Below are 144179 nucleotides of genomic sequence, written 5' to 3'. Positions count from 1 at the left end.
GGCCACACCTCGTTTATGTGAACTATCCGGAAAGAAATCTAATTGGTGTTGGGATGAGGAAGCTCAGTCAGAATTTGAACAGCTTCGTGATGCTTTAGTTGCTGCTCCACTTCTTTCACATCCGGATTTATCTAAAGATTTTTGTTTGGCGACGGACTCATCATACAAGGGCCTAGGGGCACACTTATTTCAAGAGATAGAAGAAAACGGCGTTTTAGTACAGAAGACTATTGCATTTGGAAGTCGCGTTCTCTCTAAATCAGAAAAGAATTATTCGATTACGGAACTTGAAGCTTTGGGCTTTTACAAAATTTCGGACATTTTTGTTTGGCAGACATACTAAGGTTTACACCGATCATCGAGCTCTGGAATTTCTTATGTCGACAAAATTAACTCATGGCAGATTGTCACGATGGGCGTTGTACCTACAGGAATTTGATTTTAGTATTGTTTACATACAGGGTTCTTCAAATATTGTTGCTGATGCTTTATCACGTGCACCTATGAGTTTGAAACAAAGTGCTGAAGAAGACTGGAAGGAAAACAATTATTGTTTGATGTATATACAAGGTGTTGCGTTTGAGAACTTTATTTCGTCTTCGCTCCAGGACATCGCTAAGGAGCAAAATAAGGATCCAATCTGGAAGGACATTAAGGAGAAGTGGAGGAGAAAGGAAAGCGTAGCGATTAGACAGCATTATTTAGTTCGCAATGACATTCTTTTTAAACGAAAATCGGTCGACAACTCTGTTTGGTTAGTTTGTATTCCTGATGAGTGGGTCAATAAATTGATTTGGTATACGCATTTCAGTTATGCACACTTTGGTCCCAGAAAATGCTTTCATAAATTACGAGAAAATTGTTATTTCAGTAATATGGAAAAACGTATTCGATCTGTTCTGGCCAAATGCAAATTATGTCAAAAGGCTAAGCCGCCAACAGTTTCTCACAGAGCACCGTTGTTTCCTATCATTCCAGCGAAATTAAAGGAGATGGCTGCAGTCGATTTGTTCGGTCCAGTGGTTCGTTCTACTAATGGTTTTGCGTACATTTTCGTAGCAGTGGAGTTGACATCAAAATATGTGTGTTTTACACCTTTACACAAAGCAACAGCTCGTTCAGTATCTAACGCTTTCATCAAACATTTTCTTAAAGAAGTTGGTCATGTTGATAAGGTTATATCAGATAATGGATCACAGTTTCGTTCCAAAATTTGGCTTCGTACTTTACAGCGTCGTAAAATTAAACCAATTTTCATTTCACTTTTTCACCCTCAATCTAACGCTTCAGAGAGATGGATGAAGGAAATCAATAAATTGTGTCGTCTTTATTGTCATCAGAATCACAGAACGTGGGATCAGTATCTTCATATTTTTCAAAACATTCTGAATGAACTTCCTAATGACACAACTTCTTTACCGCCTATATTGATATTAAAAAACAAAGCACCGACAAATCGCATATCTGAAATCGTTCCTTTTCCACCTACACGGAAACTGCGGCATTCTGAAGTTGTCAACCTGGCTCTACGAAATATTGCATCTGCGGCTGCTAGAAGAGAGAGATCAGCTAAACGTCCTGGTCGTTCAAGAATCTTGTCAGTTGGTCAAAAAGTGTTAATTAAGTCTCACCGTTTGTCTCACAAAGGAAAAGGCTTGTGTCGCAAATTTTTTCTGCTTTATAACGGTCCATATAGAATTCGTAAAATTATTCATGATAACACTGTCGAAGTTGAAACTCTTAAATCTCGACGCTCTAAGGGAGTACATCATATATCAAACGTTAAAATTTTTGTGGAATGACATACTTAACAGAAACTAACAGCTAGATGTAAACATGCGGAGAGTACAAGGATACCGCCCTGTGTTTTGGCGGCGGCACATACTCAAAGCAATAGTCAAGTCTGCGCGCCGCAAAGGCAGTCGTTGACCGCGAACAATTGCTTCCTACGTCACGCGCCTACAGCTGATCGAGCGCTCAGTGCGAATGCACTGACAGCCGTAAACAAATACACAGTTTAATTTCTCCGACTAAATTCAGTATAAAGCTATAGTGACTTGATGAATTATGTTATTAACATTCAGTATTTTTCAGGATACGGTTCTATAAAATATTTAAGAACTTCAGGTAAATTCTGTGTGTCTCCGACGTTAAGAGGACTTGCTATCGAGAAATTTTCAGAAAGAATGTAATTTCGAAGAAGAAACTAATAAACTAAAAAGGTAACTATTAATTGAGTTTATTTTTCAGGTAACATATTTCCACTTAGGTACGTACTTTAGACGTAATTTGCTGCTCGCAATTACGTGATTCATACTTTGTGCTACTTTCATGTTCTATGAATTTACTTGTGAAGCGACGTGCTTGCGTACGCTAACTGAATTTGACAATGATTATTAATGAAATGGGTTGTAACTTGTGTATATTATGCATCGCTTGGCTGCACTGCTTTTTCACTGATGTCATATTTTTTAATTATGTGCCTGCTGTGTTTATTTATTCAAATTATAATTGTAACCTGATTTATTGTGCTGATGTGTTTAGGTATGTAAGTTATACTTTGTGATTTATCTGCTTGCGCCTTCATGTTTACTTATTAGGATGACATATGAACATTTATTTGCTTATGCTGATGTGATGCTAATGACCTGTTTGCTGCTATGCGCATGGATTGCATATTTATACATTTCTGTTTGTTGTCACAACTACTCTTTAATTTGGTATATAGCAATGCTGATATACTGTGTACAAACATAGAGTTTAGGTCACACTACTGTATTAATTATAGCTTGTTCGCTTGGCAGAGCCTCGTTGTAAGGATTGTGCTGCATCCACTTTTTGGCATTCTGTTCACTACTGGTATATTTACTCGCTATTGCTTGTTTTGCTTACGCTCAGTGCCTTATATTTTTAAGATAAGAAAATAAACTGCTATAATTCGACGAACGACATTAGTACAAAAAAACTTCATAGAAGTCACATGAGCTGGAGGTTTTATGGAAACTGTATAAGTGTATGCTAATAGGAAGGAAGCTAACGACATGACATACCAACACTAGGTTTAGACCATTGACAGTCATTACACTGCATTTTTCGTGAGCAATTGAAATAGTAAGTGACACTCGACACAAAAAATACTCCACATGTTTGCTTCTGTTTGCCATAATTCTTGAAGTGGTGTACACACTGTGAAATGTTATGATCATTCACACTCCGTAATCGTACTTAATTACTGAGAGTTATTCGAACTAAGTCTGTTAGAGGTCATGTATGCATTTCTTTTGTTTATAATTCATAATGAGTAAAAGATTTGGGTCAGATGGATTACACAGAGGTTGTGTGTTGACAATGTGTCTTCGGATTGTATGGGATGATGAGGTTTGCACTAGGATTTTATGTGTACTTGTTCGAGGAGACTGACTAGAGGAAAGAGTTGTGTTGGAAGTGAGATGATATTGATAATAAGGTTTATATGTATCGACGTATTGAAGAGGTATTATTGAGGTATAGAGATTATATGAAGTTGATGATTATTGGAGTTTTTGTGGACAAGAGGTAAGGTAAATGATATTGACGATAAGATTTATATGTATCGACGTAAGAAGTATTATTGAAGTATTGAGATTATGTGATGCTGATGGTTATTGGAGTTTTGGTGTATAAGAGGTAAAGTAAGTGAGGAGCATATTTTTTTTTTTGGTCTTATGGAACAAGGAGGATGAAGATAGCAGACTAGAACACTAAAGTAGAAGGAAGATAGTCTATACACACACTTTGTTAAATCACTAAGCAGTATATACTTTTTTTTTTTGGAGAGAGGAAGTATTTGCATATCTTGGCTCACTGACAGTTGTTCAACAACAGTACATTTGATCTGGCTTGGCAAACATTGGTCTTGACATGATGACTATGACGTTGACCTAACTATTATTGACTGTTATACATTGCTGCCACTACTACTTGATACACATGATGGACAACAAATTTTGACAGAATTGCATTTACACAGTTAACACTATTCAGTTACACAGTAGTACTTAATGTGGATGAAAGATGAGTGAGTGTGTTTTGTGTGTTTTCCTTTCCTAATCCTACCCACCTATCTCCTGAATACTATTTTATTTGTTTGTAGTGGCTTGCACTGACACCCATAAATATTATAGGTTTACTGATATTTGAGTATTTGTAATAGTTAATATGACATTTATCTGATATCATTTTTGTGTTTATTAGAATTTATATGTTTAGTGTTTAAAAGCATTTGTATGTGTTTTCAAACTATTGTTCATGCCTGAACTGTCAGATTAGTGATGGTGAATATTATGGACTGTTACCTGCACTTTTCAATGTAATGTGTGACACTTAGGAATGATTAATTTCTGCTGATGAACTGTGTGATCAGTGATAATGAATATCATGGACTGCTCTCTGGACCTGCTCATCACTGCTAGGTGCAACTGATGGACTACTTGTATGGAAATGAAGTCACTTGTTGCTGTCTGCACCTACTCGACATTACTGGGTGCCACAGATGGAACTGCTTCTACTGAAATGATGTCACTTGTTGGTGTCTGCACCTGCTCAACATTGCTGGGTGCAACTGATGGACTGCTTCTACTGAAATGATGTCACTTGTTGGTGTCTGGACCTGCTCAACATTGCTGGGTGCAACTGATGGACTGCTTCTAGTGAAATGATGTCACTTGTTGGTGTCTGCACCTGCTCAACATTGCTGGGTGCAACTGATGGACTGCCTCTACTGAAATGAAGTCACTTGTTGCTGTCTGCACCTGCTCAACATTGCTGGGTGCAACTGATGGACTGCTTCTACTGAAATGATGTCACTTGTTGGTGTCTGCAACTGCTCTCAACATTGCTGGGTGCAACTGATGGACTACTTGTATGGAAATGAAGTCACTTGTTACTGTCTGCACGTACTCAACATTGCTGGGTGCCACTGATAAACTGCTTCTATTGAAATAATGTGACTTGTTGCTGTGTGTACCTGCTCAACACTACTAGGTGCAACAGATGGAACTGTTTCTACTGAGATAATGTCACTTGTTGCTGTCTGCACCTACTCAACATTGCTGGGTGCCACTAATGGAACTGCTTCTACTGAACTAATGTGACTTGTTGCTGTGTGTACCTCTTCAACTTTACTGGGTGCCACAGATGGAACTGCTTCTACTGAAATGATGTCACTTGTTGGTGTCTGCACCTGCTCAACATTGCTGGGTGCAACTGATGAACTGTTTCTACTGAAATGAAGTCACTTGTTGCTGTCTGCACCTACTCAACATTGCTGGGTGCCTCTGATGGATTGCTTCTACTGAACTAATGTGACTTGTTGCTGGGTGTACCTGCTAAACTTTACTGGGTGCCACTGATGGACTGCTTCTACTGAAAAGATGTCACCTGTTGTGTCTTTTTTTTGGATAAACTAATCATTGAAAGCATTTTATGTGAACATTTGTATAAACTGATTTTTTGTGTATTGTGTGAACTCTTATGTAAAGTCACATGTATGAAAAGAAGTTGTATTGCCTACTGTATTTTATATATTAGGTTATTGAAAGGTCAGTGCAAAGCCAAAATTTTAACTAATTATGTGATATTTAGGTATTAATATTATCTTTTATTTTTATCTGTATTTTTCTGGACGAATTTGGTGGTATTTTCACCACCAATGCTGGCAAAAATACCATCAAATTCTGGCCTGTGGAGGAGGGGCATATGAAAGGTGAGCCACTGCGCCAGAGATTGCGCCAAAGAGTATTATTAAGCCGCCTCCACAGTGCGTGGGCAGAGCTCGTGGTAGACAGTGCCTGTTAAGAACTCGCAGAAGTCAGTGCTTGTCGAGAGCTCGTGGAAGTCAGTGCTTGGGCAGAGCTCGTAGAAGACAGTTCGTGTTGAGATGTGCGAGTGGGCAAGACTTGTCGAGATGTTGTAGTTAGGAGTGCTTGTTCCATGTTTTATCCAGTTATTTGATGGGAGAGATAGCAGATGTTATTCTAATGAAGATATTGTAATGATCAGAGTGCATTTCGTCAATATATATGAAGGTAAAAACCACTATGTTCTTTTATTATTTGTGTGTCTCAAATAATGCATCATTACAGGTTCAGTCAACAAAGCATCTGGTGTGTGTTGTTGTATTAGAGTGTAATTCTACTTTCCTTGAGCAATTATAGTATTTCTAATTTTCTTTTATCACGTCAGTATAATTGGTATTTAAAAAAATTCTCGTCTTGTTGGAGAAGAACCGTGTCAGATGTGTACGTTGAGTCACACTCCCACATACAGAACAGTTATACTTGTGCTTTGGTTTTGTAGGTTTTATAGTTGCTGGGGACTTAATTAATTAATTGTGTTAACCAAAATTTTCATTTCATTATTTGTTGTTGTTCTTTGCAGTCAGATAGCGTAATAATACTAGTCAGGGCCAACCGTCTACGAGACACAGCGTAATCGGACATACAGCTACTAAAAACTAAAAGTATTTTCAAATTTATTTAATTAAGCCCCCATGCACATGGCGACCGCTGCTTCGGATCGTCCCTTGAAATTCTTCTGATTGTAAAAATAGTAGACTGTAGTATTGTTGTAGTAATTTGTAGTTAGTAATTGTAGTCTATTTTGCATGTGTAGATTTGGTAATTGTCATTCTTCTAATGGTATTTTTTTCTCAGAATTTGATTTGTTGTTTTGTATACGCGTTTGACAATCTAGTGCAATTGTTTCAATTGTTCGATTGATCGTGTTTGAGGGAGACATTACATGTAAGTGGTTTTGTTGGAGATAAGGAGGCATTTTCGAACAGTGACGAATTTTTTATGTTATGTAAGTGATTACGCGGTCAATGAAGAAGGCAAAAATGATGAATAGTGAGAATGACGAAATTGTTGACATGGCGAACTCGCCAACAGAGGGAAACAGTGTGATGAATAATGAAGTGGAAAACAATTTAATAAGTCGGGAAAATTGTCCGGAACCATTTCAAAATTTTTCACGATCAGAAAATTTTCAGAATACGGGACTAACGACAGAAGATTCTGGGATAGTATCGAACACAGATAGCTTTACAGCTATGACGAAAGAAGTTGATTTTGCGAGAAATGTTAGTGGCGAAAAGAATTTCGAACCAGTTACTATGGAGCAGTTGATGAGTGCAATATTAAATTTTCGATGTGAATTTAAAACAGAGATAGGAACAATTAAAACAGAATTAGGAACAATTAGAACTGAGATGAAAGCAATGACAACACTGTTAAGTTCACGAACGGGGACATGTTTCAAAAACATGAAAGATGAATTAAAGAGGGAAGTTAGAGAGGAGGCGCAACCGATTTTGAATGCTCACAATAATAGTTTAATTTCAACAGAAATTAGACAAGAGGAAGAGGACCGAGAACAGGAAGAAAAAGATCGCGTGATAGTACAGACATTTTCAGAGTTAAATCTACAATGTGCACACGATAAGGAAGAAATAATTGAAAGAATCGAGGAATCCGTACCAAATGATAGAATAAATAACTTAACGCAACAGTGTGAACAGTTAACTACTAAATGTGAGAACACCGAAACCCCAGTCGCGACATTTACGGAAGACGCAAATAAACAGAAAGAACAATTAAGTGACTCATCGGAAAGAGTTGAGGAGATCTCAGATAAATTGACAAGTGTTAGTTTAGCAGAGGGGTTTGAAGAAAATAATTTGTTTCATTTACGGGATGCAACAAGAGAGCGCCAGGCGCGCGAACTTGACAATAATCGACATTCGGACTGGGACGGTAGGTCTTTGTCGCCACGAGGCGAAAACTTTGACTATAAACACTTTTTAACTGTCCGGAAATTTAAGATCTTCTGCAATTCTAAGAATGACATACATCCATGTGCATGGTTAGATCAATTTACGTACACACTTCCGCCAGATGTGCCACAAGGTCACAAACTGGAAATTATGTGCGGCTATTAAAGTCCTCAGGGGATTCACTACTCTAAGTGAATATGTGCCGTAGCGAGCATAGGGCCCCGAGCTGTAGTGGTGCTATTTCTCTTTTAGTTTTCTGTACCGCTGCCTACTCTTTTACTATTCTTTGCATCTGTCAAACCAGCTCTTCGACTATCAATCTATCTAGAGAGTAAGTAGACAATAACCGGATATGACTAATTGTACCTAAAAGTGATTTCGTAAATTACCATTTGGACTTATTGTACCTTCAGCAGCATTCTTTCGTAGCCTGGATGAAATTTTACCTGTTTATCTTCGTGACAACATTACTTCATATGTGGACGATATTCCTATTGCTAAACATTCTTGGAGTGAGCACAACAAAATTTTGGATTCATTGTTACGTATTTTTGCAAATGTTGGCATTACAGTGAACTTAGAAAAATATGAATTTGGCCGTTCTCAGGTGAAATTTCTCGGTCACATTATTTCTACAGAAGGTATTCTTCCTGATCCAGAAAAATTAGACGCTATTCGTAATTATGCTGTTCCTACCACAAAACGTGATGTTCGTGGTTTTCTTGGTGTCTGTAATTTTCTTCGACGCTTTGTTAGATTGGACGATTTGGCCACACCTCGTTTATGTGAACTATCCGGAAAGAAATCTAATTGGTGTTGGGATGAGGAAGCTCAGTCAGAATTTGAACAGCTTCGTGATGCTTTAGTTGCTGCTCCACTTCTTTCACATCCGGATTTATCTAAAGATTTTTGTTTGGCGACGGACTCATCATACAAGGGCCTAGGGGCACACTTATTTCAAGAGATAGAAGAAAACGGCGTTTTAGTACAGAAGACTATTGCATTTGGAAGTCGCGTTCTCTCTAAATCAGAAAAGAATTATTCGATTACGGAACTTGAAGCTTTGGGCTTTTACAAAATTTCGGACATTTTTGTTTGGCAGACATACTAAGGTTTACACCGATCATCGAGCTCTGGAATTTCTTATGTCGACAAAATTAACTCATGGCAGATTGTCACGATGGGCGTTGTACCTACAGGAATTTGATTTTAGTATTGTTTACATACAGGGTTCTTCAAATATTGTTGCTGATGCTTTATCACGTGCACCTATGAGTTTGAAACAAAGTGCTGAAGAAGACTGGAAGGAAAACAATTATTGTTTGATGTATATACAAGGTGTTGCGTTTGAGAACTTTATTTCGTCTTCGCTCCAGGACATCGCTAAGGAGCAAAATAAGGATCCAATCTGGAAGGACATTAAGGAGAAGTGGAGGAGAAAGGAAAGCGTAGCGATTAGACAGCATTATTTAGTTCGCAATGACATTCTTTTTAAACGAAAATCGGTCGACAACTCTGTTTGGTTAGTTTGTATTCCTGATGAGTGGGTCAATAAATTGATTTGGTATACGCATTTCAGTTATGCACACTTTGGTCCCAGAAAATGCTTTCATAAATTACGAGAAAATTGTTATTTCAGTAATATGGAAAAACGTATTCGATCTGTTCTGGCCAAATGCAAATTATGTCAAAAGGCTAAGCCGCCAACAGTTTCTCACAGAGCACCGTTGTTTCCTATCATTCCAGCGAAATTAAAGGAGATGGCTGCAGTCGATTTGTTCGGTCCAGTGGTTCGTTCTACTAATGGTTTTGCGTACATTTTCGTAGCAGTGGAGTTGACATCAAAATATGTGTGTTTTACACCTTTACACAAAGCAACAGCTCGTTCAGTATCTAACGCTTTCATCAAACATTTTCTTAAAGAAGTTGGTCATGTTGATAAGGTTATATCAGATAATGGATCACAGTTTCGTTCCAAAATTTGGCTTCGTACTTTACAGCGTCGTAAAATTAAACCAATTTTCATTTCACTTTTTCACCCTCAATCTAACGCTTCAGAGAGATGGATGAAGGAAATCAATAAATTGTGTCGTCTTTATTGTCATCAGAATCACAGAACGTGGGATCAGTATCTTCATATTTTTCAAAACATTCTGAATGAACTTCCTAATGACACAACTTCTTTACCGCCTATATTGATATTAAAAAACAAAGCACCGACAAATCACATATCTGAAATCGTTCCTTTTCCACCTACACGGAAACTGCGGCATTCTGAAGTTGTCAACCTGGCTCTACGAAATATTGCATCTGCGGCTGCTAGAAGAGAGAGATCAGCTAAACGTCCTGGTCGTTCAAGAATCTTGTCAGTTGGTCAAAAAGTGTTAATTAAGTCTCACCGTTTGTCTCACAAAGGAAAAGGCTTGTGTCGCAAATTTTTTCTGCTTTATAACGGTCCATATAGAATTCGTAAAATTATTCATGATAACACTGTCGAAGTTGAAACTCTTAAATCTCGACGCTCTAAGGGAGTACATCATATATCAAACGTTAAAATTTTTGTGGAATGACATACTTAACAGAAACTAACAGCTAGATGTAAACATGCGGAGAGTACAAGGATACCGCCCTGTGTTTTGGCGGCGGCACATACTCAAAGCAATAGTCAAGTCTGCGCGCCGCAAAGGCAGTCGTTGACCGCGAACAATTGCTTCCTACGTCACGCGCCTACAGCTGATCGAGCGCTCAGTGCGAATGCACTGACAGCCGTAAACAAATACACAGTTTAATTTCTCCGACTAAATTCAGTATAAAGCTATAGTGACTTGATGAATTATGTTATTAACATTCAGTATTTTTCAGGATACGGTTCTATAAAATATTTAAGAACTTCAGGTAAATTCTGTGTGTCTCCGACGTTAAGAGGACTTGCTATCGAGAAATTTTCAGAAAGAATGTAATTTCGAAGAAGAAACTAATAAACTAAAAAGGTAACTATTAATTGAGTTTATTTTTCAGGTAACATATTTCCACTTAGGTACGTACTTTAGACGTAATTTGCTGCTCGCAATTACGTGATTCATACTTTGTGCTACTTTCATGTTCTATGAATTTACTTGTGAAGCGACGTGCTTGCGTACGCTAACTGAATTTGACAATGATTATTAATGAAATGGGTTGTAACTTGTGTATATTATGCATCGCTTGGCTGCACTGCTTTTTCACTGATGTCATATTTTTTAATTATGTGCCTGCTGTGTTTATTTATTCAAATTATAATTGTAACCTGATTTATTGTGCTGATGTGTTTAGGTATGTAAGTTATACTTTGTGATTTATCTGCTTGCGCCTTCATGTTTACTTATTAGGATGACATATGAACATTTATTTGCTTATGCTGATGTGATGCTAATGACCTGTTTGCTGCTATGCGCATGGATTGCATATTTATACATTTCTGTTTGTTGTCACAACTACTCTTTAATTTGGTATATAGCAATGCTGATATACTGTGTACAAACATAGAGTTTAGGTCACACTACTGTATTAATTATAGCTTGTTCGCTTGGCAGAGCCTCGTTGTAAGGATTGTGCTGCATCCACTTTTTGGCATTCTGTTCACTACTGGTATATTTACTCGCTATTGCTTGTTTTGCTTACGCTCAGTGCCTTATATTTTTAAGATAAGAAAATAAACTGCTATAATTCGACGAACGACATTAGTACAAAAAAACTTCATAGAAGTCACATGAGCTGGAGGTTTTATGGAAACTGTATAAGTGTATGCTAATAGGAAGGAAGCTAACGACATGACATACCAACACTAGGTTTAGACCATTGACAGTCATCACACTGCATTTTTCGTGAGCAATTGAAATAGTAAGTGACACTCGACACAAAAAATACTCCACATGTTTGCTTCTGTTTGCCATAATTCTTGAAGTGGTGTACACACTGTGAAATGTTATGATCATTCACACTCCGTAATCGTACTTAATTACTGAGAGTTATTCGAACTAAGTCTGTTAGAGGTCATGTATGCATTTCTTTTGTTTATAATTCATAATGAGTAAAAGATTTGGGTCAGATGGATTACACAGAGGTTGTGTGTTGACAATGTGTCTTCGGATTGTATGGGATGATGAGGTTTGCACTAGGATTTTATGTGTACTTGTTCGAGGAGACTGACTAGAGGAAAGAGTTGTGTTGGAAGTGAGATGATATTGATAATAAGGTTTATATGTATCGACGTATTGAAGAGGTATTATTGAGGTATAGAGATTATATGAAGTTGATGATTATTGGAGTTTTTGTGGACAAGAGGTAAGGTAAATGATATTGATGATAAGATTTATATGTATCGACGTAAGAAGTATTATTGAAGTATTGAGATTATGTGATGCTGATGGTTATTGGAGTTTTGGTGTATAAGAGGTAAAGTAAGTGAGGAGCATATTTTTTTTTTTGGTCTTATGGAACAAGGAGGATGAAGATAGCAGACTAGAACACTAAAGTAGAAGGAAGATAGTCTATACACACACTTTGTTAAATCACTAAGCAGTATATACTTTTTTTTTTTTTGGAGAGAGGAAGTATTTGCATATCTTGGCTCACTGACAGTTGTTCAACAACAGTACATTTGATCTGGCTTGGCAAACATTGGTCTTGACATGATGACTATGACGTTGACCTAACTATTATTGACTGTTATACATTGCTGCCACTACTACTTGATACACATGATGGACAACAAATTTTGACAGAATTGCATTTACACAGTTAACACTATTCAGTTACACAGTAGTACTTAATGTGGATGAAAGATGAGTGAGTGTGTTTTGTGTGTTTTCCTTTCCTAATCCTACCCACCTATCTCCTGAATACTATTTTATTTGTTTGTAGTGGCTTGCACTGACACCCATAAATATTATAGGTTTACTGATATTTGAGTATTTGTAATAGTTAATATGACATTTATCTGATATCATTTTTGTGTTTATTAGAATTTATATGTTTAGTGTTTAAAAGCATTTGTATGTGTTTTCAAACTATTGTTCATGCCTGAACTGTCAGATTAGTGATGGTGAATATTATGGACTGTTACCTGCACTTTTCAATGTAATGTGTGACACTTAGGAATGATTAATTTCTGCTGATGAACTGTGTGATCAGTGATAATGAATATCATGGACTGCTCTCTGGACCTGCTCATCACTGCTAGGTGCAACTGATGGACTACTTGTATGGAAATGAAGTCACTTGTTGCTGTCTGCACCTACTCGACATTACTGGGTGCCACAGATGGAACTGCTTCTACTGAAATGATGTCACTTGTTGGTGTCTGCACCTGCTCAACATTGCTGGGTGCAACTGATGGACTGCTTCTACTGAAATGATGTCACTTGTTGGTGTCTGGACCTGCTCAACATTGCTGGGTGCAACTGATGGACTGCTTCTAGTGAAATGATGTCACTTGTTGGTGTCTGCACCTGCTCAACATTGCTGGGTGCAACTGATGGACTGCCTCTACTGAAATGAAGTCACTTGTTGCTGTCTGCACCTGCTCAACATTGCTGGGTGCAACTGATGGACTGCTTCTACTGAAATGATGTCACTTGTTGGTGTCTGCAACTGCTCTCAACATTGCTGGGTGCAACTGATGGACTACTTGTATGGAAATGAAGTCACTTGTTACTGTCTGCACGTACTCAACATTGCTGGGTGCCACTGATAAACTGCTTCTATTGAAATAATGTGACTTGTTGCTGTGTGTACCTGCTCAACACTACTAGGTGCAACAGATGGAACTGTTTCTACTGAGATAATGTCACTTGTTGCTGTCTGCACCTACTCAACATTGCTGGGTGCCACTAATGGAACTGCTTCTACTGAACTAATGTGACTTGTTGCTGTGTGTACCTCTTCAACTTTACTGGGTGCCACAGATGGAACTGCTTCTACTGAAATGATGTCACTTGTTGGTGTCTGCACCTGCTCAACATTGCTGGGTGCAACTGATGAACTGTTTCTACTGAAATGAAGTCACTTGTTGCTGTCTGCACCTACTCAACATTGCTGGGTGCCTCTGATGGATTGCTTCTACTGAACTAATGTGACTTGTTGCTGGGTGTACCTGCTAAACTTTACTGGGTGCCACTGATGGACTGCTTCTACTGAAAAGATGTCACCTGTTGTGTCTTTTTTTTGGATAAACTAATCATTGAAAGCATTTTATGTGAACATTTGTATAAACTGATTTTTTGTGTATTGTGTGAACTCTTATGTAAAGTCACATGTATGAAAAGAAGTTGTATTGCCTACTGTATTTTATATATTAGGTTATTGAAAGGTCAGTGCAAAGCCAAAATTTTAACTAATTATGTGATATTTAGGTATTAATATTATCTTTTATTTTTATCTGTATTTTTCTGGACGAATTTGGTGGTATTTTCACCACCAATGCTGGCAAAAATACCATCAAATTCTGGCCTGTGGAGGAGGGGCATATGAAAGGTGAGCCACTGCGCCAGAGATTGCGCCAAAGAGTATTATTAAGCCGCCTCCACAGTGCGTGGGCAGAGCTCGTGGTAGACAGTGCCTGTTAAGAACTCGCAGAAGTCAGTGCTTGTCGAGAGCTCGTGGAAGTCAGTGCTTGGGCAGAGCTCGTAGAAGACAGTTCGTGTTGAGATGTGCGAGTGGGCAAGACTTGTCGAGATGTTGTAGTTAGGAGTGCTTGTTCCATGTTTTATCCAGTTATTTGATGGGAGAGATAGCAGATGTTATTCTAATGAAGATATTGTAATGATCAGAGTGCATTTCGTCAATATATATGAAGGTAAAAACCACTATGTTCTTTTATTATTTGTGTGTCTCAAATAATGCATCATTACAGGTTCAGTCAACAAAGCATCTGGCGTGTGTTGTTGTATTAGAGTGTAATTCTACTTTCCTTGAGCAATTATAGTATTTCTAATTTTCTTTTATCACGTCAGTATAATTGGTATTTAAAAAAATTCTCGTCTTGTTGGAGAAGAACCGTGTCAGATGTGTACGTTGAGTCACACTCCCACATACAGAACAGTTATACTTGTGCTTTGGTTTTGTAGGTTTTATAGTTGCTGGGGACTTAATTAATTAATTGTGTTAACCAAAATTTTCATTTCATTATTTGTTGTTGTTCTTTGCAGTCAGATAGCGTAATAATACTAGTCAGGGCCAACCGTTAACGAGACACAGCGTAATCGGACATACAGCTACTAAAAACTAAAAGTATTTTCAAATTTATTTAATTAAGCCCCCATGCACGTGGCGACCGCTGCTTCGGATCGTCCCTTGAAATTCTTCTGATTGTAAAAATAGTAGACTGTAGTATTGTTGTAGAAATTTGTAGTTAGTAATTGTAGTCTATTTTGCATGTATAGATTTGGTAATTGTCATTCTTCTAATGGTATTTTTTTCTCAGAATTTGATTTGTTGTTTTGTATACGCGTTTGACAATCTAGTGCAATTGTTTCAATTGTTCGATTGATCGTGTTTGAGGGAGACATTACATGTAAGTGGTTTTGTTGGAGATAAGGAGGCATTTTCGAACAGTGACGAATTTTTTATGTTATGTAAGTGATTACGCGGTCAATGAAGAAGGCAAAAATGATGAATAGTGAGAATGACGAAATTGTTGACATGGCGAACTCGCCAACAGAGGGAAACAGTGTGATGAATAATGAAGTGGAAAACAATTTAATAAGTCGGGAAAATTGTCCGGAACCATTTCAAAATTTTTCACGATCAGAAAATTTTCAGAATACGGGACTAACGACAGAAGATTCTGGGATAGTATCGAACACAGATAGCTTTACAGCTATGACGAAAGAAGTTGATTTTGCGAGAAATGTTAGTGGCGAAAAGAATTTCGAACCAGTTACTATGGAGCAGTTGATGAGTGCAATATTAAATTTTCGATGTGAATTTAAAACAGAGATAGGAACAATTAAAACAGAATTAGGAACAATTAGAACTGAGATGAAAGCAATGACAACACTGTTAAGTTCACGAACGGGGACATGTTTCAAAAACATGAAAGATGAATTAAAGAGGGAAGTTAGAGAGGAGGCGCAACCGATTTTGAATGCTCACAATAATAGTTTAATTTCAACAGAAATTAGACAAGAGGAAGAGGACCGAGAACAGGAAGAAAAAGATCGCGTGATAGTACAGACATTTTCAGAGTTAAATCTACAATGTGCACACGATAAGGAAGAAATAATTGAAAGAATCGAGGAATCCGTACCAAATGATAGAATAAATAACTTAACGCAACAGTGTGAACAGTTAACTACTAAATGTGAGAACACCGAAACCCCAGTCGCGACATTTACGGAAGACGCAAATAAACAGAAAGAACAATTAAGTGACTCATCGGAAAGAGTTGAGGAGATCTCAGATAAATTGACAAGTGTTAGTTTAGCAGAGGGGTTTGAAGAAAATAATTTGTTTCATTTACGGGATGCAACAAGAGAGCGCCAGGCGCGCGAACTTGACAATAATCGACATTCGGACTGGGACGGTAGGTCTTTGTCGCCACGAGGCGAAAACTTTGACTATAAACACTTTTTAACTGTCCGGAAATTTAAGATCTTCTGCAATTCTAAGAATGACATACATCCATGTGCATGGTTAGATCAATTTACGTACACACTTCCGCCAGATGTGCCACAAGGTCACAAACTGGAAATTATGTGCGGCTATTAAAGTCCTCAGGGGATTCACTACTCTAAGTGAATATGTGCCGTAGCGAGCATAGGGCCCCGAGCTGTAGTGGTGCTATTTCTCTTTTAGTTTTCTGTACCGCTGCCTACTCTTTTACTATTCTTTGCATCTGTCAAACCAGCTCTTCGACTATCAATCTATCTAGAGAGTAAGTAGACAATAACCGGATATGACTAATTGTACCTAAAAGTGATTTCGTAAATTACCATTTGGACTTATTGTACCTTCAGCAGCATTCTTTCGTAGCCTGGATGAAATTTTACCTGTTTATCTTCGTGACAACATTACTTCATATGTGGACGATATTCCTATTGCTAAACATTCTTGGAGTGAGCACAACAAAATTTTGGATTCATTGTTACGTATTTTTGCAAATGTTGGCATTACAGTGAACTTAGAAAAATATGAATTTGGCCGTTCTCAGGTGAAATTTCTCGGTCACATTATTTCTACAGAAGGTATTCTTCCTGATCCAGAAAAATTAGACGCTATTCGTAATTATGCTGTTCCTACCACAAAACGTGATGTTCGTGGTTTTCTTGGTGTCTGTAATTTTCTTCGACGCTTTGTTAGATTGGACGATTTGGCCACACCTCGTTTATGTGAACTATCCGGAAAGAAATCTAATTGGTGTTGGGATGAGGAAGCTCAGTCAGAATTTGAACAGCTTCGTGATGCTTTAGTTGCTGCTCCACTTCTTTCACATCCGGATTTATCTAAAGATTTTTGTTTGGCGACGGACTCATCATACAAGGGCCTAGGGGCACACTTATTTCAAGAGATAGAAGAAAACGGCGTTTTAGTACAGAAGACTATTGCATTTGGAAGTCGCGTTCTCTCTAAATCAGAAAAGAATTATTCGATTACGGAACTTGAAGCTTTGGGCTTTTACAAAATTTCGGACATTTTTGTTTGGCAGACATACTAAGGTTTACACCGATCATCGAGCTCTGGAATTTCTTATGTCGACAAAATTAACTCATGGCAGATTGTCACGATGGGCGTTGTACCTACAGGAATTTGATTTTAGTATTGTTTACATACAGGGTTCTTCAAATATTGTTGCTGATGCTTTATCACGTGCACCTATGAGTTTGAAACAAAGTGCTGAAGAAGACTGGAAGGAAAACAATTATTGTTTGATGTATATACAAGGTGTTGCGTTTGAGAACTTTATTTCGTCTTCGCTCCAGGACATCGCTAAGGAGCAAAATAAGGATCCAATCTGGAAGGACATTAAGGAGAAGTGGAGGAGAAAGGAAAGCGTAGCGATTAGACAGCATTATTTAGTTCGCAATGACATTCTTTTTAAACGAAAATCGGTCGACAACTCTGTTTGGTTAGTTTGTATTCCTGATGAGTGGGTCAATAAATTGATTTGGTATACGCATTTCAGTTATGCACACTTTGGTCCCAGAAAATGCTTTCATAAATTACGAGAAAATTGTTATTTCAGTAATATGGAAAAACGTATTCGATCTGTTCTGGCCAAATGCAAATTATGTCAAAAGGCTAAGCCGCCAACAGTTTCTCACAGAGCACCGTTGTTTCCTATCATTCCAGCGAAATTAAAGGAGATGGCTGCAGTCGATTTGTTCGGTCCAGTGGTTCGTTCTACTAATGGTTTTGCGTACATTTTCGTAGCAGTGGAGTTGACATCAAAATATGTGTGTTTTACACCTTTACACAAAGCAACAGCTCGTTCAGTATCTAACGCTTTCATCAAACATTTTCTTAAAGAAGTTGGTCATGTTGATAAGGTTATATCAGATAATGGATCACAGTTTCGTTCCAAAATTTGGCTTCGTACTTTACAGCGTCGTAAAATTAAACCAATTTTCATTTCACTTTTTCACCCTCAATCTAACGCTTCAGAGAGATGGATGAAGGAAATCAATAAATTGTGTCGTCTTTATTGTCATCAGAATCACAGAACGTGGGATCAGTATCTTCATATTTTTCAAAACATTCTGAATGAACTTCCTAATGACACAACTTCTTTACCGCCTATATTGATATTAAAAAACAAAGCACCGACAAATCGCATATCTGAAATCGTTCCTTTTCCACCTACACGGAAACTGCGGCATTCTGAAGTTGTCAACCTGGCTCTACGAAATATTGCATCTGCGGCTGCTAGAAGAGAGAGATCAGCTAAACGTCCTGGTCGTTCAAGAATCTTGTCAGTTGGTCAAAAAGTGTTAATTAAGTCTCACCGTTTGTCTCACAAAGGAAAAGGCTTGTGTCGCAAATTTTTTCTGCTTTATAACGGTCCATATAGAATTCGTAAAATTATTCATGATAACACTGTCGAAGTTGAAACTCTTAAATCTCGACGCTCTAAGGGAGTACATCATATATCAAACGTTAAAATTTTTGTGGAATGACATACTTAACAGAAACTAACAGCTAGATGTAAACATGCGGAGAGTACAAGGATACCGCCCTGTGTTTTGGCGGCGGCACATACTCAAAGCAATAGTCAAGTCTGCGCGCCGCAAAGGCAGTCGTTGACCGCGAACAATTGCTTCCTACGTCACGCGCCTACAGCTGATCGAGCGCTCAGTGCGAATGCACTGACAGCCGTAAACAAATACACAGTTTAATTTCTCCGACTAAATTCAGTATAAAGCTATAGTGACTTGATGAATTATGTTATTAACATTCAGTATTTTTCAGGATACGGTTCTATAAAATATTTAAGAACTTCAGGTAAATTCTGTGTGTCTCCGACGTTAAGAGGACTTGCTATCGAGAAATTTTCAGAAAGAATGTAATTTCGAAGAAGAAACTAATAAACTAAAAAGGTAACTATTAATTGAGTTTATTTTTCAGGTAACATATTTCCACTTAGGTACGTACTTTAGACGTAATTTGCTGCTCGCAATTACGTGATTCATACTTTGTGCTACTTTCATGTTCTATGAATTTACTTGTGAAGCGACGTGCTTGCGTACGCTAACTGAATTTGACAATGATTATTAATGAAATGGGTTGTAACTTGTGTATATTATGCATCGCTTGGCTGCACTGCTTTTTCACTGATGTCATATTTTTTAATTATGTGCCTGCTGTGTTTATTTATTCAAATTATAATTGTAACCTGATTTATTGTGCTGATGTGTTTAGGTATGTAAGTTATACTTTGTGATTTATCTGCTTGCGCCTTCATGTTTACTTATTAGGATGACATATGAACATTTATTTGCTTATGCTGATGTGATGCTAATGACCTGTTTGCTGCTATGCGCATGGATTGCATATTTATACATTTCTGTTTGTTGTCACAACTACTCTTTAATTTGGTATATAGCAATGCTGATATACTGTGTACAAACATAGAGTTTAGGTCACACTACTGTATTAATTATAGCTTGTTCGCTTGGCAGAGCCTCGTTGTAAGGATTGTGCTGCATCCACTTTTTGGCATTCTGTTCACTACTGGTATATTTACTCGCTATTGCTTGTTTTGCTTACGCTCAGTGCCTTATATTTTTAAGATAAGAAAATAAACTGCTATAATTCGACGAACGACATTAGTACAAAAAAACTTCATAGAAGTCACATGAGCTGGAGGTTTTATGGAAACTGTATAAGTGTATGCTAATAGGAAGGAAGCTAACGACATGACATACCAACACTAGGTTTAGACCATTGACAGTCATTACACTGCATTTTTCGTGAGCAATTGAAATAGTAAGTGACACTCGACACAAAAAATACTCCACATGTTTGCTTCTGTTTGCCATAATTCTTGAAGTGGTGTACACACTGTGAAATGTTATGATCATTCACACTCCGTAATCGTACTTAATTACTGAGAGTTATTCGAACTAAGTCTGTTAGAGGTCATGTATGCATTTCTTTTGTTTATAATTCATAATGAGTAAAAGATTTGGGTCAGATGGATTACACAGAGGTTGTGTGTTGACAATGTGTCTTCGGATTGTATGGGATGATGAGGTTTGCACTAGGATTTTATGTGTACTTGTTCGAGGAGACTGACTAGAGGAAAGAGTTGTGTTGGAAGTGAGATGATATTGATAATAAGGTTTATATGTATCGACGTATTGAAGAGGTATTATTGAGGTATAGAGATTATATGAAGTTGATGATTATTGGAGTTTTTGTGGACAAGAGGTAAGGTAAATGATATTGATGATAAGATTTATATGTATCGACGTAAGAAGTATTATTGAAGTATTGAGATTATGTGATGCTGATGGTTATTGGAGTTTTGGTGTATAAGAGGTAAAGTAAGTGAGGAGCATATTTTTTTTTTTTGGTCTTATGGAACAAGGAGGATGAAGATAGCAGACTAGAACACTAAAGTAGAAGGAAGATAGTCTATACACACACTTTGTTAAATCACTAAGCAGTATATACTTTTTTTTTTTTGGAGAGAGGAAGTATTTGCATATCTTGGCTCACTGACAGTTGTTCAACAACAGTACATTTGATCTGGCTTGGCAAACATTGGTCTTGACATGATGACTATGACGTTGACCTAACTATTATTGACTGTTATACATTGCTGCCACTACTACTTGATACACATGATGGACATCAAATTTTGACAGAATTGCATTTACACAGTTAACACTATTCAGTTACACAGTAGTACTTAATGTGGATGAAAGATGAGTGAGTGTGTTTTGTGTGTTTTCCTTTCCTAATCCTACCCACCTATCTCCTGAATATTATTTTATTTGTTTGTAGTGGCTTGCACTGACACCCATAAATATTATAGGTTTACTGATATTTGAGTATTTGTAATAGTTAATATGACATTTATCTGATATCATTTTTGTGTTTATTAGAATTTATATGTTTAGTGTTTAAAAGCATTTGTATGTGTTTTCAAACTATTGTTCATGCCTGAACTGTCAGATTAGTGATGGTGAATATTATGGACTGTTACCTGCACATTTCAATGTAATGTGTGACACTTAGGAATGATTAATTTCTGCTGATGAACTGTGTGATCAGTGATAATGAATATCATGGACTGCTCTCTGGACCTGCTCATCACTGCTAGGTGCAACTGATGGACTACTTGTATGGAAATGAAGTCACTTGTTGCTGTCTGCACCTACTCGACATTACTGGGTGCCACAGATGGAACTGCTTCTACTGAAATGATGTCACTTGTTGGTGTCTGCACCTGCTCAACATTGCTGGGTGCAACTGATGGACTGCTTCTACTGAAATGATGTCACTTGTTGGTGTCTGGACCTGCTCAACATTGCTGGGTGCAACTGATGGACTGCTTCTAGTGAAATGATGTCACTTGTTGGTGTCTGCACCTGCTCAACATTGCTGGGTGCAACTGATGGACTGCCTCTACTGAAATGAAGTCACTTGTTGCTGTCTGCACCTGCTCAACATTGCTGGGTGCAACTGATGGACTGCTTCTACTGAAATGATGTCACTTGTTGGTGTCTGCAACTGCTCTCAACATTGCTGGGTGCAACTGATGGACTACTTGTATGGAAATGAAGTCACTTGTTACTGTCTGCACGTACTCAACATTGCTGGGTGCCACTGATAAACTGCTTCTATTGAAATAATGTGACTTGTTGCTGTGTGTACCTGCTCAACACTACTAGGTGCAACAGATGGAACTGTTTCTACTGAGATAATGTCACTTGTTGCTGTCTGCACCTACTCAACATTGCTGGGTGCCACTAATGGAACTGCTTCTACTGAACTAATGTGACTTGTTGCTGTGTGTACCTCTTCAACTTTACTGGGTGCCACAGATGGAACTGCTTCTACTGAAATGATGTCACTTGTTGGTGTCTGCACCTGCTCAACATTGCTGGGTGCAACTGATGAACTGTTTCTACTGAAATGAAGTCACTTGTTGCTGTCTGCACCTACTCAACATTGCTGGGTGCCTCTGATGGATTGCTTCTACTGAACTAATGTGACTTGTTGCTGGGTGTACCTGCTAAACTTTACTGGGTGCCACTGATGGACTGCTTCTACTGAAAAGATGTCACCTGTTGTGTCTTTTTTTTGGATAAACTAATCATTGAAAGCATTTTATGTGAACATTTGTATAAACTGATTTTTTGTGTATTGTGTGAACTCTTATGTAAAGTCACATGTATGAAAAGAAGTTGTATTGCCTACTGTATTTTATATATTAGGTTATTGAAAGGTCAGTGCAAAGCCAAAATTTTAACTAATTATGTGATATTTAGGTATTAATATTATCTTTTATTTTTATCTGTATTTTTCTGGACGAATTTGGTGGTATTTTCACCACCAATGCTGGCAAAAATACCATCAAATTCTGGCCTGTGGAGGAGGGGCATATGAAAGGTGAGCCACTGCGCCAGAGATTGCGCCAAAGAGTATTATTAAGCCGCCTCCACAGTGCGTGGGCAGAGCTCGTGGTAGACAGTGCCTGTTAAGAACTCGCAGAAGTCAGTGCTTGTCGAGAGCTCGTGGAAGTCAGTGCTTGGGCAGAGCTCGTAGAAGACAGTTCGTGTTGAGATGTGCGAGTGGGCAAGACTTGTCGAGATGTTGTAGTTAGGAGTGCTTGTTCCATGTTTTATCCAGTTATTTGATGGGAGAGATAGCAGATGTTATTCTAATGAAGATATTGTAATGATCAGAGTGCATTTCGTCAATATATATGAAGGTAAAAACCACTATGTTCTTTTATTATTTGTGTGTCTCAAATAATGCATCATTACAGGTTCAGTCAACAAAGCATCTGGTGTGTGTTGTTGTATTAGAGTGTAATTCTACTTTCCTTGAGCAATTATAGTATTTCTAATTTTCTTTTATCACGTCAGTATAATTGGTATTTAAAAAAATTCTCGTCTTGTTGGAGAAGAACCGTGTCAGATGTGTACGTTGAGTCACACTCCCACATACAGAACAGTTATACTTGTGCTTTGGTTTTGTAGGTTTTATAGTTGCTGGGGACTTAATTAATTAATTGTGTTAACCAAAATTTTCATTTCATTATTTGTTGTTGTTCTTTGCAGTCAGATGGCGTAATAATACTAGTCAGGGCCAACCGTTTACGAGACACAGCGTAATCGGACATACAGCTACTAAAAACTAAAAGTATTTTCAAATTTATTTAATTAAGCCCCCATGCAACTGTACCCATAGAAATTCACATTCTCAAATAATTTCTTTGTAAGAATGTGTAAATAAAACAGTATTGTTCACTAGAGATAAACTGTATGAGATAACGAAGTTTTGAACAGACTGGTCTTGCACCCTCGGAGACTGGCTGGGGTGTCAGTACTGCGTACGTAGTTCCCCGTAGTCAGCGCGTACACATCTTTCCCACTAGAGCGCGCCCCGCTTAGCACAACAGCACAGGCGCAGCGCTCGCACGTCTCCACACTACGAGATGACGCTGTCTTAGAGACGGACCAAATTCTGCTTCTGCCGATCCGCGTGTTAATATGTCACGCAGCCAATCAGACTGCTGCTAACGTAGAACCTTTCCTCCTCGCGGATCACACTCGCGCAGTGATACCTGAACGCTCGAGATATTATAACGAGTGTACAGACCTCCGATTAGTCAGTCTGCGTTAGTCTGCGTTAGTCTGCATTTATCTGCTCCTGTCTGTACCAGTCTACATTAGTCTGTACCAGTCTATAGTCAAGTCTCAGTCCGCGCCTAATAAGATTATCATATTCCTGTACATAGCCATGAAGAGAAATGTATAGACACTTTGTCAAGTATCAGAGATATGTGAGAACAAGATTAACGTACCAAGACCAAAGGAACTGCAGACTGTCAGTTGTAAATAGCATCCAGAACCAAGTTAAGTTATTTTTATGCTTATTATTATTTTAATAAATGTGTTTGAAAATTAATCAAGTTCTGTTTAAAGTTGGTCACTGTCAATCTGCTACTCTAAGCGTGCAAGTGGCATTTCTATCGTCTGACCTAACGGCAGAAGATAAACACGCCACGATAAGACCACGAGACATATTGCTGACACTCGCCTACTTCGTTAGACTGAGAAGCCAAATAATCTGATGGTGTCTGTACCGAAGGTCTTACAGTACGCACACCACAGTCAGTAGTGGCAATCACTACGCAGACTGGATCCTGTTCAAAGCCTGCAACCATAACTGCCAGTTGATCGCCTGTAGATCAACATCTACGCCAAGTTCTTGACCTACCCATTGAGGCTGTAGTAGCTTGGTCGACATTCGACCAGTGACGGATAGGGAGACTGTGCCGGTAGACTGCACAGCGCGGATGAGTACCGCTCAGGGCTGAGCTGGAAGCACACACAGAGATGACAAAAGTCAAGGAGTAGCGCCATACACATATACAAATGATAGTAGCATCGCTATAGAAGGTATAAAAGGGTGATTCATGTGAGACCGTTTCCGACGTGATTATGGCCGCACTACCAGAATTAACAGACTTCGAACGCGGAATGGTAGTTTGAATTAGACACAAAGGACATTCCACTTCGGAAATTGTTAGGGGTTTCAATATTCCGAGATCCGCAGTGTGAAGAGTGTGCCGAGACTACAAAGTTTCAGTCGTTACCTCTCACCACGGACAACGCGCTGGCCGATGGTCACCACTTAACGACCGAGAGCAGTGGGGTTTGCATACAATTTTCAGTGCTAACAGACAAGCAAACCTGCTTGGAATAGCCACAGAAATCTGTGTGGGACGTACGATGATCTTATCGATTAGGACAGACCTGCGATAATGGACAATGGCAGCAGACGATCGACGAGAGCGCCTTTGCTAACAGCGTAGAGCACCCTCATTGGCATTGTAGCGAGAAGGAAGAAATTCTCTGGGCGGTATCACTAACCTGGTGTCTTGCTGCTTCGGTTAAGTCCCTCGTCGCACAGCAGTAGCGCTCAGTCGCCAGGTTCCATGTAGGTGGTGATCCTGCTGAAGTGGGGTGTTTAGGGATGCCAGTTGTTAATTGTCAACAACGTTTGTACCATACTAGTTTTAAAACAGAAATTGTTTTGTCACACACGTCACAGAATCAGCATTTGCAATATGGCGACTCTGGACTATGCCATTATACTCGACCCTACACACACTAACACCGTTTTCTGATAATGATAGACACTGCCCACGACACGTGGCGTTCTTGTATCTAATAACTTCACTTTATATCTTGTTCAACATCTGAAATATGCACTCGCGACCGTTTTTTTAGAGCCGCCCCGGTTACTCGACCGTGCGTTTTGCGTGGCTCCTCGTGACCAACTCGCCCTGTCTTCCTGAAGGACAAGAGAGACCCCCCTTTTCTCCCTCAGCCAATAAGAACACTTCTCTCGTTTCCTACATATACATCCAAACTTTCAGCCAATGGGTGTTCAGATCGCTGTTGCTAGGCGGATCTGACTTCACGTTTGCGGACATTGTGACGGAAGTTTGTCTCGGAACACTGTCTCAGATTGTAAGATACTACTCCCAAATAATCGGATCTTGTCCCTACTAACGTTGCACAACATTGCCTCCCATGATTTCATCTCTAATGCTCCTTGCTGACGCTTAATTGTTAAATGTACATGTAGCCTGGCTGCTACTGAGCATTCCCGATTGCATAAATGTGCTTAACACTTGACTTAAACACGTGGAGGGAATGCATGTATGCATAACAAGCATCATCGGCTGTAGCGCCTTTGATGGGCTCGTGGTCATATCGGTTGGAGCGTAGACGACTGGGAAACCGTGGCCTGGTCACATGTGAGCCGATTTCATTTGGTAAGAGCTGATGGCTTCGAGTGTCGCGCAGACCCCATGGACCCAAGTTGTCAACAGTGCACTATGTAAGCTTGTGCTGGTTCCATAATGCTGTTAGATGTGTTTGGACTGAGTGCTCTGGTCCAGCTGAACCGATCATTGAATGTAAATTGTTATGTTCGGCTATTTGGAGACCATTTTCAGCCATTATGTATTTCATGTTACAAAATAAAGATGGAATTTTCACCGGACCACAATTGTTCGCGACTGGTTTGAAGAGCATTCTGAACAATTTGAGCGAATGATATGACCACCCAGATTGTAAGACATGAATCTCGTCGAACATTTATGAGATATAATCGAGGGGTTAAAAAAATGGTTCAAATGGCTCTGGGCACTATGGGACTTAACATCTGAGGTCATCAGTCTTCTAAGGTTTAAGTAGTTCTAACTAACCAAAGGATATCACACACATCCATGTCCGAGGCGGGATTCGAACCTGCGACCGTAGCGGTCGCGCGGTTCCAGACTGAAGCGCCTAGAACCGCTCGCCCACTGCGGCCGGCCTCGAGAGGTCAATTCGTTCACAAAATTCCGCACCAACAATACAGAGGCAACATGGCCCAGTATTTCCGCAGAGCACTTTTAACAACTTGTTGAATCCTTGCTACGTAGAGTTGCTGCACTACGCTGTGCAAAAGCAGGTCCGACACGGTTTCAGAAGGTATCCCACCTCAGTGTATATACTAAGTGTATATATTAATCCTGGTAGGGTGAGTAACAATAGGAGTTTCTTCCCATGATATAGCCTGCTGTAAAAATGCTACTATGTGCTACAGCATTAGCAGTCTCTTCCATCGCTATCGGAAGAACTCTGCGTTGCTGGGTGCTAAGGCAGCACTATTTCAAAACACAGATGCACGTCAGTAGCCGGCCGTTTGCGATAGGGTGCTTCAGGCTGATGCCTCGACAACGCAATAACATGTAACGTATTGCACAAAAATGAACGGAAACATCCTTACTGTGTGATTACATGGCTGTCGAACAGTCACTGGAGTAGTCGCATCCACTAATTATCTGGGAGAGTATACATATGAGACGATTTGAAGTGGAACCAGCTCATCAAACTAATTGCCCGAGATGTAGATACCAGACTGAGATTCATTGAAGGAATTCTCAGAAATATCAGACCACCAACGAAGGAATTAGCTTATAAGCCAGAGAAGACTGAAAGCAGAGCAGTGCGTTTCGTCACGTGAAATATTACTGCACATTGTTACATAAATGAATAAAAGATTTACTTAATCTTGAAACAGTTCTTTGCCACAGGATTGCTTGATAATTTACAACTGTCACTGACTATGAAAGCATCACATGATGCTCACATTAACAAACTATTCTGTAGCAGTGCAAAATGCAACATTTACCAAAGTACATTTCATCAGAAATTTTAACTGTCACTGTCCGACACCATAATGAAGACTGCTGTACCCCAGGTCTCGAACTGGGCAGAACTGTTGCATGCTCGACACCATATTGACCTCAGTGAGAGGGTGCTGCTATACTGAGAGGGTGAGCGTGGCTCCCATTGGCTGTTGCGGACTGCAGCGAGCTCTCTCTAATGCCTGTTGTATCGATTCACGTTGGCGTCTTTGGTGCGACACCGCGATCTCTGGACGGTACCAAACGTGTACGTTAAGCAAGCGCGAAAACGTCTTGGAGATGATCACCCAACTCCACTGGCAGACGCTGTAAAGGCTTTATGCATCACAGTGTGAGTTAGTATTAAAATTATTAGAGTGCACGTTCCTATAATAGTCAGCCAATGTGTTGCATCCTCCTATATAAGTCCAGTGAAAAGATCATGGAGTTAAAATAAAGGGATTCGAGCTTATATGGAGTCTTCCAAAAACCGAGCTTAACGTGCTTCATTCACAAATGCAACATTAAAGTGGCAAGCTGAAAATGATTCCTGAGAAACCCCTTTGCCACACATCATATTACCTTGTGCAATATAGATGTAGATGTATTTTCTGGGTAAGTTCTCCAATTTCTCTGTACACAGTCATACCCAAATTTCTGCAATTTGCTACCTCGTAGCAAGTTGGTTGGTTGGTTAATTTGAGGGAGGGAACCAAACATTAAAATCGTCGGTCCCATCGGTCGGCCGTGTCCTTTCTAAGGAACCATCCCGGCATTTGTCTGAACTGATTTAGGGAAACGACGGAGAAGTTAAGTCAGGATGGCCGGACGCGGGTCTGACCGTCGTCCTTCCGAATGCGAGTCCAGTGTGCTATCCACTGCGCCATCTCTCTCGGTCGTAGCAAGTCATAGTTTGATTATCAATACTCTCCTCTGAAAACAATCAAAACTTTGGGATCTGCAGTTTTGCAACTATTGGTATCCAACTTGTCCCTACGCCTAGGAGTTGTTGTAGATCGAATGTACTCCTTTCAGGGCATTCAATATGTCGATTCGATAAATCCACATACGTGTTGGTGCTCGCTTATTTTCTTTCCCACATGCAGAGGTCGGACCACATCGGTAGACATCGTATTCCGATTCGTTACTCTCAGATACGTTTCGTTACTCCCGTGAATTCGTTTCCGCCGCGAGCCAGCCTGGGGAACGAAAGCAGACGGTGAATTTACTATTGGCAAAGCACTGCCGCTTGGGACCTCGGCAGGTTAGACTTGTCTGTGTTTGCAAGGCTCGCAACCCCAGACCATGACTAAAATTTATTACGAGGTTGCTATTTGTTGCTATTTAGACCGCCTACAAAGAAGTCTACGCGTTATAGGGCATAACATATAAACTAGGATATGTGCTGAAAAAATAACGGGCATTTTTGTATTTCGGTAGAATGTTATTTATTCTTTCATATCAATGTTGTTGTTGTTGTTGTGGTCTTCAGTCCAGAGACTGGACTGATGCAGCTATCCATGCTGCTCTATCTTGCTTCTTCATCTCCCAGTACCTGCTGCAACCTACATTCTTCTGAATCTCTTTAGTGTGTTCATCTCTGGGTCTCCCTCTACGATTTTTACCCTCAACGCTGCCCTCCATTACTAAATTGGTGATCCCTTGATGCCTCAGAACATGTCCTACCAACCGATGCCTTCCTCTAGTCAAGTTGCACCACAAACTTCTCTTCCCCCCAATTCTATTTAGTACCTCCTCGTTAGTTACATGATCTAACCACCTAATCTTCAGCATTCTTCTGTAGCACCACATTTCGAAAGCTGCTATTTTCTTCTTGTCCAAATTATTTATCGTCCATGTTTCACATCCATAGAAATACTTTAAAAAAGACTTCCTGACACTTAAATCTGTACTCGATTTTAACAAATTTCTCTTCTTCAGAAACGCTTATCTTGCCATTGCCAGTCTACATTTTATATCCTCTCTACTTCGACCATCATCAGTTATTTTGCTCCCCAAATAGCAAAACTCCTTTACTACTTTAAGTGTCTCATTTCCTAATCTAATTCCCTCACCATCACCCGACTTAATTCGACTACATTCCATTATCCTCGTTTTGCTTTTGTTGATGTTCATCTTATATCCTCCTTTCAAGACACTGTCCATTCCGATAAACTGCTCTTCAAAGTCCTTTGCTGTCTCTGACAGAATTACAATGTCATCGGCGAACCTCAAAGTTTTTTTATTTCTTCTCCATGGATCTTAATACCTACTCCGAATTTTTCTTTTGTTTCCTTTACTGCTTGCTCAATATACAGATTGAATAACATCGAGGAGAGGCTACAACCCTGTCTCACTCCCTTCCCAACCACTGCTTCCCTTTCATGTCCCTCGACTCTTATAACTGCCATCTGGTTTCTCTGCAAATTGTAAATAGCTTTTCGCTCCCTGTATTTTACCCCTGCCACCTTCATAATTTGAAAGAGTGTATTCGAGTCAACACTGTAGAAAGCTTTCTCTAAGTCTACAAATGCTATAAACGTAGGTTTACCTTTCCTTAATCTACCTTCTAAGATAATTCGTAGCGTCAGTATTGCTTCACGTGTTCCAACATTTCTATGGAATCCAAACTGATTTTCCCCGAGGTCGGCTTCTGCCAGCTTTTCTATTCGTCTCTAAAGCATCCGCGCTAGTATTTTGCAGCCGTGACTTATTAAACTGATAGTTCGGTAATTTTCACGTCTGTCAACACCTGCTTTCTTTGGGAGTGGAATTATTATATTCTTCTAGAAGTCTGAGGGTATTTCGCCTGTCTCATACATCTCGCTCACCAGATGGTAGAGTTTTGTCAGGGCTGGCTCTCCCAAGGCTGTCAGTAGTTCTAATGGAATGTTGTCTACTCCCGGGGCTTTGTTTCGACTTAGGTCTTTCAGCGCTCTGTCAAACTCTTCACGCAGTATCATATCTCCCATTGCATCTTCGTCTACATCCTCTTCCATTTCCATAATATTGTCCTCAAGTAAATCGCCCTTGTATAGACCCTCTATATACTCCTTCCAGCTTTCTGCTTTCCCTTCTTTGCTTCGAACTGGGTTTCCATCTGACCTCTTGATTTCATACAAATGGTTCTCTTTTCTCCAAAGGTCTCTCTAATTTTCCTGTAGGCAGTGTCTATCTTATCCCTAGTGAGATAAGCCTCTATATCCCTGCATTTCTCCTCCAGCCATGCCTGCTTAGCCATTTTGAGCTTCCTGTCGATCTCATTTTTGAGACGTTTGTATTCCTTTTTGCCTGCTTCATTCACTGCATTTTTATATTTCCTCCTTTCATCAGTTAAATTCAATACATCTTCTGTTATCCAAGGATTCCTACTAGCCATCGTCGTTTTACCTACTTGATCCTCTGCTGCCTTCACCATTTCAGTCCTCAAAGCTACCCATTCTTCTTCTACTGTATTTCTTTCCTCCATTCCTGTCAGTCGTTCCCTAATGCTCTACCTGAAACTCTCTATAACCTCGGGTTCTGTCAGTTTATCCAGGTCCCATCTCCTGAAATTCCAACCTTTCGGCAGTTTCTTCAGTTTTAATCTACAGTTCATAACCAATAGATTGTGATCAAAGTCCACATCTGCCCTTGGAAATGTCTTACAATTTAAAACCTGGTTCCTAAATTTCTGTCTTACCATTACATATTATATATCCTTCAAAATAGCCTCCATTCCACATTACACACATATGCCGGCGCTTTTTCCAATCCCCCAAATACTTCTGCATCTCAAACTTTGGGAAACATTTTGGTTCTCTCCACGATGTTTCTTTTTTCCTCATCTGCATGACGACCCTGTTAGGTGTTCTTTCTTTTGGGGACAGAGAAAAGTCACAAGGGGCCGCTTCTGACGAATGTGAGGTTAGGGCATCACAGCAGTAATGCTTTTAGCCAAAAATTCACGAACAATCAACAGAATGTGAGCAACTGCCTTATCGTGATGCAAAAGCCATGAATTACTTCGCTACAAATTAGGAAATTGTTTTCAGGTTGCTTCATGAAGACGGCGTTTCCTTTGCAAATAGTACTCCTTGTTGACCGTTTGACCTTGGGGCAAGAACGTATGGTACACCATGGTGTTAAAATCGAAGAACACAATGAGGACAACTGTCACATTTGACCGGTCTTGACGGGTTGTTTTCTCGTCTTGAGGACTCAGAAAATCTCCGGTGGGACGATTGAGCTTGGGTTTCCACTTCATCTCAATACACCCATATTTCATCACCTGTTGTGACAGATTTAAGTAGTCCTGTATCGCTACTGACTTCATCTACTGATTCCTGAGGAAACAGTGTCCGCCATTGTTTTTGTTCGAAATTGAACGGTTTTGGAACATATTTCATACGTTTCATGCCCAAAACAGTCGAAAAAATTTCAAGGTATCTGTCAGTTGTATGCCAGCATCGCCGGAGACTTCTCTCATTGTGATTCGGCGATCGTTCATAATCATGTTTTTCAGTTTTTGCACCATTTCATCGGTTGATGATATAGGGGGGGGGGGGGGGGGGCAGAGCGAACGTCTACTCCGATTTCATCATGAAATTCTTCCAGACCCTTATACCAGTTGTAAATCCTTGTTTCATTCACAACAGACTCACCAAAAATGATATTTAACGATTCTAAAGCTTTTCTTCACTTTATTACGCTCTTATAGTTAAAATATACTTTTCAGATATATTTACCAACATGATAGGGAAAAATTTGCGCGAATTGAACTTACAAAAGTACAAAATTCCCTTTGCCTTTGAACACACATCTTACAGAGAAATAATCACGAAAAGAAAAAAAATGGTTCAAATGGCTCTGAGCACTATGGGACTTAACATCTGAGGTCATCAGTCCCCTACTTAAACCTAACTAACCTAAGGGCATCACACACATCCAAGCCCGAGGCAGGATTCGAACCTGCGACCGTAGCGGTCGCGCGGTTCCAGACTGAAGCGCCTAGAACCGTTCGGCCACTGCGGCCGGCGGTGGACGAGAAGACGTTGAAAATGAATTACCCTCGGGACGCACTTAAGCGTCAAAAACAGATGAAAATATCGAGAAAGGAGATAATCGGATTCGGTCTGACCGTTGGTTGTGTATTCGATCTATCGCTGAAACTGTTGGAATTGACCTAGAATACGTAAACCAAATTTCACAGAACCAATTTAACATGACAAAAGTGATTACGAAACTGGTGCCGAAAATTATCACGATCGAACAAAATGAAGCTCGGGAAACTGTCTGAAGTGACACTTTCAATACAATTGAAAATTATTCTAATTTCTTGGAAAAAGTGATAACATGTGATAAATCTTGGTTTTGCATTGCAGAAACAAGCTCCAACCCGTGCAATGGAAGGGCCCAGTTCCACCGAGAGCGAAAAAGCTCGTAAGAGCAACTGAAGATTCAAAGGATGATGACTGTTTACCCATATGCGTGGAACCTTCACTTTGTTCCTAGAGGTCAAAGTATTAATTAAGATCACTACCTCGAAGTGAGAAAATAAAAAAAAAAAAAAATGACCTGAATTGTGGAAGAGCAAGTCATGTGTTCCTCATCAACAAAATGCAACCTCTCATATAGCATTGCCTGTTGAGAGGTTTCTAGTGAAGTGCAGCATCCCAGTGTTAGACGACCTATCTTACTCGCCTGACCTAGCACCGTGTGACTGATATCTATATGGCAAGGTCAAATTAAACGAACAAGATTTCAATCTGGTGAAGCAGTGAAAGAAAAAGAGGTACATGTCATCAAGGAGCTCACAAGGCCGACTTCCAGAACCGTTTCCATCAATGGAAAACTCACATGGAGCTTTGTAGGGGTAAAGAAGGGGAGTATATTGAGGGTGACAATAAATACGTACGTACACTCTGTGATCAAATGTACCCGGGCACCCACCAAGACATACGTTTTTCATATTACTTGCATTGTGGTGTCACCTACTGCCAGGTACTCCATATCAGCGACCTCAGTAGTCATTAGACATCGTGACAGAGCAGAATGGGGCGCTCCACGGAACTCACGGACTTCGAACGTTGTCAGGTGAGTGGGTGTCACTTGTGTCATACGTCTGTACGCGAGATTTCCACAGTCCTTAACATCCCTAGGTCCACTGTTTACGATGTGATAGTGAAGGGGAAACGTAAATGGACACGTACAGAACAAAAGCATAGAGGCCGACCTCGTCTATTGACTGACAGAGACCACCAACAGTTGAAGAGGGTCGTAATGTGTAATAGGCAGGCATCTATCCATACCATCACACAGGAATTCCAAACTTCATCACGATCCACTGCAAGTACTATAACAAGAGGTGAGAAATCTTGGATTTCATGGTCGAGCGGCTGCTCATAAACCACACATCATGCCGGTAAATGCCAAACGACGCCTCGCTTGGTCTAAGGAGCGTAAACATTGGACGATTGAACAGTGGAAACACGTTGTGTGGAGTGAAGAATCACGGTACAGAATTTGGCGATACGATGGCAGGGTGTGGGTATGGCGAATGCCAGGTGAATGTTATCTGTCAACGTGTGTAGTCCAACAATAAAATTCGGAGGCGGTGGTATTATGGTGTGGTAGTATTTTTCATGGAGGGGGCATGAATCGCTTGTTGTTTTGCGGGACATTATCATAGCACAGGCCTGCATTGATGTTTTAAGCACCTTCTTGCTTCCCACTGTTGAAGAGCAATTCGGGGATGGCGATTGCATCTTTCAACACGATCGACCACCTGTTCATAATGCACAGCTTCTGGTGGAGTCATTACACGGCAATAATATCCTTGTAATGGACTGCCCTGCACAGGGTCCTGACCTGAATCCTATAGGACGCCTTTGGGATGTTTTGGAAGGCCGACTTCGTGGCAGGCCTCACCGACCGACATCGATACCTCTCCGTTAAGAATGGGCTGCCATTCCCCAAGAAACCTTCCAGCGGGGAAGCTGTCATCAAGGCTAAGGGTGGGCCAACACCATATTGAAAACCAGCATTACCGATGGAGGGCGTCACGAACTTGTAAGTCATTTTCAGCCAGGTGTCCTGATACTTTTGAACACGTATTTCTTTTAAATAGAATGTTTTACAGCAAGAGTCCAGTTATTTTATAGCCGCATCTCTTGTATTATTTATAACTGCTCGGTGTTTCCGTAAAAAACGAAATGAAGCGTTTAAGAATCCAGTATTTCTCTTATATACACTCCTGGAAATGGAAAAAAGAACACATTGACACCGGTGTGTCAGACCCACCATACTTGCTCCGGACACTGCGAGAGGGATGTACAAGCAATGATCACACGCACGGCACAGCGGACACACCAGGAACCGCGGTGTTGGCCGTCGAATGGCGCTAGCTGCGCAGCATTTCTGCACCGCCGCCGTCAGTGTCAGCCAGTTTGCCGTGGCATACGGAGCTCCATCACAGTCTTTATCACTGGTAGCATGCCGCGACAGCGTGGACGTGAACCGTATGTGCAGTTGACGGACTTTGAGCGAGGGCGTATAGTGGGCATGCAGGAGGCCGGGTGGACATACCGCCGAATTGCTCAACACGTGGGGCGTGAGGTCTCCACAGTACATCGATGTTGTCGCCAGTGGTCGGCGGAATGTGCACGTGCCCGTCGACCTGGGACCGGACTGCAGCGACGCACGGATGCACGCCAAGACCGTAGGATCCTACACAGTGCCGTAGGGGACCGCACCGCCACTTCCCAGCAAATTAGGGACACTGTTGCTCCTGGGGTATCGGCGAGGACCATTCGCAACCGTCTCCATGAAGCTGGGCTACGGTCCCGCACACCGTTAGGCCGTCTTCCGCTCACGCCCCAACATCGTGCAGCCCGCCTCCAGTGGTGTCGCGACAGGCGTGAATGGAGGGACGAATGGAGACGTGTCGTCTTCAGCGATGAGAGTCGCATCTGCCTTGGTGCCAATGATGGTCGTATGCGTGTTTGGCGCCGTGCAGGTGAGCGCCACAATCAGGACTGCATACGACCGAGGCACACAGGGTCAACACCCGGCATCATGGTGTGGGGAGCGATCTCCTACACTGGCCGTACACCACTGGTGATCGTCGAGGGGACACTGAATAGTGCACGGTACATCCAAACCGTCATCGAACCCATCGTTCCACCATTCCTAGACCGGCAAGGGAACTTGCTGTTCCAACAGGACAATGCACGTCCGCATGTATCCCGTGCCACCCAATGTGCTCTAGAAGGTGTAAGTCAACTACCCTGGCCAGCAAGATCTCCGGATCTGTCCCCCATTGAGCATGTTTGGGACTGGATGAAGCGTCGTCTCACGCGGTCTGCACGTCCAGCACGAACGCTGGTCCAACTGAGGCGCCAGGTGGAAATGGCATGGCAAGCCGTTCCATAGGACTACATCCAGCATCTCTACGATCGTCTCCATGGGAGAATAGCAGCCTGCATTGCTGCGAAAGGTGGATATACACTGTACTAGTGCCGACATTGTGCATGCTCTGTTGCCTGTGTCTATGTGCCTGTGGTTCTGTCAGTGTGATCATGTGATGTATCTGACCCCAGGAATGTGTCAATAAAGTTTCCCCTTCCTGGGACAATGAATTCACGGTGTTCTTATTTCAATTTCCAGGAGTGTACGTGGGATCAGATACAAGGAGAATATGATGGCGCCTAAAATGAGTAGTATAGATGCATCTGTGTGTTGGACGGCCGTGAGTGTTTACTTTCAACGTCCTTTCAAATGGTCATCGCTTTACTCCTTCAGCGGAAGCTACTTCACGTATAGCTACAAAATTGAGGGTATGCTATTAGCCACGTTTCACCCAGATTTCCAGATAACTCCCGATATTTTCTAAGAGATTACGGATGGTTGATTTAGTGAGTCATTTGAGGTGCGACTGGGCTCCTGAGAGTCCGTCAAACCATTAACGTCTGCGTTCATCGCTGTTGAAACGTCCCCTTAGAACAATTATACACGACTGTCCTTAAACTGATACACAATATTTTTTTAGCGCAACGCAATCTGACTTTCAAAAATCCCTACAAAAGAATGGCCCTGACTAACATTAACCTATAAGTTTCACAAATCACTTACCTCACAAAAATCTTCGCTACTCAAGCTACTGCAATACAGCGATCGCCACTACTGCCACCTAAATAAAAGTTTCAAACTACTGAAGGCACTAACTACTGATAGGCATAGTTAGCAAATTAAAGATTTTGATAGAGAACAAACAATGTATTTACCATAATAGTCATAATATATATAGCAGTTCATGACAAATTTCAAAACTCCGCCATCTCTCTCCCCACATCCACCACTGCTGGCGGCTCACCTCCAACTGCGCAACGCTACGCGCTGTTCACATCCAGCTGCCGCTGCCCAACACTACAATGGCAGACAACAATGCAAACCAGCCACAGACTGCACACAGCACAGCCAGTGATTCTTATACAGAGGTGGCGTTACCAATAAAAAAAACCTAAACAGCCTACTTACATAGCCCCCATGCTCCCCACAAAAAATTTTACAAATTGTTTTGGGCAGTAGCCAATAATGATTTGATAAAATTTTTCATAATTACAATAACAAAGATATCAAATGCACACACTTATTGATACAATGTTGGTCAAAAGCTAAAAGAAGAAAATAAAGAAAATAAAGAAAATAACATATTATTAATGCAACTTATATTTGAGGATAACAGTATTCCTCTTCATAGTGAATATAGCTTAGTACTAGAAAAATTCTACAACATAAGTCTTATCAGATAAACACATAAAGACAGGAAGTACACAAATACACAAGGGTACACAAACACATAGCATAATAATACAAAAGGAAAGGACAGGGTTTGATTTACTGCAGTATTTTGCAAACCAAACTTCCTTTACTTCTTGGAGATCTCCCTTCATTCATCATTATTCCCAAAAGGTCCTATCTATACCTGCTTTCTATATTCTATTCATATTTCTTTCAATATAATTATTTCTCAGTGTACAATACTCATTTTGGCCAAATCTGTTTCTTATATCTCCTCAATGCATTTCTTCCAATTCATCGCAACTCATTCTCTTATATGCTACCCGCTCTTAAGCTAACTTGAATCTACTGAGCTCAGATGCTAAACTAAGGGACGAGGTAATGCAGCAGCACAAAATAATTAACACAAACATCAATGATAAAAAATTTAAATAGGCAAAGCAATTGCAATATTACAACTAATGTAAGGCACTGTGCAGTAAACAAGAAAAATAAATGCATAGTAAACTGGCTTAACAGCGTAATACAAAGTCAAATTCAGTAACATTATGCCTGGCAAACAGCAGCAGCAAATAAAAAAAACATATATCTAAACATGACATAGCTCAAGCAGAAAAAATAGTACACTGAAGACAACAATGCAGACAAGGGAAATGTATATTCACATCTTAATGTCTATGTAATTAAAGTGGTGCACCACAAGAAGTTATTCTACCAAAAAGTTACCAATTACTTGAAAAGAAAATTATGAATTCAGTTCCTGTGAAGGTAAATGTCATTTTGTGCTCTCTCATTTTTTTGAAAAAATTATTATTTACTCGATCTGTAGACAGAAAATATTTATATTAGTACATCTATAAAATTTTATTTTAACCAATGCTGCAGTGCAGCTAGAAACCAGATATTAAACAAAATGACTAAATAAATACATAAAGGCAAGCCATATGGCATTTCTCTCAATTAGCAAGACAATAGCCGTGAAATGTTTCTCATCGTTTCATTAGGCATTTTAGTAAATATCATAAATTAAGAGCTCCACAGTGTAATCATGTTTTCAAGTTTAAGGGTGTCGTATTTTCGATGCTTTCTACAAAGGAATGTCGATAGCGAGGATAATGGCCTCCCCTTTTTTTTCTACCACCTAATGGCTTTTTCTCAAGGTGGCTGGCACACCTGGCCACTCACAACGAATTACGTCATGGTCACTTACCTTTCTTACTGAAATATTTACGACAGCAGTTTTCGCTACAGTGACAGTCTCATATAAAAATTTCACAGGTCGAATATTTGCATTACAAATGTGTAGAAACAAAATCCTATAAATATAACAGCGTCCAAAAAATTTTCGCCAGCATTGTGATACATTCACGCATATACACACATTTCATAACTCTTAAAGTACGATTCTTGGTTTCCAACAACCTTTTTCACAAATCAGAGTCCCTAATCACTACTCATTATTCCTTACCTTATTCGTCGACACTTCTTCAGTATTTCATCATAAGAAATACGTAGCATAATCAAACTCCTCATATACGGTATCATCATCTTATTAATCATAAACACACCTCAACAGTATAATACACATCGTCGTCATAATAATATCATAACATCTTAGTCAACTCTCAAAATCGTCGTAGCTTCCTCCAATAATTTCAAAACCTAAAAAATTTCTCTGCTCATGTCAATAGTGTCATCTGCCTCAAACGTACTTTAAAATCATGATCCCATACCAAATACATCATTCAAAGCTCTCATAGTATCACAATGGTTCCGAAAAAATATGAACAGTTTACAAAGTACAGACAAAATACAGTTTCATAAGTGTGAAGTTATCCAACTGTGTAATTACGTAAACATCTGTCACTGATATAGTAAAATAAATGTTTGTCTCTCTCAGTTAAATGATCAGATAGCTGTGTAATTTACATGTTAGAGAAATATGGTACCGATGTGTAAAGTTGTATAAGCAAATACCATATTAGCTAGGGCTCCTTGTGCTTGCCAAACACATGGTACACAAAGTAGGCGTGTACCGCCCTGAGGATTAATGTAATTATACCCTCAGGTGTTACAGATTACAGCAATGGAATGGAATGTATCACGGAAAACCTTTGTATCATTGTACTTCAAATATCTTTAAAAATAAATGTTTTAAGTACAAAATTAATCACTCAAATACAAGTACTGTAGCGCTAAACTGTGCGTCTTGTTGTAAGATAATCTCTGTGGAAGTGTCGTAGTTATTGTCCTCCGAAAGCTAAGTTCTGCAGAAGTCAATGTACTTACCTCATGATAAACAAAAGTGAAATGCTTTGCGTATAGATATCGTAGTTATTACGCTTATTACCGTGATGAAGAGAGTACTGTACAGTAACGTATTGTTGTGCCACGAAAAAGGCTGTCTCATTGTTGCTATACCACAAAAATTACTACTAAAACATGTTTTTCTTTCCAGAAGAATTCAGAAAACTGTGCAGATATAAAACAGATACACCGCAAAAGCAACATTGTAAATTGTCACTCATTAGTAGCGTCGTGATAAAAATCGTGTAGCTGTCACATAAACTAACATCTGTGTCATCTGGTATCTCTCAGAAAGCACTTTAAATTCAGAATGTATTTTCAAATAAACCAAAATGTTGCATTAAAATCTCATTAGCAGTACTGGTAAATGTTCTAAGTATGTGAGCCTTATAGTCGTTACGTAATCGTGCAACAAACAAGCAAGAATGCACACACACAATAACACTGTGTAGTCTGTCCACAATAACAATGCATTCGTAATTTCTGTTTAAATAAGTTCTCTTGGTTCTTGACTGGATATTTAACTTCAAACATTGTTTTATGTTAACAGATTCTAAGTCTGACAAAGCATACTAGCAATGTAAAGTGAAAACTTATGTGGCAAAGACAAAGTTAAAAAGCAGATTATCTTTCAATAAACGGTTTTACATGTGAAATGTGGTGTAAACCTTTACTCTTCCTAGTACGCAGAGTTTCAACTTCAACGCAATTATCATGTGGTATACGTCGGATTCTGTAAGGTCCATTGTAAACCAGAAAGAATTTGTGACTCAAGTGTTTCTTCTTATGTGACAATGAATGAGCTTTAATGAGAACTTTCTGACCAATACATAATTTCTTTGCATTTGCTTTACCGTGTAGTTTTCTCCTTTTGTCTGCTGCAGATTTTATATTTTTAATAGCCAAATCAATTATGTCTTTGTGTCGAAGTTTACGTGTATTCGGGAAAGGTACAAGCTCTCTGATTCTGTTCGGTGGTTTTTCATTCTTCAGTACAAGAGTAGGTGGTAAAGCAGTGGAGTCATGAGGCATTTCATTCAGCATGTTTTGAAATAAGTGTAAATATCTGTCCCAATGCTGATGCTTTCTGTGACAATAAAGTCTGCAAAGCTTATTGATTTCTTTCATAATCCGTTCAGATGGGTTACAATGTGTTGAGTACAATGAAATAAAAACAGGTTTGATTTTATGATTGCGAAGCATGCGTGACCAAACAGCAGATCTGAATTGCGGTCCGTTATCTGAAATGACTTTAGCAACGTGGCCAACTTCACGTAAGAAATTTTTAACAAAGGCGTTGGATACAGATCGTCCAGTGGCTTTACGTAACGGAGTGAAAGAAACAAATTTTGAAGTAAGTTCAACAGCGACTAGAACGTACGAAAATCCATTAGATGTTCTGACAAGGGGTCCCAATAGATCAACTGCAGCAAATTCTTTTAATTTAGAAGGAATGATAGGAAACAACGGAGCACGATGTGAGATAGTAGATGGTTTCGCCTTTTGACAAAGTTTACAAATAGACAGGACTCTTCGAATTCTCTTTTCCATATTGTTAAAATAACAAGTCGTTCGAAGAATATGATAACATTTTCGTGGACCAAAATGTGCGTAGCTGAAATGAATGTACCAAATGAGCTTATTAACAAAATCTTCAGGAATGCAAAGTACCCATAGCTTGTCATCAACAGTGCAGCGTTTGAACAGTATGTTGTTTCTAACCAAATAATAATGCCAAATCTGTGTGTGTGTTTTTCATGCCATTTGCTTTTGATGTCTTTCCAAATCGGATCTTTATCTTGTTCATGAGCAATGTCCTTTAAAGATGTGGTGATGAAGTTTTCAAAGGCGACTTTCTGAATGTAAAGAATACTGAAGTTTTTTTCGAGGTTGCCTTCTGTGTTACTTTTCTCAAGCCCAGCTGGTGCGCGTGACAGTGCGTCTGCAACAATGTTCTCCTTGCCGGGAATGTAGACTAGTGTGAAGCGGAATTCTTGCAGAAACAATGCCCAACGTTTTAACCTGTCATGATTTAATTTTGAAGACATAAGAAATTGTAATGTACGATGATCACTGTATACTTTTACGTGCTTACCAGAAAGAAAGAAACGGAATTTGTTAAATGCCCAAACGATAGCTAAAGCTTCTAATTCAGTAACGGAATAATTTTTTTCAGATTTTGTTAGCACTCGGCTAGCAAAAGCAATGGTTTTCTGAACGGTAGTGTCATTTTCTATGGCTTCTTGAAATAAATGGGCACCAAGACCGACTTTAGAAGAATCCGTGCTAAGGCAGAAATCTTGTGACAGATCTGGATGAGCTAGTATTGGCGCGTTAAATAGCGATTCTTTTAAAGAATTGAATTCCAACTATGCTTGTTCGTCCCAGTTCCAAATAGTATTTTTTCCAGTGAGAGAACAAAGTTTTGGTGTAACAAGAATTTGCATATTCAGAAAACGACGGTAAAAATTTACGAGACCTAGAAAACTGCGGACTTGTCTTTTTGTGGATGGAACTGGAATGGCTCTGATTGCTTCTAACTTTTCAGGATCCGGCTGAATGCCTTCAGAAGAAATAATATGTCCCAAAAACCTCACCTTTGACCTGCCGAATTCAGACTTTTCCAAGTTAACTGTAATTCCAGATTCTGCAAAAATATGTAACACGCTGTTGAGGATGCGATTGTGTTGTTCCCATGAGGCTTCTGCTATCAGAATATCGTCTACATATAAGGTGATGTGACGTTTTAAGAACTCAGGTAATATGGAATTTAGCCCGCGAATGAATGCTGCCGAAGAAATGTTCAAACCAAAGGGAAGTTTCCGAAACTGATAACAAACGCCGAAACAAAGGAAAGCTGTGTATTTTCTACATTCTGGATGAAGTTCGATCTGATAAAAGCTGGATCTGAGATCAATGGAAGACAACACTTTTACACCATTAATATTTTGAAGAAGTTCTTCCAACGTTTGCGGCCTGTCTGTTTCAGGAATAATGATAGTATTGATTTGTCTCGAATCTAAGACAAGTCTGATCGATCCATTTTTCTTCTCAACAACATGTAATGGATTGTTGTATGAGCTTACTGCAGGCTCAATAATGCCCTCGTCAAGCATAGATTGTACTTCTGTTCTAACACGGTCCCTATAATGCGCCGGAATTACGTATGGTCTAACACAAAATTTAGTATGCTCACGAACACGAAATTGGTATTGAAATCCCTTGATTGTTCCTGTTTTGTGCGTAAAAACTGTGGAATGTGCTTGTAAAATCTCAAAAAGGTCTTGCCTATCATTGTCATTACAATTCTCAATTGTTTGAATTATATGCCGAATTAACTCATTAGTATGAAATGCGCCGTCGATATCACCCCTGTCAGTACTTGCAGAGTGATTGTTAGTGTCCAGTTCCGTTGAAAATTCCGAACTGTTGTCTAACAGGAGGTAAAGCCGATTAATTTCTTCGTCATGGTTTGAGAGCCAATCTTCAAATTTCAAAGCTACTGACTTACCTTCTTTTTCTAAACTTATTTCAGCATTGTGAAAGCTTAAGATTGCTTTGTATTCATTCAAAAAGTCTACTCCCAGTATAATTTCCGTCGACAGTAATGGAACAATAAGAAAGTTCATAGAGAAGCTGTGGCTTTGACAAAAGAATTCTAAATTGGTTTGTTGGCGTACATCTACACTTTTTCCAATGATTGTACCTTGTAATTTAATCTTACGTAACGGAAGTGTGGGGCAATCGTTCGATTTGTTGCACTTGCTAAAAGCTGTTTCACTAATTACTGAAATGGGACTGCCAGAGTCAAGTACTGCCGTAAATGTTACGTCATTTACTGTAATGTGAATCACAGGATATGCAATGTTGTTATGTTTTACGTCGTGTTCCTGGAGTAAGACGTCCCTAATGTCTTCCATTTTTACGTAATTACTAGCTATGGCAGCTGCATCGTCAGTTTCATAAGTATGTTTTGTGCCTATTATCTCTTTGTTGGGGCGCGTCGTTATTGGGGTTTGGAGACCTAACTTCTACAAATTCACTGTGACGAGAGGGCCCTGCTCTGTTTGAATCCCCCCCAGTTCTGATGCAATTCATGTCTGTCGTTACGATCACATCGTCTGTCGTCATGTCGGTAGTTCCTGTAGTTTCTTTCTTGTCGGTTAAGTGGTGGAGAATTTCTCCCTGAATCGTAACTGCGCGCTGGACCGTTGCGTCTAAAGTTATTCTGTCTCCCGTAATAACAATTGTTTTGGTTCCCATATTGTCTGTTCCTCTGATTGTCTCTGTGATAGTCATTACCGCGGAGAGGTGATCTTTCCCTGTAATTATTACTACTCTGCCAACGGTTGTCATACGGGTGGTGTCTGTTTTGGTCACGATTTGTGTTGTGAGAATAGCCTTGTCGCGTCCAGTTATTATCGCGGAGTTGTGACGGATGTGACCTGTAATTGTTGTGTTCCTGTTTCCGCATTCTGCGATTGTCAGTGTCAATTTCCAATTCTTGTAACAGTCCCTGAAAAGCGTCAATGTCGTCTTTGCAACGTCCTGCCAAAATAATGTGTCATAAATGTTCAGGCAATTTGATTAAGGAAATGCGGATAAGTTCTGAGTGGCTGTATGGGTTTGACAGGTACTGATTCTTGTGCAACATGTCTTCAAAATATTTCATAAGACTGGAAAATTCAGATTGTTCGAAACGTTTCATCATTATGATGCTATGTTTTACTCGGTCTTGTGTGGCTTGAGACCAATATGCTGAGAGGAAGGCATGGTAAAACTCTCCTTCACTGTGGTAATCGTGAATGACCGACCGCATTCTTACAGCTGGTTCATTCTCTAAGTAGCACACATAAATTCTAATCTGTGCTCAAATGACCAGTTGGGAGGAAAACAATGAGAGAATTGATGGAGCCACGCTTGTGGATGAATGTCGTTGCCAGAATTCTTAAACGTTTTGAATTTACGTGTAGTAATGAACAGCTTATAGTCAAAATCATCGTGTCGGCGAGTCGCATGTCGGTCATTGTTACGTCGTGTCGGCGGTTCAATCTCAAAATTCGGTGCACATTGCCAATTTCTTTCATAATTTCCGAAGTGTCCTGTGTTATTATTTTGTGGTTGTTCCGTATTTGTAAGTCCCTCTTCCCGTATTGGAGCGCGAGTGGCCTCTGAAATACGTAATTCTTGTATTACCTGAGTCAGCTGATGTTGTACTTCCCGGATTTCTCTTTGGTGTTGCGTATTAATTTGATTCTGATTTTGTTTGAATTGCCTAATTTGTTCGCACTCTTCGGTGTCATTAACGACTACCGGTTTTGTGTCGTTCAGATTATCATCTACCTTCGTAGATAAGTTAGTGAACTGATCCGAAAGTTCGGCTACTTTCTCCGATAGTGAACACATTTCCTCAATGTGTTTTTCTACTGTGTCCTTTACGTTTTCCTGAGTTTTTGCAAGTTGCGTAACCGAATCGGTAGATGCAACTGAGTCAATTTTAGCTTGCAAGGTCTCATGATTTTCATGAACAATAATTTGCAGTTCTTTTATGGCTGCTTCGTGATTCTGTAATGCATTTTAATGCCGAAAAAATAGGTTGGAAATGTTCACAAATTTGTGTTTTTACATCATTACAGACTTTTTGACATTTTGATTCTATTTTATGTAACTCAGTAGTTAAATCTTCACGTGTTTGTTCAAGTGTGGTGTCTAACTTTTGAAGATTTTTTTCCATTGTGTCTAACTTTTGAAGATTTTGTCCCATTTGTTTCTGATTTTGTTCAAGCGTTGTGCCTAACTTTTGAAGATTTTGTTCCATTGTGTCTAACTTTTGAAGCTTTTGCTGTGTTTGTCTCTGGGGTTGGTCCATTTGTTGCATTAGCTGTAATAACAATGCATTAGTGTCTGGAATCTGTTCCTCTACGCTTTTCGGCAGTGCGTTTGCACCGGCAACATTCACATTTTGACAAGCAGAAAATGTGTCTTGACTTATTTGAGAAAACGGTGAGGACGCAAAACCTGAATCTACAGTATTTGCAAAATTGTGACCTCTCATTTCGGATTCCTGAGGCGAGCTGATGCTGAGTAATCGATCGATAATGCTTCCCTGTTCACTAATTGTTTCACTGCCTACGCCATTGTTTGCCGCCCGCGCCATTTCCCTATGCACAGTTACCAAATTACTACTTTGAACATTAGTTAATTCATTACTCTGCGAAGCTAACACACTGCTTTCGTCTTCACTGTCATTTCTCAGTTTACTTTGAAGCCTAGTATTACGTTTTTCACACGCCATTATTGTCACAATATTTTACACGACAACACAGAAAAACACAATTTGAAGAGCAAAAATTGGGGAACACATTAACATAGCACTGAAAATAATATCTAGTTAATTGCAAGCGCAGCTGCGAAATACTTGCTGCAAATCTACATGCATGCCACAACTATTTTACTGTACAACAATGAAATACTACAACTACAAAGGAGATTCTCTCTACAATTACGCACTAGCAATAAACAAAATCTACACTAATTACACAAATTATAATCATAAGATTCCAGTGAGGTATCCTCGGCTAAGGGTCGACATGTGAAACGTCCCCTTAGAACAATTATACACGACTGTCCTTAAACTGATACACAATATTTTTTTAGCGCAACGCAATCTGACTTTCAAAAATCCCTACAAAAGAATGGCCCTGACTAACATTAACCTATAAGTTTCACAAATCACTTACCTCACAAAAATCTTCGCTACTCAAGCTACTGCAATACAGCGATCGCCACTACTGCCACCTAAATAAAAGATTCAAACTACTGAAGGCACTAACTACTGATAGGCATAGTTAGCAAATTAAAGATTTTGATAGAGAACAAACAATGTATTTATCATAATAGTCATAATATATATAGCAGTTCATGACAAATTTCAAAACTCCGCCATCTCTCTCCCCACATCCACCACTGCTGGCGGCTCACCTCCAACTGCGCAACGCTACGCGCTGTTCACATCCAGCTGCCGCTGCCCAACACTACAATGGCAGACAACAATGCAAACCAGCCACAGACTGCACACAGCACAGCCAGTGATTCTTATACAGAGGTGGCGTTACCAATAAAAAAAACCTAAACAGCCTACTTACACTGTGACCACGACTGTCTTGGAATACGCGAGTGTTCATCGTGTGTTCATCAGGAAGACGTGTGGGAGAATGTTCAACCAGAGAGTTGAAATAATATCACGCTTCATGTTTATTGTATCTTAGACAAGGTGGTCCAATTCACGGTTTAAAAAATCATCATAGAATCACGTCGGGCCTGAACTACAGCATCCAAATACTGAGAGTTAAACGTCCCACTGCGCAGCCTTGAGATTTTGCCTTTTGCGGAGGTGCCCAACTGTAAATGTCCACTGCATGCAGTTCGCTTCTCACCGTCGGTCAGAAAATTGTAGGAGGGCTTTGTAAAATACCCCCACTCCACTAAACCTCATGAAGTGTCTCAGTTTAGTTAGTGAGACCGTAGAAGATCGCACAAGAGGCGTACAGTATGACTGGCCACGCTTTTTCATTCGAGATTTACAGGGATTGCGACAACCCGTCCTACGATTATCTTAGTGAGTAGTAGTGTAGGATTTCCCGCAAAGCGCTCGTAGTTGTGGCGACTTTCTAGTATGCCCGAACTATAGAATAATACGCAGTTGTTCAGAATTACTTGTATTAATTTAACACTCGAAAAAAGATTAACATAAACAACTCTGTCACTATGCCAACAACGGCAAAGATTACGCTCTAATACGTCAGCGATACGATCGCGCTAAACTCACGTGGCAAAGAATGTCAACATGTTGCCACATCAGCCCCTCCTTCTTTTTTAAAACCGAGTGCTCCCGGCATGTCAGGGAATTTACACTTGTCTACCTGCTCATGTAACTACTGTTGGAACCCGATCTTGTTCTTCCTGTTCCCCTGTGTGTGTTTCTGGTTTTTCGTCCATGTTCTCTGGCAACACCATGATGGGTTCCTCGTTGGCTGAACTTGACACCATTGGTTGAGTGCTGGGGGTGTCCGCGTCGATGTACGCGGGTTTGAACCAGTGTTCACCTCTCTCTATTACTCGGTAGGGACTACAGTATGGAGAAACGAGTGGTGGGCGTACTGCATCGTCTCTGAGCCACACATGAGATGTTAGCGTCCAGTCTTTATGCACAAACACCTTTCGTTCCCCATGCCTGACAGGGTTGGTAGGATGGAGGTTTTGCATTCTGCTGCTAAGTTGTTGTGCAAACTGCGTATAAAGCTCTGAAGTGGCCAATCGAGAGGATTGTGGCGGGATTAATTCCCCTGGGTCTCTCAACTCTTCTTCATAAATTAACTGCGCGGGCGAGCACTGTAAATCTTCTTTCACGATTGTTCGTAATCCGAGGAGGACCAGAGGCAGTGCTTCGGACCAGTCAGACGCACTATACCTTAGAGCAGTTTTGAGAGTGCAGTGAAACCGCTCCACCATCCCGTTGCTAGCTGGATGATAACTAGTTGTACGAAAATAGTTGCAGCTGCATAACCACAAAAGCTCCTTAAAAAGCTGCCCCGATCCGTGGTAATGTCGTGTGGTACACCGAACCGAGAGAACCAGGAGCATATCAGTGCTTTTGCTACTGACTCGGCTGAGATGTCTCTTATGATGTAGGCCTCTGACCATCTAGTGAAACGGTCGATGACCGTAAGTAAACACTGAAGGCCTCCAGCATGTGGAAGTCGTCCCACAACGTCGACATGAATGTGCTTAACCCTTTGTTGCCTGACGGTACTTAAAAGTACCAGTAAATTTTGACTCTAATTATTTTCTCGTGGTGCAGTTTCGTGATCTGAGAGCCTGTCGATACGTAACAGTAACTCTGCTCTACTGTTTCATAGATGTTATTGTGCAATACATAGACCTCTCTGGCGGTCAGAGCTTGAAATTGTTTTTCGCGCGCTGCTGTGAAAACAGAAGATTGTATGTGCTTGTTTCCATGGTGTTGCCTGAATTTGCGCGCAATTTATTGAAACTTCCGTTGAGTTTTCCATTGTACGTACTTACCTTCTTTGTTTTTTTATAATAGTTTGAAGCATTACGTTACAAGTGAATGAGATAAAGTGGAAAATATAAACCGGACTTATTAGTACCGTCAGGTTGTGCGAACACTTTATTGTAGCAACAATGCGTTACCACTCTCTAGTTGTTCTGTCCACTTTTTCTCACACAGAAATCGGTAAATACATTTGCCTGTGGAACAATTAGAACAAACAGGAAAGGTTTGCCAGGGAATTAACCTAAAGAAAAATGTCTAAATCAAATCACAGAGAGTCATCTTTAGACCTAACAGTATTTCAGTGGAAGGAAAATAAAGTAGTATATTTTGCGTCAAACTTCCATGGCATTGAACAGAGCGTAGTGACAAGAAAACAGAAAGATGGAACTAGTAGGACTATACCATGTCCAGTTATTGTATGTGATTACAATAAAAACATGGGTGGTGTGGATCATGCAGACAGATTACATTCAACTTATGGTCTTGACAAGCGATCAAAGAAATGGTGGCACCGTCTCTTCTGGGGAGCAATAGAAATTGCTTTTGTCAATCCTTACGTCATTTTCAGTTATCTACATGGGGCACTGCCACTGCTGGAATTCAGGTGTGCTGTGGCACTAGGACTAATGAATGAACAGCAAGTGCCAAATCTCAAAAAGAGAAACTCTGGTAAAGATGAAATAACTCTCCCAAAGAGAAGGAAGGATAACTTTTCTGTTCTGAAGGATGTACGTCTTCGCAACCGAGGAAACCATTTTGTAGTGTTCAGTTGTAAAAGAGGACAATGCGAAATGTGTGCGAAAAATAAAATTCAGTCGAGACCACATTCACAATGTAGAACATGTAAAGTGTATTTGTGCTGCAATGAGAAAAAGAACTGCTTCCTACAATTTCATGAGGTATCACTAACACTAAATATGTGATATGTATATACTGTCAAAAATGTATAGCTAAGTTACTATGTATTGTGAAGTTGCTCTAGAATAAATTTATGCGAAATTAAAAAAAAAATCAGAAATATCATATTTCGGTTAATTAATTTTCTAATGTAAAAATATTTTATATTTATGTGGAATAAGGTACAAGTTATAAAAATTGGAGCATTTTTCCGCGCATGTTGTGATTCTGTACATGGAGTCTGACGGTACCAGGAGAGAAAAAAGTTGTGAAAAATAAAATAAAATTTTACAAAAAATCCTACCGTCATTTGAGGCCACAATAGCATAAATTCTGCGAAGAAAATGTTAAAAAGTAAATTTTTTCTTATGTCAGGAAACAAAGTGTTAAACCTTGCTGCCGGTATTGAAAATTGAGCTACTGGTGCAAAAACATGCCTGCCGATTTTATTTCGATGACACGTTAAGCATGCGCGTGCCCTGTTGCGGCAGTCTTTCTGTATCCCTGGCCACACTACTTTGGCGGATACTAGTCTTGCTGTTGCTCGGATTCCAGGGTGAGAAAGATCGTGTAAGGTCTTGAAGATCTCTCGGCGGTATTCTTCTGGTATGTAAGGTCTTACTTTCTTCACATCACACCAAATTCCTTCTGGTGCATTGGGAATCGAAATGCGTTTAAGCTGTAATGCCGTTGACTGGCCCTGTAGGAGACGACAGAGGAAAGGATCATGTTGTGCTGTTGCTATATCTGGTCACTGTACGGCGTTAAAACTAGCACAGTTGCGTGATAAGCAGTCTGCTACCAGGTTGTTCTTCCCCGCCATGTGACGTATATCCGATGTGAACTGCGTGATGTGTTCTATCTGCCTACATTTCCGTGATGAAGCAGGGTCTGTGTCACGCTCGAAGATGGCCACTAGCGGTTTATGGTCTGTGAAAATTGTGAAATTTTGCCCCTCTATCGACTAACGGAAGTACTTGTCCGCCCCGGTAGCTGAGTGGTCAGCGTGACAGACTGTCAATCCTAAGGGCCCGGGTTCGATTCCCGGCTGGGTCGGAAATTTTCTCCGCTCAGGGACTGGGTGTTGTGTTGTGCTAATCATCATCATTTCATCCCCATCGACACGCAGGTCGCCGAAGTGGCGTCAAATCGAAAGACCTGCACCAGGCGAACGGTCTACCCGACGGGAGGCCCTAGCCACACGACATTTCCATTTAACGGAAGTACTTGACTGCAAGGTACATGGCTAACAGTTCTCGATCGATAGCGCTCCACTTTTGCTGTCTTTGTTCCAAGGTTTTTGAAAAAAGGCGAGTGGCCGCCATTCACCACTAAGTTCCTGTTGCGGTACCGCTCCTACTGCTGTCTGGCTTGCATCGACCATAATCACCAAGGACGAATGTATTCTTGGGTGAGCCAGCAAGGTCGCTTGTGACAAATGTTCCTTTAATCTATGGAACGCTGATTCAGCCTCTGATGTCCATGGTATTGCCGGCCGGAGTGGCCGAGCGGTTCTAGGCACTACAGTCCGGAGCCGCGCGACCGCTACGGTCGCAGGTTCGAATCCTGCCTCGGGCATGGATGTGTGTGATGTCATTTGGTTAGTTAGGTTTAATTAGTTCTAAGTTCTAGGGGACTGATGACCTTAGAAGTTAAGTTCCATAGTGCTCAGAGCCTTTTGAACCATTTGTCCATGGTATTACACGATTTCCTGTAGTATTTTTTCCTATGAGTAGAGCCTTGAGTGGTTCTTGGGCTGTCGCTAGGTGAGGTAAATGGTGGCGGTAGTAGTTCAGCATGCCGAGGAATCGGCGAAGTCGTTTGTATGTTATTGGGAGGGGCATCCACTGAACTGCCACCACACGTTCAGGCAGCGGTGACAGACCTGCTGCGGAGACCACATATCCGAGAAATTTGACTGCCTCTTTGCCCAATGCACACTTTGCGTCGTTAACTAAGATGCCATAGCGTTCAAAACGCTGTAAAAGCAGCTGCAGGGGTTCTTTGTGTTCTTTCGTCGATGAGGAGAAAACTAAAACATCGTCCGTGTAGCAAAAAACGAATGGCAGCTCTCGTAGCACTTCATCCATAAACCGCTGCTAAGTTTGGGGTTGGGGTTCTTTGGGGGAAGAGACCAAAGTCATCGGTCTCATTGGATTAGGGGAGGATGGGGAAGGAAGTCGGCCGTGCCCTTTCAAAGGAATCGTCCCGGCATTTGCCTTGAACGATTTAGGGAAATCACGGAAAACCTAAATCAGGATGGCCGGACGCGGGATTGAACCTTCGTCCTCCCGATTGCGAGTCCAGTGTGCTAACCAGTGCTCCATCTCGCTCGGTGCCAAGTTTGGACCGCGTTTCTAATACCAAATGGCATAAAGTTGTATTCGAACAGGCGAAACGGTGTAATCACTGCAGTTTTTTGAACATCTGCTGGTGCCATTAGAATTTGTAAGTGCGCTTTCGCACAATCATACTGAAAATGGTAGCATTGTCGATATTATAACTGAAAGCCATCATATTGGGAACAGGATACCGATCCGGAATTGTTCGAGAATTGAGTGCCCTATAATCACCACATAGACTCCAAGAATTGTCTTTTTTGCGAACCATGTGGATGGGTGAAGCCCACGCACTGTCTGACCTAGTTACTATACCTGTCGCTCTGACCTAGTTACTATACCTGTCGCCAAAAGTCGATCAAACTCCGCTTGCGCCGCAAGTAGTTTCTCTGGAGACAGACATCTTGGACGGAATGCAACTGGTTGGCCGGGCTTCGTGCGGATGTGATGCTGCCTTGTGAAAGCTCTTCCTGGTGGCATTCGCCGGGCGAGTGATTGCTGAAAACCGTTGAAGTATGCTGCGAAAAGATGCGCCATCCTTTGATGTTGTCATATTGCCTACAACAAACGAATCGTTGCATTTGAGAAACTTCTTGCGTGGCTCACACATAAGCGTCCCGCATTGTTGTAAGCACGAATTCGTAGCGACGCGTTCTGGCACGGAGGAAGTGTTAGAATGACCGTGCACTTGGCACTGCGTTTTCCCCGATGCAGAAGTGAGGGGAGACAATGTCTTTTCCTTGCGTATCGGAACCAGTCGTCGATTGACAGGGTCTGGCATAAGGTGATATTTGCACAAGAAATCTGCACCAATAATATGGTCCGGTACATCTGCTATGATGAAAGTCCATGCCAGTTTGTAATCAGGTTCGAGATGTAACGCCAGTCGTTTCTCACCGTAAGTGGGGATTGCAGAGTTGTTGGCGGCAGTGATCACGTGATGTGACGTAGTTCTTTGGATGTCACAATCCGTCTAGTATACACACTAACCTCTGAACCTGTATCAATCGGAAACTTCTCTCTGGATGTAAGGCAATGGATGAATAGTCTGTCCGATTTGCTAACCATAGATATCGTTTCCTTAGCAGCGTTTCGTTTTCTTTCTGTCAACGGGCGCCTAAAAGATTGATGACGAAAATTCGCACCCATTAATGTCCGTCTCCGAAGTTTGGGAAGATTCAAGGTTGGGTACATTGACGAGCAGAATCGCGGAAGCGTTTGTGATACCAGCACCAATGTTCTGACTGGCTCTGAGGAATGTTATTCTTGCGTCTTTTCCAGCGTCGACTTTGTAAATGTTGTTGGTGCTTGGCGACTTGGACGTTAAGTTTTGCCACTTGTGCTACCAACTGTTCCATGGCGGATTCTTGAGATGTGTGCTGGTGATGAGAGGATGTAATGCCTGAACCGGAATCCACGGTGTCTGACTCTATATTGCTGTATACTCCAGTGCTTCTGTTGTGGTTTGTATTGACCGTTGCACAAGCAGAAGATTCTCTTAAATTATCTGCTATCGTGTCTGCCTTCTTTGCTAATGTCGTTCACGGTACATCTGTTTGTGCAGCGATGATGGCGCGGATGTTGGCTGGCAGTTTATGTAGCTACAGTACACGTAAAGATTGTTCTGGCAGCAAAGCTGGGCTCGCCAATGTGCGTAATGACCTGAGGACTTGCGACGGAAGCTTGTGTTCCATATATTGTTCAGTGAAGATTTTTTAAAGATGTAGTTCTGTCGGTAAAGTGTAGCGTTATATTAGAGCCTCTTTTGACGCTGCGTAACTGCGTTGTGACAAGGTATCTTCCACTTCTTCTATCACTTCCAAGTCTAGACGTGAAACCAGAATGTTGAACTTATCGGTATCACAGGCTACCTTGCGTTGTTGAAGTATACATTCCGCCTGTGTGAAACACAGCTGTGGCCTGTTGTCCAGAAAGCAGGGAGTTTCACATTTCCTTGGCCTATAGGCATACTTCTAAGTTCTCCTCTGGAAGAGTTTGCGGCGTTCGATACAGTTCCCCACAGTCGTTTAATGAACAAAGTAAGAGCATATAGACTATCAGACCAATTGTGTGATTGGATTGAGGAGTTCCTAGGTAACAGGACGCAGCATGTCATTCTCAATGGAGAGAAGTCTTCCGAAGTAAGAGTGATTTCAGGTGTGCCGCAGGGGAGTGTCATAGGACCGTTGCTATTCACAATATACATAAATGACTTTGTGGATGACATCGGAAGTTCACTGAGGCTTTTTGCGGATGATGCTGTGGTGTATCGAGAGCTTGTAAAAATGGAAAATTGTACTGAAATGCAGGAGGATCTGCAGCGAATTGACGCATGGTGCAGGGAATGGCAATTGAATCTCAATGTAGACAAGTGTAATGTGCTGCGAAAACACAGAAAGATAGATCCTTTATCATTTAGCTACAAAACAGCAGGTCAGCAACTGGAAGCAGTTAATACCATAAATTATCTGGGAGTACGCATTAGGAGTGATTTAAAATGGAATGATCATATAATGTTGATCGTCGGTAAAGCAGATGCCAGACTGAGATTCATTGGAAGAATCCTAAGGAAATGCAATCCGAAAACAAAGGAAGTAGGTTACAGTACGCTTGTTCGCCCACTGCTTGAATACTGCTGAGCAGTGTGGGATCCGTATCAGATAGGGTTGATAGAAGATATAGAGAAGATCCAATGGAGAGCAGCGCGCTTCGCTACAGGATCATTTAGTAATCGCGAAAGCGTTACGGAGATGATAGATAAACTCCAGTGGAAGACTCTGCAGGAGAGACGCTCAGTAGCTCGGTACGGGCTTTTGTGAAAGTTTCGAGAACATACCTTCACCGAAGAGTCAAGCAGTATATTGCTCCCTCCGTATATCTCGCGAAGAGACCATGAGGATAAAATCAGAGAGATTAGAGCCCACACAGAGGCATACCGACAATCCTTCTTTCCACGAACAATACGAGACTGGAATAGAAGGGAGAACCGATAGAGGTACCCAAAGTACCCTCCGCCACACACCGTCAGGTGGCTTGCGGAGTATGGATGTAGATGTAGATGTAGATGTAGGCGTCGTACTTCGTTCCTCCCTGAAACTGTTTTCCGCTACTGATGTAGGTGTAGTCATTATTCCGACTTGGTGTGTATGATGTTGCGTCTTCTTCGCGGGGTCACCAGTGCGGCGACTTTCTAGTATGCCCGAACTATAGAATAATACGCAGTTGTTCAGAATAACTTTTATTACTTTAACACTCCAAAAAAACAACAATAAACATGACCAACTCAAAGTCGCTATACCAATAGCGGCAAAGGTTATGCTCTAATACGTCAGCGATACGATCACGCTAAACTCACATGCCAAGAATGTCCAAGTGTAGCCATTGATATTCCTCGCACAAAGAGTATCAACGCCGTGGTATTCCCTGGAAAATGCAATTCTATATCCTATAATTCTAATCGATGATGCGGTAATCTATATCCTTGAAATAGTGTTCGCGGAAGCTCTCTTGATGTGCCCCTTTACGAAAATACCATAATCTGATAATAAAGAAACAATATATCACTTATAGTCTTACGACAAAACTAATGCGGAGGGCATCCTATGGGCGACTGTGGCGCGATGTCTAGATCAGTACTTACAATTGTGGAACAATGTAGCTGTTCGTACGACTTAGTTATCTTAATCGTTACTATCGTTGAAAGAAAGTACTTATAAACAGTAAGCTTTTCTGAACATTCACAGAGGCTTGCTAATACATATTTGATAAATCCTTAATATCCCAGACATGGTACTTTCAAATTGCTAGCCTATATTCAGAGACTATTGCTCGTAATGTCGATACCTAATGTAATATGACTGCAATATTCCGGCTGTGAGTGCCAGCGATGATGCACTATTGTAACATGATACGACAACGCTCTTTGCTGAAAAAAAGAGGAGCATCTATTTTTTCCTATAATTGTTGAAGCTAAGAAATGCCGATTAGAAATTGTGCCTTTTTGAGGTCAGATAAGTTTGTATACAGAAGTAATTTGAAGTGAAGAGGTTAACATGAAATCACGACTATCAAGAATAAAAATTGAATTTGTGAAAAAAAGGAGGGTAAATATCTTTATGAACCTTTATTCGATGTTGGATCCTCGGACCTTCATAAAAACTATTTGTGTGTTTAACAATACAGTGCATAGTGAATTCTTCGCGAATTAACAGTACTGGGCGAATCTGCTACTATCACCGTCCAACGACGCGCAATATTTCGCCATCAGTTTGTATGTTCAAGACGTTCCCTAAGTGACCAGTTTGTTAGTCAGAAGATATCTTACTGACACTGTTTTTCAACCTTATCATTCTGAAAGTGTTTCAGAAAAGAAAATCTTACGACGACTGTGAATATTGTAGCTGCTAGAGGAGACGGCGTCTTCACCGCGAGTAGTAGCAGTTTTCTCCGACTTTGCTTGGCGTTCTCTGAGAACCGGAGAAGCGGAAACCGTCCGCCAACTCACCCACTACCTAACCCCTTCTCTCCTTACAGCAGCCACGAAGAAAACATATTCATCTATAGTCAATTTTTTTCACAGATTTTCTTATCTTAGACAGGTAAAAATTTTTAGAATGGGTGCATCTAGGGAAAAGAATCAAAAGAGAGTTTACATCCAATACCTTTCTTATCTTTGTCAAATACAAAAGTCAAAGAGCAAGTTAAATTATTAATAATTTTTGTTTTTGCGTAGCAGTTTCATTTTAGAGTGGCTACTATTTGAAAGGACTGCTTGCAAAGGTAGCGAACTTTTTACGATCTTGAATCATTTTCGTGTATGTATGCTATTGATAAGACTATAACGTGTGTTTCTGTGTTGCATACCCTGTACTTGTTCGAGACCACAACGGGGACAGAGGGGCTGGCAGACTGATCCTGTATGGTTCATGTCAACAGATCATCTGAATGTCCAGGTGCGGGCAACCAACAACAAGTTCACCCGTCTGGAATCTAATACTGTCCTTTTCTATAGAGTTTTCCTATTTCTATTAGTTATAGGTGTATATTTAAAAAAAATTCGTGTGTAGATTTGTACTAATTTTATGTGTGTATTTTGAAACTACTCGGGTCGTGTGAAGATTTTTTGTTTAGTGATTTATGGTTAGGACATGCGCCCAGTCGAGAATGGAACGGGAACGGAATACAACGGACAATATTAAATCAGTTGGGGAAGTCCCTTCCACTGATATTTCAGTACCTATTATTTCCACAGCTAGGACTGAGGAGTTTAACATTAAAGATGTTTTACTTAGTACAGGGCTATTACAAATGATTGAAGCGATTTCATAAATTCACTGTAGTTCCATTCATTGACATATGGTCACGACACACTACAGATGCGTAGAAAAACTCATAAGGTTTTGTTAGGCTGAAGCCGCACTTCAGGTTTCTGCCGCCAGAGCGCTCGAGAACGCAGTGAGACAAAATGGTGACAGGAGCCGAGAAAGCGTATGTCGTGCTTGAAATGCACTCACATCAGTCAGTCATAACAGTGCAACGACACTTCAGGACGAAGTTCAACAAAGATCCACCAACTGTTAACTCCATTCGGCGATGGTATGCGCAGTTTAAAGCTTCTGGATGCCTCTGTAAGGGGAAATCAACGGGTCGGCCTGCAGTGAGCGAAGAAACGGTTGAACGCGTGCGGGCAAGTTTCACGCGTAGCCCGCGGAAGTCGACAAATAAAGCAAGCAGGGAGCTTAACGTACCACAGCCGACGGTTTGGAAAATCTTACGGAAAAGGCTAAAGCAGAACCCTTACCGCTTACAATTGCTACAAGCCCTGAAACCCGATGACAAAGTCAAACGCTTTGAATTTTCGGCGCTGTTGCAACAGCTCATGGAAGAGGATGCGTTCAGTGCGAAACTAGTTTTCAGTGATGAAGCAACATTTTTTCTTAATGCTGAAGTGAACAGACACAATGTGCGAATCTGGGCGGTAGAGAATCCTCACGCATTCGTGCAGCAAATTCGCAATTCACCAAAAGTTAACGTGTTTTGTGCAATCTCACGGTTTAAAGTTTACGGCTCCTTTTTCTTCTGCGAAAAAAACGTTACAGGACACGTGTGTCTGGACATGCTGGAAAATTGGCTCATGCCACAACTGGAGACCGACAGCGCCGACTTCATCTTTCAGCAGGATGGTGCTCCACCGCACTTCCATCATGACGTTAGGCATTTCTTAAACAGGAGATTGGAAAACCTATGGATCGGTCGTGGTGAAGATCATGATCAGCAATTCATGTCATGGCCTCCACGCTCTCCCGACTTAACCCCACGCGATTTCTTTCTGTGGGGTTATGTGAAAGATTCAGTGTTTAAACCTATTCTACCAAGAAACGTGCCAGAACTGCGAGCTCGCATCATCGATGCTTTCGAACTCATTGATGGGGACATGCTGCGCCGAGTGTGGGAGGAACTTGATTATCGGCTTGATGTCTGCCGAATCACTAAAGGCGCACATATCGAACATTTGTGAATGCCTAAAAAAACTTTTTGAGTTTTTGTATGTGTGTGCAAAGCATTGTGAAAATATCTCAAATAATAAAGTTATTGTAGAGCTGTGAAATCGCTTCAATCATTTGTAATAACCCTGTATATCCCCAGCGGTGCAGACGTTAACTGCAAATCAACAATTGATGTCTGCTAGAGTGCAATCTATAGCAACTGAACAGTCTAGCACTTTCGCTGCGGCAGACGCTTGTTGTTGTTGTGGTCTTCAGTCCTGAGACTGGTTTGATGCAGCTCTCCATGCTACTCTATCCTCTGCAAGCCTCTTCATCTCCCAGTACCTACTGCAACCTACATCCTTCTGAATCTGCTTAGTGTATTCATCTCTTGGTCTCCCTCTACGATTTTTACCCTCCACGCTGCCCTCCAATACTAAATTGGTGATCACTTGATGCCTCAGAACATGTCCTACCAACCGATCCCTTCTTCTGGTCAAGTTGTGCCACAAACTTCTCTTCTCCCCAATCCTATTCAATACTTCCTCATTAGTTATGTGATCTACCCATCTAATCTTCAGCATTCTTCTGTAGCACCACATTTCGAAAGCTTCTATTCTCTTCTTGTCTAAACTATTTATCGTCCATGTTTCACTTCGATACATGGCTACACTCCATACAAATACTTTCAGAAATGACTTCCTGACACTTAAATCAATACTCGATGTTAACAAATTTCTCTACTTCAGAAACGCTTTCCTTGCCATTGCCAGTCTACATTTTATATCCTCTCTACTTCGACCATCATCAGTTATTTTGCTCCCCAAATAGCAAAACTCCTTTACTACTTTAAGTGTCTCATTTCCTAATCTAATTCCCTCAGCATCACCCGACTTAATTTGACTACATTCCATTATCCTCGTTTTGCTTTTGTTGATGTTCATCTTATATCCTCCTTTCAAGACACTGTCCATTCCATTCAACTGCTCTCCCAAGTCCTTTGCTGTCTCTGACAGAATTACAATGTCATCGGCGAACCTCAAACTTTTTATTTCTTCTCCATGGATTTTAATACCTACCCCGAAATTTTCTTTTGTTTCCTTTACTGCTTGCTCAATATACGCTTATAAGCGTCAAAACACGCCACGAGCTAGTGAGCCTGACGCTTATATGAGTCCGCGCTCACTGTTGGATTACTCAATCTAGTTGCAGCGTCTAAGCTGGCATCAAAGCGTGTAAACTTTTGTTTTGTGTCGTCAGTTATAGACCGTATATTGTTCGTAATGGCGGCTAATGAACCGACACCTGGACCTTGCAATGTGAAAAGGAGCAAGAAAAGTGTCAAATTGACAGAGGAACATCTACTTAGTTTACTAGATGACAGTGATCTTCTGTGTAGTGAGGAAGAGGCATACCACGGAGATTGTCATTTAGAGGCTGCAGAAGAACTGCAGAGTGATGATAGCGTGGAAGCACAGCTTTCGAATCTGTTTCGTGACAGTTCCGAATCTGACGATACGGATCACGACGATTGTGTGGAAATCGACGACGAAAAAGATCCCGACCTGTCACACGGAGATAATCCAGGTGAGTCCTGACATAAAAAACCTCGTAATATGCAGTATCACTCATTTACGAAGGAAAAAGTTTTGCAAATTCATCCTGCTGCCAATTCTCGTATGGATCTGGTTGGTTGGTTGGTTGTTTCGGGGAAGGAGACCAGACAGCGAGGTCGTCGGTCTCATCGGATTAGGGAAGGACGGGGAAGGAAGTCGGCCGTGCCCTTTGAAAGGAACCATCCCGGCATTTGCCTGGAGCGATTTAGGGAAATCACGGAAAACCTAAATCAGGATGGCCGGACGCGGGATTGAACCGCCGTCCTCCCGAATGCGAGTCCAGTGTCTAACCACTGCGCCACCTCGCTCGGTAGTATGGATTTCTTCAGATTGTTGGTGACAGACGAATTGTTGCAACTTGTAGTTGACGAAACGGACGATAACGCAGTCAACATATTGCTGAGCGAAAATACGAAAGAGGAGTCTAGGATCTGTAAATGTAAACTTGTAAGTATAGGCAAATCACTAGTTTTCCTGGGTGTTTCGTTACATATTGGTAACTTTAAATATCCCCGATTACGAGATTACTGGAAGAAAGAACCGCTGTTTGAGAACAGGGCAATAGCGACGAATTTAAGCAGAGACCGGTATTTGATCATATTACGCTCTCTGCATTTTGCAAAAAATCCGCTTCCAGGAAACCAGAAACCAGACGATCGTTTATATTAGGTACGACCTATATTGAATTACTTGAACACGAGAGTGTCTCAAATGTATTACCCTGGAAGAGATTTATCAATAGATGATTCAATGATTCTTTGGAGGGGAAGATTGTCATTTAGACAATACATAAAAAGCAAACGTAATAAATATGGCATTGAGATGTACATGCCGAACAATCCAGACGATGCTGTGTACGCGAAAAGTAGTGGAGATATGGGGGGAAAAGGTCACGCTGAAAAGGTCGTTTTGCATTTGATGGCAGAAAAGCTGCATGTTGGTCATCACATTTACTTGGACAATTATTATAACAATTTCCATTTAGCTACAACTCTGTTGAACTTAAAAACAGTTTCCACAGGTATTCTGAAATTAAATAGGAAATATAGCCCCGAAGACGTTGTATCGGCAAATCTTGGGAGAGGAGAGACAATTGCGCGGTATTCTAATGGAGTTATGATTGGAAAATGAAAGGATCGACGAGAGGTTTCCTGCATTTCCACAGAACATCTAAATGTTATGGAGCAAGTGACGAATGCGCGCCAGCAAATAGTCACGAAACCTTTGCCTATTATTAGTACAATGCGTGTATGTCTGGGATTGATAAACAAGATCAGATGTTATCGTATTATTTATGTGAACGAAAGACTATCCGCTGGCTGAAAAAAACTATTCTTTCATCTCACTGACATGCTAGTTTTAAATTCTCTATATCTGTACAGCAAAAACTCAGGAAATAAAATGACGTTGTACGATTCTAACACACATGTCACGTTTTCCGACGAACCGAAGCAAAATGTGGTGAATTCGGCTTCAGTGACGAGCAGCCCGGCGCCTACGACAAAAAGTGCACATGTGGTGTCTGACTCTATTTATGGCAATAAACCACCCAACAATGTATACGCCCAAACGTTGATGGAGGAGAAGCTCCTAAAGCACCGGCAGTTCCAAGCTTTCTGTCCCGAGAAGAAAACTGTTAACCCCGTCGTTTTCATCCGCAGGTTCAGAGGTGTTTTACCCAGTGCATGGACTGATGCGCAAAAGATTTCTTTTGTCGCTGGATACGTACAAGGGGAAGGTAATTTATGGTGCACGAATATTATGGAAACCTGTGGCACCTACGAGGATTTTGAGCGAGCGTTCTTGAGTAGGTATTGGTCTAAGGGGATTCAAGAACGACTGAAAAAAGGGTTTATATCCAGAAACATTTTCAGTCAAGAGTGGGAACTTGCGTTGGTATTTTGAAAAGTACCTGAATAAAAGTAGATATTGGGATACTCCAGCCTCACAGGTAGATATTTTGAAGATTATTAAGGCAAAGTACCGGTCGAGATATGTGAAAAACTCATGTATGCTCCCGAAGGCAATGTCGAAGACTTTCTCTCTGTCGTCGACACCATCGACCTATTAAACGAAAACTTAAGAGCTACAAATCATGGGAATGGGTCGTCGACTAGTGCAAACAAGAACTTTGCATATTACCTAGGACCAAGTGACAATAATAATAGTAGAGCGCAGCAGAGCTCGGGCTTCCAAGCTCAGCATAACAAACAACATCTGAACGGCGGCCAAAGATTGAATGCCAATGCGGTGCATTTCCAACCTCGCTGGGCAAAAGAGAAACCTAACGAGCGAAGATTCAACGCGATGCAGTCAAAATAACCAGAAACTACATAGTCAGAATAATCAGAAATTCCACGAAAATAATCCGAACTGGCAATCACAAAATGTTAACCAGCAATCTTCAAATATAATTGATTGGAGAAAGCAACCGGCATTGTTTACGGATGTCACTGACCATCCCAGAACCCATCCGTTAAACTAAAGACGATCGTGCACTGGAGAATCGGTTGGGAGTGATGTAACGGGCTCTGGTAAGAGAATTCCTATGTTTCAATACAATGACGGACAGAGACTAGTAAATGAACTTCCACATTTAATGGTAATGCATAGAGGTGGGGTAGGAGATTACATCGTTATCTAGTTCTTCTTTTTCGAAGCTGCAGTGATTTCCTTTGTCAGTAGCCACGCAAACCTATATCATTACTACTACTTTCGTGCTAGTGAATTTGCGTTACGGATTCAATAGTCAGTTGTTCGTCTGCTGTTCATGTTACGGATCCTGGCTTTTAGGGTACTGTTTTAAAATCGTTTGATAACAGTTTAGGAAGCGATGTTGGATTAGATAGTGACAACAAAATCGATAGTGAACATAATTCAGCATAGGAACAGTGCGAAATTGAAGACGAATTTGTGTTGCCATCTGTGAAATCCTTGAAGGATCAAAGAGATGAAGATAGATTTGTAGAGACTCAGTCTTTAGATAAAGTTTCTGCTAGAAGTATGTTTAGTTCAAACAAATATGACTGGTCGTTGAAGCCTCTTCCAGCGATGGCCATTGGCATTATTTTTCCGCGTATTGGACACATGTGGGGTGAATGCGTTTGCCCTTCACAATTTTTTTTGAAGAGGCTTGCAAACTCGTTGGTGACTCCACGCACAAATAGTGAGTCAACACTTATCACATAGCCAGTGAAGTTCGTGTATCCGTTGACCGTGTTTCGGGTGTAGCAGAACCAAGAGTAGAAGTCGTAGTAGAACGATTGGAAAAACGTAAAACATGCTTCACCTGACGTCTCATATTTGTGTTGTTGCAAGGAGCCCATCTAGCTTGATATCTCCACAAAATTTCCAAAGAGTGCAAAGAAAACCTTTGAGAAGAAAACTAAAAATCTGAAAATTACTAGTTTAGTTTTCATATTTTTTAATTTTTATGGGAGTTTTTTGTTTTTATTATTACATGTATAATAAGACAAAGAATAGTAAAAATATTTATAGTGCAGGGTATTTCAGTTTTCATAGCATTAACACTATCATGTAATATTATGTTCATTTTGTGCAGTTTTTTGTTTAAATGCTTTTTTTCGTAAAAATAAACTTTAAAATTTATTAGAATGTATTTTTTGTGTGATGTTAATGTAACCTTCTACATAAAGAACTGGCCGTTTCCAATCAAACTGCTGCATGCAATCTTTTGGCTATTTGCACATAGCGGTCCGTGAGACCGCGCCTAGGGGAGCTAAGGATTAAGCAAAATGACTTGCTTCGTGACAGAATGGCTGTAGTTTCCCTGGGTATCGTGCGCTGGTCAGCTTTCCTTTTCGCTGCTAACCATAGCGCCGCACCTCACTGTCTAGTGGCAATGCCAGATGGTCCAGCAGCTAATTCAGCCGGCGTGGAGAATAAAATCTTACTCCTTGCTATTCATTCTGCAATACAGCCCGAGATTATTGAATGCTATGATGTCTGCACATGCGATATAAAATGTCACCATCATCATCATCTCCTTTCAAGTATTAGGTGCTGTTATCAACTTTTCCGATCTCTATCATCCATCCATCCATTTCTTACGAGATCTAACTAGTTCCAGTCAGCCAGTAATTCATTGTCATTTTTGGCAATGTGTTTTCTGTCAATCTACCAATAAGGACTTTCTGTTTTATTCTGTTCTATCTTGTAATTAACTGAAAAGATTTTTAAATTTGATCTTATTGTTTCAGTCCTTATTTTATCCATTTTATTACTCTTAAGTATTCCATACACTTCATCTCTGCTGCTTGTATACGTTATTTTTCTCTTTTTGTAATTGTCCATGATTCAGAGCCGTATATGAGAGTAGGTACAGCCATAACCATACAGAATTTCATTTGTGCGTCTTTTCTTATTGTCTTTCCAAAGTTCTTCCAATTGTTCCGCAGATAGCTTGAGGCTTATTAACTTTATTCTCAATGTCTTTGTCATAGTTAGAACTAATATCGCAACCTAGATAACTGAAGTGGGATACTTATAAAATTTTCTCATTTATTTATTATTTTCCTTGTGGTTGGATTCTTTCCTTTGAAAGTTTTTATATTTGTATTATTTGCAGATACTGTTAAGATATGACATACTGCAATTTGGCTCAATTCATATACTGATGTGTGAGTCTTTGTTGATATAAGTTCCTTATGCTTTCTTCATGTACAAGATGAACTTTACGTTTCAAGTTTTGGCTTTCGGTTTGCTTTACATTTGTTTGTTCCTTCCATCTTGCCCATATTTCTATTTTCAAAATTACTGGGAAGTGATCTTTCTGAAGAAAGACATAGATTTTTAGCTGATTAAATGTAGCAAAATCTCTTAACATTTAAAGTTATTTTACCGAATGCGTCTACTGTATCTTCTATTGGTACATTTTCAGTTCTTGCATTTAGGTCTCCTCATATTAACTACTGGTCAGTTTTATTATATTTATTTACTTTTTTCATCTCTGAGTAAAATATTTCAGAGTCTTTGCGTTTTCCTTCTTCAAGTGTGTGCATTCCAGTGACACATAAGTGTTCGATATCAGTTGTTAATCTAGAAAATGATATCCTTTCATTTATGTAGTCGTAAAAGTCCAGCTTTCTTTCCCATTTTTCATCTGTAAGAATACCCACTCCATTCGCAGATCGTTTCGTTTGTTCGACTCCAGTGTAAATTAAAGCGCAATTATTGAACTGTTTTGTTCTTCTCCTTTCTACTTTGTTACTGTTATTGCAGCAGTGTTTATATTTCATTGTTTCAGATTTTCTAGAAGCTCTGATTCCTTTGTATTTAAACCCCCAGTTTTTAAATCAGATTACCTTCTCTTAGGTAGAATGCCGATAGACCAGCGCTTAAGAGATCTACCTACCCTTTTCTTCTTTGTTAATGAAATCGCAGCAGAGAAGGATGCTGCTTTCACTCTTAGTCATTGTAGAGATCGTTGTAGCCTTTGTCGTAACCTGGCAAGGGAGGCTCACAAGGTACTATCACCCAGGCCAGGTGAACGAAGGCTTTTTTAAAGAAGTGGTACTCTTCCCATCCTCCTTTGTCAACCGGACTTGGGACCACCTATGGCGGAGTTGCGACATAGAAAGCGATATAAAATGTAAATCCGGAAAATAAGGAAATAGAATGTGGTATGAGAATAATGGACGCGTTACAACGGTTTACATGATTGCAAGTGGTTGACAGTTCCCTGTAGACACGTCTGATAGTCTACGTTGATACGCCAACGAATCAGATAATTCTGTCAAGTGTCTAAGTCGTTCCATCTGACCGTGGTGAGTCTCAAAACCGACTGACACATACACACCACATCACCTTACCCCAGTGGTGGAGGGACACATGGTGGCATGGTACCAGTACTGCACCATCTACAGTCCTCCAGAGAGGCAAGTGAGCTCTTCTAACAGGGTGAGTAATATTTTTCCCAGTAAGTATTGTCTCCCATTGCGACGCACAAGTTTGAAATTTGGCTCAAAGAAGTGTACAACCTTCCTCTGTAATGATGCAAAAGCGTGGCGCCATGCGACGTCACTCCCCGGGCTTGATAACGCTTCAAACACCAAGATGTCGAAACATGTGAAAAAAGGCCACGGCTCAGAAGTTCGTGCGACTTGTAAAGTGGGTTAATTGTGTCGCATTAGCACCAGATTTCAGCACAGTTCCGCCCAAAGCCAAAGTGGACGTGTCACACGATGGGAAGGTCCTCACAGGCCCTGTTACCCACATTTCACTCCTCTTCTTGACGCCTCTGTGATGGTGGTCAGAACTGCGACGTCCAGTTGAAATCACGTGGTTTTCTTATGACTGCCCAAGGAAAACAATAAGGGCACACCGCCGCTCGGAATCGACAAGAAAAGGCCTTAGGGGGTGTCATAAGTGACCGCCCTTTCTTTGGGATGTTGTCGTTGGAATTTTGACTAGTGGTTGCCTACCTGCAAGCACATAGGGCTACTTGATATGTTTTCTCAGTAAAGAACATTTTTAAAATTCACAATAAATGTAGGCGTGTCCCACGAAAGATGTTGCCAAACTGGGCAGTCTTAGAGAGACAATGTGCTGTTTTATTTACGCTTGTGTCAATGTCCTTCCCCTCCATTATCACGCCATGTGAGGTCGTGAAACAAGAGCACCGAAAAAACGCACCATTTTCTGCTTCGGATCACGTTCAGATTCATCGAATGGTTTTGAAAGTGGTTCCACCCTATATACCACAGCGAAATTTGTGGTCGCACTGCACTTCAAATAGGTGAAATCACATTGAGTGGGGTCGCTAGCTCACGATGTGCTCAGAGAAGGATTGAAGCGTCAGGGAGACGCCATCAGTATCGCAGAATGTCAAGAACGTTTTTCTCTTTCTCATCGAACTACAAACTGTCGTTTTACACCCAGAAATGTGTGAGAGTCAACGTCCTAAGAAAAAGGGATGGTTTGAGTGATGTCCCTTAAGCCACCCCACGAGGCCTTCGCCTGTCAATACTGAGCTGCGTTGTCTCAAACGTTTCCACGGCCACTCATCAGAGAATCGCGTGATTTCGACGCTGAGCCTTGCGGTTTTGGCTTCCATCGCAGAGGTGTCAAAAGAAGAGGTGAGACGTGTATAAGAAGGTCTTTAACGACCTTCTCATTATGTGAGATGTTCATGGTGGTGTTGGGCAGAATTGTGGCGAAATATGGTGTTAATGCGACATCAGTAGCCAGTTATACAGGCCACACGAACTACTGACCTGTGGCTTTTTTTTTTTTTTTCGCATGTGTCGACACCTCGCTGTTTGAAGCGTCGCACAGTTAGAGCTACTTCTTATTGGAAAAGTGTGAAACTAAACTGTCTTATTAGTTTATTATCTATGTCTTGACAGCTTTTCAGCTTGTTATCCATCTAGATCTCAGGCATTTTACACATCATGTTTCATTTAGCGCAAGATTATTAACGTACCAACAAACGCATTTTGCTTGTTTTAAATGGTGTATCTTGCGTCAGAGTAAACTATCTACTATGAACCAGCTGAATACCTGTTCAGCTACGAAGTACACTGTACCTGGTAAAGCCCAGTTTGTACTGTTGTTTAGTATACTTGTGTACCCTGATTTTTTGTTTATCAGCATGCAAAATACGTACATACAGCATTTATCTAACGAAAATGGGTAAAATGCATGGTGTTTGTAAATTAGTTGTACAAAAATAGCCTTTAATTGTGAAAAAGAAAAATAACTTACAGAAATGTTTGATATAGAACTGAATGCAGTATATTCCAAATTTTGATTACAAATGGTCAATGTGGCTACCTTTTATAACACGACAAATGCCCCATCTGTAATCGTTTTCCTGCCAAATTCTTTGAATCGAATCTTGATGTATGGTGGCAACTGCAACTCGTCAGTTTTTCCCAGAAGCGGAGAAAGAAACACTCTGTCTCTGATGTAACCCGATACACAGAACCCCATTGGGGTTAAATGACAAACAACATTCTGCAGGCTCTGGACCGTAATACAACTCCACGATGACTATTGGAATCATTGGAACATGCCAGCTAGCGGGAACGTCGGTAACTGACAGTGATAGGCTGGATTAAACTTGAAGATATACTCATTTCAGTGTTGCGTCAGACATTTTTGTAAGTTATTTACTCTTTTCACAACTGACGATTACTTTTGCATAACTAATTTACAAAACCCTGTGTATTAGAAACTAAGCAATATAATGAAAACATTTTATTAACTGTTTAATCTAAATAAATAATTCCATGTAATCTTCATTGCGACTAGGTCCGCATCAGTGATTTTGTGACGCCTTCAGCTGACGTTTTCTTTATTTGCCGCAGGAATGTACACTTTTAGCCTCATTTTCTCTTATGAATTTAACGTAAGAGCAACTCATATCCGAAGATATAGTTGGAGGATTCTAACTTACTGTACAGAAGAGTATAGATTATGCCATATACGGTATGAGATAATAAAATACACGCAAGAACAAAGAACGCTGAAGATTAGATGGGTAGATCAAATAAATATTGAGGAGGTATTGAATAGAATTGGGGAGAAGAGGAGTTTGTGGCGCAGCTTGACAAGAAGAAGGGACCGGTTGATAGGACGTGTTCTGAGGCATCAGGGGATCACAGATTTAGCGTTGGAGGGCAGCTTGGAGGGTAAAAATCGTAGAGGGCGACCAAGAGATGAATACATTAAGCAGATTCAGAAGGATGTAGGTTGCAGTAAGTACTGGGAGATGAAGAAGCTTGCACAGGATAGAGTAGCATGGAGAGCTGCATCAAACCAGTCTCAGGACGGAAGACCACAACAACAACAACAAGAACAAAGAGAGACCTGTTTTGCATAATGTACCACTAACGCATTTTCTACAACGTAGGTTACAATCTTGCTAGTATAAGCGCATTAAAAGATCGGCTTTGTATATAAGAGCTTTGCATCAAATCCCTCAGAACAAACGTGCTGCCATTATAATGAAAATATATTTCGAATTTATTTTCTGACAGTTACATGCAGTCATAATTACAATATAGGTGCAAAGAAGTCTATAGCATAATGTACCATTTACGAATTTTCTGTAATATGAATTGGAATCCTGCTACTTATCTTGGGATATGACTTGCTCTTATGTTACATTCCTGAGCCATACTGAAGCATTCAACGTATAATGCTCCCGTTTTATATATGTGAAATCAATCGCACATCATAGTGTCAGCTAAGGGCATCACAAAATCATTTAAAAAATTAAGCAATAATTTAACTGAAATAAACATATTAATTATAACACAGACTACCATATTATTTTAATACGAACCTAAGAGTACAAGAAACACGGCAAATAAACTAAGAAAGTTCATTTTACTGTATTTAATTTTTTCATTTTCGAAGTGTATTCTGTGCTAATAAAAGAAAATTGTTTTCTGTCATATTTGTTTACTAAAATATTAATCTTCAGTGAATTTCAGATAGTAATAAAACAGGAGTAGTCCGAATTTCTTACCAATAGAGAACCAAACTTATTCAGTAGCCTCTACTCAAAATAGTTTCTAATATAAATCACGTTGCATCTGATATCCTCAACAATGTCTAACGATTTCTACAAAGGTAATCTGATAGATACTAGTTCTTTAATACAGCTGGCAAAGAAGCCGAAGCCACTATGGATGTACGACAGAGTAGTTTCGATATTAAATTCAGTGAAGGCATTCTGTGCCTCTCGTACCGAAACGGAAGAGTCTGTTTGAAATGAATCAATCGCAGATATCACTGCCTGAAATTGTGTGTTACAAAAACCGAGTACCTCGCCTCACTAGGACAAGCTCAGGCGACGGCTCTAGCCTCAACAGCTGGTTTCTGTAAACCGACACACGATGCGAGGCTTTAATTAATGAAAATACACTCCTGGAAATGGAAAAAAGAACACATTGACACCGGTGTGTCAGACCCACCATACTTGCTCCGGACACTGCGAGAGGGCTGTACAAGCAATGATCACACGCACGGCACAGCGGGCACACCAGGAACTGCGGTGTTGGCCGTCGAATGGCGCTAGCTGCGCAGCATTTGTGCACCGCCGCCGTCAGTGTCAGCCAGTTTGCCGTGGCATACGGAGCTCCATCGCAGTCTTTAACACTGGTAGCATGCCGCGACAGCGTGGACGTGAACCGTATGTGCAGTTGACGGACTTTGAGCGAGGGCGTATAGTGGGCATGCGGGAGACCGGGTGGACGTACCGCCGAATTGCTCAACTCGTGGGGCGTGAGGTCTCCACAGTACATCGATGTTGTCGCCAGTGGTCGGCGAAAGGTGCATGTGCCCGTCGACCTGGGACTGGACCGCAGCGATGCACGGATGCACGCCAAGACCGTAGGATCCTACGCAGTGCCGTAGGGGACCGCACTGCCACTTCCCAGCAAATTAGGGACACTGTTGCTCCTGGGGTATCGGCGAGGACCATTCGCAACCGTCTCCATGAAGCAGGGCTACGGTCCCGCACACCGTTAGTCCGTCTTCCGCTCACGCCCCAACGTCGTGTAGCCTGCCTCCAGTGGTGTCGCGACAGGCGTGAATGGAGGGACGAATGGAGACGTGTCGTCTTCAGCGATGAGAGTCGCTTCTGCCTTGGTGCCAATGATGTTCGTATGCGTGTTTGGCGCCGTGCAGGTGAGCGCCACAATCAGGCCTGCATATGACCGAGGCACACAGGGCCAACACCCGGCATCATGGTGTGGGGAGCGATCTCCTACACTGGCCGTACACCACTGGTGATCGTCGAGGGGACACTGAATAGTGCACGGTACATCCAAACCGTCATCGAACCCATCGTTCTACCATTCCTAGACCGGCAAGGGAACTTGCTGTTCCCACAGGACAATGCACGTCCGCATGTATCCCGTGCCACCCAACGGGCTCTAGAAGGTGTAAGTCAACTATCCTGGCCAGCAAGATCTCCGAATCTGTCCCCCATTGAGCATGTTTGGGACTGGATGAAGCGTCGTCTCACGCGGTCTGCACGTCCAGCACGAACGCTGGTCCAACTGAGGCGCCAGGTGGAAATGGCATGGCAAGCCGTTCCACAGGACCACATCCAGCATCTCTACGATCGTCTCCATGGGAGAATAGCAGCCTGCATTGCTGCGAAAGGTGGATATACACTGTACTAGTGCCGACATTGTGCATGCTCTGTTGCCTGTGTCTATGTGCCTGTGGTTCTGTCAGTGTGATCATGTGATGTATCTGACCCCAGGAATGTGTCAATAAAGTTTCCCCTTCCTGGGACAATGAATTCACGGTGTTCTTGTTTCAATTTCCAGGAGTGTATTTATTTACGCTTCTGGGTAGCTGCCGTACACTTCTTCGGCGATGCGTTGCGATGCATGGACAATGCCGGTGAAGTGCATCAAATACAGATAGAAAACACATAGCCGCCTACAACAAATAGGCTGCAGCATCCCAATATATAACTAGATCATTTTCTTTTTCAATTCCCTCAGACCACACAATCTAAATGCGAGCTCATGTTGAATGAACACTTAACCATTTTCTTCTTCAATTCCCTCAGGCCACACAATCTAAATGCGAGTTCATGTTGAATGGACTCTTGTTAAGTGTTTAAACGCACAAATCATCAAACAACATCATCATTTAGGTGATAATTTGATGCAACAGTTATGAACTCTTTAAGAAAATCTGTTTGGCAACAATTTATTGATACATTCAGTCCTTAATTTTGAATCGGTAGAAGTCGATCTCGACAGCACACGAAGTCCTTTACTACACATAATAATCGGTACTACAGTTTTAGACACAGTAATGTTTGTCTGTCTACTTTTTGTTGAAAACTTAAAATTCTGATTTCAGAAAGCTAATCAAAAGCAAATCCTTCATTATCCGACTCCAAGAGCAATTAAGCACGTTTCATTACATTAGAATATGATTTTCAGATACACTGATCAGCCAGAATATCATGGCCACTACCTAACAACCGGTACGTGCACCTTCGTCAGAGATAATAACGGCGACACGTCGTGGCGTGCAAGCAATGGGGCCTTGATAGATCCCTGGAGGGAGCTGGAACCACATCTGCACACACAAGTCACCTAATTCCAGTACATTCTGTGGAGTGGGGCGATGGGCTCCGACGCCAGGTTCAGTCACATCCCAGGTGTGTTCCATCGGGTTCAGATCTGGCGAGCTTTGGAGCCAGCACATCAAATGAAACTCGCGACTGTGTTCTTCGAACCTCTCAATCACACTTCTGGCCTTGTGATATGGCACATTATCTTCTTGAAAAAGTCACTACCATAGGGAAACATGATCGTCGTGAACGGATGTACGTGTTCTACAGCCAGTGTGCGATACTCCTTGGCCATCGTGGTGTCTTGCACTAACTCCAGTGGTCCCATGGATGCCCACGTGAATGTCCCCAGAGCGTAATGGAGCCTCCGCGAGCTTGTCTCTGTCCCGCTGTACAGGTGTCAAGGAGTGGTTCCCCTGGAAGACGATGGAATAGTTCCCTCCCATCGGCATGATGTAGAAGGTATCGGGATCCATTAGATCATACAATGCTCTGCCACAGTACCAACGTCCAGTGCGGATAGTCACCTGCCCATTTCAGCATAGTTGCCGACGTCGTGGTGTTAACATTGGCACATGCCTGGGTCGTCGGCTGCGGAGGCCCACCGTAAACTATGTTCGGTGCACTGCGTGTTCAGACACACTGAAAACTGCCCAGCATTAAAGTCTGATGTTAAATCCGCCATAGATTTCCGCCTGTCATGTTTTACCAGACTGCCCAACCTACGACGTCCGACATCCGTAATGAGGGGTGATCGGCCAGCCACACAACATGTGGACGTAGTTCCATCTTGTTTCTGCCAAGTGTTGAAGACATTCACCAAACCACTCCTCGAACACACGACAGGACGTGCAGTTTCCGAAATGCTCTAGTCGAACCTCCGGGCCATCACAATCTGCCCCCGGCCAAATTCAGATAGATCGCTTGCCTTATCCATTCTCGTCACGGATAGCACGCTTACTGATACCACAACCACAGTGCGTGTATCTGACTAGCAGTTATTCCTCACCAAATGACGCTGCTATCGCCTGGACAGGTTTAAATGGATTTATATCGATAATATCGTGGCTGCTCAGTGTATACTTTATTTTCCTGTCTTCTACTTGTATTGTAGTTTCGTTTTGAATATTTCTCTGAGGGCCCAGCCTACTGATGGTATGGAGAAACAAAGAAAGGTAAAGAAGCATTAATATGAATTTGATAAAGAATTATGTCAAAATATATAAAAACATGAACTATTTAAAAATATGTACCGATAAATGAAATGAGTGAACGCTGGCAACATAATTCATAAACATTTATACATTTCACCCGTCTGCGTGCGAAGGAAAAAATATGTAATTATATAGAAATCCGGACTTTGTTCATAAGCAACCTCTTTCTTGTTGTCACTGCCAGACCTTCTTTCTGTAATGCGTGTTTACTCTTCATCAGCACCGTATCTGCAGTTCGCGGTCTAGTGGTCAATAGTGTTGCCTCTGCATTATGGGTTCCCACGTTGGGATTATATCCGCTGAGGACCGGATGTTCTGGCGTCCTCATCATCATTTCATCTTTCTCGACGCGCAAGTCGCCGAATTGACGTCAAATAAAATTACTTGCATCAGGCGTCCTAGCTAGACCAAATGGGATCTCCTGGCCAATACTGAGAAACGATCATTTCAGCATCACACTAAGTTTTGCATAGGTGTTATTATTTTGTACTTTATTTACAATAAGAGAAATACTGAAATTTCTTTAGATTTGAAAAACATTATTACTCTCAGTAATGATGCACTGAGATGGCAAAACTCATGGGATAGCGACATGCACACACACAGAGACGGTAGTATCGTTTACACAAGGTATAATAAGGCAGTGCATTGTCGGATTTGTCATTCATACTCGGGTGATTAATGAGAAAAGATGTCCGACGCGATTATGGCCGTACGACGGGAGCTAATATACTTTGAACACGGAGTGGTAGTTGGAGCTAGAAGCATGGGACATTCCATTTTGGAAATCGATAGGGAATTCTATATTCCTAGGTACACTGTGTCAAGTGTGTGCCGAGAATACCAAACTTCGGGCATTACCTCTCACCACGGACAGCAGTGTGGTCGACAACCTCCGCTGAACGACCGAGACCAACGGCGTTGCGTCCAATTGTCAGTGCTCGCAGACAAGCACCACTGCGTGAAATAATCGCAGAAATCGATGTAGGACGTTTGACGAACGTGTCTGTTAGAACAGTGCGGCGAAATGTGGCGTAAGAGAGCTACGACAGGCGACATCATCTGCTGAGGCTCTCCTGGGCTCGTGACCATATCGGTTGGATCCTAGTCAGACTGGAAAACCGTTGCCTGGTCAGATGTGTCACGATTTCGGTTGCTAAGGTCTGAAGGTAGGATTCGAGTGTGGCGCAAACCCCACGAAGCTAAGGATCCAAGTTGTCAACAAGGCATTGTGCAAGCCGCTGGTGACTTTATTATGGGGTGGGCTGTGTTTACATGGAAAGGACTGGGTTCTCTGGTCCAAATAAACCCATAATTGAATGGAAATGGTCTCGTTCGGCTACTTGGAGAGCATTTGTGACAATTCATGGACATAATGTTGCCATACAACGATGGAACTTTGTGGATGACAATGGGCCAAATCATCGGACCACAATTGTTGGCGGTTGGTTCGAAGAATATTCTGGACAGTTCAAGCGAATGATTTGGCCATCCATATCGCCCGATATGATTCCCATCGAACATATCTGGGGCATAATCGAGAGGTCAGTTCGTGCACAAAATCCTGCTGCGGCAACGCTTCCACAATTATGGATGACTATAAGGGCAGCATGTCTCAATATTTCGTCAGGGGACTTCCAACTACTTTCTGAGTCCATTCCACCTCGAGTTGCCGCGCTACACTAGGCAAGTGGGACCCGTCACGTATTAGGAGATCTGCCATGGCTTTTGTCAACTCTGTGTATTTCATGTGCGAAGCCTTTGCTTATAATGGTTCTTCATATGCCATTATGAGTATCCATTCCCCAACGGGATCAGTATCTGACTTAATAGTTTCCGTTCACGAGCACAGTCAGAACAGTTGTTTCATATTCCAAACGTATGATAATTTATGTTCTACACACGGTGGTGCTGATAAGCATTCCTGCATAACAGAATCAACAATGTCGACTCTGAAATCTCTATTTGTGTAGGTATGAGCCCTTCGTTCATGGTTACATCTTCAGTTTGCAGAATTCACCCGAACGTGGTAGGAAGTCATAAGTTGGGTAATGGTGATGGAGTCCTGTGGTCAAGGGATTAGTGTTAACGCCCAGAGGAACTGCAACAGCACGTGTGATTTTTCGGAGTTGCAGATGGTCTAGACGTGCTCATCGCGGACGACTACATATATAGTCGGTCTGGTTAGTATCTGGTTAAGATATCCACTATCAAGACTGTTCAGCGGGATCTCTTATTTCTTTATTATTACTACCTGTTACTTACCGGGATCGATTAGTAGCGTTCAATCAGTGTTAATGCTGTGAAACATATTACAAGCTAATTGCTTCTTTTCGGTTTTTACAGATTTAGAGGAATTACTTAAATTTTAAGAAACATTATTCTTCCATATGAAAGTAGGTACAAGAGGACGGGTTGTGAGTCGTGCTTGGGTAGCTTAGATGCCAGAGCACTTGCTGCGAAAGGCAAAGATCCCGAGTTCGAATCTCGGTCTGGTGCGCAGTTCTAATATGCTAGGAAGTTTCACAGCAGCACACACTTCACTGCAGAGTGAAAAATTTCATTGTGGAAACGTCGCACAGGCTGTGACTACGTCATCTCTCTGCAATATCCTTTCTTCCACGAGTGTTAGTTCTGCAGGGTCTGCAGGAGAGGTGGGAGACGCAGTACTGGCGGAACTAGGGCTGTGAGGACGTGTCGTAAGTCGTGCTTGGGTAGCTCAGGTGGTAGATCACTTGCCGCGAAAAGCAAAAGTCCCGATTTCGAATCTCGGTCCGTCGCACAGTTCTAACCTTTCAGGGAGTTTCAGTTACTCAGATTTACTGACGACGGTCACAGACAGCTACACGAACCACAGTAAGCAACGCATATTTCACCAGTGATGAAAAATGAAGGGGCGATTCTATTGGCTTAGAACATCCTGCAAATAGCTATGAAAATTCTTACCAAACTACATAGCAATGAAAACTACAGTGATTTTTTTTATAAGCAAAAAGAAATCTTCTGGAAGTTGAACTGTGAATATTGTCACATTTAGTTATCTTCGAGCGCGCAGTTGATGTTCAGTGGCGGGAGTGCATCAGTTTGCCAGTTATTTGTTTAATGGCTTTGGTTACATACCTGCCATTATTTTTCCAAGGATTTCGACACCTTTTCTTTGTAGGCAAACTATCTACGTAATAAACGACACGTTTCGTGTATATTATCCAGTATATTCATGAATTAAACTAATACACAGTGTACCTAACAAGAGCTAGTGAGAGAATAACCTAGAGGGGCTACATCCATGTTATTTATATAACACTTCAATAACAATGTTGTATACATTGTTACATAAGTGTTTGCGCAAAACAATGGAATGAAGGCTATATGAATTTACACAAGTTATGTATATTGAAAATTGCAGAAAGATATAAACAATTTCTTCCGCTACTCATCTTCTGCTTTGTGCCAATGAAATACGTCAAATTGCTTGAAGTTAAGCTCAAAATTACGTAAAGTTAAGTCCATTGCAATGCGTTCTGATTAGCAAACAAATTACAACAAAATTACAATGAGCTGAATATTGCTAAAATACTTTCGATAATGATTCATTATATGTTTTCTGCAGAACCGAAAACTTGTTCTCTGAAAATTAGCAATGTCTAATTACTAGGGTTATTTATGTATTGACAATATCAAAATGTTTTGTAATCAGATAAATTCATGAATATATATTGTTTGATTCAAAAGTACTTAAACATTAGTTAACAAGAGTATTAGTGCCAATACTGTAATAAATACACAGGGAAATGAAGCTAAACGGTGTTTGCCACGAGTAGATATAGTCCACAATATGGCTGTCGTAAACTCTGGTTGACTCAAAGCGATCGTGGTACCGTCTGATTCCAGAGTGTGACGTGTAGAGAAACTTCAGTCCAACGGAGAATTTATGAGTTACATGTAAAAACCATTAAAAGTATAACTCTGCAACATCATGCTAGTCAGAAAGTTAACTCGTGGAGAATATTGAGGTTTACTCCAATTATTTTTAAATTTACCGGCACGGCTATCCATTTGTTTGAAGAGTTACCGACCTTTTGTGTGTCTTTAGTGTTGTAACAAATAGCAATAGTTTTTATGTTTTGTCAAATTTATTTCTGTGTTGTCTTCTAAAGAATCAAGTTACCGTCCATGGCAGAAAAAGCGGAAAGTACCAAAACAGAGTGCATGAAAAGTGTTTGCGGGTCTATACGAGTGTATAGTACTTCACAGCTTCTGTATGTTGCATCAAAAACTCAGTACAGCAGAGAAACTACGAAATGCACGTTATTTTTATATCTTTTATGATCTTGATCGTGAAGAAGTAAATACAATTTTTCTTGATGTTAATCTCCACAGTTTTATTTACGCAATCAATTTCCGTTAGTGGAACTTCCGCCCTTTAATATAGATGCATTAAAGAATCTCAATGAACTTCATTTTATGTAAGAAAAAGGCAAAACATTTTACGAACTTCGTTCTAAGAAGTTACTCGTATAATCATTTCGTTAACTGTGGCTGACGCAGATTTCACTTCGATATTTACAGCTCTTTCACTGTAATGTTTTTCACGTAAAATATGACTGTAATAACGAAACCAATGATTACGTGTGAAGTAGTTTTGCATTCATTGTGAACCACTTCATTCATCAATTGTTAGACTGCGTGAAAAACTAAAGCGTTTCTATTTTTACATGATTTCTACCTATGACTTACGTAATATACATTAGAGGAACTGAAAGTGAATTAATGTATAACTGAATCATGGAGCGTCTCTTTTTATTTCTGCTGTTGTAGACGAAAAATATATATGCATTAATTCTAAATAAAGTAACAGATATGTATAGCTGTCAGTGAGACTTTTTTAAATATCAGTGATGCTCATGTTTTGAAGCCAGTCTTAATCTCTTACTATATTTCTATCTTTTCGCATGTAACATACAACATCCTAGATAATCTGTTTTCTCTTCTACACGCTCTAATTTCTCTCTGCGTTTTTCAAAATGTTCTCTTTTAGTCATATCAGTGCCAGGCTAAGTATTCTCGACGACGTATCATTTTATTACTAGCCCGTCCTTTACCGACAAGAGATTTCATCAACAATCGTACTTTCGATTGTTCTTCCTAGTGATTACGTCAGGTAATTATCTGCCCACTAGAGTTAGAACATTGTTCTGCAGAAGGACATTTAAAACGCGAACAGATTCTCCTTTTACATCTTCTGTAGGACAAATTTCACTTTAATAGGTGCGCTCGTGACATGCTATATCAGGAACATTAAAAAATATTTATTGAGTTACATGTAATTCTTTGACAGAAGTAAACTTTTCTGTCTGAATTGCATGGCGCCCTGCAACCATGTTTTACACTATTCTTAACAAAAATCTGTCTTAATACACTCCTGGAAATGGAAAAAAGAACACATTGACACCGGTGTGTCAGACCCACCATACTTGCTCCGGACACTGCGAGAGGGCTGTACAAGCAATGATCATATGCACGGCACAGCGGACACACCAGGAACCGCGGTGTTGGCCGTCGAATGGCGCTAGCTGCGCAGCATTTGTGCACCGCCGCCGTCAGTGTCAGCCAGTTTGCCGTGGCATACGGAGCTCCATCGCAGTCTTTAACACTGGTAGCATGCCGCGACAGCGTGGACGTGAACCGTATGTGCAGTTGACGGACTTCGAGCGAGGGCGTATAGTGGGCATGCGGGAGGCCGGGTGGACGTATCGCCGAATTGCTCAACACGTGGGGCGTGAGGTCTCCACAGTACATCGATGTTGTCGCCAGTGGTCGGCGGAAGGTGCACGTGCCCGTCGACCTGGGACCGGACCGCAGCGACGCACGGATGCACGCCAAGACCGTAGGATCCTACGCAGTGCCGTAGGGGACCGCACCGCCACTTCCCAGCAAATTAGGGACACTGTTGCTCCTGGGGTATCGGCGAGGACCATTCGCAACCGTTTCCATGAAGCTGGGCTACGGTCCCGCACACCGTTAGGCCGTCTTCTGCTCACGCCCCAACATCGTGCAGCCCGCCTCCAGTAGTGTCGCGACAGGCGTGAATGGAGGGACGAATGAAGACGTGTCGTCTTCAGCGATGAGAGTCGCTTCTGCCTTGGTGCCAATGATGGTCGTATGCGTGTTTGGCGCCGTGCAGGTGAGCGCCACAATCAGGACTGCATACGACCGAGGCACACAGGGCCAACACCCGGCATCATGGTGTGGGGAGCGATCTCCTACACTGGCCGTACACCACTGGTGATCGTCGAGGGGACACTGAATAGTGCACGGTACATCCAAACTGTCATCGAACCCATCGTTCTACCATTCCTAGACCGGCAAGGGAACTTGCTGTTCCAACAGGACAATGCACGTCCGCATGTATCCCGTGCCACCCAACGTGCTCTAGAAGGTGTAAGTCAACTACCCTGCCCAGCAAGATCTCCGGATCTGTCCTCCATTGAGCATGTTTGGGACTGGATGAAGCGTCGTCTCACGCGATCTGCACGTCCAGCACGAACGCTGGTCCAACTGAGGCGCCAGGTGGAAATGGCATGGCAAGCCGTTCCACAGGACTACATCCAGCATCTCTACGATCGTCTCCATGGGAGAATAGCAGCCTGAATTGCTGCGAAAGGTGGATATACACTGTACTAGTGCCGACATTGTGCATGCTCTGTTGCCTGTGTCTATGTGCCTGTGGTTCTGTCAGTGTGATCATGTGATGTATCTGACCCCAGGAATGTGTCAATAAAGTTTCCCCTTCCTGGGACAATGAATTCACGGTGTTCTTATTTCAATTTCCAGGAGTGTAGAAATACCAATCTATTGTTTTCACTTAGTTTTTGTAAATATTGTAAATTACTCGTCTATCACTTAACTTTACACCCATTCTCATAAATTGTAACACTGCAATCGATTTAAAAGCGTAGGGTTTTTTCGTTTAGTTTTGATTTTATTTAGTTCCATGCATCATATTCAAGAAGAACATTATGGCGCGAAACGTGTCATATGAATAACAATTTCTCAGACAATTAAAACGTATTTGTATGACTACATACTGGACAGCTACTGCTTTATAACTGACTACTTATTTATTTTCAAGAATTACTCTATGATATAAGAATTGTTAAACAGAAATAACTTAAGCGTTCACTTGAAAATACTTCTGCCGTCTGACAGTCATTTTATTTCCATGTGAATACAACCACAATAACGGCTTTCTGAGCTTCGAACCTTCTAGTATTCTTCCTTCCTCTACCAAAAGAAAGCTCAAACTTAATTCTGTGGTTTCTTTGGTGAACGATATCTGCTCTTTACCTAGTAACTCTTCAAGAGCTTATTTTATTATGCTGCATATTTCGATGGTCACCTGATTGAAACTTCACTTTTCAGACTGGTCGTCTGATAAGTTTCGCATTTATTCCTTTGCGTCTTCTTCAGTTGTTCGATGGAAACAGTTTGGAGGGTGTGTACTTCATCTCACCCAATTACATGTTGCTGAAGTCCAAGGCTATGATCTGAATGCATATCCAAATCATGCTTTGCAGTCCAATATTTACTATCTAAATCTTTCTTTAACTATGACTTATTCTAAGTGATATATACTTTGGTCTTCAAGTATTTTCTTGTAAATCTTCTTCTCTTGTAGTTCTGATTGTAGGTGTTCGTGACAAACATACTCCAGGAGAACTCCATCAGGCTCCACCCCTTCTGTTTTCTTGTGCTGATCGAAATTCTCCTTCGATTTGCATTATTTTTAGCTGCCTAACGGTAGTATCTCAGTGTCCCAGGAAATTTGATTTTCGTAAAGTGTATGCAGGAGGAGAGACAGGGTGAAACACTTTGGTGAAATTCAGCGATGTAGGAGATACAGTCGTTTACTACGTAGGTTGAGCTGTACAAGAAAAAATCAGTAAGGTACAGCTAGTTAATTGAAAGCGATTAGGTGCAGATTTCATCTAAAATATCTTAATGCCACACAGGGTTGTAGAAGTGTTCAGGATGTTGCCATAACTGACATAGATTTGCTGACTGTCTCGTTATCCTATAATAATTAACCCAACTTATTGATCTCCTTTCGCATGTCTCCTTATATACCAGAGTTATGGAAAAGTAACTGGAGTATCATTTAATAACAATGTAGTATTCCAACTCATCGGTTCTAGGCGTCACTTTAAAACTGTGTGTTTCTTGTTTCTAGCGTAAGAGATTTATTTCATTATTAGTAGCGATCTACACATAACCCTCTTTGAAGTATATAAGTAAAGACTGATTTTTGCTGGTTCCTTTGGGTGCACAGTTATTACTCAGTAGAAGGCAACACAGCGGAAGGAAACAGAGATTAGAAATCTAAGAATTTATTTACGTTAATTTTTATTTGTTAACAGATATTGTATTAGCATATTACTTCCTTGAATAATGATTTTTCTACTTCAGGGTGTTCGTCAACGATCTTCCAGATTCGCTCGAGCAGCTCAGCACTGGGTTTCTTCTCAGTGGTGAAGATTTGGGACATTTCTGCAACAAATATTTCAGTTATACGACTTAACAGCAGTAAGACATGTTCTCACATTGTCACTAACATGAGGACGTGTACTTTGTTTACGTATGCTTAAACTATTTACAGGCTGGCAAGTATAATTGATCTGGGAAGTGTGTTATATTTTTCTGACATAACATCATAAGTACAGCGAAGAGATAGTTAGAAAATTATTCGAAATGATTAATGATTAAAAACACCAGGAAACCCGGCTCTAGTGACGGAGAAGTAAAAAAAAAAAAAAAAAAAAAAAACAACAAAAAAAACAAAAAAAAAACGGAACTCTGGTTATTTCTGAAAATGAGTATTAAAAGTTCGTCTTTTCAGTATATTACATAGAGAAATTGCATCTTTACATTTAAAGGTTACTACTGTACATAACCTACAGCTTCCAAACTTACCTGGACGTGATTAATTCTGCTTGAGCTTTTTCAGCGAAGAGATATTGGAACATTCCAGTACGCAATTTTTCATTTCTTCGGAGACCACCTGATTCAGTCTGTCCGGCTAACATAACTCACTGAACAAGCGCCGTTATGCACCAGAAAATCCCGGTCACTACATTGAGCAACTGTTGCTCAATGTCAGGGTGGTGTTTGGCGCGTAATTTTAAGCCAGTTTCACTTTGCCCGCCCTTGCATAATGCTTCAGACACAGAATGAATCTCTCGATCTTTAGCAGACTATACACTTTTACGAAACTTCATGACAGATTAAAAATATGTGACAGCTCAGAATTAGAATCGCATTTTAGTCATCCATTGGCAGTGCTTGTTGACTGCATTTTCGCAGTTTTCTATTCAGATGCGAAAAATTACATATACCACAGTGTGCCATAGACGTTCACGGGGAATATGTATACCTTATGATACTCTATAAACGCAGAGGTGTAACAAATGTGAGAGAGAGTCAAGGAACAAGTGTCTAAAATATGGAATGGCATGTAAGAAATGTAAGAGAGGGGACAACGAGCAAGTGTCTAAAATATGGAATGGTATACAAAGTATGAAACATTACGCAAAGCAAAAAACCTAACTTAAAAAATGGTACACGCATCATGGTAGAAGAAGGCACACACTCTCCTATCAGCCTACTGTGTCTCTTCCCACTGAAATATACACTGTACATCACCTGTGTCGATTTTTTATTATTTAAAACTCTAATTTCAGTCTGCTTGGCGGTCCTCGTTCAGCTTCATATTTTGAACCTTCACCCCGTTAAAATACAGATAGTGACTGTTTGCCATTGATAAACATGGAGCAGAAATATTGTCATGTGATGACAAGAAAATGTGCTGCGAAGTGCAGGATCTGTTTTATCTTGAGAAGAGGGGTAGGGGGAGGTGTGGGAATCATCAGTAGCAAGTGATGACATGTAAGGCATCATCATCTGACCAGTCGCCATGTTGATGTTTCAATGACCTTCTGCCATCTTAATTGCCATGTGGCATCATAGCTCCTCTCTTTTGGAAAAATCTGGCAATCATGCAGTCTGTTCCCCTGTCTCCAACCACCAAGACGACACCAAACCCCCATTATTAAATTTCCCAAAATTTATATTCAAGGCAATTAGCCTAGAGGAGATGGGGGATGGGAGAGGGCGAGGGCAGGGGGGTGAGGGAAGATGAGGATGGAGATCATAAATCAAGGAGGGATGGGAAAGGGGGAAGAAATCTGAAAAAAATAGCATGCTGTGTTGACACTTCCTTTGTTGCACTATTGTCGACATACAATAGCAGTTAGCAGTGCACTGATCGCAGGTAATGAGATGCAGTCGTTGTTGTCGTACTCTGACAACTGTCTCCTTTCATGGCATGGACCACAAAAATTTTTGAAACCCACAAGTAAAGATCAGACAAATCAGATATGGATAATGTGTCGCCATAAGATATCACTCAGATGCAGCAATTTGAAAATCCACTCCAGCACGGCTGCGACCATGACAGTGTGACTCCTTGGGGGTGTTGTCTTTCAGTGTACCGTGGTACGAGGACCAGTGCGAGGCAGCGTGTGACACCAGCTGGCCAAAAAGGAAAGAGCCGGGTAGTAGAGCACTGAAGGGCAACATGACAAGGAACCTGGAGGCACCGCCGAATGAGTGGACTGAATTGATTCGCCCGCATGCCTGAGTAGCATTGGTGAATTGGGATGCCTTTAAGAAGAGTGTCCCTTCCAAACTGTCATAGCTAGGCACGCCCTGTGCTGTCTCCCATAGAGCTGTCTTGCATGCTCCTGCAAGGCATTATTTGGGGCAGCATATTGAGCTGTGTGTGTCTGTTGTCGTACAATGCTTTCCTAAACCATTGCCAGAAGTAGTTGTTAACTGGTAGTTTGTTCATAGTGGAAGGCAGAGTTATTTATTTGTCCGTATGTTTATAGTCATACTAGGACGATTACTGATTATTTGCTCCCATTCTAAGTCTTGTTATTCCTATTTCTGGTTATAGCATGTTGTTTATTCAGTAGAGTTGTGCTGTACACAGTGAACTGTGTATGTTATTGCTCCTTTTTCCAGGTCACGCGAGCACGTGTAATTGAAACAAACCCTTGACATATTTTCTGCTAGGGTTGTGTCTCGGTCTGATTTCCTCCTGTTTGAAGCCCTGCTTCTTCAGATTAATGTAGCTGTTATAAATCCGTTCTGAATACAATGCCAAAATTATTTTGAGATCCTGAGAAAGCATTTGGGCATTATGTTGTATTTTGAGGCTGCTTCGATATTGCTTGTATTTGATAATATTTGCGATAAATTATCACTCAATTGTTAGACTGTGTATCATTTTTAGGGAAAGATTTTATGTAAGAGTCTGACGATTATAGCAAGCCTGTATGTGGTGCTCTGGCCTAGGTAAAATAGTTTATATTGTGTCTGTTACACATTTCAATTTTTTTTGGATAGTTGTACTTATTTTGGGGAAACCCTGAGCAATTTTATTATTCCAATTGTTTAAACGTCATGTGGGTATCGTTCGGTTACGTTATCCATTTTTTATTGTTTTGGTTTATCGTAATGCCTTGTGAAGGGATCCAGATGTTATCTCTGGCCCATGTTGTAGTGGAGAACATCACCACAGTGTACTGCTACTGCTTGCAGATTGTCTCACACTGTCATTTCCCGTTACTTCACTTCATTGTGTTGCAGGAGCAGCGCCATTTGGGGTTATAATCACGATATCCTCACGCACTCAGACGTCCAACGTTCTATTCACGATTTTAAGATCCCTGGAAACATGCTGCCGCACTTACATTCATTTCCTCTGTGTATTTAATATGTTGCGTCACCTTATCTATATCGTATTTAAGTTTTGCAGAGCACTGTATTATTTTTATATCTTCGTCTGTGTGGTCAACAGCGCGTTTGCTCTCTTGCTCTTCTGCATGCTTACTTTTCTCCAGGTCAGTCAATTTATTTCAACAAATTTTATTCCTTCTGCACTGAGGACATATCTTTGCTTGATGTGATTTTTCAGATTCGAAGAAACCGATGTCGCATAATGCAAATGCTGGCGAGCTTTCAGCGGGGTAAATTTATTGAAACCATGTAATTATAAATAGTGGGTTGGTTGAGGGTTCGAGGCTAGGCTGTGGTGAGCCAAAGTGAACTGGGGCACACCACCCTGACCTGGGCCGGGTAAGCCAGGGAGTGGAAGCTGTAATTTCCCTACTACTGGCAGTGGGGATAGTCGGTTAGGTTTGGTGGCTCGGGAACTAAGTATACTGTTGTGAAATGAGCGATAATGAACGCTAAGACTAATTTCAAAATTAAGTCGTAATTCTCAGATTCGTGACATCGCAAAAATAATCGCATCAGTGTGATCATGGCACTGATGTGCATAAAATGAGATCTTAATACCCTGTATGTTATAAAAAGCTAAAACCTTTAAAATGAATAACTGTTGAATGATTCATAGGATCTTTACAAACAAGATGTTGCTTGGTTGATTCGAAGGAGTGGACTAAATAGCGAAGTCATCGCTACCATTGGCTTAGTGACAGATGGGGGAGGAAGTCGATCATGGCCTTTCAAGGAACCATACTGACATTCGCATGAAGCGATTTAGGGAAATCACGGAAAGCCTAAATCAGGATGGTCTGACGTGTGTTTGAAGCATCGTGTTTCCGAATGTGATTCCACTGCGCCACCTTGCTTGGTACTAGTGGTTGAATGATATCAGCACTGAAAGTCACATCTGTATATACTTTATTTACGGAATTATAATATGTTTTATTTATTTTTACTTATTTAAATGTGTCAGAGCAAGGTATCCTCCACACTGACACAGAAAGTGAAAGGAGAATGACATTCATTGCACATTTCCCTATGTAATAACGTATAATACAAATAGTTTATTAAGTGCATTCTTATTTAGTTAATCAAATGTCGCTTAAAATAAATGCACTTGTTAGTTTAAAGTGCTGCTATAAATGTCATATCTGATACAATCATTGAATAGAGTACAAAGAGACACTGCTACTGATTGGGATGTCTGTGCTGTTGATCAGGTGTTAACAACAACTTCTTTGTCGTTTATATTGTGTGTCTGTACAATCAAATTTCATCTTTAATTGATTGTGCATAAACTATTAGACAAAGGACACTGTTGTTCTGATGGCGACACTTCTTTTAAGATGGCCACTCTGTGGTTAATGGTCATGAAGGTAACTTGTATGTTGGAGAGGTATCAGTGTGGTTAGAATTTCTGAACTTTCAGTTAGATGCAAGTGCCTCAATAACTTCGCTTGATTGTGCCACATATTAACAGTTAAACTCATCAAGTCTTTCTAAATTTAGCAAGCACCTCACTGCTTACAACCTGACAGGAAATTCCAGTGCTTGGACAGTGTAGTTTGCCTGCCACTTACAAATCTCATACTAGGACAGTGAATTTTACTGTGTAGAAATCAAGAGACAGTGAGAACATTTTCGTTTTAGATTGCTTTGATTTGTTTGGCCTTAGTATCCATGGCAATGTACTGTCAATCTCTATATTTGCATCAAAAGACAGTGTCGCTTGCTTGTTTAAAGAATTTCCTGAACTATTCTCATAAGGAATGGGAAAAGCAAATAACTTCGTAGCACATGTTGCATTGACAGATAATGCACAGTTGAAGTTTTTTCGTGCCCACCCTGTTCCAATTGCTTTACGAGACAAAGTAGCCAGTGAATTGAAAGAATTGCAAGATAATGGTGTATGTGCTCCCATTCAAGCTAGTCAGTGGGCCAGTCTTCTCGTTTTGTTGCCTAAGCCTTCTGGTTGCATTGGCATTTGTGTTGACTACGATTTTACAGTCAAGCCACAGACAGTAGTTGACACTTATCCGTTACATTGCCTTGAGGTTGCAAGTGGTCATGTGAACACTTTAATATTCATTTGCACTTAAGAGGAATTTTGCGCTGGATGAAACTTATTCCATGAAGCAGTTGGAACTCTTAACTATTTTTGAGTGACTGGCAATCGGTAGCTTTGAACAGCATTGTGAATTGTTAGTGATTAGTTTGTTTGAATCTACTCATGCTTATGCGACTTTTGATTTCAGCACCACAGTCCACTTCATTTATATGTGAGCTAGATAGTTATCTGTGAGTAGTTTAACGCAATGGAAATCTGTTTTTCATGAAATAGTGATGTTTAATTTATATCTGGTGATCTACTACCACTTTAAACAGGAATCATTCAGTCTATACTGCATGTGATTATTACTATAATTTTATGTCATACAGAAACACATATTTGTATTACCACGACTTAAATTGTTAGTGTAGCTTAATAAAGCATTAGTGCATTCAATATAAATTCTCTGGTGCTGCCTACATCAATTATTCAAAAACATAACAAACCTTGTCATCATTTTTATTACGGTTTTATGTCATTTTTGTTCAAATTTCCGTAGCTAGTTGATTCTTAGCCAGTGTAGACTAAAAGATCACAAGGTAAATCTGTATGTGCAGTGAATTTGATTGCTGGGCATGAAAACAGACTGTGCTCAGGTCAACACTATGATGATATTGAGGCAATACTTCAAACAGCCCCATGCATTGCCCAAAGACATTTTTGTTAAGTGTACATAACTCTTGTACATTCCAATAGGGTTTCTCTGCTGGATGAAAATTTGGTGATGTTAGGTAGCAACTCACACCAGTAAAGTCGCAAATGTAATGGAAATTTAGTTAATGAAGTGTTAATTAGAATGTCAGCTTCATATAATTCATAATTATATGTATTATGATTATCGTGTACTGATAAATTAACTGAGCATATTGTAATGATTAATATGCTCATGCACTATATATGTTGTAATATTAGCTTACTGAGGGTATCTAGTTAGATGTTAGAAGGGGTGTGATGACTGTAATCTGGTCATGTGAAATAGATTCATAATATGAAATAAGCAATTCAAAGCAATCTGTTAACACACATTGTATGGTGAAACCATCATTATCGTAGCTGCCATTGAAAATAGAAAAGTTTTGTGCAAATGAAAAAACTAGAATAAACTTCCATAACATGCCTTCATGTTCTCCTTTTTGTCCTTTGGTTATGATGAATCTCAAATGTCAAACAGTAAATAAATTATTTTAATGAGCCTGTTTCATACAATATCCATGGTTAAGTTAATAAACTGTAGTCAACAAAATCAGTAATGTGAATTAATTGTCCAACATGGATATCATAACAAATCCATCAAGTGAAATCAGATATGAGTAAATATTTCCATTCGAGACAGCTTTTCTTAATTAGCTATGCTTAGCTTGAAAATAATTTACTTCTGGCAAATTGTATAGCTAATTGATGGAAATGGAATTTTTTGCTTCATCTCGACTATGCATCTCTGATGCATGTTACATGTGCAGACTAAAGAAATTCCTCATTCAGCAAAGTTTGACATTGCTGTTATTTCATTTTCAAAGAGAATATTTCTGTCTTTTTTAAAGATAGAGGTCCTAAGATGCGATCTGAATAACCACAGGTATGTGTATTTTTAAATTAATTTAGTTTCTCTGAAAATAAGAAAACTCAAAAGGCAGAGGTTTTCATCTCAGAAATTTTTAACATGTAGACTCACCTTGTCCCAAGTAGCAGAACTGATCAATAGCAATGTCTTTGTCTACATACACCAAATTGTACTCTCCACTAAACTCTTTGTCCCCTGAAATGAAAATCATGAACAGAATATAAACACAGAGATTCACATGAATGTTAATGCTAACATATGATTTTACCGACAGTTTCTCATAGTAGCTTACCTTTTATTTAAATTATGACGATTTTTTGTAGAAGTTATATTATTATTGACATATAGGAAACCTTGGAAATATGATAGTATCCATCATTTCCCAGAAGAGTATGAAAAATTGAGCTACAGACTGATTTGTTCACAAAAAATTTCTCTCCTCTCCCGACTACATAATTACTCTGTCGCAGTGCACTTTATTTCCATCCTGTGTCTATTCAGTAACAGAAGATGTCTATGCAGATTGCGAATTACAACAAAGAAATGTTTGTGGAATGAAATTTAATAATATTGGTGTACTCAAAGATTTTAGTTTTGAAAAGCTCATTACATACGAGAAAACTGTTATCTGACTTCAAGAAGCTGTAGACAATTCGTTTATTGCATCTTTGATCGATGTACAATGACTGAATTTTGCCGTTATGTACAATGTGTGCACATTAACCTCTAGCATAATAAAAAATAAGATTTTTTGTGTATAACTTCTAATTCAATAAGAATAACATTTTAATCCATACTTACATTTACCTGCATATGCTTTCACCACTAGATTTCCTTTGAATGCTACTTTAGCTGACACAGGGAAACTAAAATAAAATAAAAATAATTAAGACATTATAAGTTGTATTTCAGTGAAGCAATACACATGTGTTAAGTGTGTAATATTGTTAATGTTCAAGTTATTGTGATCTCAAAAACATTGTTCCAATATAACTACATGTTGCAAACTGGGACACTACCGTCATCTCATTTACACAAAAAACAGTTGCGTATTCCAACTGTCCAATCATAAATCACTTTCCTTAACCGAAAGGAACAGTCGACTTTTTTTTTTGAAAATCTTCTTACTCTAATCGTGTCAAGATTTACATTTTCTTTATCTGCGTCATCTTACGTAATTTTCCTCACTTGTTCCTGTAGTATTTTACACAGTTTTGAATATTGCATGTCCTCTTTGAATTTACGCTCCTGCCCATTAGTTTTGCTGCTTTTTTTGGATATGCGGTAACAAACATTATCACGTTGTCTAGTTGTCTGTGTCTTCCTTGATTCTCGCCAGAGAATGATGCGATCATTCATTAACCGGTAACACCACTGTATGATTTTCGAAAAATCATTTTTATTGCCTGAAAATATTCTGTGTACCTTCTAAAACATGAGGTAACTCCAATTCCTGAAAAAAATATTGTATGGAATTCCGAGCTCCTCCTCTAGCGCCTTTGATGACCAGAAAAGGCCTATTTGCGCCAATTGGATACCCCCTGCAATATGTAGGTTTAGTTGCATGCATTTCACTCCTCTAATAGGTTAGCTTGCCGTTAGCAAGCGTCAGTAGGTGTACAAAAAGACAATTCTTTCGCATCCAGTTTTGATTTTTGAGTGTATTGCTTTTGATAGTGTATTTGTGATCGAATAGTATACAGGTTTGTCTTTCAAGTAAGAATGATTGGCAAGAAAGTCTACTCGAGCAGAAGAGGTACGAAAACAATGCGCCATCGTAACAGTATATCATCAAAGCGTTCAGAGAATAGTTATGAGGCTGAGAGCAGTTCGGAAGGAGTCAGTGCTTCTGTTACGAAACTGAAAGACATCGACCAGGATTTTGAGGTGAATTACGTTTTGAGCTATAGGATTAGAAATTTTCTTAGCGTTTTGTCTTTTATTTCCCAACACGTGAAATGAAAACGAGAAATGCAGACATCACGTTGCTAGAACGAAGTCCTCGAGCTTCGGCTTCACAACAATTATTGCGTGTACAAACTGCCCAGAAGTTGTTATACCAAGCAGTAAGTTTGTCCTGAACGCATATGAAATCAACCGTCGAATCATCCTAGCAATGTGCCTGCGATGAGTTGGGCTAAGCGGGATTGTAATGTTTTGTGCGTTTATGGGATTGCACAACCGTTATTTTAATCGTTCTATGATGAACTAGTGGATTTGATGTCGTTCGTAACGATAGCAGTATTACAGGCTAGTCCTCGGATAGAAGATGAATGGTAAAAGTTTTCCAAAAGTAGAATTTTTTCATTTGTTCATATCTACGAGGGTAAGTCAATTGTTATTTTGTTTATTTTGGTAGTATTGTCGTTTACTTTGATTACACATGGTTTGTTTATTTGTTGTTATATCTTTGAAATTGTCAAGCTGCTATGTTAGTTTCGTTATTGTTGTCGTGCTGTTAATCATAGGTGCCCCGCTGTCTATTTGCACCAAAGAAGATCAACGTTCAGTGATCCGTTTTTTGTGGTCGGAAGGCGTATCAGGGACCGAAATTCATAGAAGACTTTCAGTACAGTACGGGAACAGTGTTTTGCCGCGACAGAGTGTCTTCGAAAGGATTGAAAAATTCCGAAATGGTCGCACAAGTCTTACACACAATGAAGGAGCTGGACGACCGTTTACCACCACAAATGAAGAAACTATTGTGCGTTCAGGTTAAATGATTCTCTTAGACAGACGATTAACTAATGACGAAGTGGCACATCGTCCGCAAATTAGACACGGTTCTGCCTACGAAATCATCCACAACAGACTTGGGTATCATAAATTTTGTGTAAGGTGGGTCCCAAAACAACTTACACATTTGCATAAACAAATGCGCTTGGACATCTGCAAAAACATTTAGATCGCTATGGTAATGAAGGGGACAACTTAGGTTCATTACTGGTGACGAAACATGGGTCCATCATTACGAGCCGGAGAGTAAACGGCAGAGTGTGGAATGAAAACATCCAAATTCGCCATACAAGAAAAAGTTCAAGACCCAACCGTCCGCAGGAAAACTGATGCTTTCGGTTTTTTGGGACGCACAAGGCCTAGTACTGGAACATTATGGGGAAAGGGGCACAGCAATAAACAGTGTACGTTACAGTGAGATGCTTACTGATAGGCTAAAGCCTGCAGTTCGAAGCAAATGCCGAGGATTGCTGTCAAAAGGTGTTGTGTTGTTGCACGACAATGCCCGTCCACATACTGCTGCCCGCACTGCTCAAACGCTGCAGAAACTCAAATTTGAAATACTGGATCATACTCCATGTACTCCCGATCTTGCCCCCTCTAACTATCGCTTGTTTGGTCCACTCAAACAGACATTAAGGGGCCGTCGTTTTGCCTCGGACGAATCAGTGAATGTAGCGGTGCATTCCTGGCTCGCAGCTCAACCGAGGGCATCAGAAAGCTTGTACAACGATGGACCAAGTGCGTTGAAACGCATGGAGACTATGTCGAAAAATGATGTTCTTGTAAGTTTCCTATTTGAATACAATAAAATTTTATAACTACTTTGCGTTAATAATTGATTTACCCTCGTATAACACATTTCAAAACTTCAAACGCGTTTTTACCGAAATATGATTTTTATAAAGGGCTCGCAACATAACTCCAACAATTTTCAATTTTTTAAATTGAAAACTTATCCTCGACTTTGTAATAACATTTCAAACTGGACCACCTAGGGGATTTTTGATGAGTTGTTTTAAATAATATATTTTAACAAATGCCTGCCCTTTTTGTGAAAACTGAACTACTTTATTCCAACACTCACCAATTACCCAGAAATCAGTGTTTCTAAAGCTTCCTATGCGGTTGACTAGCTACACGCATTCAGATTACATAGATTTTTAAGTTTTTTTTTCCTTTTCCAAATTGGCGCCAGTTATCGTGCGCGCCGTGAATCGCCTCAAATTCAACATGTCTAGGGAGAATTGCTGCAATGTCACCATTTTGTAATAATTTCCGATGCATATTTTATATACTTAAATATGTGTTCAATTACTATCCCAAGTAATATTTCTGTATCACCTTTCCTTCCGCCCAAAATTTACTGTCAAGAATACGCTTTTTTCAGGCAGCTACAGTGGCGGTACCCCTTAATAGTATTTCTTCTTGCAACATAAACTGACGTAACAAATGACAATAGGATCATAGAATAAGTCCCAGCATTCTAATCTGTTTAATACAAATGTATCATTGTGATCGCTGACATCAGTTACAAAGCACTTGGTTTCGTACTCGACAAATGTGAAAATGAAATAAAAGTAATATAGCCAGCTTGCGGACTTCCCGAATACGTCCGACACGTAGCGGTCGCTGTCAGATGTGTTCACACTTCTCCACTCTGCAGATGTCTGCAAGCTTACATGTCGTTTTCTGTTAGGCTGTGGAACAACTTCATCGATTCCTTATTTACCTTTACTATCCATGAGGAGGCAATACTGATTTCACGATTTATTTGAAGAAGATTGATTTGAAGATTTATTTGAAGAAGATTTTATTTGAAGAAACGCAAATCTACGTTTATAGCATTTGTATACTTTGTGCGAACTTGTGACAATGTTGAACGAAATACACTCTTTGAAATTCTCAAAATGGAGGGACAAAATATGTAGAGAGAAAGCAGCCAGACTGCAGATTCGAATGACATGGGAGGGAAGTAGTTGTTGACGAGGGACTGAGACAGAGTTATAGGTGTTCAAATAACCAAGAAGAAATTTTGAAAGGGAATTTAAGTTAAGGGACGAACATCTATCAAGCTCAGTAGCAGAAACAACATCCTCCATAAACTCTGTGGCACTACTTGGGGATCATCAGGAGAGACTCCTTGGATATCGGTAGTTTGATAGGTTAAGCCGTACAGCGGCTCGCGTTGGTACCGTGTGTAAGCTTCCGCCAGACCGTATCGTTTAGTTGGCATGGTTGCGTTGTTTGTCTTCTTCTCGTGTTCACTGCCGCCACTCGGATTCGTAAGCGTTGCCTTTCCTCTAGTGGCAGCAGCGGCGCTAATCGATATGTAGTTCTGCTGCCCTATCTTTGGGGCGACCTCGCTCTTTTCCCCTGTGGTGTGAGTGAGGAGTTCGGTTGGGGACGCAGGAGCAGCGGGGTCCGCGCAGAGCGACAACACGCCAGTTCCGCTGGCGGTGTGTGTGGACTGCCGGATCGAAAGGCAGTGGTCGCAAGGGTGCACGACCTCGTCGAAATCGGATCCTGCATGTTTAAGTTGAGTGCATTTCCTCGCCTTGCCGCCGCTGTCTGGTGCGTGTAAGTTTGACGGCTTCTGGATTGTAAGTCGGGTGGTGTTCTTCTGCCTTAGTGGTAGTCATTCCTTCTTGTTCCGGACACTCTAAGCACAGTATTCTGTGGGCGGAGCCCAGACCGCTGGTTCTGGCTTTGACGTAATTTTACATCTTGCATTTGTTTTGTTGGATGTCAGGTAGCCTCACCAAGATTATCATTATTCGCTCGTTAGACTGCCACTAGTCCGAGTTACCATCTTGTGATCTGAGTGCAACTCTTGGCTGCCTTTCTCTTCGCTCGCGAAAGTGTTTTTGGTGTGACCTATTCAGAGGTCGATTCTTGGAGCACCGTCTGTCACTGGCCCTTGTGTTTTGTTTTACTATTGTATTATTAAGTTTCCATCATTTGTATCACCTGTTTGGTGATTTATGGTTTGTATTTTATTAATCAACTTTGCTATGCCATTCGCCATTTCACAGTATATTTGTTAAGTATTTTATAATTGCCATTCTGGCGTTAAAGGCCTATCAGCCGTGACTGTGCTTACTTGCCTTAAATTTCTGTTTACGACCACATTGGGTTGTTTTCGAAAATTATTTGCTTTCTGTATTTTATGCATGTTTGCTAAATTTTTTAATAATTGCCATGTTCGGCGTTAAAGGTCTTCGGTCATGATTGTGGTTACTTGCTTTAAAATTCTGATGGCGACCACATTGTCTTGTCTAAGAAATTATTGGCTACTGTATTTTATGTATTTGTTAAATTTTAAATAATTGCCATTCTGGCGTTAAAGGCCTTCAGCCATGGTTGTGGTTACTTGCCTTAAAAGTCTAATTGCGACCTCATTGGTTTGTGTTCAAAAATTATTTATTAAAATAAATGAGTGATATTGTTAAGCAAACCAACAGGAATTGATTCAAGCCACGTCCACAATCGTAACCCAGTCCTGTCTTCCTTAATTACGAGGTTTCATAGGTATACTCAACAACAGAGTAGGCCTACTGTGCGTCTTCCTGGCATAATAGCCCATACGAGGAAAGATAGACGTACAACTTAACGAAGCTATGCATATTGTTAATGAGTCAACATTATCTAATTCCACGTAATGGTTACCTGTCTTGATCCACATTCCGTTTCCGGATATCAGACGAAAAACGCGCTACTACGTGCATGCCAGAAGACTGCTGATAACCTCAACCTTCCAGTATAGAATGATGTATTCCCTACGGAGCGAAAAGGATTAAGATCAAGACATTCCATTGTTATCACATCCAGACACTGAATTCAATGCCATCGATGAATGGAAACACTACTGGGAACAAAACTGTCCACCACAGCGTCAGAAACTGCCCAGTAAGCCAAAGAAACCCACTGGATTTGACCAGCCTCAGGAAATTTGGAATGATCTCTATCTTATGACTGTGATGCGAAAATGCAGTTTTTCATGTTATTTCAACATGTCCCGCACGTGCCTGGAAGGGTCCTCTCGAAGATTCTCTGCCAGGGAAGAGTGGTGCGATAAAATAAACATAGGAATTTTGTATCAGTAAATAGCTGTTGTCATTTGAGTTACTTTATGCTGGAAAGCTCTGTTTCAATGTTGATATGTAGTAGCTTTGTAGTCTTCGTGTATGTATTGCCGAACGATAACTAAATAACAAATAAAGTTAATGGAGAAGAAATTAATACTCAAGTTTGCTTATGACATCGTAATTCTGTCAGAGATGGCAAAGGTTCTTGGTAGAGGAGCTGAACAGAAATAGTAGTACCTCGAAAACAGATTATAAGATGAACGTCAACAAAAGTAAAAAAAGAAAAAAAAGTGGTGGACTGTAATCGAAAATCAGGCAAAGCTGAGGGAGATAAACTCCACCTGAACAGGCCATGAAGGCCCAAGCTGAGGGAATTAGATTGGGGAATGAGACACATATGGGAAGCAACATAACTGCCGATATAAAATGTAGAAAGACTGGGAAGCAACATAACTGCCGATATAAAATGTAGAAAGACTGTTTGCAAAAAACAGAAATGTGTTAAAATAGAATCTAAGTGTTAATAAATCTTTTCTGGAGCTATTTTTTTGAAGTGCATTGGAATGAAGCTTTTGCAATTTGGTACTACAGAAGAATGCTGAAGATTAGATGGGTAGGTAAGATGACTTATGAAGAGATACTGAAGAAGAACTTTTCAAAAGCTTTCAAATACCGTAAAAGTGTACATCATTTCATTAAAAAGAACCTGTCTTCTTCAATATCTCGCTTGATACAATAGTTAAGAGTATTAACTATACCACATATTATTATTTCCCCAAAGCCTTGTTTCGATCTCTTAAAACGTTCACAAAAGCGAGACGTGATTCATCTTACGCTGTTCACCCTAAATATGAAAGAAATGATGAAACTGGTGGCGTGTTATAACGATGCCTCACATATGGCACTGTAATAACTGCGTACTTACTCAGGCTGCCTGCTGAAACTGCCGTTGATGTTGATTTCATATGGGTTTTCTGCAGCTGAATGAGTGAGGACATAGCAGCCCAGTCGCTGGATGTGTGGCTCTTCATACTGAAACTGCAAGTACCAGTTCCTCCTATCCTGCAGAGGAGTGAAGCCATCGTAAAATGTTGACACACTCACACGTTACATTCATAACGTTCTTCAAGGAAATGGATTACTTCAAGTTCATAACACATCGAGTTCAAGTATATGTAGAAAACTATTCACAGTGTAGTCGCTTTTGGTACGTGTAGTGAACTGATCGTTTTTGCGAGGTTACTTAATTTTGCTGCTCACATCAGTTGAGACGTGGCAGTGACATATTACTGCCATGCCCACACTCATTTACAAACGTAACTGTATGTAATCTATTAAGTTAACGAAAAGTGAAACTTCTTGTAGAAGAGATCGTAAAATATGTGGCTGAAATTTACTGGTGCAAGCAGCATTTAAAGTCGACATTATGTTCGAGTGTTATACAATTTTTAGCTGAACAGCGCATCAAAACTGGGGAGGTGATTGGAGCCATGTTGACCATTGTCAATGAGCTTTTGGATAGGGTGGATAGCAATGTGCGGTTGTTTATCTGATGATGCTGTGGCGTTCGGGAAGGTGTCGTCGTTGAGTGAATGTAGGAGGATAAAAGATGACTTGGACAGGATTTGTGATTGGTGTAAGGAATGGCAGCTAACTCTAAATACAGATAAATGTAAATTAATGAAGATGAATAGGAAAAAGAATCCTGTAATATTTGAATACTCCATTAGTAGTGTAGCGCTTGACACAGTCACGTCGATTAAATATTTGGGCGTAACATTCCAGAGAGATATGAAGAGGGACAAGCATGTAATGGCAGTTGTGGGGAAGGTGGATAGTCGTCTTCGGTTCATTGGTAGAATTTTGGGAAGATGTGGTTCATCTGTAAAGGAGACCGCTTGTAAAACACTAATACGACCTATTCTTGAGTACTGCTCGAGCGTTTGGGATCCCTATCAGGTCGGATTGAGGGAGGACATAGAAGCAATTCAGAGGCGGGCTGCTAGATTTGTTACTGGTAAGTTTGATCATCACTCGAGTGTTACGGAAATGCTTCAGGAACTCGGGTTGGAGTCTCTAGAGGAAAGGAGGCGTTCTTTTCGTGAATTGCTACTGAGGAAATTTAGAGAACCAGCATTTGAGGCTGACTGCAGAACGATTTTACTGCCGCCAACTTACATTTCGCGGAAAGACCACAAAGATAAGATAAGAGAGATTAGGGCTCGGACAGAGGCATATAGGCGGTCATTTTTCCCTCGTCCTGTTTGGGAGTGGAACAGGGAGAGGAGATGCTAGTTGTGGTACGAGGTACCCTCCGCCACGCACCGTATGGTGGATTGCGGAGTATGTTTGTAGATGTAGATGAAAATTATAAGACTCGGGCACAGGAAACGCGAATCAACTACAGTGGCTGGATTCAGGTCCCAGAGAGGGAAGAAAGACGTGGGTAAAAGTTATAGAAGAAAGGCGTAAGAATACTTAAGTCAAAACTAAAAGCAAAAACAGAATGGGTCGCCCCTGGCCTGGCAGAGTGGAAGCAAATAAATAGTTTGCCCATAAAAATACATTTAATATGAGACAAATTGCTCCTCAAATTATCAGAGGTAGGGCAACAAGTGAGTAAGAGCTTATGTCAGGCTATTATACCCTCTCTCACACTCGTACTGGCAAGTAGGGATACACTTATTGCCTTACTGTGTATATCCTCAGGGTTGTGGTACATAATCACACTTGGTCATCGGAGAATCTTGTGGGCTAGATGCTAAGCAGTATCAGCGCTAACCTGGCACCTCACGAGAAATATGCTGCATGGGCACTAATTTAGTATTATATCCAACTAGGGTTGCTACTTAGTCAAAGTGATGAGGGGGATATGATTACTATGAAATAATGGCTTCTGTAAAGGTCTCTGTAAATCACGTGTGACGTAGATTTACCTCAGATTTGAAACTGATGCTGATGTACATCATCTCAGTTGGAAGACACGGGGGCTCAACAGCATTATCTATTTGCACTAAATGCGTTGGGTACTTATTTCAGGCCAAACAACCTCTTCCAGGCCCATATTTTCATTCAAAGCTTGTACATGTGCAACCAGCTGGAGCACAACTTCAGAACTCTTGTAGGACACGTTAGGCAGGGGAGTTGTTGCAATGCTGTGGCGTCAGTGGGGTGGATCGAGTGGCAGAAACCAGACCACATGCAGCTGCAATTGTCAATCTCACTGGCATGTTTCGTAATTTACTTACGTAATAGAAATCGATACGTCAACATTAACAGACAGGTGAGAAGGTTAGATATAGTCAGCCTTTCCATGCAGACAGAATTTTCTAAATTCTACACCAGATTAATTACCCACAGCTCCTTCTGAAATTAGGAAGATAATAAACTCTCTCAAGAATAAAAGTTCACATGGAATTGATGGAATTTCTAGCAGGATAATAAAAGCTTGTTCCCAAGAGATAAGCGGGATTCTTAGCCACATATGTAATAGCTCTCTTAAGCCGGGTATTTTCCCAGATAGACTGAAGTATGCCATTGTTATACCACTGCATAAAAAAGTCGATACATCTGATGTTAACAGCAACCGCCAAACTTCTCTTCTGACTACCTTATCCAAAATTCTTGAAAAAGTAATGTATTGTAGAGTACCTTCACACCTTTGTAAAAATAAAGTTTTAACAAAATGTCAGTTTGGTTTCCAGAAAGGTTTTTCAACGGAAAATGCTATATATACTTTCACTAACGAAATATTAAATGCTCTGAGTAACCAGAAGTCACCCGTTGGGATTTTTTGTGATCTCTCGAAGGCTTTTGCTTGTGTAAATCATGGAATACTTCTAGATAAGCTCAAGTACTGTGGTGTGAATGGGACAACGCACAAATGGTTTCAATCATAGCTAACTGGAAGAGTGCAGAAAGTTGAAATAAGCAGTTCACATAATATACAAAAAACTGGTGATTTCTCAAACTGGGGAACAATCAGGAATGGGGTACCGCAAGGTTCGGTCTTGGGTCCTCTGCTGTTCTTAATATATATTAATGACTTGCCATTCTATATTCACTAAGATGCAAAGCTGGTACTTTTTGCCGGTGATACAAGTACAGCTATCACACCCGACGGACAAGAATTAACTGGTGAAATTCTAACCGATGTTTTTCAGAAAATCATTAAGTGGTTCTCTGCAGATGGGCTCTCATTAAACTTTGACAAAACACAGTATATACAGTTCCACACAGTAAATGGAATGACCCCATTAATAAATATAGACTTCGATCAGAAATCGGTAGCTAAGGTAGAATACTCAAAATTTCTAGGTGTATGCATTGATGAGGGGTTGAACTGGAAAAAACACACTGAGGATCTGCTGCAACGTTTGAGTTCACCTACTTATGCTATTAGGGTCATTGCAAATTTTGGCGGTATACATCTGAGTAAATTAGCTTACCACACCTATTTTCATTCTCTGCTTTCGTATGGCATCATATTCTGGGGTAACTCATCATTGAATGAAAGAGTGTTAATTGCACAAAAGCCTGTAATCAGAATAATTGTTGGAGCTCATCCAAGATCATCTTACAGACACTTATTTAAAGAGCTAGAAATCATCACTGTAGCCTCACAATATATATATTCACCTATGAAATTTGTTATTAACAGTCCGAACGAACTCAAAAGTAATAGCAGTGTACATGGCTACAACACTAGCAGAAAGGATGATCTTCACTACTCAAGGTTAAATCTAACTTTGGTTCAGAAGGGGGTAAATTATGCTGCCACAACAGTCTTTGGTCACTTACCTAATAGCATCAAATGTCTGACAGATAGCCATATAGTATTTAAAAGGAAATTTAAAAAAAATCTTAATGGCAACTCCTTCTGATCATTAGATGAATTTTTGGATATATTAAGTGGGTAATTTCCCAACCCCACAAAAAAAAAAAATTTAAAAAATTAAAAATATTGAGTGTCATGTAATATTTTGTCTAATGTAATATCTTGTATAGACATATTTTATTAACCTGACACGTTCCACATCGTTACGAAGTGTCGTATTCATGATCTATGGAACAAGTACTAATCTAATCTAATCTACACAGTAGAAATGACACAGATCATTAGGAACGCCTCGAAATTGTGTGTCACCTGCACACTGTCTCTACTGACTGCGATCTACAGGGTGTCCTACATAAAACTGTCACGCCTCACGTCCGACATTAATAACAGACTAACTAAAAACGAACAGATAATAGTAACGTTAAAAACGGCAACTGTCCAGCCGCAGTGGTAACACCTTTTCTGGTCAGATCACCGAAGTTAAGCGCTGTCGGGCTTGCCTAGCTCTTGGATGGGTAACTCTCTGGGTCTGCCGAGCGCTATACCGAGCGAGGTGGCGCAGTGGTTAGCACACTGGACTCGCATTCGGGAGGAAGACGGTTCAATCCCGTCTCCGGCCATCCTGATATAGGTTTCCCGTGATTTCCCTAAATAGCTTCAGGCAAATGCCGGGATGGTTCCTTTGAAAGGGCACGGCCGATTTCCTTCCCCATCCTTCCCTCACCCGAGCTTGCGCTCCGTCTCTAATGACCTCGTTGCCGACGGGACGTTAAACACTAATCTCCTCCTCCTCCGAGCGCTATAGGGACGTGTGGTGCATTCAGCCCCTGTCAGACCAATTGAGAAGATACTCTTCTGAGAAGTAGTGGCTCTGGCCACGAAAGCTGACTACGGCCAGGAGAGCGGTGTGCTGACCACGTGCCCAAGTGTCTCCATATCCGCATTCACTGATGAATATCTATAATGTTAAAGTGCTGCGTGGCGTCAATGTTGATTCAGACCACTACATTTCAAAAATCAAAATCAAACTGACACCTAAAAGAAAAAGCAAACCTCAAAAGTTAGATACAAAGAGAACATATGATTCTAGTTATATTATTAATAATCAGATATACTACGAAAGATCAAGATTACCTTAAAGTGACAACTAAAAGCCACTGTCAATCGATTAAAAGCCTTGGCTGAAGAAGTAGCTCCTGTACGGAAACGCAAGAGACATGCTTGGTGGAATGAGGAATGCGATGTAGCGATTCAACGTAGACATAAGGCCTGGTTAAATGACCAACAAAAGAGAACTGAAAGCTCCAGGGTGGAATTAATAAATGCTAGACGATCAACCACCAAAGAAATTAGAAGGGTCAAAAGGCAATTTCACAAGGACTCGCTAAAACCTATCGAGGATGCTTACAATAGCCACAAGAAAAGAGATTACTATCAGACATTCGAACAGTACTAGTCGAAATACACTCTACCTACTCTGAGATGAAGGATACGAACGGAAAGGTAGCATATAACAATTATGACAATTCAATGATATTGGCTAAATATTTCAAACAGTTACTAAATAGCGCGGAACCTGGACATCATTTGGAATTTGAACCCTATCCAAGAAACAAAACGCATTTAGAAAGAGTTATACCACCACATCCAGATGAAGTAAAAGCAGCGATTAACTCACATTATAAAGTAGCAGGTAAGAACCAGCTAGTGGCAGAACTTTGGAAATATGCAAATGCACAAATTACTCTGAACTTACGCAAACATCTTACTGACATTTGTAATACCGAGAAGTTAGCAGAGGAATGGAATGTTTCAATAACCCATCCACTACACAAAAAAGGAGATAAATTGGATCCAAATAATTATAGGGGTTTATCCTTGCTGGATGTTACTTATACATTTTCTTCCAAGGTTCTGTATTCCAGAGTTCATGAACACCTTGATGGTGAGCCAGGCGAATATCAAGGAGACTTTTGTCCGGGACGAATCAGTCCTGATCAAATTATTAGTCTCAAATGGATTATGAAACATCAAAGGGTCAGGGACAAGAAACTATTCATCACGTTTGTCGATTTCAAAGAAGCCTACAGTAGTATCCATCGTGAATCTCTAATATCAATTCTTAAAGAATTTGGTTTACATCAGAAACTTGTCAACCTCGTTACAGTCACCCTTCGCGATACTAAAGCTAGAGTAAGGTTCAGAAATGAATTCTCTGAACCTTTTGAGATTCATACTGGCCTTCGACAAGGCGATGGATTGTCTCCATTATTGTTCAATTGTGTTCTGGAGAAAATCATGCGTGAATGGAACAAGATATGCCCACCATCTGTTAAGATTGGACGAAAGATTCGACTTAACTGCCTTGCATTTGCAGATGATTTGGCGCTGTTAGCAAACAATATTGGTGAAGCAAAAGTTCAGATAGAACAACTAGAACGATTGACGGCTAAGGTAGGATTAAAAAATTAAAGTAGTAAAAAAGTTTAAATATCTTGGTGACATTATTACCTGGAATGTTAATGAAAGAGCATGAATAGATAGTAGAGCATTAAAACTTCAGCTAGCGCAGAGAACCACGTGGCCAACCTACAAAAAACGATCTCTCTCAATAAATGCTAAATTTCGACATTACTCCTCAGTCGTTAAACCGGAAGCAACGTATGAATGGCTTATTTAAATAGTGGTACAAGTCCATTACCTCCACTTTTCTGCCGATAATTCTTCTGAAATTAATGAGCCAAACAAACGGAAAGAAAGATTCATCTCTAGCAGGAAGCCATATGCTTGAATAATTATGGTATCTCAACTGCAGATTTTTCAGCGCTCGTTTAACTTTAGGACTCTGTATCTCATAATGAACTAAAATGGACTTGTTCCACTATTGAAATAAGCCATTCATCTGCAACTGAAACACTATTCAGACTAAATACTCAAGCAACAACTGACAAATTGCAAAAAGTTGATGGAAGAATACTCCGAACAATTATCAGTAAGAAACATCAAGTTAATGGGCAGTGGAGACTTTTACCCAATTCAGTAGTGTATAAAGAAAGTGAATCCATTATTGATACAATGCGGAAAAGAGGGATTGTATTTTTGGGCGACGTATCTAGCCTACCAAATACTACAATCCTGAAGCAAGTTTTTGACTACTTCTGGAACAGTAAAACCAAAAACATCTGGTTTAAAGAAGTGCAAAGTGATCTGAATGAACTGAACATCACCACACACCAAATTCAACACAGAGAAGAGAAACTGCTTCTGAAGAACAAATACACACGGCTGACATTCAAACAATCAGAACGGAAGAAGCATGTCATATCTGCAGAAGAACGACCAGCCAGATCACAGTGAATGAAGAAGTTTTGGGAAACGCAGAAATTGCTGACTGCTATGACCTAAACTTAATGATTGTAGACTCTGTTGTATTATGTTTGATTTTAGTGCTCCAATGTGGGCGTAAACCATGTAAATAAATAAATATGATACCATCAAATGCAAGAATGAGTTAGTTATGATGTTTCGATGATACTTGTGAAAAAGTAAGCCATTGTGGTTCACATAAAAGTAGTTTGTCATACTCCTGGTTGTTTCTTTGGAAATATAATAAACCTATGTTAAGTGGCAGTAGATCGGTATAAACTCACTGTGGGGATGTGGATCTCCTCGCCAGAGGCAGGCGGCAGCGAGCAGCTGGGTTCCCCCACTACAGCGCCCACATTCAGTATCGGCAACAACAGCAGTAGCGCAGCCATCTGCAGGCAAACAGTTATTCGCTGACTAACGACTAGGCTACCAACCACGTCAAAACTGTGTCACCCAGTTATTCATTACACAATATACCGTGCCTAGTGATTTTATATACATAGTGTGCCAAAAGTCATAATGCACTAACCGACGTAATAATGTAGGTAGACAAGTAAAAATTGACATACGTACCTAAAATGAGAAGGGGTTTTATTGAAAACAAAAACGAGTGCGAAAACTGGCCAGCACACCGTGTTGGACAATAGTACCTTGCGTCTTGAGTCCATGCGTGACCGATTTCTAATATACAAGGTAGTCAAAAACAATCTGAAAAGGTTGTAAGAATGTTGCAGGGGAGGCTGTGCTGAGAAATGATTATTAAGAAAAAATCAATACATTGCGCCGTTACCGATTTCATTAGCTTTGAAGTTAGCCAATAATGTCGTTACTCGTGCCAACTCAAACAGCCTGCCAGAAACAGTGTCGCCAAACGTGTTCTAAGTTTCGTTTCCTTAAACCGAACAAACGTTTCTCCTGCTCATGTAGCTTAGATTTATTATTCCTGAAAGAGGCACATTTTCTCTGGTAATGAGCATTTGAACAAGTGGTAATTCACGGAGCCACAGATGTCTGTGCATTAACACATTTAAGCGCGGTTGAAACACGTCATGTAATTGGGTTTCCACAACTGTTCTAGGAGTTTAAGTACCCCAAATTCTGCAGTTGTGATTGTTGACAGACTCCTGGAGTATAATGGACTTCAGTCGGTCCAAAACACGTTAGACAACCAATTGTCATCTTCCTCCATTTTTTGAACAACTCACACCGCAAATGCTCTCGGCGTCACTAAATCGTTGGCTAATAGCTCACGATTACAATGGGTTTTTCACGGATAGCATTGGACAGTATGACACTGTGTTCTCCAAACATTAGTGCGTAGCTTCACTATCAGTGCCTTTTCTGGGAAAGTCGACGTTGCTATGGCCTCTGAACGCATTGTTTTCTGCACGTAATTGTATTTGTTTATATGTGAGCATCATCAGCACATTAAACATTCTGCCTCATACAGATCTTCCTTCTCGTAGAAAGGGAAATTCATTCAAGTAATTTTTCCTAAATTTGAATTTACAGTCATCTTTAAGCATATTCGAAACGTTAGGTACAATCACAAGAGATGAAATCAACGACCACGCGACGACCACGGCTGACACGATGCGTGCTACCACTTCCCAAATGCTTCGATTGTCTTCTGTTCCGGTTTTGTTTCCCATCATGATCCCATCTCCAAATGTGGCGCTTACATGCAGTAGTTCATAAAGCGTGTCCCGCATGAAACCAGTACACCTCACGTACCGGTTAATCATCTCTAGTCGAATTGCTTGTGAAGTGGCCTGGATGCCCTTTGCCACCACTTCGAGCATCTCTTACAAACAGGTAACTAAATACACTCCTGGAAATGGAAAAAAGAACACATTGACACCGGTGTGTCAGACCCACCATACTTGCTCCGGACACTGCGAGAGGGCTGTACAAGCAATGATCACACGCACGGCACAGCGGACACACCAGGAACCGCGGTGTTGGCCGTCGAATGGCGCTAGCTGCGCAGCATTTGTGCACCGCCGCCGTCAGTGTCAGCCAGTTTGCCGTGGCATACGGAGCTCCATCGCAGTCTTTAACACTGGTAGCATGCCGCGACAGCGTGGACGTGAACCGTATGTGCAGCTGACGGACTTTGAGCGAGGGCGTATAGTGGGCATGCGGGAGGCCGGGTGGACGTACCGCCGAATTGCTCAACACGTGGGGCGTGAGGTCTCCACAGTACATCGATGTTGTCGCCAGTGGTCGGTGGAAGGTGCACGTGCCCGTCGACCTGGGACCGGACCGCAGCGACGCACGGATGCACGCCAAGACCGTAGGATCCTACGCAGTGCCGTAGGGGACCGCATCGCCACTTCCCAGCAAATTAGAGACACTGTTGCTCCTGGGGTATCGGCGAGGACCATTCGCAACCGTCTCCATGAAGCTGGGCTACGGTCCCGCACACCGTTAGGCCGTCTTCCGCTCACGCCCCAACATCGTGCAGCCCGCCTCCAGTGGTGTCGCGACAGGCGTGAATGGAGGGACGAATGGAGACATGTCGTCTTCAGCGATGAGAGTCGCTTCTGCCTTGGTGCCAATGATGGTCGTATGCGTGTTTGGCGCCGTGCAGGTGAGCGCCACAATCAGGACCGCATACGACCGAGGCACACAGGGCCAACACCCGGCATCATGGTGTGGGGTGCGATCTCCTACACTGGCCGTACACTACTGGTGATCGTCGAGGGGACACTGAATAGTGCACGGTACATCCAAACCGTCATCGAACCCATCGTTCTACCATTCCTAGACCGGCAAGGGAACTTGCTGTTCCAACAGGACAATGCACGTCCGCATGTATCCCGTGCCACCCAACGTGCTCTAGAAGGTGTAAGTCAACTACCCTGGCCAGCAAGATTTCCGGATCTGTCCCCCATTGAGCATGTTTGGGACTGGATGAAGCGTCGTCTCACGCGGTCTGCACGTCCAGCACGAACGCTGGTCCAACTGAGGCGCCAGGTGGAAATGGCATGGCAAGCCGTTCCACAGGGCTACATCCAGCATCTCTACGATCGTCTCCATGGGAGAATAGCAGCCTGCATTGCTGCGAAAGGTGGATATACACTGTACTAGTGCCGACATTGTGCATGCTCTGTTGCCTGTGTCTATGTGCCTGTGGTTCTGTCAGTGTGATAATGTGATGTATCTGACCCCAGGAATGTGTCAATAAAGTTTCCCCTTCCTGGGACAATGAATTCACGGTGTTCTTATTTCAATTTCCAGGAGTGTATTTTTAACTTTTTCTCTCTCCGCCTGAACAGCCCTCTGAACGGTATCAACTGCCCGCAATGTCATCTGTACAGATACAGAAGCAACATCATGACAATAAAGCGTAATATGAAACGTTGATGAAAAACAGTGCTGTAGTAAGTCAGATATTAATATCCTGCCGTCTTAGATCTTATAATGCGCCAAGTTTTATATCTCAGCACCAACTTATTTTTATGTATTAGACATACAGGGTAAACCTGAAGTCCGTTAACATTTGCAAATGGGCTGAGTCATGGAATAATATAGGTAGAGAGGTAAAACTTGACACGCATGCCTGAAATTACGTGAGATTTTATTGAAACCAAGAACGAGGCAAAAACCGGCCAACACATGGCGTTAGACAGCAACATGTCAGCGACGCCACATGAGAATCGCCAGAGTGACGGTTACGGGGTACCCCGATATGTTACAGAATCGCATCATCCCTAGCCTTACTGGTAAACAACTGCTGCAAAATACGACCTGTATGCGGGATGGCGCTCCACACTATATTGTTGCACCTGTGAAACATCTCTTGCGCGCATCTTTTGGTGAGGATCGCGTACTGAGCCGCCACTTCCGCCATGCTTGGTACTACAAGATCCCATACGTCAGTCCTTGTGAATATTGGTTGCGAGTTTACCTGAAGTCGCAAATCTCCCGCAATCATCCCACCTCGTAAGAGATGTTTAGACAACATCCGATGGTAATTTTTCAAAATACCTTTTGAAATGATGTACAGTGCTGTTCATAACATTGTCCATCGAGTACAGATATTGTTGATGAATGACGGTAGACACGGTAAGCATTTGTTGTAAATAACATTCCCTTTGCTAAAAATCAGTTGTTATGCTACGCTATGTGATCAAAATATCCAGACACTCCAAAAACGTACGTCTTCCATATTAGGTGCATTGTGCTGCCATCTACTGCCAGGTACTCCATATCAGCAGCCTCAGTAGTCATTAGACATTGTGAGAGAGCGGAATGGGGCTCTCCGGGGACTCACGGACTTCGAACGTGGTCAGGTGACTGGGTGTCGTGTCATACGTCTGTAAGCGAGATTCCCACACTCCTAAATATTCGTAGGTCCACTGTTTCCGATGTGATAGTGAAGTATAAACGTGGACACGTACAGCACAATAGCGTACAGGCCAACCTCGTCTGTTGACTGACAGAGACCGCCCATATTTGCAGACGGTCGTAATATGTAATAGGCAGACATCTATCCAGACCATCACACAGGAATTTCAAATTGCATTAGGATCCATTGCAAGTACTATGACAGTTAGGCGGGAGGAGAGAAAACCTGGATTTTATGGTCGAGCGGCTGCTCATAAGCCACACATCACGCCGGTAAATGCCAAACGACGCCTCTCTTAGTGCAAGGAGCTTAAACATTGGATGACTGAACAGTGGAAAGGCGTTGTGTGGAGTGACGAATCACGGTACACAGTGTGGTGATCCGATCTCAGAGTGTGGGTGTGGCGAATGTCCGGTAAACGTCACCTGCCGGCGTGTGTAGTGCCAACAGTAAAATTCGGAGGCGGTGGAGTTATGGTGTGGTCGTGTTTTTCATGGAGGGGGCTTGCATCCCTTGTTGTCTCACGTGTCACTATCACAACACAGGCCTACATTGATGTTTTAAGCACCTTCTTGCTTCCCACCGTAGAAGAGCAATTCGGGGATGGCAATTGCATTTTTCAACACGATCGAGCACCTGTTCATAATGCACGGCCTGTGGCGGAGTGGTTACACGACAATAAAGTCCCTGTAATGGATGCATCCGTGGTCTAGGGGTGCGTTCGCAGTGGTATCAGATCGCCAACAAAAAATATGCCACACGCCAGCGACTTCACACTATCGGACTGGCAGACTCCCCTTATTGCCCAGATTGTCACCTTTTGGATACTGATGAACATCGTTTTACTTGCGCATCATCGTCCGGAGTTTGGCGACTAACACAGAAGATACTGGCTTGTTACCTCCGGGTTACACCTGATATGATTGACCCGCAGACCCTACTCTGTCCCGATGAAACTTACTTTCCGGCTGCAAAATATCATGCGCTTACATGGTTCAAGGGACTTACCGTCGCCTACATCTTTAGCGACGGAGAGAAAGAGCAGATTGATTACTGGTGGTTCCTACAAAATGCTCACAATGCCCTCGAACGCACACCGAAATACCGTACGCTCTTCGCAAATTATTTACGCAGCGTTTTCGTTAACCCCCCACTCAGCTGGGGAGTGCCAGGCTGTGGTTAATGTGCTGTGCCGCATCACACTAACGGCTCAACGTTCTGCCTTGTCAGCCATGACCAAAGGAAGAGACAAGCTGCTGCAAGGCTACTGTTTTCCTTGAGGCACTAGCGAAGCAGAGTGCCTCCGTTGCAGATGCCCTTCAAAGGCGCTATTGGAGATTTCAGATAACGATGGCAAGGCTCCAAGTGGAACCAGTTACATTATTGAAGAACCTTTTAGTTAGAATTACATCAGTGGTTTATATTTTTATTTTTTTTGATTACTCTTTTATGCCACCTTTGTTGTTGTAACCCTTACTTGTAACACTTAGTTACTAGAATTCTCATTTGTATACGCTCCCTAAATGTAATCATATAAAAAAATAAGAAAAAGTGGCAACGAATAGCCCTAACCTTGATTCCCATACTTCCCCTGGTCTATAGGCAGCTCTCTGGGGTGGGCTTACTCAGGAGCCAACGCCTGAAGTGGATCAGATTTTTTTGTTATAGGATGACAAGTGGCGGTGGCACTTAGGTTTCTTTTTTATTTTCTTATTTTTTTATTTATTTATTATTTTAGTTCCATTTTCCTAAAAAAAAAAAAAAAAAAAGGGGGTAGCGTCTTTGATTCATAATCAAAACGTCTTCGGTCCCGGGTTCGATCCCCGCCACTGCCTAAATTTTGATAAATAATCAGCATTGGCGGCTGAAGACTTCCGGCATTCTCCGGCATAAGAAGTCAGCCTCATTCTGCCAACGGCCTTGTCAAAGAGGGCGGAGGAGCGGATAGAGGTTCAGGGCACTCTCTTGTCCTATGGGTGGGAAATTGCCCCTAAAGGCGGAAGAATCAGCAATGATCAACGACATGAGGATGCAGAAGGCAATGTAAACCACTGCATTAAAGACACGTAACGTGTATCCACAGGACATGCGGCCTGTAATTGAAGAAGTGTCATGATGATCTCACCATTGGCAAAAGATTCCGGAATAGTCCCCCATTCGGATCTCCGGGAGGGGACTGCCAAGGGGGAGGTTACCATGAGAAAAAGATTGAATAATCTACGAAAGGATAACGTTCTACGAGTCGGGGCGTGGAATGTCAGGAGCTTGAACGTGGTAGGGAAACTAGAAAATCTGAAAAGGGAAATGCAAAGGCTCAATCTAGATATAGTAGGGGTCAGTGAAGTGAAGTGGAAGGAAGACAAGGATTTCTGGTCAGATGAGTATCTGGTAATATCAACAGCAGCAGAAAATGGTATAACATGTGTAGCATTTGTTATGAATAAATAGTTAGGGCAGAGGGTGTGTTACTGTGAACAGTTCAGTGACCGGGTTGTTCTAATCAGAATCGACAGCAGACCAACACCGACAACGATAGTTCAGGTATACATGCCGACGTCGCAAGCTGAAGATGAACAGATAGAGAAAGTATATGAGGATATTGAAAGGGTAATGCAGTATGTAAAGGGGGCCGAAAATCTAATAGTCATGGGCGACTGGAATGCAGTTGTAGGGGAAGGAGTAGAAGAAAAGGTTACAAGAGAATATGGGCTTGGGACAAGGAATGAAAGAGGAGAAAGGCTAATTGAGTTCTGTAACAAGTTTCAGCTAGTAATAGCGAATACCCTGTTCAAGAATCACAAGAGGAGGAGGTATACTTGGAAAAGGCCGGGAGATACGGGAAGATTTCAATTAGATTACATCATGGTCAGACAGAGATTTCGAAATCAGATACTGGATTGTAAGACGTACCCAGGAGCAGATATAGACTCAGATCACAATATAGTAGTGATGAAGAGTAGGCTGAAGTTCAATACATTAGTCAGGAAGAATCAATACGCAAAGAAGTGGGATACGGAAGTACTAAGGAATGACGAGATACGTTTGAAGTTTTCTAACGCTATAGATACAGCAATAAAGTATAGCGCAGTAGGCAGTACAGTTGAAGAGGAATGAACATCTCTAAAAAGGGCCATCACAGAAGTTGGGAAGGAAAACATAGGTACAAAGAAGGTAGCTGCGAAGAAACCATGGGTAACAGAAGAAATACTTCAGTTGATTGATGAAAGGCGGAAGTACAAACATGTTCCGGGAAAATCAGGAATACAGAAATACAACTCGCTGAGGAATGAAATAAATAGGAAGTGCAGGGAAGCTAAGACGAAATGGCTGCAGGAAAAATGTGAAGACATCGAAAAAGGTATGATTGTCGGAAGGACAGACTCAGCATACAGGAAAGTCAAAACAAACTTTGGTGACATTAAAAGCAACGGTAGTAACATTAAGAGTGCAACGGGAATTTCACTGTTAAATGCAGAGGAGAGAGCAGATAGGTAGAAAGAATACATTGAAAGCCTCTATGAGGTGAAGATTTGTCTGATGTGATAGAAGAAGAACAGGAGTCGATTTAGAAGAGATAGGGGATCCAGTATTAGAATCGAAATTTAAAAGAATTTAAAAGTGCTTTAGAGGACTTACGGTCAAATAAGACAGAAGGGATAGATAACATTCCATCAGAATTTCTAAAATCATTGGGGGAAGTGAGAACAAAACGACTTTTCACGTTGGTGTGTAGAATATATGAGTCTGGCGATATACCATCTGACTTTCGGAAAAGCATCATCCATACAATTCCGAAGACGGCAAGAGCTGAAAAGTGCGAGAATTATCGCACAATCAGCTTACCAGCTCATGCATCGAAACTGCTTACAAGAATAATATACAGAAGAATGGAAAAGAAAATTGAGAATGCGCTAGGTGCCGATCAGTTTGGCTTTAGGAAAAGTAAAGGGACGAGAGGGGCAATTCTGACGTTACGATTAATAATGGAAGCAAGGCAAAAGAAAAATCAAGACACCTTCATAGGATTTGTCGACCTGGAAAAAGCGTTCGACAACATAAAATGGTGCAAGCTGTTCGAGATTCTGAAAAAAGTAGGGGTAAGCTATAGGGAGAGACGGGTCATATAAAATATGTACAACAACCAAGAGGGAATAATAAGAGTGGACGATCAAGAACTAAGTGCTCGTATTAAGAAGGGTGTAAGACAAGGCTGTAGCCTTTCGCCCATACTCTTCAATCTGTACATCGAGGAAGCAATGATGGAAATAAAAGAAAGGTTCAGGAGTGGAATTAAAATACAAGGTGAAAGGATATCAATGATACGATTCGCTGATGACATTGCTATCCTGAGTGAAAGTGAAGAAGAATTAAATGATCTGCTGAACGGAATGAACAAATGAGTACACAGTACGGTTTGAGAGTAAATCGGAGAAAGACGAAGGTAATGAGAAGTAATAGAAATGAGAACAGCGAGAAACTTAACATCAGGATTGATGGTCACGAAGTCAATGAAGTTAAGCAATTCTGCTACCTAGGCAGTAAAATAACCAATGACGGACGGAGCAAGGAGGACATCAAAAGCAGACTCGCTATGGCAAAAAAGGCATTTCTGGCCAAGAGAAGTCTACTAATATCAAATACCGGCCTTAATTTGAGGAAGAAAATTCTGAGGATGTACGTCTGGAGTACAGCATTGTATGGTAGTGAAACATGGACTGTGGGAAAACCGGAACAGAAGAGAATCGAAGCATTTGAGATGTGGTGCTGTAGACGAATGTTGAAAATTAGGTGGACTGATAAGGTAAGGAATGAGGAGGTTCTACGCAGAATCGGAGAGGAAAGGAATATGTGGAAAACACTGATAAGGAGAAGGGACAGGATGATAGGACATCTGTTAAGACATGAGGGAATGACTTCCATGGCACTAGAGGGAGCTGTAGAGGGCAAAAACTGTAGAGGAAGACAGAGATTGGAATACGTCAAGCAAATAATTGAGGACGTAGGTTGCAAGTGCTACTCTGAGATGAAGAGGTTAGCACAGGAAAGGAATTCGTGGCGGGCTGCATCAAACCAGTCAGTAGACTGATGACCAAAAAAAAAAAAAATGGACTGGCCTACTAGCCTGCACAGAGTCCTGACCTGAATCTTGTAGAACACCTTTGGAATGTTTTGGTACGCCGACTTCGTGTCAGACCTCACCGACCGACATCGATACCTCCCCTCAGTGCACCACTCCGTGAAGAATGGGCTGCCATTCCAAAAGAAACTTTCCAGCACCTGAGTGTACATATGCCTACGAGAGTGGAAGCTGTCATCGGGGATAAGGGTGGGCCAAACCATACTGAATTCCAGCGTTACCGATGAAGCGCGCCACGAACTTGTAAGTCATTTTCAGGCAGGTGTTCGGATACTTTTGATCTCATAGTGTGATTATTCCTTTTGTATCATATGAAGCGGTATTCGTTGGTCACTTTGTGCACTTTTTTCGTTTCAATAAAGCCCCATGTTATTTCAAGCATGTGTATCAATATTTACCAAACTACTGTATTCCGTGAAGTATTGAATTTTCAGATGCTGACGGTCTTTCGTGTCACCCGTCTTTTTGTGATAAACCAGTTGATTGCTACTTAGTTATCGTAAAAGTCCATTAAAAAGGGAGACGAATAATTTGTCTAAAGTGTAAATAAAAAGTTAGTTTATTTACAAGCTTTCAAATGCATACCTGCAGTATACAAATTTCAAGAAGAAATCTTCTAGACATTCAATCTAATATTTACGTGACACTATACTTGTACACGTAATTTGTTTTCATCTTCTCCAAATTCAAGGATTTATTTATTCTTGCCTCTGGAGAGGAAAACTAAATTTCTTGACCAACCCACAAAAATTTGTTCGTGCAAGAAGCATGGCAGTCTCAAATCCACTACGCCGTGCTTTTTATCCTTCAATGTGAAGTAGTGACTGTGATTTTAACAGTCTCACTCGAAATTGCAGTCTTTTAAAATAAATGAGACCCATCTGAATATACAATCTGATCAAAATTATCCGGACATCTCTATGTAATGTCTAACTGACCACTAGATGTCACGAGAGGGTGACAGGCCTGGATACAATGAGAGGAGGAATATTATTTTATCAGTAGAGAAGAAGTAACAACAGAATGGGTCAATCAAGAGAGCTCAGTGACTTCGAATGTGAGTTAGTCATTGGGTGTAACAAATGCATCATGGATACTTCAACCCTACTTCGGTGCCCAAGTCAACAGTCGGGGATATGACTGAGAAGTGGAAACGAGAAGGAACAACCACAGCTCAACCAAAACCAGACAAACTTCATATACTGACCTACAGGGACCGTCGAACTCTGTGGAGCGCGATTGCAAAAAATCGCATGAAATCAGCTGAAGGAATCACTCATGTATTCTACAGAGCTACAAGCGATCTAGACTGGACTATGACTGTGCGTAGGGAGTTAAAATGATTAGCGTGCAGTTGCTATACTATACTCACAAACGTTAAGCCCCACGATTCTCTGATCAATTCAAAATCTACGCTTGAGATGGTGTGAAGAGCAATGCCACTGGGCAATAGATGACAAACTAGTTATTTGGAATGTTGTATCACGCTATATCCTTTGGTAATTCGATGGGAGGGTTTGGCTTCCGCGAATTCCTGCAGAACATTACCTGCCATTATGTGCAACGCTGACAGTGGAGTACCAAGGAAGTGGTGTTACGGTGTAGGGGAGTTTCTTGTCGTCACCTTGGCATCCCCTTGTTGAGCTCGAGAAAACGCAAAATGTGGAACGATGTGAACACATTTTATACCATTGTATACTACATAGAGTAAAAGAACAATGTGGAGACGATGTCTATAACAACATGACAATGCACCCTGTCATAATCTTACATATTTGATGCAATGGTCTGTGGACAATAACACTCTTGAAACAGACTGATTAGCCCAAGGTCTTGACGTGAACCAAATGGGAAACTCTTTTTGTGTGTTAGAACGTCGACTTCACTACAAACTCCTGCGCTCAAGACCACTATCTACCCTAGTTTCGGCTCGTGAGGAAGCTGAGTTGCCATTCCTCCACAGACATTCAGGTACCTCGTTCAAAGTGCTCCAAAACAGAATTTAAGCAGTCATAATGGCAGAGAGTGGACACACTCCGTACTAATTCCACAAATTGCTCTCTGTATAATTTTGATCACATAGTGTGATTGATATCGCGCAGGAACAGGACCGTTTCGCCCTCCCTTTCCTCCTCTACTCGTATCATCACCCTTATGAGTGCTAACGATGTCTTAGTATCACATGAACCAACTTTGGTTGAAATTGCTCGATGCGTTTCAGAGTTTACATGTCATCAGTTCGTAGGGCCACACCCCCCCCCCCACCCCCATCCCCCTATAAGTATTAAATGCAACCAGGACTGTCACCATTCAGGCAAAGGACCTCCAGTTTGATTAACTGTATGTTGCATCAATTCACACCTGCGTCCCTTAATGGTGCTTGAGGTGTCTTAGCTCAAACTTATGACTTAACGTCCGGTGACATTGCATCAGTGGTGATACTGAGGCTTTCACTAAGAATCTGCAGGTATTGTTAATTATGCAATTAAAGCAGCAGATTTTGAAACATAGATACTGTCCTGCATCAGAGTTTATTGTTGTGATTTGATCATAATCTTCCTAACAAAAAAATGGTTCAAATGGCTCCGAGCACTATGGGACTTAACATCTGAGGTCATCAGTCCCCTAGAACTTAGAACTACTTAAACCTAACTAACCTAAAGACATCACACACATCCATGCCCGAGGCAGGATTCGAACCTGCGACCGTAGCGGTGACGCGGTTCCAGACTGAAGCGCCCAGAACCGCTCGGCCACTAGCGCCCGGCTAATCTTACTAGCAAATAATATCAGTTACTACAAAATAATCAAACTAATCACCATAGAAAAGCTATTTTATATCAGTTAAAAACAGAATGGAAGGGGACCTACTTTGATATGCAATTGAATTTAGTTCAGTTTTTCCATGTATCGTACTCAGACCACGGCGCTGTACTACTCAGTATTCTGGAGACGAAGTATTCAATAAATAGTCTTAGATGCTAATGCCTACTGGTGCGAAGGTGCTCCAATTGGAGGAGCTAGTTCGATTACTGATGGTGACAGAGGGTTTCATGCCGAGTATTTGATCAGCAAAGAAAGGAGGAGGTGTGGGAGGAGGGGGGGGGGGGTAAGTTTCTTAATCAGCAGACAAGCGCTGGGTTAAAGACGTCTCATGGAACAACATGTGACATTGTTGCTGCAGACTGGTATGCCGTTGGTGTTCTTTCGTAGGACCACAGCGTGTACCGGAGCAAAGAAATGGGGTGTTCAAAACATTGGAACATAGCGCTCGCATCCTCTCTGACAACGAGAGCCTCAACCAAGAACTTTAATATCTGGGGCCTGTATTGAAGGGAAAGAGCTATACAGAGTGGCAAATTCGGAGAGCCCTACACCAATTGTACAATCGACGGAAACAGTAGAACCGCCTCAGAAGGATGCGTTTGCTCCATTTTGTGGTTCGTTATCCGGAAAGGTACGAAAAATTCTTCGGGAACACTGAGTGAAGACTGTCTTCCACCCACCAGTTAAAACATAGGAACTGCTTGGTAATGCAAGCCGCGCGGGATTAGCGGCGCGGTCTCGGGCGCTGCAGTCATGGACTGTGCGGCTGGTCCCGGCGGAGGTTCGAGTCCTCCCTCGGGCATAGGTGTGTGTGTTTGTCCTTAGAATAATTTAGGTTAAGTAGTGTGTAAGCTTAGGGACTGATGACCTTAGCAGTTAAGTTCCATAAGATTTCACACACATTTGAACATTTTGGTAATGCATGGACGACCTTGGAGCAGGAAGTCCAGCGGAGTCTACAAAATGCCCTGAAAATGTACGAGCATTACATAAATGGGTCTGTTGCGCCAGCTCCTAGGCAATCAGTTCATCAACGCACCTAATGATGGCGACGTGATTGCGTGCCGAAATATTATGTCCGTTGGACACTGAAATCCGACTTTGACCCATGAACTATTTCGTCATATTACGATTTGTCTAAAATAATCACAAGGAACACAAACATACAGTCTACACGTGATTATAGCAGCAACTGCCACTAATACCTACCAAAATTGCGAAGACAACGGCTGCACAGGAAAAGCTGCTGTCTGAATCATAGTACGATTATTAAAAAAAAAAAAAAAATGATTCCTCCCGTTCTTGAAATGGGCGCAAAGTTCTAGAAACTATGGTGTGGAACAGACTGGACAAGCGGCGGGGAAACTGTATTATCGTGAAGTAAGGTCTTAACTTGATGAACAAAAATGAGACTATCATTTCCCTATCGAGTGACTCGGCTGCCAGTGGAACAGAACCCATCGACCAGACCCCTACAGGTGTGTCGTACTTTCTTTATCTTCTGCAGTATTTATTTTGCATTGCAATGCCTTCAGCAGCTCAGAGAAGTTTTAACCTGCAGACGCGGCGTGTGCTGTAGGTGGCCGCGCCTCGTTAAGGGTCCAGGGGCAGGTGGGGCGCAGGTGACGCGCTACTGCAGTAGCTGGCTGATTCATGCGTCAGAACAAACGATAGAACCCAGTTGTATTGGGAATGACGATGTAATTGCTGTATGTACCAAACTAAATGTTTTATAATGTGTACTGTAATCGAAGCAGCTTACAGAAATTAATCAATATATCTGAGAATATCTCTTTATGAGCTAAAAATACCACTATGATTTAATAATACAAAGTATCCGGTTAAAAGTAACAAATCTGGATCATACTACCAACCAGTCATTCACGAAGATACATGAGATTGTTCGAAAATCTTAAGAACTTTAATGGTTTTGAAAACGGTCGTGGACTCGGTGATCGGACGGCGCCTCGTTCACACTTCCGGATTGGCTGACCGTCTGTAATTCAGAATCAGTTAGTGTCAGGTATAAAAGCATTGTAAACATTATTTTATCTGATTTTTATCATGCAATCATAAGCACTTTAAATCTGGAACAGACACACGCAAAAGATGCAATAAACACAATGGTCTAACGACAGCATTCTTCATCGGTATGGTAGGTCATCCGCATTTCAATGAAAGCTGTATATACAACCCATATCTTGCGGAGCAACAGAGCGGACGCTGAGCGATAAGTAAGCGACTTGATAAAACGCTGTCCGTTCTTAGCAGGTAGCTACTGCAGTAGTGGTTAGTCTCCAGATACGGTAGTTGATATATTACACGACCTCTCCTTGTTCTCTCCTCCAAATTAGATACTGGAATCATCTCCTTTCCTTGACAAATAACGTACCAACTAAACTACCGCCACATTATTGGTAGAATATCTTGCAGTATGTACGAAAACAGGAGAAGGGAAACTCTGTCGGTGAAGCAACTAAGTTACGTGTCATCTGAGACCAGTTCTTTAGCATAAAAGTTATATGCCCATAACGCGGCCGGCCGCGGTGACCGAGCGGTTCTAGCCGCTTCAGTCCGGGAACACGCGACTGCTACGGTCGCAGGTTCGAATTCTGCCTCGGGTATGGATGTGTGTGATGTCCTTAGGTTAGTTCGGTTTAAGTGGTTCTAAGTTCTAGGGGACTGATGACCTCAGATGTTAAGTCCCACAGTGTTCAGAGCCATTTGAAACCATAACGCGTGAAAGGTTGTTTGCAGAATTCGTGTCGAGCACAACAGAAATATGTGTCTCAGAACCTAAGGTGTTATGTTGAAAAAGCTCAGGGTATAATCCCCAGAACCTTTTCTGTAATTTACCGCTTCCATGAATGTTTGGAAATGATTTGTAAGTGGCACCATGGCTCGGAGTCCATGTGATTCCGTACAACAGCCCGGGGAAATAAGGTGAAACTTCAGAGGAAGACAAGGGGATTCAGTCGCCAGCATGACCATGCCGAAAGAAAACTACAGCGTTAAAATCAACTTCTTGATTTTACAGACATTTATATGGTAATTGTGTTAAAACAACTCGTAAAAGATATCTTAAACTTCGTAAGTTTGACGGAACACCACAGATCAATAAACTCTAGCCGTACCATGAGACAGTAACTAGTAGTTGCAACGTCCACACCAATGTATCTTGTACATTTTTACTCCTAATACGAGGGCGAGCAGAAAAGTAATGCTTCCGTCTTATTTTATACTGTTCTCAACAGCAGTTGAGATATTACGTGTCATGCATATTACATGTCATGCATATTACTCGGTCGACTTTCCCCGCTTCGCTGTTGCAAGATGCAGCTGTCTACCGCCTGAGGGCTCCGAATTGTAACATGTAACAAGACGGTGAGTAAAGTAACTACGCCAGTGTGTGAGAAACAGCGTGCTGTAATCGAGTTTCTAGCCGCAGAGCAGCCTCTCTTTCAGCATGACAATGGCAGACCACACATGCGCGCTGCAGCATCTGGAACAATCAAACGTCTCCAAGTTCCCGCTCATTGACCGACCTCCATACAGTTTCGACTTGGCCCCATCCGATTTTCATCTGTTTCCAAAACGTAAAGAACACCTTCGTGGACATCACTTTGACAGTGATGGAGTTGTGCAAGCAGAGGTGAGGTTTGGCTCTGGCAACAAAGCCAAACATTCCACAATGATGGCATCAACAAACTTGCCTGTCGTTTGGGGAAGTGTGTTCGTCGCCAGGATGAAACATAAATGCGGGATCATGAAGAATAAAGGTGTAGAACGTCAATACAATTATTGTTATTTCAAAAGCTTTAACATAAAAAATTCGGAGGCATTACTTTTCGGCGCGCATTTGTACGTTTATAGAAGAGGAGACTATTACAATATGAAGACCTTAACCCATTGCTACCAAACTGATACTCTGTTGTTTACATACCTGTTGAATACGTTGAGTATTATTTCGTAGGTTATGAGAACTTATTCTGAAAACAGAAAAACATCTTTCTGCAGGAGAGAAATGATGTACGTACATGGTCGCTGTTGAGCGTGTCTACCACTACTGGAAGTATTCAGGTTGAGACTGGAACACAACATTCCAGGGCACGTGCACGTGCAGCTTGGCGCATTCTTTCGGAGAAATATCGAATTGTTGGCACGAGAAACATAGGGGCATCATACTGACAGGTCGTGCAGATGGTTGGTTGTAGCGCATTGACTGCATAACAAGTGGCGACGAGATGTACTCAAGACAACAGAACGGAAAGAAAAGCAGGCACGGGCCCTTCCAGAAAAGCTACGTCACGAGACTGGCTCCGACAAATAGTGACAACAGCAGAAACTGTAACTCCTAAAATTCTCTTGTGTCCGGACGGGTATCGTCGTAATTACTCCACGATCTTTTGACAAGGAGACTCGCTGCCATCTTCTTGTGGTCTCTGACCGTTCATCAAGAACCACCTGAAGATGGCAATGACTTTGCCGAAATATCTTGGAGTATTTACGAGACGGCCCCCGCACAACACCCGGGAATTCTACAGGTTAGAGTGTCACCACGAACTGTTGGCTAAACGATTACTGGAATCGTTACCAACAAATTCAAATGGCTCCAAGCACTATGGGACTTAACATCTGAGGTCATCAATCCCCTAGACTTAGAACTACTTAAACCTAACTAACCAAAGGACTTCACACACATTCATGCCCGAGGCATGATTCGAACCTGCGACCGTAGCAGCAGCGCAGTTGCGGACTGAAGCGCCTAGAACAGCTCGGCCACAGCGGCCTGCAGAGCCACAGACAAATGGAACACTGAGTGGCACTATATGGAGTACAGCTATGAGACTCGTTTCTGTTGTGAGGGCCGGGCCGGCGCAAATTTGACTATACAGGACCTGGTGAGTGGCCACAAGACTCGTTCTCGAGAGCATAAACTCTCGAGCTCCTGGAATCATAGTGTGTTGTTGGATACGACAAGAGGACTGTTTGGTAATTGTTGACTTGTGGCCGAATGCTTGCCAGTATGTGGCAAGACTGGTAAACCCTGTTGTCATATCCATCATGGCCGGTTTACCTAATAACATATTCCAGCAGGATAGTGTAGGATCCTGCACTGCAGTTCAAACGTCAAACGCCTTGAGTAATGCATGAATCCATGACTGGCCTTCCAGTTACCATGATTTGACACCCATAGAGCACGTCTGAGGTGCGATGGGAAGACAGCGTAGCTGGAGGTAAAAGTACGCATGTTTGGTTTTACTAAATATTTAAAACAAAACTTGCAGCAGTATTATAACAGCTACGTATGCAACACCTAGTTTGACTTCTCTGTAGCATTGTGTTAAACTTTCATTGTCATCTAGTTGTTATTAGAGGAGTAATAAAACGTTTTCCTGCTCTTACCCCATGCTGTGACTGGGCCTGGGGAAAAAGTGTGCAACGTGTACAGAAGAAATTAAAAGGATTACAAATAAGCACATGGAGAAACAAATTAGGAATTCTTTATTTTTCGGTGAATTCAAAAAGTAAATCTCCTAATGATCTGAAATGCCGAGAAAATGGTTATCGAAGAAAATGCAGTAGTGCACTATTGCTTGTCTCTCTTCCAATGAAAAAGTTCTTATGAATCGGGCGGGGTACTCACTACCTTTGTCGCTTTTAAGACTTTCTCTCAAAGCAGTCTCTGAAAAACCGGTAGCTTCGGAAGGTTGCCGCAGTCGGATACTATATTCAATAAGACCAATAGCTTGATAGCGGAGCGGTTGTCGGGTTGATGTTCTTGATCGGTTTCTGGGAAAAAAGAATGCCACTACGGAAGACATGATTAAATTGGAAGAGTCTTTGAGATGTCGGTACGTTGGAAAAAAAAACTCTACCCACTACAGAAAGGAAAAATTAATTTAGTTATATCACGTGAATAGTGGGGCATCCAAGGTAAATAAGCTCCAACAAAAAATGCTTTGACTGCACAAATCAAAGTAAGGTTATGGGGTAAATGTTCGCTAATAGTTTCTGCGAAATTCCACCCCAATAGATTTGCGTACCTGTACCCCATTCCAGTAATCTCTTTTTCTGCAATCTACAGATAACACACATATCTAAAGTCTTGGAGATCAAAGAGGATATCGGAAGCTTATAGCTACCAGTTCTGGTATAAAGTTTGTCTAATTTTTATGTAAATAGATACAGGTTCACCTGTTAGTCAAAACGATAGATATTTTACATCGAAAACATACAAAAGTCTAAATATCGTAGGTGTCAGTGAAGTGAAATGGAAAGAAGACAAGGATTTCTGGTCAGATGAGTATAGGGTAATATTAACAGCAGTAGAAAATGGTATAACAGGTATAGGATTCTTTATCAATAGCAAGGTAGGGCAGTGAGAGTCTTACTGTGAACAGTTCAATGGTACGGTTGTTCTTATCAGAATCGACAGCAAACCAACATCGACAACGATATTTCAGGTACACTTGCCGACTACGCAAGTAGAAGGTGAAGACATAGAGAAAGTTTATGAGGATATTGAAAGGGTAATACAGTATGTAAAGGCAGATGAAAATCTAAAAGTCGTAGGGGACTCGAATGCAGTTGTAGGGGAAGGAATAGAATAAACGTTACAGGAGAACATGGGTTTGCGACAAGGAATGACAGAGGAGAAAGGCGGGAAGATTTCAGTACGATTACATCATGGTCAGACAGAGATTCCGAAATCAGATACTGGATTGTAAACTGTACCCAGGAGCAGATATAGACTCATACCAAAATCTTGTAGTGATGAAGAGCAGGCTGAAGTTTAAGAGATTAGTCGGGAACAATCAATGCGGAAAGAAGTGGAATACGAGAGTACTAAGGAATGATGAGATATGCTTAAAGTTCTCTAAGGCTACGGATACAACAATAAGGAAAGCTGAGTGGGCAGTACATTTGAAGCGGAATGGACATCTCCAAAAAGGGCAACACAGAATTTACAAAGAAAAACATTAGAACGACGAAGGTAACTGTGAAGAAACCATGGGTAAGAGATGAAATACTTAAGCTGATCGATGAAAGAAGGAAGTACAAAAATGTTCAGAGAAATTCAAAAATACAGAAGAACAAGGCGCTGAGAAATAGGAAGTGCAGGAAAGCTAAGACGAAATGGCTGCAGGAAAAATGTGAAGAAACCGAAAAAGAAATGATAGTCGGAAAGACTGACCCAGTATATAGGAAAGTCAATACAACCTTAGGTGAAATTAAAGGCAAGGGTGGTAACAGTAACAGTACAACGGGAATGTCACTGTTAAATCCAGAGGAGAGAGTACACTGAAGGCCTCTATGAGAGGGAAGATTTGTCTGATGCGATAGAAGAAGAAACGGAAGTCGATTTACAAGAGAGGTGGAATCCAGTACTAGAATGAGAATTTAAGAGAGCTTTGGAAGACTTAAGTTTAAATAACGCAGCAGGGATGGGCAATATTCCATCAGAATCTCTAAAATCATTGGGGGAAGTGGCAACAAAACGACTATTTACGTTTGAATGTAAAATGTATGAGTCTGGCGATATATCATCTGACTTTCGGAAAAGTATCAACCACACAATTTCGAAGATGCAAGATGTGACAAATGCTAGAATTATCGCACAATCAGCTTAATAGCTGACGCATTCAAGTTACTGACAAAAATAATATTCAGAAGAACGTAAAAGGAAACTGAGGGTGTGTTAGATGACGATGAGTTTGGCTTTAGGGGAGGTACAGGCACCAGATGGCAGTTGTGACGTTGCGGTTGATAATGGAACCAAGACTAAAGAAAAATCAAGACACGGCCATACAATTTGTTGACCTGTAAAAAGCGTTCGACAATGTGGAATGGTGCAAGTTGTTCGAAATTCCGAGAAAAATTGGGGTAACCTATAGTAGTAATATAAAAAATACACAAGAGCCAAGACGCAATAATAATAGTGGACGACCAAGAACGATTAAGAAGGGTGTATGACAGGGATGTAGTCTTTCCCCTATACTGTTCAATCTGTACAGCGAAGAAGCAATGATGGAAATAAAAGAAAGGTTCAGGAATGGATTTAAAATTCAAGGTGAAAGCATATCAATTATAGATTCGCTGATGGGATTTCTATTCTGAGTGAATGTGAAGAAGAATTACAAGATCTGTTGAATGGATTGAACAGTCTAATGAGTACAGAATATGGACTGAGAGTAAATGGAAGAAAAACGAAAGTAATGAGAAGTAGCAGGAATGAGAACAGCGAGAAACTTAGCATGAGGATTGAAGGTCACGAAGTAGACGAAGTTAAAAAATTCAGCTATCTAGGCAACAAAATAACCAATGACGGAGCAAGGCCGGCCGCGGTGGTCTAGCGGTTCTAGGCGCGCAGTCCGGAACCGCGTGACTGCTACGGTCGCAGGTTCGAATCCTGGCTCGGGCATGGATATGTGTGATGTCCTTAGGTTAGTTAGGTTTAAGTAGTTCTAAGTTCTAGGGGACTGATGACCACAGTAGTTAAGTCCCATAGTGCTGTGCTGATGTTTTTAGAACCTAACTTCTATGTAATTGTATTTTACTTTATATTTTCGAAAAATTTACCTCATTAGAGGCAATGATATTCAAACGCAACGTACGATATGTCACGGAGAATAATTATTTAGATTATTATACGTTCGCTCCATAGCGGAAGACATTTATATAAAAAAGACCTCTCTTTCTTAGAGTGTTTTCCTCGAGTCTATGAGACTGACAGCACGAAGCGCCACAAGACTGTACTAATATGATCAAACAGAAATCCTCAAAAGTGACTAACACTGTCTCCCTTATACAAAAATAAGAAAGTAATTTGTATGTCCTCATGAAACGAGGTTTGTTCTATACAATATCTCTTTAATACAAAATCCCAAAGAAATTGCCTAACGAAACAAACTTTATGTTTAATGACAAATAACCGGAGAGTTACTGCCCAGGTTTTACAGGATATTAGTCGCAGAATCCCAGCAACTACTTCCGATCAATAAATCCAGAAAAGTAGAAGCCACTGGTAAAATCTAGGAGATAAACATTTGGCTAGAGTTTCTCCTCTTAGTATCCATGAAAGGAACTATAGCAAACTTTGACTCTGTAGGCAGTCTAATGACTGAACACACTACTTGTAGGGACCATACTGAAATGCGTATAAGTTACTAGTCTTACACGACCAGTGTCAATTTTCGGTAATAGGTTACTACATTATGAAACACAATTTCACAACCGACGTGTCGATATACTTCGGAGTGGTTCTTGACAGTCGCCCTAACATCATACGGTTTCATTCAAATTAATACTTATATGAAGTTGCGGTCGAAAAAGATGTCATTTCACAACTACGAGAAAAAATGCTTACTGTCTCATACTTACTGTCTGCCATTCACAGTTGCTGGCACATCTCTGACTGGCAGGAAACGTCACCATCCATTTATATGTGATTAGTTGGGAGTGGGACACCGATTATCCACTGTGGGAAACCCAATGGTGCTGTGAAGACATTATATTATGTAGGGTATTAGTATGACGGTTACAAATGTGCGATAAACCTATGAACATAGTACGTGTCTGTTTTATTTTATACAATGAACAAAAAGCTAAATATCATTCTACAGAAAATATTAATGTCTCTCATTTTTTACACTTGATTGGAGGAATTAACGACAATATTATCTGATCACAAATGAAGATATTATGTCCTGTTTATGTTGTATAGAATAGTTTTACAGAGCCCGATGCTATTCATACAGATAAAGAAGTTTTGAAGTAAAGACTATATCATTTATTCAGAAAATATTACAATTTTATTAACAATCGTCATCCTCTGTAGGTGACAAATTGTCGTTTGACACCTTAAAGTGTTTCTCACGAGTTACTTTTGTTTGGAATTTCCGTTATATTTCATGTACTGTTTTATTCTATTATAATGTGCATTATATTTTGTTGCGTAATGAACTTAAAAAATATCATATGTTATTTAAGTTTCTCAGAAACTACTTTATCGAGAGTTATCTTTTGAATAAAAAGTATTGAGCTCATTCTATTTAGTTAACATCAGTCAATTTTTGACCCTACGTTTCGTCTTTATTTCAAGGATTACCAATTTTGTTAGAAGTTTATGGTTCTATTTACGAGCTCTTAATCTTCATGTTTCGTAATAAGGCTATACAGGATGTTCCAGGAGATTCATGCATGTGAAAAGAACGATCATTCCAAGTAAAAGGTCTAGTAAACATGGCTCTAAGATGCATGCCGTAAGAGCTACTGTTATGAGCACTTGTTCGTCTTCTTAATGTGAAACACGTCTCTTTTACTGAATAAGTGCTCATAGCTCTTAAGGTGTGCGCTTTAGAGCTCATTTCTACAGGAAAATTTTGTTCTTGTTTTGCTCCATACCGTCTCCTCTCAAAATATGGAAAACAAAGAGCTTGCAGTAGAAGAGATGGTTCAAATGGATCTGAGCACAATGGGGCTTAACATCTGAGGTCATCAGTCCCCTAGAACTTAGAACTACTTAAACCTAACTAACCTAAGGACATCACACACATCCACGGCCGAGGCAGGATTCGAACCTGCTACCGTAGCAGTCGGCGGTTCCGGACTGAAGCACCTAGAACCGCTCGGCCTTCACCATTCTTTCTGGGACCTCCATTTCATCTTAAGTGTTTCGTAGTGACGGTGAATAATATAGAAATCTCAATTTAGGCTCAGTCTCTCAAGGGACACTGGAAATTGCATTTTGTATTTCGAAGCTCTACAGTAATTCCTTTATACCGTACTGATACACGCCTGTTTCCTCGTCGCACGTGCCTGTTCGTAACTTCCACAACTTATAAACGCGTTACCAATTTTTTAATCTTAATTTATTTCATTTTGATCAATATTTTACCGTACTAGCCTTCTGTAGATGCCAAAGTCTCTGCGAAATACATCCGACTGAACGTCGGTAGGGGGTCTGTTACAAATCGGCGCCGCTGCGGGTCTTATAGTTTGCAGAACTTACTCGGGAATAGAGCTGTTTGTGTCGTATCTATTGGAATGCACGTGTACTGTTAGCTGAAAGTCGCGACCTGATTCGAGTACAATATAGGGCAGGCAATAGCGGAAATTACTGCATAACTGGCTCATGTAGGCAAACTGCTTTTCATACTGCTGTTAACAGCCGACTGAGGCTGACGGAAGGGAATGTGGGAAGCTCATCGCCTTAATTGCCTTCCCGCCAATTGCTCTGCCGTGACAAACATCACGGCAGCGCAGATAAGTGGAGGCGGTTTTCTACGTGACAGCAACACTTACCGAGCGAGGTGGCGCAGTGGTTAGCACACTGGACTCGCATTCGGAAGAACGACGGTTCAATCCCGCGTTCGCCCATGCTGATTTAGGTTTTCCGTGATTTCCCTAAATCGCTCCAGGCAAATGCCGGGATGGTTCCTTTGAAAGGGCACGGCCGACTTCCTTCCAGATCCTTCCCTAACCCTATGAGACCGATAACCTCGCTGTTTGGTCTCTTCCCCCAAACAACCAACCAACCAGCAACACTTAGGACAGTGCTGCATTTAAAATGCGGACGAGTCGTGGCAGCTTGTGAATGTAAACACTCGTTTTGTAATACGACGCGATCGTATTCTGTGGGTCAGAGAACTTCTAGGAAACTAGTGACGTAAAGGGCAGCTAAGTGACTGAATATCTTTTTCTGCTCAGCAGCACATTAGAAGATATTGACAGAAATATACAGTCATAAATTTACCAATGCAATGAGCTTGTTTAGCTTACAGAAAGGAACACGAAACAAAGCGGTAAACTACGAGGGATTTCAAAAAGTAAGTTGTACGTTATTATGGTAGGTCTAGTGGCTTTTATTGAATGCTGCACTCAACTTCAACGTGATACAGACACATGACACTATTTTTCATCGTAATGATCAGAACGTTTGGCTCCTCGACAGCAGAAATCCACTCCGTGGTCACAGAATCATTCGACCAACGTTGAATAAACGTCATCACCATCGGAAAAATCTCTGTCCCCCCCAGATGTCCTTTCAGCTTGCCGAAAAGATGGAAATCACATGGTGCAACATCTGGACTTTCCGATCGGCATCACCACCGTCTATGCAGCCTTAGTCCAATTTTAGGCACTATTTATTTCGTTTATATGAAATAGGGAATAGAAAAAGAAAGGGAAGGTGTGGGTGGGAATTCGTGACTTCCAGCCGCACGGGTCATTTTTGTAATGGCACAGCCAAAGTAGAATTTTTTTCTCTGTTTTTGGGGGTCTCAGATTGGGCAAGGTTCGGACCACGAGGGTTGGCCACTGGTCCCCAAACCCCCAGCTAACGGGAATGACTTTGAGAGTGAAGGAAGGGTAAATACATAGAATTTAGATTGTTCGATTTTTAATAATTTTTGTATTTATTTATTCATTCACTCATTTTCATCGGCTTTTTATAGTTTTATTTTTGTTTTGCGACAAAAAGCAAAGTAAGTCGACTAAGCAAAGGAAAGAGGCTGCGGCGCCTAACAGTCCTTATAGTGTTGCACATCTGGCGCTCGACCTATTGGGTACGTTTTCACGGAAAGCTTCATTAGTTCTCCAGAGTGTGGTTCTGTATGTTCGGAGTCTTCTGTTCGTGGACGTATGTCGACTTCTACCCTGGAGGTTCCAGCGGCAGAGTCGCAGAAAGCACTGCCTAGTAATTTGAAAAGAAATGTTGATTCTTCAGTTTGCGAACAATTTCATATGACTTTCTTGCAAATAATTACAGGAGACCATGGTGTCATTGGTATCATTCCGAAATACGTAACGGACCATGTGACCTTTGATCCACACGACTGCGTTGGCTTTCGTATGAGGGTAGCAGGTTTCGGCTGGGAAAAGGAGGGCTGTGGAGCAATATGCACCGGCGTCACTCGGAGGAAGTAGGCTAGTATCTGTTGAACCAGGTGCTAGATGACACACTCCTTTCCACAGCAAAGACGTTGTGCATCCGTGTCCGGCGTTCCGCATGTGGTACAATTGCGTGAGTTTGCCGTGTTCATCTGGTGAAGTCTTGATTGTGTCGCCTGTTTGCAATTTACCGTTACGTGTCACCTGGACTAAACGTCAGTGTCCAAGAGGCCTGTCCTTATCGTTTTCCACACGACCTTTCATCGTACATGTGGCTATTTTGACTCTACGACCACTTTGGAGGACACGATAAACGTCCCGTGTCTTCATAGGACGCGTGGCAGGTACTGAGAGGCGAACATAGCTAAATGCGACGTAGAAATGGCTTACGTGGTATAAAGAGCGGAGAACGTTTCGTGTCGTCACTGGGACTGCGAGAGAAGGTGGCTTAAACGATTCCAGGAGGAAGTCCGTCAGGCTTTGTGGGATCTACAGCTCAACCTGTGTGTTCAGGAAGAGGACCACCGCCCTATCGTACACACGAACGAGCCTGAGTCCCAGTCCAGTGTCGGGAAGCATGAGGGATTCGTGATTGACCAATGGTGACGAAAGATTCGAAAGCGTGGCTGGAAAACGTAAGATCGGGACCAGATAAGGGAGACAAGAAGCCAGGTAGGTGTTGACAAAGTGTGTTCGTTGGATGAAGTCCTTGGCCCGCAGCCGCTAGTCCCAGCTGAGAACCATGACATGTTGCAAAAGGCCGATAGTTAAGGGGCTCTGATGGGCGTTTGTCGCTACTGAATTCGATGCCTAGGCATTTCATGGTGTCACAAAGTCGGAGTGGGGCGACACACGGTGAATGCAATCCTGCCCCTACATTCATAGCGATAGATTTTTCAACATTAAGGGCGCGACCTGAGGCCATACCACACGTATGTACCCAGTCCAATGCGTTTAAGACATCGACACTATTTCGGAGCGCAAGCACCAGATCGTCGGCGTAGCTGTAAAATGAAATGTAATTTCAAGGGGCATTATGCCCGCAATCTTCTGACAAAGGCCGCATAAAAGGTTCAAGGGCTAACCCGCATCCCTGCTCCACGGAACGTGCGGTGGGAATAGAGCGCGTGAGGCTGCCGTTGATCCACACTTGACAGGTCGCCCTTCGAAGAAGAGCTGTGGATACCTCATGTTCAGGAGAGCGTGTGTCAAGTAAGTGTGGCTGAGACGCCCTGCTTAAGTCCGCAGGACAGAACAGGCAGTTGGAACTGTGGAAAGGGGCCAAAAGGGGACTGTCAGTTACACTAAAACACATAACTTTATTTAGTTGTCCAAACAATACAGCAAACATTTTTTAACTTAGTTATCGGCTGAATAGGCCACACTATCTTATGCCTTAAGGGCACAACCACTTAAATTTAAAAACGGCTGAGAGCCATTAACTTAAAATTCAGACTCAAAACAGAATATTTAGAAGGCAGAAGGCTTCACGTAAGTTCTATAACTTGGCTGAAGGCCTAAAAAATCTAACACTTGAAAAGCCAACAAGTTTAATTTAAAGACGGCTGAAGGCCCATGATTTAAGACTTCAGGTAAAATTAATTTGAAGGCAAAACACAAGGCAGAAGGCGTTATCATCAATTAGGCTGAAGGCCCCACACAGTCTCATACCTGAAAGACAAAAACTTTAATTTAAAAACGGCTGAAAGTCAATTACTTAAAACAACTAAAATAATTTTTAGTAGGAGGAAGGCCCAAAGCTTTATCTTTAAATAATATTGTACACAAGCTGAATGCCCAAACAATCTAAGATTTAACAAATAAGGAATTTAAATTTTAAAGCTGCTGAAGGCCCATTACTTGAAACCCAACTAAAAGCATACAGATTCAACCATCGCCTGTTGTTGTTGTTGTGGTCTTCAGTCCTGAGACTGGTTTCACGCAGCTCTCCAAGCTACTGTATCCTGTGCAAGCTTCTTCATCTCCCAGTACCTACTGCAACCTACATCCTTCTGAATCTGCTTAGTGTATTCATCTCTTGGTCTCCCTCTACGATTTTTACCCTCCACGCCGCCCTCCAATACTAAACTGGTGATCCCGTGATGCCTCAGAACATGTCCTACCAACCGATCCCTTCTTCTAGTCAAGTTGTGCCACAAACGTCTCTTCTCACCAATCCTATTCAATACTTCCTCATTAGTTATGTGATCTACCCATCAAATCTTCAGCATTCTTCTGCAGCACCACATTTCGAAAGCTTCTATTCTCTTCTTGTCCAAACTATTTATTGTCCATGTTTCACTTCCATACAAGGCTACACTCCATACAAATACTTTCAGAAACGGCTTCCTGACACTTAAATCTATACTCGATGTTAACAAATTTGTCTTCTTCAGAAACGCTTTCCTTGCCATTGCCAGTCTACGTATTATATCCTCTCTACTTCGACCATCATTAGTTATTTTGCTCCCCAAATAGCAAAACTCCTTTACTACTTTAAGTGTCTCATTTCCTAATCTAATTCCCTCAGCATTACCCGACTTAATTCGACTACATTCCATTTTCCTGGTTTTGCTTTTGTTGATGTTCATCTTATATGCTCCTCTCAAGACGCTGTCCATTCCATTCAACTGCTCTTCCAAGTCCTTTGCTGTCAGAATTACAATGTCATCGGCGAACCTCAAAGTTTTTATTTCTTCTTCCTGGATTATAGTCCCTACTCCAAATTTTTCTTTTGTTTCCTTTACTGCTTGCTCAATATACAGATTGAATAACATCGGGGGGAGGCTACAACCCTGTCTCACTCCCTTCCCATCCACTGCTTCCCTTTCAAACCCCTCGTCTCTTATAACTGCCATCTGGTTTCTGTACAAATTGTAAATAGCCTTTCGCTCCCTGTATTTTACCCTACCACCTTTAGAATTTGAAAGAGAGTATTCCAGTCAACATTGCCAAAAGCTTTCTCTAAGTCTACAAATGCTAAAAAAGTAGGTTTGCCTTCCTTAATCTAGCTTCTAAGATAAGTCGTAGGGTCAGTATTGCCTCACGTGTTCCAATATTTATACGGAATCCAAACTGATCTTCCCCGACGTCGGCTTCTACTAGTTTTTCCATCGTCTGTAAAGAATTCGTGTTAGTATTTTGCAGCCGTGACTTATTAAACTGATAGTTCGGTAATTTTCACACCTGTCCACACCTACTTTCTTTGGGTTTGGAATTATTATATTCTTCTGGAAGTCTGAAAGTATTTCGCCTATCTCATACATCGTGCTGACTATATGGTAGAGTTTTATCAGGACTGGCTCTCCCAAGGCTGTCAGTAGTTCTAATGGAATGTTGTCTACTCCCGGAGCTTTGTTGCGACTCAGGTCATTCAGTGCTCTCTCAAACTCTTCAGGTAGTATCATATCTCCCATTTCATCTTCATCTACATCCTCTTCCACTTCCATAACATTGTCCTCAAGAACATCACCCTTGTATACACACTCTATATACTCCTTCCACCTTTCTGCTTTCCCTTCTTTGCTTAGAACTGGGTTTCCATCTGAGCTCTTGATATTCGTACAAGTTGCTCTGTTTTGTCCAAAGGTCTCTTTAATTTTCCTGTAGGCAGTATCTATTTTACCCCCATGAGATAAGCCTCTACATCCTTACGTTTGTCCTCTAGGCATGCGTGCTTAGCCATTTTGCACTTCCTATCGATCTCAATTTTGAGACGTTTGTATTCCTTTTTGCCTGCTTCATTTACTGAATTTTTATGTTTTCTCCTTTCATCAATTAAATTCAATATTTCTTCTGTTACCCAAGGATTTCTACTAGCCCTCGTCTTTTTACCTACTTGATCCTCTGCTTCCTTCACCACTTCATCCCTCAAAGCTACCCATTCTTCTTCTACTGTATTTCTTTCCCCCATTCCTGTCAATTGTTCCCTTATGCTCTCCCTGAAACTCTGTACAATCTCTGGTTTACTCAGTTTATCCAGGTCCCATCTCCTTAAATTCCCACCTTTTTGCAGTTTCTTCAGTTTTAATCTACAGTTAATAATCAATGGATTGTGGTCAGAGTCCACATCCGCCCCTGGAAATGTCTTACAATTTAAAACCTGGTTCCTAAATCTCTGTCTTACCATTATATAATCTATCTGAAACCTGTCAGTATCTCCAGGCTTCTTCCATGTATGCAATCTTCTTTTATGATTCTTGAACCAAGTGTTAGCTATGATTAGGTTGTGCTCTGTGCAAAATTCTACCAGGCGGCTTCCTCTTTCGTTTCTTACCCCCAATTCATATTCACCGACTACGTTTCCTTCTCTCCCTTTTCCTACTGACGAATTCCAGTCACCCATGACTAATAAATTTTCATCTCCCTTCACTATCTGAATAATTTCTTTTATTTCATCATACATTTCTTCAATTTCTTCGTCATCTGCAGAGCTAGTTGGCATATAAACTTGTACTACTGTGGTAGGCGTGGGCCTCGTATCTATCTTGGCCACAATAATGCGTTCACTATGCCGTTTGTAGTAGCTTACCCGCATTCCTATTTTCCTATTCATTATTAAACCTACTCCTGCATTCCCCTTATTTGATTTTGTGTTTATAACCCTGTAGTCACCTGACCAAAAGTCTTGTTCCTCCTGCCACCGAACTTCACTAATTCCCACTATAGCTAACTTTAACCTATCCATTTCCCTTTTTAAATTTTTCTAACTTACCTGTCCGATTAAGGGATTTGACATCCCACGCTCCGATCCGTAGAATGCCAGTTTTCTTTCTCCTGATAACGACATCCTCTCGAGTAGTCCCCACCCGGAGATCCGAATGGGGGACTATTTTACCTGCGGAATGTTTTACCCAAGAGGACGCCATTATCATTTAACCATACAGTAAAGCTGCATGCCCTCGGGAAAAATTACGACCGTAGTTTCCCCTTGCTTTCAGCCGTTCGCAGCTCCAGCACAGCAAGGCCATTTTGGTTAGTGTTACAAGGCCAAATCAGTCAATCATCCAGACTGTTGCCCCTGCAACTACTGAAAAGGCTGCTGCCCCTCTTCAGGAACCACACATTTGTCGGGCCTCTCAACAGTTACCCCTCAGTTGTGGTTGCACCTACGGTACGGCTATCGGTATCGCTGAGGCACGCAAGCCTCCCCACCAACGGCAACGTCCATGGTTCATGGGGGTAGGGACCATCGTCTATGAGCCATTAAAATACACAATCAAACACCAGTAAGATAAGGCAGTACAGCCAGCGGCACTCAGAAGTTTCCGTGGGTCGGTCTGCACTTGAATTATTAACGTTATCTTGTGGGAGTCAGGTAGTCGGCTCAGTTATATACGATCCGCCGGCAACCGAACCGACCGACAGTTACGGAACTACCGACAAGACATGTCCCAACAGACGACAACGAAATCCAACGACACAATGCGAACAGTCGTGACTGTCGGGTAGACTAAGTCAAACTTAACTTCCGTGTCCAGGATCGATGAGCCTAGGACCTCGTAGCAATGGGAACAGCATCACACACTCCGACCGAATGTGGACGCGGCCAGCGGGCTCTGCCAAAACACGCGCCGAGGTTTCCTCGCTGCTCCGCGCCAACCGACCAGCTGCCCTCTTCTCCGTCCGCGACTGCTGCTCCGTCACGACTGCACTGCTGGTGCGTCTCCCACTCACTTCCAGACACACGACGGTGGAAATACTGGCTCGGACCCAACCATGCAGAGTAAACACGCCCACTGCCTAAGCGACATCCCTGCACAAGGGAAGGACCGACCCAAGTTGCACAAGATGGTAATTGAATGGGGCCAGAAGCGCTCAGAGAACCAGTTACACGTCGCCCGATGAGACAACCAACCTATCAGAGCCAGTACGCCGACAACATTTAAAATAACTTGTCAGTCAAAATCACACAAACTACACACAGTTTCACGAACACATGCACGACGAACTAGACGGCAGTGACCTTACAATAACCGTGACGAATCACGCGTCGGCACATACAGCCAATTTATCAACGATCGACGGCCAAATACACGTCGTCCGGCAAGACGAACGACCGACGACCAGCCAAAGTCGTCGCCACTCCAATCATGTGTAACGGCAACCGTCGGGCGAGTCATGGCGTTCCGGAGCTCACTGCTGCCGCGCCCCGATTGAACTTGGCCGCCGCGCGGGATTAGCCGAGCGGTCTCACGCGGTGCAGTCATGGAATGTGCGGCTGGTCTCGGCGGAGGTTCGAGTCCTCCCTCGGGCATTTGCCCTTAGGATAGTTTAGGTTAAGTAGTGTGTAAGCTTAGAGAATGATGACCTTAGCAGTTAAGTCCCATAAGATTTAACACACATTTGAACATTTATTTATTTATTTATTTTTGAACTTGTGCCGCATGCCGTGTGCCGCGTGCCAACTTAAACTCTGTCAGGTCCGAACTAACTGCTGGCACGTTCCACCTCAGATACGAACTATCTCCCAACACACGACAACCGGGAACTAATAGCGGTCAGCAAAGATAATACGCCAGAGCTTATATCGATAAGCGCCGCTGCTGCCGCTCACGGGCAGGCAAGGCGGCAATTCAGTGTCACCAGTAATTGAAATTAACATAACGAGGTGGTAGTACAAGAAAAACAGGACGTCAAATGAGATATTGCACGAAAACGAGCCACGCACGGCTCAGTGGTCGACTTGGTCGAAGGCCTAGCTAAAGTCAAAGGATGCCAAAGGCTCTGGTAATTTGTCCGTCTTCACCGGGACTATCATATCACAACATCTGCACCAAGACGCTTATTAGGGAGATATGGCGCTAGCCAAGAGCCGTATCAATATTTTCATATCACAATTAAGAAGTGTCAAGGGGCGACAGTCGTGAAACCTAACTCAGCCTTTCGGTTGCGGTGTAGCTATGATCGTCCCTTCACCGAACGCAGCGGGAACTGATGTCTCCGTGTGTTGTCTTCACATGCGTTACATGTAAATACTGGAACGTCCGACAGAACTCCAAAGGGAGTTCTCTGAAGTCTGGCAATCCATGGGTCTCGCATTTACTGATGGGATCAAGCACTCCCTCTTCATTAACGTCCGTCATCCGCCACTGTGGAGATCTGCTGTGTGACTTCCATCATCTTCCGTTGGTCAGGGCTATGAGTGGAGCGTGGAATAGTGTTCGTTCAAGGCTTTGTTGATGCCGCGTTGCGTTGAAATGCGCTGCCCATCGCCTGCAGCAGTAACATGGATAAGGGCTCAATGATGTCGTTAGCACTCTGTGCTGAAGTGATAAATAGATGGCCTGTCCATCGTAAACCCACAGGTGTTCTTGCTCGGTCAACCGCACCTTCCAAGTGTCAGCGGACGTGTGCCGCGATCTGTCCTTTGACTCTAAAGGATCAATATAGTCAACTGGCCACAGCTTTGTATCTCACAACGAGACATTTATATTTTGTCAATACGGCGGGATGAATGGCTCGTGCAATGGGTGAACCCAGGACGATCTCCTTTCAGATGGTCCCAAGTATCCGCCAGTCTAAGGTCCCAAACAAGGGCTCCTAGTTCAGCACACGGAGAATTTCGCGAGAACTGGTCCTTTGGCGCTAGGACGATGTTAAAGTCGCCGCCGAGAACGATCTTGTCATGTCTACCGCTGAAAAGGCGAGAAACTTCTCCCGTAAAAAATCGCGCACGCTGTCGGTGACGAATGGAGTTAGACGGAGAATAGAGACCCCTTCAACAGTGAGCGCCATCCCTCTGGCACTGAGGATGTGCAACACATCATAACACTGTAGAATGCTGTAGTCCCTCCTTGAAGAGTATTGCGACGCCGCTGCCAGTGCGTGAAACGTGGAATGTATAAGCATTATAACCATATACGGCAGGGTAGAGTGCTGTGCTGACCTCCTGAAGGAAATGAAACGCTTACAGCCATCCTTATGATTTTATTTATTTTGTAGCTATCAGTTTCGGCACTTCAATGCGCCATCTTTAGGCCATAGTTGATGCTGCGTTGACCCGATCCCTATATGTACCACATCAGTGGGCAACATAAGTGGTTACGCAGACTGTTGTAAACTTTCGTGTCAGCACTCCAACCACCAACTGCCACTCGACACTATATAGGGACCGTATCAACCCCTTCAGCATCAGCTACGACCTGAAGATGGCGCATTGAAGCGCCGAAACTGGTAGCTACAAAATAAATAAAATCATAATGATGGCTGTAGACGTTTCATTTTCTTACAATAGTAAACGGCCGTGGTTCCCAAGACCTTCAGTCAAACGGATGGACATAGAAAATCTTGAAGGAAGGCTATGTCGACATCAGCTGAGTTTAAGATACCCTGTAACAACTTAGAATGGGTGCGAATGTTGTTGACATTAATGATTGCAATCCTATATATCTGAAATCCATTTCGTCTGTGAAAGGTCATCATCAGGTACTAAGGTGCGAAGGCGGCCCTTGGGCCCTGGCGCAACCACCGCTTCCAACGATTGCAATCGTAGTCCCTGTGTAGCATGGGGGGGGGGGGGGGGGGTTGATGGAGGGAGCGCCTTCATGTTTTTCATCGTCGGCCATTGACACCTCTTCTGTATCATTAACCCATGAGATGTGGCCGAGTAATGGTGGTGGGGAGGTATCGTCTGGAACAGCGTAATGCAGACCTGGTGGTGACTCGTGCAGGGGATCGACTGGAGGGCAGCTTGTGGGGTGGAGACGTGGCTGCCGCATTGCTCTCGGTGGCCGCAAGAGGTCCTTCTTCTGATGTTCGCAAGAGACGGTCTTCGGGGGGTGTCCGACGTCGCTTTTTATGCGTCTGGGCGCGTGTTGCTTGCGGACTTGTGACTCAGACGTAAATTGCGGATGGTGTTTTACCGTCGCATCTCCCTCCGAAAGAAAGCAGAGGTCGGCGCAGTCTTAGCTTCTACGTCCAAGACGACAAACGCTGGGGCCGGCAATGACTGCTGTCGAACAGCACTTATGCTGAAGAACTGGGGTTACTGGGTAAAATTCTTCCTGCTACAATTAGCTGCGTGTGACACTGTCGATGATGATCTGTTCGTCGGATGGGGACCTTAAGCTCGGTGCCCCCCCCCCCCTCTCTCCCGCCCCTTCACGAACACATTACTGTCACATACTTGTACACTTAACAAATACACTTACCCAGACGACTCTTTGCGAAGGAAAGCTGCCAGCGGGTGTGAAGGATTGGAGAAACCTTTCCGTTTAGGAAGCTGAACCTGCTCTTCGGGGTCTCCCAGTCGTTCATGCTATACGGTTTCACTTACTGTATTGTATAGAAAGCGAAACAGACAGAGCATAGAGGAGGAATATTTGTCAATGTATTACCGGTCGTATTGAAGAGACGGCTTTCTGTCGTTTGTTTGTATTCCTCGCCCTCCGTGGCTGCATATTTACTTCCACGACGGCGGGAAGCCACGAAGCTGAAAGCCGGTAGTCGTCTTCTCTATTGAAGTTACATTCTTTCCTGGAAATCTCTATAGCTTCCCGGAGATGTTGTTTTCTCTGGCCATCCCACGTTCCTTGTTGAAATCAATGTCTTGCCCGCAGTATGCCTGATGTTCCACCACAGCAGATTTCACACTTTGTTTTACTGAATGTGGTATTAAAGTTGTCCTTCAACAGTCCTTCCCTTTTCCCCTATATGCGTTGCGCTACAGCCACACGTCACTTCATAGATTCCCGGGAAATGTCTTTTACTTATTCTGACTGAAAAATATTGCCTATATACCTTCTTCCAGTGTAATTCTGCTAAACTAGTCTGTAAACCCAGACACCAACGGTAACCTAACAGAATGAAAAGGCGGTTCCTCGTCCTTCTTATTAGCATAATTAAAAAGACTGGTTGACAAATTTTGACCTTTTGCTTGAGGTTTTCATGAAAATGTGAATTTCGGACTAACCGGTTCTGCTGATCACGAATACGAACCTGTTTTTCTGCAGCTGATTGTGTTTTTGCACCATCCTTATCATCATCATCACCGTCATCATCATCATTACAGGAAGAAGGAGCCTAAATGGGACAAAAATGATTAAAAAAGTAAATTGAGAGACAGATTAATTAGATGAAGTAAATATGGTGATTTTTACATTTAATAAGTGGAGGAAAAAATTACTTTCGTTTACGTGCCGGCCGTGGTGGCCGAGCGATTCTAGGCGCTACAGTCTGGAACCGTGCGACCGCTACGGTCTTAGATTCGAATCCCGCCTCGGGCATGGGTGAGTGTGATGTCCTTAGGTTAGTTATGTTTAAGTAGTTCTAAGTTCTATGGGTCTGATGACCTCAGCAGTTAAGTCCCATAAAGCTCAGAGCCATTTGAACCATTTTTGTCGTTGACGTTTGCCCGTGAATAAAGGCATCATGCCCTTCCTTTTGTGTATCACTTCTCTTTCACGTGTGACACGCCATAAGCAGTCAGACATCATGTTTATTCCCCAACGACCTTGATAACGACGTTCCAGAGTTGTAATTTGCTGATGGAACCTCTCACCATTTTCCTCTAATGCGTAAGCCAAACATTCGTGAAAGTTTTCTATGTGTGACATTAGAAAATGTAATTTTGGGGAGACTCCATTCTAAATGTTAGAACGACTATAGCTCATCTTCCACTATGTCGTGTAATGAGGTTGTTTATTCTGACCAAGGAAGCGATGTACAACGTTTTTTAAACTTCTCCATGAGTAATGTCCTATTTCTGACATCGAGTTCTCAAAGTGTTCATCAGACTTCAAATTAGTATATCCGGCCCAATAAATACTGCTTCGTCAGTCCATATTTGGTGTCCAGTAGAAGTAGTAAAATGTGATCTGGTTTAACCAAATGTTCATTGCTAATGTGCTCTGTTGTCCAATTCGCAGATATAGTAATAAGGTCCTGTTTGCTGGCCGAGAAGTCACCACACTCACCCCACTCTGAAGGAGTACTTTCAAGGCACTACATGGCTCTTTTACATGTACGTAATACGTAACTGGCATTGATGCTAGCTCATTTCACTTACACACTCACTTATACACTTCTCACGTGTGTAAGAGCGAAAAAAAGAGTAAGTGATTAGATAAAAATCTGGGCTCTAGTTATCAGTGTAGAAATGTATACTCTTCCAATGTTCCACATTCGCTTTTGCGATGCCTGCAGGTAGCAGCACGACCGTGGAAGCGAATCCTGGGAACTCTTTACAGATACGGAAGTCTTCTGTACAAGTGTGTTGGGCAACTGGTTTGTGTAGTATTGCTTGGACGTCGTAAGTTTATGAGACTTGCTAATAAAATTATTGGCTCTTTTACATGTACGTAATACGTAACTGGCATTGATGCTAGCGTTTATGACATATCCGCTCCATTCTCACTTCACCAACAATGCATCTGGGCACGTACATATCCTGTGGCATACCTCAGAAAGAATGTCTAGATTTTCTGCAGTATTTCGGTTATGTATCATTAGAAATTCCTCAGTTGTCTCTGGTGATTATCCCGTCACAAAAGACGTCCATGAGTCTTACACACCCCACATGCTCTCATGCATTCACGGGTCGTAAATTGAAGAATCTTCTACCATGTTTCCCACACACGTGGAGGGCCTAGCGAACATTTCGTCCAGCTTTTGAAAAGAAAGACTACCGAATTATTAAAGTAATCTTAAATCGAATCACAGATTCACAAATGAGAGGAAGTTAGAAATCTGACAACCAAAATCACGGGTCAACTGTACGTTTTTTTTAATAGGTCCGAAAAGTTAATATACAGATTTCAACAACGATATCAATTTTTCTCGGTGTTGTGGACCTATTGATATGTTGATAAAGCTTAGGAACATTAGCAGTAAGCTAAAAATAATTTTAATACTTGCCAAGAATATTGTTTAAAAATGCCCCCAAGATGGTGCGGTTCGTTAAAGGAAAAGTGCCGGCTTTTTTTTTTTTTTTTTTTTTTTCAAGTTGGCTTTGTGGCTACACTATCGTAGAGGGAGATGTGAGACATCCACGCAGCCTCCTAAAAAGAAGTAGGAGACTTCGGAGCTGGCTTCCTAGTAAGGTTGGCTACACTAGTTTTATCCTGCGGGAGACACACTTTCCAGCCCATTTTGTAGCATTTCCTCATCGATGATATTTAGTATTACGATCGCTCGTAAAAATAGCACTAACGTCTACTGCAATCTGAACTAGTAGTGCATTTTAGTCTCTAGTAACTTGTGCAAGGATGTGCCTAGAGTCATATCGGTGGGATCCTAGCTGCGTAGCACGAAGATATCTGAAACAAAGGGTGCATGCAGTCTTCTGGTCGGCTAGACGGCGGCATGTCACACGCTGATACTGCATGAGTAAGAGTTGTCACACAAGCCGCTGTTTGCTTCAAAGAAATTTAAAAAGAAAATAAAATGGCAGTTGTAGGAGATTTAAAAAATTCAAGACAGCGGAGGTGGGAAATTTAAAAACGCAAGATGGCATAGTATTTCAGCAGTAATTAAAATTATAAGGGCTAATCACAGCCTAGTATTTTAGTGGCCATTAATATAAAACAGGCTATCAAAATATAGTTAAATTTTATGAGAGGCGCTTGAATTGTGTAAAAATGGCGTAATGTTAAAAAAAATATCGCAAATACTAGAGCATTTTCAAAACAAATTATACAACCTATACTTGAACTGCGTAAAATAGCGGCATGTCATAGAAGAAAAGGAAAGAAAAATACGTAACCAATACAGTCTTTCTATGTTGCAAATTATGTACGTTTATCTTGATTTAGTTCCTTGTTCAAAAAAGTGCTGGCAATACTACAGTATTTTAAAAAAAATTGCATAAATTTCTTCACCTGAATTCCGTACATTAGCGCTACTCATTACATACACACACACACACACACACACACACACACACGCAGAAAGAGAGAGAGAGAGAGACAGTGTGTGTGTGTGTGAGTGTGTGTGTGTGAGAGAGAGAGAGAGAGAGAGAGACTCATGCGGGACTTATTAAAAAATAAATATTGATCTGATTTATTTCTTCTCGTGTTCAGAAAAGCATAAATAGGCAAACTTCGTGGTTAGTAAAACAGGCACATAAACACATTTGAATAACATATTATGGACTTCAGTGCTGTTGTAATAGGTAACTTGCCCAATCAGCCGCTAAGGGGCAATACATGTCCGCTCCACTACTGTTATGTCAAATTCCATCTCTCCCTGTGATGCTTACCAGTATGAAGTGCAAGCAATATAATCTATAGTAAAGAGAATTGGAAGGAACAAAACACAATTAAAGGTACTATAGATATAAATTTGAATATAAACCTTTTTTATTATGTGTTACAAAGCACATGTAATGCCTCTTACATTTTCACACATACACTAAAATCGCTTCTAAATTTGTCTTGCAGCACAAATAGTTTATCATCTAATGGAAACATTTTCATTTAATATAATTTTCACATATATACACTACCTTTTTAGTATCATCTGTTGCAAACAATAAGTTCTTGCAGATGTGAAACATCTCTAATAATTAAACAAAATTTAACAGCTGTCTCTATTTTAATAAAAACGAACTGACACTTAATTGCATTTCATCGTGAATTAGATTTTCAAACATACTGCGTAGAAGAAAAGTCACATTTCCTTCCTAAGTTCAGATCCACTTGATTTCTACTCTTTAATCTGACTTACAGTGTGCTGTCTTGATGCCACGTAACCATTAGTATGTCAGAAAAAGCAGTGAAAAAAGCAATTAACTGTTATATGTTATATGGATTTCTTTACAACAAAAACTGTGTTGCTCAACATCCAAACAACTGCTGCAAAGATGACGCACATTATGTCTCTTAAATTTAGATGACTGCTGCTGGGCTGGTCTCAACCATTACAGATTATGGTCTATTGATAGGGCGACCATTACTACCCACGGCCGGCCGGAGTGGCCGAGCGGTTCTAGCCGCTTCAGTCTGGATCCGCGCGACCGCTACGGTAGCAGGTTCGAATCCTGCCTCGGACATGGATGTGCGTGATGTCCTTAGGTTAGTTAGGTTTAAGTAGTTCTAAGTGCTAGGGGACTGATGACCTCAGAAGTTAAGTCCCATAGTGCTCAGAGCCATTTGAACCATTTTGAACTACCCACGAAAAGAAGAGACATTTATTTTTCACCATTTTTGAACGTTTTCATTATTTTGTAGCAAACATACTTGTAGTAGCAGTATAACAATGTCTTTGAAAAGGCCAAGTTTTCCTATTTTGAATGGAGTACCCATCTTCAACTTTGCAACTAGTTTATGGACGTGTACAGTTTCGCGTTCATTAACTGGGAATCCACTCTTCTGTCACTCCAAGATACACTTTACTAATTGGGCTACGAATTCTTCACCCAGTGAACGGAAGAGGCCCATTTGTCTTGAACTGGATACTATCCATATACAGTGGGTAAATTTGTCACAATTTTGCTGTAACATGCAGGGTGTATTGTTACAATATTCTCTAACATATAAGGCGTTATCTGATTGAAAGTATCCAGACACTCTATGTAATCTGGAAGTAACCATCAGATGTCATGAGAGGCAGACTTTTTAGTGTAAAAGAAGGTGTGGAATACTGTGTTATCAATGTGGAAGCAGCAACAGCAGAATGGGCTGGTCAGGAGATTTTAGTGACTTTTAACGTGGTCTAGTCATTGGGTATCACCTGAGTTACAAATCCATCAGGGATATTTAAATCCGTCTAAAATTGCCCAGCCCGAATGTTGTTGATGGGACTGTAAAGTGGAAACATGAAGGAACCAGTATAGCTAAAGTAGGACCAAGTACATGCTATGTAGTGATGGACAGGGGCCATTGAATAATGTTGAGGATGGCTGTTAGGAATCACATGAAGTCAGTGGAACGCCTCATTTCTTAGTTCCAAAGTGCTACAAACTACCCAGCTAGCACAA

The 144179-nt window shown here is 41.4% G+C and overlaps 1 protein-coding gene across 1 annotated transcript; it reads right to left on the bottom strand.

Annotated features, from left to right (window-relative positions):
• Window positions 1-81914: 81914 nt before the first annotated feature.
• LOC124623178 lies at window positions 81915-125863 on the bottom strand. Its single transcript, XM_047148982.1, has 5 exons — window positions 125753-125863; window positions 96771-96907; window positions 89829-89887; window positions 89133-89216; window positions 81915-82047 (listed from the first exon to the last, which is right to left on the bottom strand). Exons 1-5 carry the CDS (start codon window positions 125804-125806, stop codon window positions 81926-81928), a joined length of 456 nt encoding a protein of 151 aa, XP_047004938.1. The 5' UTR covers window positions 125807-125863; the 3' UTR covers window positions 81915-81925.
• Window positions 125864-144179: the final 18316 nt, after the last annotated feature.

Source organism: Schistocerca americana, chromosome 7 (assembly GCF_021461395.2).
Source record: "Schistocerca americana isolate TAMUIC-IGC-003095 chromosome 7, iqSchAmer2.1, whole genome shotgun sequence".
In the NCBI taxonomy this organism is placed as follows: Eukaryota; Metazoa; Arthropoda; class Insecta; order Orthoptera; family Acrididae; genus Schistocerca; species Schistocerca americana.
This window is presented reverse-complemented; position numbering and strand designations above follow the sequence as displayed.

What these genes read in the sequence shown, in the direction of transcription:
- LOC124623178 (XM_047148982.1), bottom strand. Translation starts at nt 125,806, where the DNA reads ATGGTGACGTTTCCTGCCAGTCAGAGATGTGCCAGCAACTGTGAATGG. An exon ending in GCAACTGTGAATGGCAGACA is followed by an intron (nt 96,908 to 125,752) that starts GTAAGTATGAGA and finishes ACTCCTCTGCAG; the next exon opens with GATAGGAGGAACTGGTACTT. An exon ending in AGTGGTGAAAGCATATGCAG is followed by an intron (nt 89,217 to 89,828) that starts GTAAATGTAAGT and finishes TTTTCATTTCAG; the next exon opens with GGGACAAAGAGTTTAGTGGA.